Source organism: Leucopleurus acutus (genome assembly GCF_964270905.1).
Source record: "Leucopleurus acutus genome assembly, chromosome: 16".
Taxonomy (NCBI): domain Eukaryota; kingdom Metazoa; phylum Chordata; class Mammalia; order Artiodactyla; family Delphinidae; genus Leucopleurus; species Leucopleurus acutus.
Genome location: NC_139158.1, coordinates 60,841,006 through 60,956,598, shown reverse-complemented (window position 1 = coordinate 60,956,598; position 115,593 = coordinate 60,841,006). Strand labels below are relative to the sequence as shown.

The window sequence follows — 115,593 nt, the reverse complement described above, 5'->3', positions numbered from 1 at the left end:
TTCCAGCCAGTTCCAGAGGACAAAAGTCAGGTGGCTTGCTCTGCAGATGGCCAGCTCTGTCGGGTTCCCAGTGTATGTGTGTCCAGGAGTGAGGAGAGGGTATAGGTAGGAGTGACCTGAACTTGGGTGCAGACCCAAGCTGTCTGGGGCTCCTGGCTATGCTAATGGTGCTCTAGTTAAGAGCTGGAGAAAGTATGTAGCAGACAAATTGATGAAAGCTGTACCCTGCAGGCACCTAGCACTGGAGAAACCCTGCGCCAAGCAGTGGGAAAAAAGCATGTTCTCCAGGAACCCAGGAAGTGAGCCAACCTCGAACCAGGAAGGGAAGGTCCATTCTCCTCCAGCGTTCCTCTAGTACACTCTACTGAAAAGGCTTAAAGTATGTCAGCTGGCAAGGAAGAAATATTTACGAGGTCTGGCTCCATTATCACAGAGCTGGCAAAAAGAGTGGTTTTAGAGCAGAGAGGCAATAAGTTGATAAGTGACACTGATAGTGTAAAATCGCATGGCCTGGTCCAAGCTGGGCAGGTGGTGAGGTGGGGTTGGAGTATAGGGTTCACAGTGAGAGGAGACAAAGGCAAGGAGTCAGACTATTAAAGTTTGCATAATGGAGTTTGCCTAGTTCATGCCAGGCACTGTACTGGTAACTTTATAGGTGTTTTCTTTGATCTCAATAACACTGGTAAGATATGATTAGTCCCATTTTGCAGATAAGGAAACAGGCTCACAGAGGTAAACTAGCCATCCAGGTCACACAGTCCAGCAGAGGAAGAGGAGAGACTTGAACTCAGGTCTGTAGGGCTCTGAAGCCTCTGCTCTTTATAATATTCCAGCTACAAAGAGGGCTAAGGAGTTTGGACCAGAGTGACTTAGTTCTGGGCAGATGGTGTACAGTTTCAGGCTCTGTTTTTCAATAAACTGGACATGACCTGAGTGGATGGGTGAAGGCAGTGTGCCTGATGAATTCATCCATCAATAATTCAGGCCACAGGATTTGCCCAGCAGCTGGGCCTCATGGCTCCGAGCCTCTTCATCTGAGAGCATACAATTGGAAATCAGAGACACTCCTGCTTCATGCAAGGCTGAGCACTTGATTTAGTTTGGTCTGGGGCAGATCTGGCCATCTCCTTTTACACTCATGGGAGACTGTGAATATGACCCAGGGAACTGAGGGGTCGACTCAAGTTCAGAAAGCTCCCGTCAAGGCTTCTGGAGGGTTGGATTTCTGGCTTGGAGCCAGCCTGTCTTGGTATTCTCTGGAGACAGGGATAAGACAATCTTGTGCGTGGGGGGGGTGGTGCCCCAAGGCTTCATCTGCCAAGCCTCCTGTATGGTGTTACTTTCCCAGAGGAGATCTGAGCTGAGGTCAATAATGGAGCCTGTTTAGAGCCTGGGATAGTTAAATTACCAAACACTTGTTCCAAAGAAAGATGCAGACTTACTCCCACCCCATTTCTCTTATTACTGTGTTCAGTCACTGTGAATGGATCTCAGTTTTTCCAATTTTTTTCTCATATATGCGCACACACATATACACACACACTTACACACACTATTCCATGCTTAAATAATTCTTAAAATAGTAATCAAGGATCATTAGTGGATGCTAACCCTTGGGAGAAAGGTTTTTGAGGGACAGGATAGTCACAATTTACCCCACAGATTACTAGTTATTTATAAAAGGAAAAACTTCCCTTTAAAGTGGAGTGACCTAGTGGACACTCCCTTAACCAAGCGATCAAATTTAGCATCACCGAATGGGATGGGACAAAATGACTAGACGTGATGCAATGCGGGGGACACATCACCTGCGTAGTCTTCTTGCCAAACATGTTTAACCTGCATCTACTCATGAGGAAACATCAGGAAAAATAAGAAAAAGCCAGACTGTGGCATATTCAGAACAACTAGCCTGAACTCTTCAAAAATGTTGGTGCCATGAAAGAGAAAAAACCAAAAAATCCATGTTGTAGATGAAAGGAGAATGAAGGGAGGGGAAAAGCAAATGTAATCTATCATCCTTGATTGGATCCTGGATCACAACATTTTTAAAAAGCCTATAAAGAAAATTTTCGGACACGTGGGGAAATTTGAATGTGGATTGTTTGGGAGTGATAACGGTATCGTGGTTCTGCAGGACCTTGCTAATCAGGGCGTGATCCCCAGACTAGTAGTAGCAGCTGGGAGCCTATCAGAAATGCAGAATCTCATGCCCCACCCACACCTACTGGATGTCCCGGTGATCTAAGTGCACATTTAGTTTGACAAATGCTGGTGTAGGAGATCCACTGTATTTGTTGGAGGTATAGTCCCGCCTCAGGAGCCCAGGTGATCCTGTGTTCTTGATTCTTGGGAGAGAATGGGCAGGGAAGCAGTAAAACTGTGTAAATGTTTACTGTTAAATTACCTACTGAGGCTACAGGACCTTTAAATATATGTGCTCAATAAATATTTATATGTGAAGGAATGAGTTTATTGTTCCCTCCACCTAACCATGTTTATCTTTCCTCACAACACTGGTTAACCCCTACTCATTCCTCAAAGCTTGAGTCAAATGTGATTTCCTCAGGGAACTTCAGGGAACTCCTGTATTTCTAGCAGTGTGGAGCCGGCAGTAAGCGCCACAGGGGTTTTACTAAGATAGAAGAAACAGGGTGAAACACTCTCTGTGCCCCTATACCTCCTTACAGTAAGACTGGAATTCTCATTTGGGAAGATTTTTTTGGAGGCTAAAACTGCTCATGTAGCTTGTGTTTTCAGTTCCATCATCCTGGAGAAATTCTCACACAGGTCTATTAGGGAACATGTCTGAGGATTTTCCTGCAGTTTTTTTTTTTTTTTTTTTCCTGGTGGTAGCAGGAAGTTAGAGTGAACCTAGGTGTGTGTCCCTGAGGAACAAATAGACAAAGTGTGCTGGGCGTATACCGTGGGATACTAGGCAACAATGAGAAGCAACAAGCCAAGTGCCTGCTCGGTCGGTGCAGTCAGGACAGTCATGGCTTCTGCCTTTTTCCCTGGATGACTTTTTTTTCAATATTTTCAATATTTTTTTCAATATTTTAAATTTTTATTTTCAATATTTTCATTGATTTATAATATCGTGTTAGTTTCTGCTGTACAGCAAAATGATTCAATTATACATATATATACATTCTTTTTTTTAATACTCTTTTCCATCATGGTTTATCATAAGATTGCCCTGGCTGATTATTAATAGAACCCCTTGCATTCTCAAATGTGTACCAGTTTGGATAATAAAGCACGGTCACTCTCATAGGTCAGAGAGCCAGAGATGAGGATTCTTGTTTAACTGCCTTTGGTGGGGAGTGTCCTTAGGAGGAAGGGAAGAAGGAAGGAAGGCAGGAGATAAAAGGCCAAGTGAGGGGCTTCCCTGGTGGTGCAGTGCTTGAGAGTCTACCTGCCGATGCAGGGGACGCGGGTTCGTGCCCCGGTCTGGGAGGATCCCATGTGCCGCGCAGCGGCTGGGCCCGTGAGCCATGGCCGCTGAGCCTGCGCGTCCGGAGCCTGTGCAAAAAAAAAGGCCAAGTGAGGATGGGGTCTCTGCCGGGGACTCGCTCCAGCATGACCTCATGGGGACCTCTGTGGCACAAAGTGTGCCACAGACTTGTTCCTGCCTTGAGGCCTCTTGTACTCCTGTATCTGTCAGTCACTGGCCAAGTCTAGGGGTCAGGGAGGGAGGCGGGGAGTCTCCCTGGCCATTTGGCTTCTGTTTGACCAAAGGCAATTCTCCAGAGAAGGTGGCAGCTGTGAGTGTTTTTTAACCAATACTCACAACAGCTGGTGGTCAGGCCACTATGTCTGGTAAAGGGGATCTGGGTGGGGCAGCAACTGCATCCCTCATAATCCCCCTACCCTCATCAACATGTGTAGACCTTTAAAACATAGAGCTGAGCATTAAGAAAAATGTGTGATATGATTTATGTAGATTAAAAGCACATATCAGGAAAAAAAATAAAATAAAAAAATAAAAGCACATATCAGGGACTTCCCTGGTCGCGCAGTGGTTAAGAGTTTGCCTGCCAGCGCAGGGGACACAGGTTCGAGCCCTGGTCCGGGAAGATCCCACATGCCACGGAGCAACTAAGCCTGTGTGCCACAAATACTGAGCCTGTGCTCTAGAGCCCATGAGCCACAACGAGCCACAACTAATGAGCCCACGTGCCACAACTATTGAAGCCCACGTGCCTGGAACCCGTGCTCCGCAACAAGAGAAGCCACCGCAACGAGAAGCCCGCACACTGCAATGAAGAGTAGCCCCTGTTTGTTGCAACTAGAAGAAGCCCGCGCACAGCAACAAAGACCCAATGTGGCCAAAAATAAATAAATAAAATAAATAACAAAATGTTAAAAAAAAAGCACATATCACACTGATAAACCCTAATGGAAAAGAATATGAAAAAGAATGTACACATGTATAACTGAATCATGTTGCTGTAAGTAGAAATTAACACAACATTGTAATCAACTATACTACAATAAAATAAATTTTAAAAGTACATATTACATAGCAACATTGCAAATCTAACAAGGATATTTACATATTAAAGAATACATATTGAGCACACTAGAATGGTTGCCTATAGAGGGATGGGAATGAGGGTGGGAACTGGTAATTAAAACAAACAAAATATGTACATAAGTAAAGTAAAACAAGGGCCTTGGGGAAAAGAGTGATGATGGTCTACTATGAAGGAATGAGTGTGATGAACCCATCCCTCTGCTCCTGACATTCAAAAAGGAAATAAAAGATCTTTGAAGACTAAAGAAAAAGTTGTCACTTACAGTTCCCTTTCTTCCTCGCTGGATTGGGCACAGAGGCTGGGTTTGCCAAGGGAAAGGCAGTGCCTCTGACGGTGAGTCAGGGCGCTGTGGTTGGTGGAACCAGGAAGGCCAGCCGGATGCACTTTAGGCAAAAGCAGGAATGTATAGGCTCCAAGGAAGAGGTGAAAAACCAACCCCTGGACAGGACAGGCAGGGACAGAGCTGGACCTTGGTTAGCCCCCGAAAACCAGGATGTCTATATTGCCAGGATCCTTTCTCTGCATTGTGTCTTTGTTTTCTTCCACAGCATATCTGTGCGCTACAATGGCAGCCCCCATGAGCTGAGTTAACATGCTGTGATTTGCCTCAGGAACCCGGAGGCTCCCTTGTGGTCAGGGTGTCCAGTTCTACCGACACAAGTCCTCTGTGGGGGATGAAGCATCCATTACATGGTCTGAGTCTGGGCTCAGCGGAGATTTCAGTAATCTCAGGCCACGCCATAGGATGCTGGAATGATGGAATGTTACTCATAGAATGTTAGCACCACGCTGTACTCAGGTGAAAATGTTATTGTCTTGGTATTGGTATTTTTCCTGGGGAGGGAACTGTGTATACGTATAGTATGGGAAGATAACCTTGACAATCCGCTTGAGGGGAATGTGAGACCCCAAGAGCCCTCACTGGCAGGTGCCAAATAAACAGAGATGGCAAATGTGCTTTGCATTAGAAATGATAAGGAATTTGTGGGAGGGAGAGAATGAGACAGACAGAAATGAAGGGGAGGATGGAGGAAGGAGAGGAGCCAGTGAGATGGTGAGGCTGGGACACCACGTGGAGAGAGGGGAAAATTCCCGGTGGTGGGCGGGCAAGTGCGTTTGTAAGGCTCGGATATGAGCACCTCTGTTCTCCTGAATCTTCATAAGATTTTCCATGCCTGCAGAGTGTCCAGGGCAGATGGGGCTGTGTGTATATCAGGGATTTCCCTATTTGGTTCAACATTGAATGGTATGAGGAGCTATACACTGAGGAGAAAGGATTTTGGAGTCAGAGTATACCATGAGCACTCTGCCTGCTGAGTGGGAAATGGATCGGCCAGGACAAGAGTGACAGTGAACAAATCGGCCAAAGAAGAGACAGTGGTGGCTTTGGCTAGGGTGTGTCTGGTGGAGATGGAGAAAAGTGGATGTGATTAGATATATTTAGGACATTTCTGATTCAGGATTTTATTCAGAAAAGAGTCAAAAGGACTCCCTGATGGGGAGTGAGGGAGAAGGAGGAACTGAGTCCTGGGTTTCTGAATTGAGTTACCAGATGATAGAGATTCTACTAACTGAGATGGGGAAGATGGGTGCTGGTGAGGTATTCTCTTTTTTTTTTTTCCCACAGTTTATAGTACTTTATTTTATTTTTAACATTTTTATTGGAGTATAATTGCTTTACAATGGTGTGTTAGTTTCTGCATAACAACAAAATGAATCAGTTATACATATACATATGTTCCCATATCTCTTCCCTCTTGCGTCTCCCTCCCTCCCACCCTCCCTATCCCACCCCTCCAGGCGACCTTTTCGTTGAGAATTGCGCAGCTTTGGGAAGCAGCTGCTCCCCTTGCTCTAGTGCCCTCTTCTGCCAGCAGAGGGCAGCTGAGGCCAGTTAACAGATTCAGTTCAGGTGAAATGGGGGTGTCCAAGATGGGCCTGGGGGACACCGGCTATGGGAAGGCCACTACCTGGCTGATGTAAAAGCAGCGGGTTTGCTTTGAGGCTTAAATCCAGCCTCTGATTTTGAGGCCAATCCAGACTCAGAAATCTGGGGCTGTCCACGTCCAAGGCTGCTGGCCAATCCAGGCCACATCGTCTCTCCCAGGCTATTTTAACAGTTTCCTAATTTGTCTCCTGAAGTCAACTCTGTATCATACCTCTTTGCTTGAAACCCTTCAATATCTCCCACTGGCCCTTAAAATAATCTCATGCTCCTCACCGTGGCCTTTGAGGCCCTGCATGCACTGCCCCTGCCTACATATCCGGCTCATCCATTACCACTCTCCTCTTTTGCATTAAGCTCTTTTATGCCTCAGGACCTTTGCATAGGCTGCCCCCCCCCCACCATCTTCTCTCTTCCTGATTGTTTGTTAAGCTAGCTCCTTATCACAGGTGACACCTTATACATTACCTTCCCCACAACCTTGTCTATTCTTTCTCAGCTACTTAAAAAAAAAAAATCCTCATAACACATAACACTTCAATGTGCAATGTGCTATCTACCAGGATAATTTGATATGTTAATTTTTTTCCCCCTCTATTTTCTCCTCCCCTTCCTGTATCTCTTGGCTAGGAGAGGTTTGGTCACAGGGTTCACAGCAGAAACTGCCTCTGACTCTTTCCTTTCTGGCTTCATTTTCTATGTGTTTAAACATTATAGAGCAGATATTGCAAACTGCGTTTCCTAGGCCCTAACCTGTTCATAGAGGTGTTCTGTATGCCCTTCACCAAGGTTTAACAACTGTCTTCACTCAGTTGCCAAAGTTAAAAAACAGCAATTTCAAAATAAAGATTTGGATATTTGGATTTTCTTGAATATTTAGAAGATCTGGCAGTCTCAGCCCTGCATTTTCATGAGATGAGCACTGATAGTTACTGAGTACCTACTGATGTCGGGCACTGTTCAAAGTGCTGTCTCACAGGAAGTAGTTGTACGGGAGGTACGAGTATTATTCCTTATCATGGTTAAGGAAATGGGCACAGAGTGGTTAAGTGACTGGCCTAAGAACTCACAGACAGTAGACAGCAGCATCAGAATTTGAACCCAGGCAGCATAGCTCTAGAATGTGGGCTCCTAACCACTGGGCAACACTGCCTTATGGCTGTTTGGTGAGCTGAGCTGTGCTGCCCCCTTTAAGTGGGACCTGTGTTCTCTGGTCACCAAGTCTCACACTTTTTTTTTTTGGTTACCAGTTTGTCTCCTGGAGACTCAGAGTTTGCAAACGTTTGGTGTAGAGAGAGTGCTCATTTTTTCTGAGGTCAAGGACGGAGGAGAAGAAGGAGCTCTTGGAGGCTGTGAACTGAAGGAAGGTCAGTGGAGTCTGGGATCAGGGAATCCTCCCCCTTCTTGGCCAGACTGTGGGGATGAATGGACAGGGTATGGGGAGGCTGGACCCGGTCCTGGTGATCCCAGCCTCCAGCAAGACTCCCAGGTCCCTCCTGGGCTTAGAAGCAGGGGCTGCTGGACTCAGGTGTCCTTGAGGGCTTGGGCACTGTGGTTAGAAACCTCACATGGTCCAGAGCTACTGAGAGCCCCCTGGCTTCCCTCCCTGTCCCCTGGCAGGAGCAGCCTCCAGTAAGGATGAAGACTGAATTTCCCTCCAGTCCAGAAGGGTAGGGGAATAGTAGAACTTAACTTGGTTTTTGAGAAATGAATATTCCTTGCCCACCTGAGTTTGGGGGTTAAGATTTACATCTGATTGCAACAATTTGTAATTATTTTTATTTTTTCTGTTTTTATGAAGTTTTCTGTTTTGTGTTTGTCTCCTCCGTTAGACTATGAGCCCCTTGAGGGCAGAATAATGTACAGTGTTTACCAGTGTTCACACTGTACATCTACTGTCTAGAGGGTTCCAGGCACATAGTAGATGCTCAATAATCATCATAATTATAACACACATTTATGGAGTGTTATAACACACATTTATTCCTATGCACTGTGCTTAACATTTACATGTATGTATTAACTGACTCATCTGAGCCTCACACCACCCCTTCTGTGGGCAGGCATCTTCACACAAGAGGAATCTGAAGTGCAGAGAGGCCAAATAATTTGCATAAGGTCACACAGCTCAGGTTGTGTCTAACAGATACTCACTGAATGAATGGATGAATGGTTCCCTGGTCTCTTTGCTCTCTTTGCCTCCAGGCTGTCCCTCGTCCTACATAGTTGTATCCCATAGTATTGGAATTACGTGGGTCAGACCCAGGCAGGGGACTGTCTCAGAGCATTCAGTGAGTCCCTGAGGTCCATGGGGCAATGTCCTCACACCTGGGACTGGTGTGACTGATCTTTTTCAATCACCTCTGGCCTCTCCTTGTAGCCTCCTCTCTTCATTCCCAGCCTTACACCCTACACTTCAACACACAAACTACTCATAGATTCCTAGATTTTTTTCGGCCTCCCTGCCTTTGCTCAAGCTCTTCCCTATGTGGGGACCATCCTTCCAAACCTGAGATTCCATTATTCTAGAAGAAGATAACAGGAAGGTAGGCAAGTTCTTTAAACCACACTACCCCTTATGTGGTGATACTACGACGCCAAATTTCATCTGGTCCCCAGCAGCCTTAGGATGGTGGTGGTGATGGAGGCGATTATAGGACAGTATGCTCATCCCCATCTCTCTGGAAGGATACAAGTCCCAGAGAAAAGAAGGAACTTGAATAAAGCAAAACAGGGGTCAGACTCAGAACGGGGAGGGCTAGAATCCAGGCCATTGGCTTTCCAGCCCAGAGCTCTCTCCACAATGAGGCAGCTCTGTCTGGCATCACACAGGGCCTGACTGCCCAAAAAGAGCTCCTCAATTCTGAGCTAACAGTGCCTGAAATTCCACCATTGGAGATCATTTCTTCTGGGGCGGGGGGCAGAGGGTGTTGAAGGCTTTTCAGTCTTCAGGGAGCCCCAGCTAATGATGAAAACCCCTGTGATGGGTCCTACACTAAGCTCATGTCAGCCTGTTCCCAGGAAGATGAGTGGCTGACAGGCAGCCAAGGGTGAGATGCCGTGGGAAGGAGATCCTGACCGAGGGTCGAAGGAATATGGGAAGCACTAAGGCAGGCAAAAAAAACAGGGGCAGGGGTGGGGGTGTCAGCCACAGAAAGGGCGGGGCAGCTGTGAGCCTTGGGCTGGGGACTCAGGAAACCTGGCTTCATCACCAGCTTGCTGTGTGATGTTGGGCAAGTTTCTTTCCTACTTGGAGCTCTGATCTGGGTCAGTGCTATGGAACAAACTTGCTTCTGGGTTTATCTTAAGGCTCTTGGTGTCAGGAAGTTGGGGCCCTGGCTGGTGGTTGCCATGACAACTATCTCTGTGGCGATAGTGACCAAGGAGACTGTTGCCAAGACTATTATTACCAGGTACAAGAGTCAAGTGATTGGTTCTCAGTTCTGTCTTAGGACAGGTTCCTCCCTGTCACCTTCTTCCATCATCTGCTAGAGTTTACTGTTTGTGGGGCCAGACGACTTGACACCCAGGGAGTTGTCAGGAGTCTGGAACCTGTGTCCTATTGTCCTCGCTTATGCTGACAGGCTGTGTGACCTTGGGCAAGTCTCTGCTTCTCTCTGGGCCTTAGTTTCCCCATCTGGAAAATGAAGAGTTTGCACAAGGCCCTTTCACCTCTAAATTTGTATCAATTTGCCTTTAAACAAGGGACAAATTTATAAGTGAAAGTGTTGTTTCTAAGAATGATATGAAAAGTGTTAACAACTGTTATGACTGTCACTCACCAACATATCCACACAGTCTTGGACGGCCCTGCTATGGCAGGGATTACCCCTTCAGTGGTTGTAAGTGGGGAGGTCTACGTGGTCCCAGAGGAAGCTCTGGAGTGGCCATTACTTGGGGGATACTTGGGGGACATTCGGGACAGGGGTTCTTAACAACTAGTAGGAATGTATCTAAATATTTTGACAACTGGTACAGCCATACTTTGCATCCTGGCTGAACACCAGCCTTGGTCAAATCTATAACGGTGGAATTGCAGGCACTGTGAGTAGCAAAGGGAGATTTTCCAAGCAGAGGGGCTGCACGGATGAAGCCAATGGCTTTCAAGCCCAGCCCTGGTCAAGATCTCCAAGAGTAAGACCAGTCCTTCTTCCTGGCCACTGCACTTCCCTGAGTCAGCTGTGCACAGTCCCCAGAGAGTCGGGTTTGCCAGTGTCTCAGTTCTAGGATGGCTGATGCCCAGACAAGCGGGCAAGGCACAGCAGGAGCTGGCAGAGGGAGAGAGCCCAAGGAGGAAGTGGGGAGCTCGGGGGACGCCTGCTCCTCCTCTCCCAGGAGACGAGGCCCTGGGCAGATGCCAGATCTTTGGCCTCCCGGGTCTACTCCCCCTCCCCCTGCATTCCCCTCCTTGCATCTCCCAGCAGGACTTTGCAAACAGCCTCTCCGGATGGGGATGGACGCGGCTGCCGCCTCCTCCCTGCACACTTTCCATTCCCAGCCCTGAGCCTCAGCCAGGGTTCCTCAGGAAAATTGGCTGAAAGAGACATTTTCCATGCTCTTGACTCCTCTGCTGGGTGGCTGTCCCTGCCTCCACTCTCTTGTCTCTTCTGCAGCTGGTCACCCAGACCTGGAAGGAGGGGAAATACTTGGTCAACTGGTTGCTGCTCGCTCACCATTTAATTTTATATGTTATTTTGTCTCCCTGGGCTTCAGTTTCCTAATCTGTGAAATGAGCTAGCTATGCTGGGAGGCAGGCTTGGGAGTCAGACATCGTCGTTTTAACCCTTAGCTCTGCAGGTTACTAACTGAGTGACTTTGGACAAAATACTTAGCCACTTGGAGCCTCAGTTTTCCTCATCTGTAAGATGGTGTTGTCTCTTACTGTTGTGAAGATTAATGAAACAGCTCTGGTATCTGGAAGAAAGAACACCCCTTTACTCCAGGCAGATAATGAAGAGTGGAGTAACCTAGGCTAAAAATTTAATCTGGTCCTTGGAAGCTGTAATTTCAAAGTTTCACTGGGATTTTGGGCAGCGAATAGGCACACTCATTGAGAGAAATATTGCTCAACTTCAGAAGAATCAGAGAAATGCAAAGTAAACGATGAGACATCTTTCTCCCCCCAGCCTTCCCTCATCCTGCCCCTAAGAGGACGTCAAATGAGAAAAGACTGGTCTTTTGGGTTCCTAGACCCAATTCCAACGTGTGTGTGTGCGTGTGCGTGTGCGTGTGCGTGTGTGTGTGTGCTTCCCCATACCAACAAGCAATTCTTGGATACCCTGCTGGTGTCAATCCTGACACCATCTACCTGGAGATAGCATCAGATCTCCTAGGTACAGGGCTCAGTCCCACAAGACAGCCCTCCACTGCAGATGCCGGGTTGTTAGCTGTACTTCTGTCTGACTGGCTATAAATTAGAGGTTCCCATGACCCCTTTCTTGGGTTTGATTAATCTGGTAGAACGGCTCACAGAACTCAGGAAAACCTTTTACTCACTAGATGACTGATTTATTACAAAGGATATTAAAAAGACACAAATCAACAGCCAGATGAAGAGGTGCATAGGGTGAGGTCCTGAACAAAGGACTTCTGTCCTCGTGGATCTTGGGGTCCAGCACGGGGACACGTGGAAGTGGTCTGGTTCCCCAGCTTGGAAGCTCTCTGAACTCCCTTCTTTTGGGCTTTCACCTGGGCATGTTTGATTAACTCATTGGCCATTGGTGATTGATTCAAACTCCAGCCCCTCTCCCCTCCTAGGAAATCACATGGTGGGACTGAAAGTTCCACCCCTCTATTCAGGGTTGGTTCCCCTGGCAACCAGCCCCAATTCTTAGGTGCTTTCCAAAAGTCACCTTTATGAACATCAACACAGTTGTGGCAGAAAGGGGCTTGTTATGGATAACAAGCCACCATTTCACCTTTATAGCTCTGAAGCTAGTTTTCTGGAACTGAGGACAAGAGATCGAATATTATAACAAAACACGCTCTCATTGCTCTTATCATTTATAAGGGTGTTGGGAGCTATGAGGCAAGAACTGTGGATGAAGACCAAATACACATGAGGAATATATTTTGGTTGTCTGAATGACCAAATATATATGTTTCCTATAAATTACAATATACTTGGGCTTCCCTGGTAGCGCAGTGGTTGAGAGTCCGCCTGCCGATGCAGGGGACACGGGTTCGTGCCCCGGTCCGGGGAGATCCCACATGCCACGGAGCGGCTGGGTCCATGAGCCATGGCTGCTGAGCCTGCGCGTCCAGAGCCTGTGCTCCGCAACGGGAGAGGCCACAACAGTGAGAGGCCCGCGTACCGCAAAAAAAAAAAAAAAAAAAAAAAAATTACAGTATAGGAACTGGTAACATCTAATGTGGGGAACTGGGCACTGTTGATATGAATATAAACAAAAAGAGCCCTTTTGGAGGGCAAGTTGGCAGTCTGTCAAAATGTAAAACGTACATGCCCTTTGACTCAGTGAATGTGAATTCAGTAATTTCTCCTCTAAGTGCAAGAATATTCACTGCCTAAAACAAACAAAAAAACAAAACCAAATAAACCCTAAAGGGACTTCCTGGTGGTCCAGTGGTTAAGACTTCACGCTCCCAATTCAGGGGGCCGGGTTTGATCCCTGGTCAGGGAACTAGATCCCACATGCCGCAACAAAGAGTTCACATGCTGCAACTAAAAGATCCCGCACGCTGCAATGAAGACCAGGCACAGCCAAATAAATAAATAAATAAATATTTTTAAAAAAGAATATTCACTGCCGCACTGTTTGTAAAACAGTTACACTAACCTAAATTCACTCACCTTCGATTGGTAAAGTATGTAATCCATATTGTGGAATATTTTGCAGCAGTGAAAAGAACAAGTTAAAGAAAAAATGTACAGACTGAAAGGAGAAAAAGACATATCACAATTATAACTGAAGATTTCAACACTCCTTTCTCAGGATAAAACAAGTAGACATAAAATCACTAAGTATATGGACGACTTGAACAGCATTTTCTTTTTCTTTTTTGCAACAAAATGAATTTTTTTTTTTTTGCGGTATACGGGCCTCTCACTGTTGTGGCCTCTCCCGTTGCGGAGCACAGGCTCTGGACGCGCAGGCTCAGCGGCCATGGCTCACAGGCCCAGCCACTCTGCGGCATGTGGGATCTGCCCGGACCGGGGCACGAACCCACATCCCCTGCATCGGCAGGCGGACTGTCAACCACTGCGCCACCAGGGAAGTCCCAGAATGAATTTTTATAAGAACTTTTCTTTTAGGCTATAGCATTATTTCAACATCTCATTGATTTTTTAAAAAAACTTTATTGGAGTATAATTGCTTTACAATGGTGTGTTAGTTTCTGCTTTATAACAAAGTGAATCAGCATATCTCCTCCCTCCTGCGTCTCCCTCCCATCCTCCCTATCCCACCCCTCTAGGTGGTCACAAAGCACCAAGCTGATCTCCCTGTGCTATGCGGCTGCTTCCCACTAGCTACCTATTTTACATTTGGTAGTATATATATGTCCATGCCACTCTCTCACTTCGTCCCAGCTTACCCTTCCCCCTCCCCGTGTCTTCAAGTCTATTCTCTATGTCTGCAACTTTATTCCTGTCCTGCCCCTAAGTTCTTCAGAACCTTTTTTTAGATTCCATATATATGTGTTAGCATACTGTATATGTTTTTCTCTTTCTGACTTACTTCACTCTGTATGACAGACTCTAGGTCCATCCACCTCACTACAAATAACTCAATTTCATTTCTTTTTGTGGCTGAGTAATATTCTATTGTATATATGTGCCACATCTTTATCCATTCATCTGTCGATGGACACTTAGGTTGCTTCCATGTCCTGGCTGTTGTAAATAGAGCTGCAATGAACATTATGGTACATGACTCTTTTTGAATTATGGTTTTCTCAGGGTATATGCCCAGTTGTGGGATTGCTGGGTCGTATGGTAGTTCTATTTTTAGTTTTTTAAGGAACCTCCATACATTCTCCATAGTGGCTGTACCAATTTACATTCCCACCAACAGTGCAAGAGGGTTCCCTTTTCTCCACACCCTCTCCAGTATTTATTGTTTGTAGATATTTTGATGATGACCATTCTGACTGGTGTGAGGTGATACCTCATTGTAGTTTTGATCTGCATTTCTCTAATGATTAGTGATGTTGAGCATCCTTTCATGTGTTTGTTGGCAATCTGTATATCTTCTTTGGAGAAATGTCTTTTTAGGTCTTCTGCCCATTTTTGGATTGGGTTGTTTGTTTTTTTAATTATGAGCTGCTTGTAAATTTTGGAGATTAATCCTTTGTCAGTTGCTTCATTTGCAAATATTTTCTGCCATTCTGAGGGTTGTCTTTTTATCTTGTTTATGTTTTCCTTTGCTGTGCAAAAGTAGGTCCCATTTGTTTATTTTTGTTTTTATTTCCATTCCCTAGGATGTGGGTCAAAAAGGATCTTGCTGTGATTTATGTCATAGAGTGTTCTGCCTATGTTTTTCTCTAACAGCATTTTCAATCACCTAGGCCTAATTGACATTTTTAGAAGACTACACCAAACAATGGCAGAATGCAGATTATTTTCAAGTGTACATGGAACATGGATTATGATAGACCCTATATACAAAACCACTCTCAAATTTGCAATTGGATTAAATTAGAAATCAATAACAAAAAGCACCTATAAGAACCCCTCAAATATTTGGAAATTAAACCATGTATTTCTGAATAATATATGGGAAGAAGAAATCACAGGGGAAATTGGAAAATATTTTAAACTGAATGATAATGAAAACACAACATACCAAAATTTGTGGGATGCATCTCGAGCAGTGCTTGGAGGAAAATTTATAGCTTGATATAAATTATATAGCTTTTTTTTCTAATACAGCTTTACATGCTTGTATTATAAAAGAAGAAAGGTCTCAAATACTTGATCTAAGTTTCTATCTTAAGAAGCTAGAAAAAGAAGAACAAATAATAAGGTAGATTTATGTGTACTGGCATGGATAGAAAGCCGGGAGAAATTAAGTGAAAAAAGCAAATTATACATAATATGTCCAGTATCGAGGCAGCAATTGCTTGCTGCCCCTTGCTGTTCTTCTACCTTTCCTTCAAACATAGAATCCCTGATTTTTTTTTTTTTTTTTTTTTTTTTTGCTGTACGCGGGCCTCTCACTGCTGTGGCCTCTCCCGTCGCGGAGCACAGGCTCCGGACGCGCAGGCTCAGCGGCCATGGCTCACGGGCCCAGCCGCTCTGCGGCACGTGGGATCCTCGCGGACCGGGGCACGAACCCGTGTCCCCTGCATCGGCAGGCGGACTCTCAACCACTGCGCCACCAGGGAAGCCCTAGAATCCCTGATTTTGAGCTGGCACATGGCTATTCAGAATAAAGTATTCTAGACTCCTTTGCAATTAAGGGTGGTGATGTGACTAAGCTCTGCCAATGAGATGTAAGCAGAGGTGATATGTACATCGTCTGAGAGGCTTTGGTTTTTTTGAGCTCCTAACTACTTCCTGCTGGCTGAAATGTGGATGTGACTACTGCAGCTTGGGCAGCACAGTGGATTGAAGATGGTGGAACCACAAGATAGAAGGAGCCAGGGTCCCTGCACTGTGGAATGCCATGCCTGCCTTGGACTGCCCGCTTCTGGACTTCTTTTGCATGAGGGAGAAAAATATTTCTATTTTGTTTCCATCACTGCTAGTTTGGATTTCATCCCTTGCAACTTTTCAGTCCCTTGTAGCAACTGTGCAACTGAACACATATAACTATGACCCCATTTATGTGAAAAAAAAGCGAAGAAACCTATATATGTGTACCAGATGGATGATTTTGACTTTGGCACAGAAACCCCAAGGTAACTTGCTTCAACATTGAAGACATATTATTATCTTACATAACAAGCCCAGAGGTGGGGCAGCTTCAGGGTTGGCTAATTGGGTGGCTGGACTTCATCACCAAGGACTCAGGGACTTCCCATCTTTCAGCTTTGCCATCTTCTGACTAGATCCCGTCATAATTGCCAGATGGTGGCTACAGTTCCAGGCAACTCGTTCATATATTTCAATTACCAGAAGACAAGGGACTCCCTTTCTGCTGCAGCTCTTTTTTTGTTTGTTTGCTTGTTTTTCATCTCTTTTTCAAAAGCAAAGAAACTTTTTTCTAGAGCCCTCCAGCCAACCTTCCCTCACATTTCATTGGTCATAGCTGGTTTGTAAGTCCGTCTTTATTTTATTTATTTATTTATTTATTTGTCTGCACTGTGGGGCTTGTGGGATGTTAGTTCCCATATCAGGGATTGAACCTGGGCCCTTGGCAGTGAGACAATAGAATCTTAACCACTGGACCACCAGGGAATTCCCAGGATTTATTCCTGATCCCATGAAAATGAGGACAACAGAGCAAAATTGTGACTCTGACAGTACGGAAGAAAACAAAGATGGCCAAATGTCTGCTACAATATATATCTAAGTGTGCTGAAAAATCGGGAAGGATACACTCCAAACTGCTAACGGTGGGTACTTCTGGGGAGAGGAGTGGGATGGCGGGGAAATGAAAGGATTTCTGTGGAAAATACTAAAATTGCTATCCAACAACCCTTACCCACTTCTCTGTTGCTCACAAAAGAGCGGCAAAGGGATGAACCATTATTGGCCCAAGCCAAATGTGGCGATCTCATTCCTTTTTGCCTGTTAGTTGCTTTCTCAGCCTCCCTTGCAGCTAGAGGCGGCCATGAGACTCAGTCTGGCCAGTGAGATATGAAAGGAAACTGCTGGGAGAATAACTTCCTCCTCGATAAAAAGAAAACCTCTTTCTGACCTTTCCCCTCCCATTCTTGCTTGTAATACTGGTGTGAGGATGTGATGCTTGGAGTTGTTGTAGCCATGTTGCAACCATGAAGGAAATGCCTAGAGAATTATGGAGATGCAGACCCAGTGTCCTGACATTTTAAGGCTGATGAATCAACCTTAGAATTGTCTACTTCTGGACATCCTGTTAGAAAATATCCTTATAAGGGTTTCTCTCATGTGTAGTCGAGGGCAGCTTAACAGATAAATGCATTTTTACTTTTACCATATGTTTTCTGTTTTTCTGATTTATCCTTATAATTAAAATGTATTATTTATGTAATTCAAAGTTCAATTAAAAATATGTACCGCTTGGCATTGGGCACCTTTGGAATCCCAATAGGCCTGAAGAGGCACTCTGGGAAAGGAGATTGGGAGGAGCTGAACGAAAAGAACAAATCGTTCTTTATAATTAAGTCCTAACTACATGGTATGAGGGGTGACCCTGCAGACTGGGGAATGGCTGAGAATACATTTCTTTCTCACTATTTGGGTTTAGGCCAGAGGTTACAAACTGTCAGCCTCTGGTCAGAACCTGGCTGGGGGACATGTTTTGCTTCTCCTGTCCAGGGCTTAAAAAAATTGGAATTAGCAATAGTGATTTAGGAATTGGGATACTTCACATAAATATCTGGCTTGCTGCTTTTCTTAGAAAAAATGAAATATCTGAAAAATATTTTTCATTTCAAAAAATGAAATATCTTAGAAAAAATGAAATTTCCTAACAGGAGTAATAGGCAGCTTAGTTCTGTCATTCCTTTTAGGTAGGAAAGGACTTCCAGCTTGCCACAGACCTTGATGCTCCCTAATGTTTGTCACCTAGTCTACGTCATTGATTTATACTACCTGATTCTGTGAGCATTTGCATTTGTGACCCATGGCTTAGGTTTTGGATTCAAAGTGCACATGTGCATACGTGCACGCATGTATGTAAGATTCACAGACAACTGACTGTGTGGAAAGGCATGCAAACTTATTCACACAGGTGGGCAGACCTTGAAGAGGACTGAGTTTGGAGTGGTCACACTTACTCTGGACTCTTCTGTAAGACTAGAAGAGCTAAGAACACCCTTGACTGCCCTGCTGGGGCACCTGGAGTCTTAATCCAGCCCCAATAACTCAGACTTCTGAAGATTACTGCTAGGGGTGGGGGATAGTTCTGAGGCAAGACCTATATCTGTCTGTAAGGAGTAGTGTTTTCTGAAAGGTGGGTGGAGATTTGCCCAGTGCAGGCTTGAAGAAACTGGTGATCCTGGAGAGAGGCATGGGTTTGAGGAAGGGAGGCAAGGTCAGACTCTGGGGACAGTGTCCCAGTGCCCCCGACATCCCACTAGGAAGGACCCCCTTTACCTTAGGGCCTTCTCTCTGTACTCATTAGAACAAGACTGAGTTTGTGTGTTGGAGGAGAGTAAAGACCCAGCCACAGCCTTCCTTCAGCCTCCACCTTATCCTGCCATGGGTTGGCTCCCCCAGATGTCCACATCTTAGTCTCTGGAACCTGTGAATATGTTTTTTTAAAAAAATATTTATTTACTTATTTATTTTGGCTGTGCCAGGTCTTAGTTGCGGCACATGGACTACTTAGTTGTGGCATTCAAACTCTCAGCTACAGCATGCATGCGGGATCTAGTTCCCCGACCAGGGATCGAACCTGGGTCCCCTGCATTGGGAGCATGGAGTCTTACCCACTGGGCCACCAGGGAAGTCCTGGAACCTGTGAATATGTTATGTTACACGGCAAAGGAGAATTAAGGTCACAGATGGAATTTCAGGCTGCTAATCTGCTGACTGTAAAACAGGAAGGTTATGCTGGTTTGTCTGGATGGGCTCAATGTAATCACAAAGGTGGAAGAGTGAGGCAGAAGGGAGAGAACCAGAGAGATGGCAGCATGAGATGGACTTGGCTCGACATTGTGGGCTTTGAAGATGGAGCGAGCGCCAAGGAAAGCGGCTTCTAGCAGCTGAGAAAGGCAAGGAAGCAAAAGCTTCTCCAGAGCCTCTAGAAAGGAATGCAGCCCTGCAGACACCTTGGTTTTAGCCCAGTGGGACCCAAGTTGGACTTCTATTTGACAGAACTATAAGATAATAAATTTGCTGTTTTAAGCCGTTAAGTTTGTGATAATTTGTTACGGCAGCAATAGGAAACAAAAGCACCAGGACACCTAGAGAGTCCACGTTGTAGGTGAGACTCCACTTCACTGCTGGAATCAACCTCCAGACGACATGTGAGATGATTCCAGTCGCTCCAGGCTTTGTGAGTTTCCCAGCCGAGGTCCCAGAGAAGAGCAGTACCCACTTCGTCTTGCCCAAATTCCTGACTCACAAAATCTATGAGTATAATAAAATGATTGTTTTTATGCCACTAAGCTTTGGGTGGTTTGTTATGCGGCACAGAAACTGGAACAGCGATCCATCTTAGCCTTGAACTTGAATCAGACGGAACTAGGAAAACAACACACACTGTTGAACCCAGAGCTCCCATCCCATCATTAATATTATTTTTAACTAAACCCTGAACTGAACGGAAGGAGACAGTGCCGAAATTGAAACTGAACTTGTATATTTTTTCATGCTGTTGAACTAGGATATTCAAATATTCTTGAGACAGTCGCATAAAGAATTCTACCCTAACCCCTTCACTCCGTATATTTTGATTTGCCTAAGGTCGCATGGTCATGGCAGAGCTTAGAGATTCTTAATCTTTAAAAACATTTTGTTTTACAAAGCAGCCAGCTGTGACTCTCTCTACCCTCCTTACCTTCCTTCAGAGCACATACCCTTATCAAAGTTTGCTGAGTAAAGGAAGGACTGAGCTGTGCCTGGGAGATGTGAATTTCTCACCATCCAAGGACAAGGGAGTTCCAGCCTGAACCTGATTCCTTGGGGGTCCCCGAGTGGAAGCTTCGTGCCCTTGGCTGAGAAATTGGAACTTTCCGTCAGGGCCAGTGATCCTCAGTATTTGAGTAGCCAGGCTGGGGTGTGCTGGGATCCAGGTGGCCTTCATCTCATCTGGATCAGGACAGCACAGTTTGTGGCCTTCCCCCAAAGCAAAAGGAGGGGGGAAACTCTGAGGAGACTTGGGGCCCCTGGGGAGACATTCCTCTTTCCAGAGCTTTATCACTTTTTCCATAACAGTGCCCTCCCTTCAAGGTGGAAAGTCGCAGCTGGCGTCTGAGGATACTCTCAATGTGCTTTTGTTCTCCACCCTGCCCCCAGCCCAGGCAGCAGGGTGCTGGGCAGACACCAGCCTGCGCCGGACTTGCTGTACCGTCGGACGGTGCGATATATTTGAGCCTTTCACACTCTGGGACTAGACTTCCCTGGTTCGAATCCTGGCTATTTGCTAACTGTGCAACCTTGGCCGGGTATCTGCTATAGTTTCTCCATCCGAAAACTGGCATGGTGATAATATGAGAAGTTTTGAGGATTTAATATGCGAAAAGCACTTAACACTGCACCTGATACATGGTAAGAGTGACGGAACTGTTTGCTGTTGTTATTACATGACCTTGGGAGATTCTTCTTTCTCTGGGCCTCAGTTTCCCCAACTGTACAATGAAGATGGCAGTTCCTACCTGCCTCTTGACAGCCGATCTGGGTGTGAATCCTGAGTACCCTTTCTTGCTGTGTGGCCTTGGACAAATTTCTTGTGTTCTCTTAGCCTCAATGTGCTCATCTGTTATCTGTTAAATGGTACCTATTAAGCAGATGGTGATGATGAAATGAGAAGATGTGTACCAAGCATGGAGCATGGGGCCTACCACATAGAAAGAGCTAAAACAAAGTTAGCTTTTTGCTTTTTTTTTGGTTTTTTTTTTGGTTTGTTTTTATGTCTGAGAAAGAACTTTCTAAACTATAATAGGCCATGTCCCTGGGAGGAATATTGTGGTTTTCTTACATGCTTTCCCAGCCATGCCTTATTTACAGACTCCTAGAATCAGAGAGATCAGGTTTGGAAGGGCCCTTTAACAGATTGGTTAATTAATCCATTCCACAAATATTTAGTGATCCCCTACGATGAGCCAGGTACTGACGCAGGTGTTGAAGAGAGAGCAGCACCAAGGGTTTAGCCCTTGCGGACCTCTCATTCCTGTGGGGGAGGCAGACAGCAAACGTGTGAGTACATGAGTATATGCTACAAGCTCAGATTCAATCCCTTTATGTTACAGATGGGAAAACTGAGGCCCAAGAAGGGAAGAGAGTTTCCTAAAGTCCTCCAGTGTCTTAATAGGGCAAATACTCCCAAGCGAGCCTTCACGGTCTCAAAATATCTTACCCTAAACAAACTCTGGTTTCCCTAATGTTTTAAGATATGATAGCAGGAACCAGCATTTCCTGAATCTTCCTAGACACAGAAACTCTTATAAGTACTTGACACATCTTAAGTCATTTGATCCTCACATCAATCCTGAGGGAGGGAATTGTCATGAATCCCATTTTATAGATGGGGAAACTAAGGCACAGAGAGATGGAGGAGAGCAGGGGTTGAATACTGACCCCCTGGTTTAGGGCCCATGCCCTCCACCACTGTGCTGTCTCGCTGTGTTGGCTGCATACTCACCCCTGCATCTAGTCTGCACTATTTCTTTCTTTCTTCCCTCCCCTGCCTTCCCCCAATCCTGGTCTCAATGATTTCTTCCACAATCTGAGTAGCTTTGGGTACTCCCTTTCTGGTCCTCAATTTCCCCATCGGTGAATTAAGAGGATTATTTTCATGACCACCCTGATTTTTAGCACCCTATCAGTTTGTAATTATTTTAATCATATACGTGTTTTCTAGTCTGTTTTCCCCACCAGACTGTGAGCTCCAGGGAGCAACACCCTACTCCTTCTTCACCACTATGTCCCTAGAACCAGGCACTGTGCCCTGCACTTAGTAGGCCCTCAGTTAATATTTGTGGATGAAGAAAGGAAGGAATCACGCTGATTGTCCCCAGGTTTTTCCAAACCAGCTCCTGCGCTCTCTCCCTGGCCCTCTTCCTTTCTCAGCCTGTGGGGCCTCCTCCCTCCCTCCCTCTCACCTCCCAGGGCCGGCTTGGGCCCTCCATCCGGCCTGCATTTTTCTGGGTTTGATATCATTTTTTCCACTCTCCCGGGCTGCTGCCGGCTGCCTCTGCCAACTTTCCACAACTATAGCCCCTCCCCCCATGACCACAGGCCTCCAGAGACAGCTTAGGGTGGGGGAAGACCCTCCTCCTTTTCCCTTCCCCGGGGTTGGAGTTGGGATAGGAAAGTAAGCACCATCAGTGCCCTGCTGGCAAGATTGGGGGGTCACAGCTGGGGACGTGGCCGACGTGGGGGGCTGAGGCATCTGGGCAGGCAGCTGGCTGGGGGCAGGGGTGTCAGGCATCAGGGACACAATGGTCCAAACTGTTTGCATCATGTTCTCCTCTCAAAGTAGTGACACCACTTCCCCTTATGCTGGAAACTCCTGACCTGACCCCCAAGGCCCATCCCCAGCCATGGTGCCTCACTACCTCCTACTTCCCACACAGACATGGGAGGAGGCTGGGCCCTGAGGTCTGGTCCTTACCCTTACTGGCTGGGCGACTCTGGGGTGCTCACTTCCCCTCTCTGGGCTTCAATTTCCAAAGCTAGAAAACGGAATGAGTCGGACTAAATCAGGGGTCCATCCCGGGGATTAATGGATTGAGTTTCATGGAGTCCACCTGCCCCCTTTCAACTGTGTGCAAAATTGTGTTTGAAAGTCCATTTTCCTGGGAGTCTATAGTTTTTTGTCACATTCTCCAAGAGAACTGTGGATAAGCTGGCCACAGACTCTAGCCTCACAAGCCTGGGCTGGAATCCTGGCAACTTCACTTATAGCTGCTGTGTGATCCGGAGCACAAGCCTTCACTGTTCTATGCCTCTGTTTTCTAACTAGTTAAACATGGGTCGTGAAGATTAATAGTTGTGACAGCTTAGTACCCAGTCAGCTCCCAACAAACACCAGCTATTATATTGCTAGGATGAGGGCGAAGATTTTTTTTTTTCAGAGAATATTTTGTGAATTTATAATCTAAAAAAACGAGTTAATCAGAGAATAGGAGGTCATCACACTAAACTGTGGTTGCTTGTGCTCCACTGTGTCTCCCTCATAGTCGTGGGGCGGGGGCTGTGCCCAGTGGTTCAGAGAAGGGCCTGAATGCATAATTGGTCCAGTGATTTTACTGACTAACCCTGACACCCAAGTCAGCAGGCCAACCCAGTCTGCAGCCCGTGTAGATGGAAAAGCGGGAGGTGGAGACGCCTGGAAGCGCCCAAAAGAAGAGATCTGGGCACTCAGACAGGACATCCTTCTGGTCTAGTTTATTGTGGGGGAATTTCTGAGGGTTGGCCAGAGCCCAAGGACAAGGAAGACTTTTTACAAAAAGACACGCACTGCATGAAAACCCCAATTTAGGCTTTGGCCCCATGGTCTGTCCATCACTTGCCCAGGGCAGAGAGGTCCGTGAAGTTGCGGCTGGGGAGATGCTCTGTACGTTGAGGGAGTGGACGGCCAAGGCCCACGATGTAGACTGCAAGCCACAGAGACTCTGCCTGTCCGTGGCCCTGGTGGAGGCTAGAATGCACCCCAGTGCCCCCCACCCAGAGAGTGGGTGGGTGGCCTCAGAGCACGGCCAGGTTGTGGCAGGACTTGGAGCGGGCCTTGAGTGCCCGGCGGCGGGCGCTGCGGGCAGTTAAGCGTGCCAGGAAGTGTCGAGCCCGCTGGCCTAGGCTTGCCCGTCGTCGGGGGGCCGGTGGCTCCCGGCCCGCGCAGTTCCTGCGGCGCAAGCGCAGTTGGCGCACTACGCCTTCGAAGAGCTCCGCCACGTTGTGCTGCAGCGTGGCTGACGTCTCGATGAACTTGCAGTCGAACACCACAGCGCAGGCGCGGCCCTCTGAGTGGGCGGGGTCAGTGAGCCAGGGCGGAGCCACAACCGGAAAAAGGAGATAAAGGTAGCAGGAGGTGTGTTCAATCTCAACCGGAAGCACGATTTTTCCTTTCCCCATACCTCGTGCTGCGTGCCAGGGGACTCAGAGATAAATCTGGCTTTGAGGAGTTAGTTCACAGGTTAGTGATTGATACTGATAGCAGAATGAGGCTGGGAAGACCGGGAGGTCCCACGGAAGGGTCTTGACTGCCAGGGAAGGGGTCTAATCTGGGCATCCGAATTGTCTGGGGGAGCATGTTAAAATGCAGGTCGCTGAGCCCACCCGCAGATATTCTGATTCGGTAGGTGAGGCCTGGGAACTAGCGATTCAACAAAATCTCCTGGGGATCATGTTGCAGAATTTTGGGACGTCTGCTCATAAAGCATATGGTCTTCCGTCTCCAGGATGCCACTGGGCTGGATGCAGGCGCCTGGGTTCTAGTCCTCAGTGGCTGGTGACCCTGTAAAACTGGCCTCCCCACTCTGGGTCTCAGTTTCCATATTTTTTAGATTTCGCCCCGTGAGTAGGGCCATTTTTAGATCGTTATGGGTCCCACCTGATACATCAATTGTATTAAAATATTCCCCATCCCACTTTAAATACAATTTAAGTATAACTTTAAACATTTTGGTTTGCAGTTGCTGGCTGACACAATATTATGTTTTGTACACAAAGCTCTGTGAAATTTGAATTTATCATTTTCTCACTGTATTTTGGAGTCAATAATTGTCTTTTTCAGGTCTCAGATGTAAGCCCTTGGAAAGCTTACAGGCACTGAGCCTATCATGCCTGGTGAATAAAGTGTCTCAGACTAAGGGCATTGGGGCACATAGGGGAATTTTTAGGCAAAGAAGTGACAAGGTCAGCTCTGGTTCGGGAAACCTCTGGCAGCTGGTGAGGAGAACCGATTGAGTGGAGATAGAGAAGTACCGGGGTTGGCCCAGGCTAAAGTGGAGATGCCAGGATGGGGCAGAGGCTCTGGGCATGGGGACAGGAAGGCAATGTGGGATTAAGGGAGGTGGACCGACAAGGTCTGGGGACTGGTCTGAGGGAATGAGAGAGGAGGCAAGCCAAGAATGGTTTCTAGCTTTCAGGCTTAGGCAAGTAGATGCAGGATGGAGGTGGCCGGGGTGGGGGTGGTGGGGCACGAGTCACTGAGATCGAGGAGCACTGGAGGAGACGCAGTGACAACAGGGCTAAGAGAAAGGTGAAGGAGGAGGGTGGAGTGGAGGGCTCACCTTCCACGGAGACTTCCCGGCAGCGTGCCAGGTCCGCCTTGTTGCCCACCAGGATGATGGGCACGTGGTCCGCCTGATATGTGCGCCGCAGCTGAATGCGGAGCTCAGAGGCACTCTCGAAGCTGCCCCTGTCTGCGATGGAGTACACGATAACGTAGGCGCTGCCCACCTGCAGGCACGACTCCTGGCTCCAGCTTTCATCCTGTAGGGGAGGGAACCCAGGCCCATCCTCAGACGATACCTAGGCCCTGGCTGAGAAAGGAGGGGCTGGGATGGTCTAATGGGTGGGATGGGGCTGAGGTTGATACTTTGGACAGGTTGGGGGACAAATTCTGCCATATTTCCCTGTGTCACCCTGGGAGACCACCGATCTTCTCTGAGCCACAGTTTCTCTGCTTGAAAAATTGGGCTAATGACACTACCTCACTCCATTCTCTCATTCATTGGTTCCTTCTGTAGGCCGGGCACTGGAGACAAAAGATTTATTGGGTTCTGCTAAGGAGAGTTCTGGCTTTGCCTTTTCAGCGCTTTTGTCTGGTTTGAGGAGGGTTTGGTCTTGCTAGACAGTCCTTTTGGCTTTTTGCAGTCCAGAGTTAAGAAAAAAAAAGGAAGGGAGAGAAGTGAGGACAGGAGGCTGTCTTCCAGGGGAGGTTTTTTTCTGGATACTCTTGAAGAGAGAGTTGAAGGAGCAACTGTGGCGTGTAAGGGAAGGGGGTGGGAGAGGCAAGGGGCATTTTAAGAAGTGGAGTCCATTCAAGATGTTTGACAAGGAAAGGAAAGAACTGGAGTAATTTTGATATTGTTTTGGATGACGCTCTTTTGTCAGGGACAGCACTCCGAGACTGAACCACCTAGGTAATGGCTTTCTAAGTGTTTCTAAGTGTTTAAGGAGACACAGTACCTGCCCTCCAAAAGCTCATGATTAGGAAGGGATGCTATGAAAATGGAGAGATATAATGCGGTGTGATAAGTACCATTAAGAGAGGCATATGCAGGGACGTCCCTAGTAGTCCAGTGGTTAAGACTCGTGCTTCCAATGCAGGGGGTGCGGGTTCGATCCCTGGTCAGGGAACTAAGATCCCACATGCTGTGCAGCTCAGCCAAAAAAAAGAGAGCCAAATGCAAGTGGCTGGAGGACCCATGGGGCTTGGGGCGGGGGTAGACCAGAAGAACTCAACTGGGCAGAGTGTGGGAGGGCTTCACAGCGGACTGGTGAGTGGGGTTAGAAAGAATGAGCAGGCTGAGTAGGGGGGAAGAGAGTGGGCAGGAGTGGGAAATGCCGAGCGTGGTGGAAGTATTGTTTGTGAGGGGAAAAGAAGCCAGAAAAGTTTTCTGATAACCAAATAAGGTAGATAAACAGGAAAGCATCAGATCCATGGTCAACATCATTGTCAAAAGGGGTAAGTTCTGAACAGCTGTACTGATCCTTCCCCGGGGCCAAATAACCCTGAACTGAGTCAGACAGATGTGGGTTCTTATTCTGGGTTCTTAGCTGTGACTATGGACAGGTTCCTTCCTCCCTCGGAGTCTGTTTTCTCATTTGTAGAATGAGAGGGTGGGTCTTGACCATTCATTCATTCATTGCACAAATATTTATGGAAGATTTGCCATGTGTTGGCATCACAAAAGCTGGTTGGTACATGGATTGGTGGGTAAGAACCCCTTGGGGGTGTGATTAAAAATGCAGATTCCAGAACCCCACTTTTATAGGTTCTATTTCATTAGGTCTGGGGTGAGACTTGAGAATCTGATTTCTAACACTCTTCAGGTGACCCTGATGGTCAGCGAGGCTGGGGTACTACTGGATGAACCAAAGGCCCTCCCAGTTCTGTCAGATTTTGCCTCTCGGACATCAACATGGACCCTCTCTGCATGGACCCTCTTTGGGAACTGCCTTCACAGACACTGGCCAGGGAAACTGTAGGGAGATCAAGGGCCAGAGAAGAGAACACTTTCTCAAGGCCACCCAGCCAGCTGGGCACAGAATTCCAATTCCTGCCTTCTAGTCTGTCTCCCAAATGGGACTCCCAGTCTGATCACTCTTCTTAATTCACTGGACTCTGTTCCATAGGATCCTCAACTGCATCCAAAAAGTAGACCCTCCTTCACCAGTCTGTGAGCTCCATGAGGCCAGGAGGCATGTCTGCCTTAGTCACTGATGGGTCTTCAGTGTCCTGGCCCATTATAAATATCCAGCCAGTGTTTCTTTCTTCTTCCTTCCTTTCTTTTTTTAAAAATAAAGCTTGGGTGTGAGCTGGCCACTGGATCCCCAAGGCCTTCCGCTGGCCCTAGGATGTGGGACCCTCAAGGCTGCCGCCCTCAGGCTGGCCCTGAGGCTGGCTGTGTGTGATGGGCCTGCAGGGAACTGACGTCAGACCCCCGGGCAGACCTTGCATATCTGGGTTTGGTCATGGTGCCCTCCCTTCACCCTGGCTGAGGTGGGGACCAGCCAGCCAGTGTTTCTTTTTTTTCTTTTTGCGGTACACGGGCCTTTCACTGTTGGGGCCTCTCCCGTTGCGGAGCACAGGCTCCGGACACGCAGGCTCAGCGGCCATGGCTCACGGGCCCAGCCGCTCCGCGGCATGTGGGATCTTTCCGGACCGGGGCACGAACCTGCGTCCCCTGCATCGGCAGGCGGACTCTCAACCACTGCGCCACCAGGGAAGCCCCAGCCAGTGTTTCTTAATAAACAAGTGAGTGAAGGAGTGGAACCTCAGATGGAGGTTCAGAAGGTGATGCTCCCAGTGGGGATGGTCCTAGTGCATAAGAGTATAAGCTTTGGGCTATTATAAATCTGGGTTTGAATCCCACTTGCTATCTGAGAACTTGGGACACATAACCTCTCTGAGCTTTGATTTCCTCATTGGTAGGGTGGGAATCAGAAATACACTCATTGTATAGTTTTTGTCTTGACTGAATGTCAAAATATATGTCTAGTGTTTAGCACAGGGGCTGACACTTAGGAAGAAGGTGCTCCATAAATGTCAGCTGCTCTTAGAGAACCATCATCATTATTATGATGCTCATTTGGACCTGGGTTTCCTTTTATGCTAGTTAAAAGGAATTGGTCTCATAGCTCCTTCATCCCTAAATTTGGGCCTATCTCTGGAGCTGTCAGCCATTCTTGTCAATCACCCAACATTGCCCTCCTAAGCCCCACCCTGTGGGCAGGGCCTCCCTGAGTGTTAGGGGAGGGGCCTACCCCCTAGAGAGATGGGATCCCAGGTGATTTTTAGATCCTTTTTGCTTAGTTGCATTTCTTCAAAGTTCTACAATGAGCATGTGTTACCTGTATAGCAAGAAAAAAGACTCAACAAGATAAACAAAGGTAAGAAAACTCAAGCAAGATAAGAAAAGCATAATGGGGACATGTCCCTGCCCAATGCTCTCTTCCTGCTTTGGAATGGGCTAGGGAAGGACATCTTTGGTGTCCTCTTTTTACTAGCTACGAAGTCATGATCGATAAGAATTATCATTATTTACAATTCTTCACTCACGTTCAGCATTTTTGCATGCTCCAAACTGTGCTTATCTCTGTGAAACTGCGTAAGAAGTTTAAAAAAACCAGCTGGTAAGGAAGGCAGGAATGATCCACCCATTTATTAGGTGAGAAAACTGAGGCTCAGAGCGGGTAAGTTAGGTGCACAAAGCCAGCTGGTAAGACAAAGGAAGAGGGGGTTCAACCTCAGGCTAAATCTGGTGTTCCTTTTTCTGTACAATGTGGGTGGGTGGAATGGGATAAGGGTGCTCATGAGGGGAAGATTTGCAGGGGGAGAAGCACATCTTGGGATGGCTGTGAGGAGAGGACGAATGGAGTGAGAAAGGGGGTCAGGGTCATGAGGTTCTCCTGGCTTTGGTTGGAAAGGCTGCTTAGGAGCTGCGGGTTTGGGGAGGTGTTGAGGATGGGCCCTGCCCTGTCCCTGCTCTGTAGTGTCCTAGAGGGGACAGGAGTCTGGTACTAGCCTCAGCATCCCTCCCCCCAAATCCTGCTTGTTGTGCCATACCAGTTTCTCAGCCTCCCAGGTGTCCACGACCAGCAGTGTGGTATCCTCTCCGTCCACCGTGATGGTCCTCTCGTACACATCTTCTGCAACTGAGGAAAGACACGGATTTCAGGGACGAGATGCAGGCCTGGGGAGGATGCAGGCCTCCCTAACCCCTCTTGCCGCCCCCTCCACTTCTCCTTGAAGTGCTCACCATATTTGTTAGATGTCTGTCTCTCCTGATAGGCCAAGAAACACCATGAGGAGCCCCTGTCCCACCAGCTGCCAGCACGGTACCTGGCACACAGTAGGTGCTGAGAACGGTTTTGTTGGTTTGGTTGATTGAATGAGTGTGGGGCGGTGGGGTTAAATCTGGGCTGGGAGTTCTCCCTGGCTTAGTGTATGCTTCAGGCAGGTCCCGTTACCCTCTCTGGAACTCTGTCTCCCTATCTGTCATACATACCGGTGTACGTGTGTACATACGGGTTCACACTCTGAGCAGTCAGGGCTGGAGAAAGGGCATGGTCAGAGTGTCCCCACCTCCTCTCTGCCTTTAACCTCCCCTCTCCCCCCGCTCACCCTGGGTCCTCTCTGCCAGTCCTGCAGGGACTTATCTTCATTTCCTCTGTCCGGTCCCTGATCCCCATCATTCTGGGACCCCAGGCCCTCTCAGCTCACTGCACCTCTTGGGAATAAAGGAACCCAGGGCCCAACTTAAGAGTCTGGGAGTCTCCATTTTGGGTAGGACCTTAGTTCGGCTGCAGGTCATGGTGGGCATGGATGGTTGTGGGGCAGGGTCTGAGAGTTGGGAGGAAGTTCACCATTTCTTTCTACTTGGGACTTGTGGAACTCAGAATCGCTTCCCTTATGACATGAACATGCATCACACACCTATGAGAAATTAGCACAATTCTCATTCACTATTCAAGGAATTTCCCTCCTGCGGATCTTTGTGCAGGCTGTGCCCTGCACAACTCTGGGGGGTGACCATTCACTTCATAGTCTATGTGAAAGATGCCCCTCAGAGTTGAGCAGTGCATGAGTTGTACAACTGTTCTTGGCAGCGTTATGCCCCAGATAACAGGGATTTCACTCCATCAACCGCATCCCTTCCCAGCCCACAGGGTCCCTACCTCCCAGCTGTTCATGGAGATCCCGCTCTTGTTTTCCTGCAAAGAGGCTGGCCAGGCTGGTCTTCCCTACACCAGGATCTCCAAGCAGTACCACACGGTAGAGGGCCTCCCAGGAGCCTTCAGAGTCGCTGGATTCAGAGGACCAACCACTGGGGGCAGATGAAGGTTGCCGGGTGGGGGTGTTGAGGGAGGCTGATTGGCCCAGTCGGGGATGCTGGGACTGTGTAGAAGGTGCTGTGCCCAGGAGGCCAGGCTGGTGGCCCCGGGTGGACAGGGGCAGTGGAGTACTGGCTCGGCGGCGCAGGGGAGTCTTTGCCTCTTGCTGAGTATTTAGTGTCATCCTTGGGAAGGGGGGTTTCCTTCTTTCCTTCGGCAGGAAGGGGGAGTGGGTGGTGAGCCAGGTGCTTTGAGCCCCTTCTCCTATGGAGTCCTGATGAGCTGCTGCGACGGCTTCCTCCAGAGCCGTCCTTCTAGTCCTTCTAGCAGTCCTTCCTTCCTTTGAGCTCAAATGGGAGGAGGAGGCGCCTCAGATCCTCCCTGTGGGGGCTTTCTGGCTTCAGGCCCAGAGAGAACCTGGGTCAGGCTGGGAGGGGTGAGTGTGTGTGAACACACACATGCATGCACACCCAGAGGCCATTTCCTATGCCTTGAGGATAACCCACTCCCCGTGATACACAGATAGGCAGAGGGGCAGCAGCCAGATAGGATGTCCACACAAGCACGCACACAGAGCTGCCCCAGCCATTCAGAACATGAGACCCACGTTCACGAAAGACACCCGAATTGCCCCCTTCTCTTCTTCCCCACAGGTCTCTTCCCCAAGGTTCGGTTCGGGGTTGGGAGGTACGGAGGAGGGTTGAGCGCCCCGGGGGGATTCACTTCCGCTGCCCGATCCCACGAGAGCTGAGGAAGAGGCAGGACGGGCAGCTTGGACCTGCTAAAGGCTAGGGGGTCTGGGGGTTCCCTCCAGCTGAAACCTGAGAGCCCCGGTGCCATGGGAACAGCGTGTCCGGCCCGCCCCCTCCGTGAAAAATTCAGAAGCGGCTGGCACTACGGCCTCCAGCTGCTGTGGGGGCGCGGGGGCTTCGAGGCAGCCGGACCCCAGATTTGGTGACAGGAAGGGGTCCCGGCGGTGAGGCGGGTGGAGAGGAGACCTACAGGGCCCAGGAGGGCATGCCATTCCCGGAGTCCGAGCTTCCCCGGCCCGGGGGTCCTAGGTGTGAGTCCCCAGATCCCGGGAGGGTTCCCTGTCTCAGGGAACAGCCCTCCGGGCCCGAGATCCGGGGGCCCTCACTCCGGGACGCGGGTTCGAGGCCCCCCTCTTCCCTGCCTGTGCCGCAGAACCCTCCCCGCCCCCCCCCCCCCCGGCGCCCCATACGGGCGCCTGGCGAACTCCGCACCAACTTGACTAAGTTGGTGGCGGGCTGCGCGGGCCTTTACCTCGGTGTGGGGAGGGGTCCAGGGTCCCCGGCCGCCACAGCTGCCGGGTGCACCAGGCTGTACCACTGCCTCGCAGCATTGCCCCTCAGGCCGGTCCCGCCCCAACGCCCGGGCCGGGGGAGGAGCCGCGACCCCGCCCCGTCCAGCCCCGCCCCATTAGGGCAGCCCCGGGGTCTCCGCCCCAAGGCCTTGGCCGCTGAATGACTTTTCGCAGAGCTCGGCTGACCCGCCACTTCAAGTACTTAGCCAGGGGTGGGGGGCGAGAGAGGGGAAGGATACGGGTTCTGAATTCCTGAGCCTGGATCCCCTCTGCATCTGCATCTATCCACTCCAGCAATGGGGCACACCAACTTCAGCCTTCACAAAAACCGCTTGAGGAACTTGTTAACTCTTCAGATTCCAGGTCCCACCCTGCAAGAGAGGCAGATTCAGCAGTCCTAGCAGAGAGGGTGGGGAATCTGCATTTTAAACAAGTGTCTAAGTGAGCCTGACCCAGAGTTCATAGACCCCACTTTGAGAAACTCTGCTTCGGATTGAGAATTAATTTTGGGAAGTGGCTTGAGGGGCGGAGGGAGCCCAGGAAGTCTGCACTGACGGGTTCTGAATGTCTTGTTTTGGCAGCGGTCATTCATTCTTTCAGCAGATTCTAGGGTAAGCGCCCCTTATGCAGCTAGGGCTGTCCTGTGCCTGGAAGAATGGCTGTCCCCTACTTGATGAATATCTACTGGACTCCTGTGCTGTGCCTGGCATGGTTGAGCACTTTGCCTGGATTATTAGCTCATTTAATCCTGATACCACACTAAGAGGATGAGCAAACTGCGGCTTACCTGGGCTTGGCACTCAGGTCTCTGCCTATTGTCCCTTTCTATCACGGTCTGTGCTTCCCCTGCCACCGCCCCCCCCCCCGCCCCCTCAAGTCTTCCTAGGCCTGTAGGAGGAGAAAAGAGACACTGTGAACTTGGTACAGAAGAGAAGTTGGCTGTAGGGAACTTGTGATTTTGGCCATCCATGGGTCTTTGAGCAAGGTGCTTCCTTTTAGGTCATGATGGACTGGGGCAGGCATGTATGTGGGCCCCACGGCGACCAGCCTGTACCTGTGGGTGGAGCTCATTGTCATGGCTGAGGGGGTCCAAGTGTCCAGCTCAGAGCAACTCCCACAGCAGCCTGGTGGACTAGCTCAGCCCCTGCAGGTCTTTGGGCAGATGCTAAACCCCCTCACGCCTGGTTTCCTTCTGTGGCTTGGCCCTCTAAGCTTTCCTTTGCCACCTACAAGATGGGCTGTGAGTGGTGCAGCACTGTCTGGGAGTGAGACAACTCAATTGCTGTATGGCCTTAGGCAAGTCACCTCCCTTCTTTGGGTTTCAGTTTCTCTATTCAAAACTGAAATCTGAACAGTTTACATCCTTGCTACAAAACTTACAGTTGTCTACAATATAAAAGCCTGAACTTGGCATTCAAGACCCATTGTGCTCTGGCTCTGGTCCTCTACAAGGTCATTTCCAATCTCTTCCAACAAACTCCTTGCTCTAGCCAATACCCTACTCTTTCAGGCACATTCTGTTCCTTCTGCCTGAATACCCTCCCCGCTACTCATCTTTCAAGATGCAACTCAGATGCCTGTGTACCAGACACTGTTCTAAGCTCTGTACCCATATTATCTCAGTGGCCTCAAACTTTAGTGGTGCATTAGAATCACCTGGAGGGCTTGTTAAACCATAGTTTGCTGGGATCCACCCCCAGAACTTTTGATTCAGTGGGTTTGGATTGAGCTTGAGAATTTGCATTTCTAACAAGCCCCGGGTATTGCTGCTGCTTGCTAGTCTGGGTGCCACACTTTGAGAACCATTGTATTATTTCCTTTAATCCTCTAAATGAGCTAGGTATCCATTACTTTCTGTGAGGTTCGCATTATTACTCTTCGCAGTTTCTGAGTAAGCCTAAATACAGTTGGCCCTTGAACAACACAGGTTTGAAGTGCGCAGGTCCAGTTAAGTATTTTTTTCAGTAGTAAATACTGCAGTACTCCGTGATCTGAGGTTGGTTGAATCTGCAGATGCAGAACCTCGGATATGAAGACCTGCAGATCCAGAGGGCCAACTATAAGTTATGGGTGGATTGTTGACTGTGTTGAGGGTTGGCGCCCCTAACCCCTGTGTTGTTCAAGGGTCAACTGTACATACTTGTTTGAACGCGTCAGTGAGTTCTGGTTCCGTGTCTTCGGCATGGGAAGGGAACCTCCATGTATTTAGTCTTGCAAGGGAGGCTTGTCATCATTTCCTAGGTGACAACCTGGAGCTCAGAGAGGCTAAGTGACTTGTCCAAGGTATCACAGTGATTAGAGGGAGGTGCTGGCATTGAACCAGGTCTCTCTGAAACCAAGGCTTTCCCCACCCTCTCAGGTGGGGAAGAGGTACAGTTTCTGACCCCAAGCATTGCTTCAGGACATTCTGTCCCCAGCTTCAGAGCTCAGCAACCTCCAGACGGTATGGCTGATCAGTTCCCCACGTAGCTGGCTGAGATCCACTCTATCCTTGGGGCCACAGGGCCTCAGGCTCCCACTTAGGTCTCCTGCTGCCCACACTCCTGCCTTGATCTGCAGCCCAATAAAGGCTGGGCCATAGGCAGCAAGACTCGGTGTGCTTGGTTCCTCCTCTCTTGTGTTCTCCCCAGTGGCCCCCTGCCCCGCTCTAGAGCCCTGTGGCCATGACACAGCTGCTTCTGCTTTTTGTGGCTTTCCTGGTCCTGGTTCATGTGCCGCCAGGTAACATCACCTGTGTGTGTGTGTGTGTGTGTGTGTGTGCGTGTGTGTGCATGTGTATATGTGTATGTGTAGAAATGAAGGATAGGTTCTCAGCTTCTGGGGGACAGAGGAGGCCTAGACCAGCGTTTAAGTTCTGGCCTCACCACCGACTTGCTGGGCAGCTTAGAGTGAGTTGCTGAATCAGCCCATACCTCTGGTTCCTCATTTTTAAAACGGGATTCACTCAACAAATATTCATTATAAAGATATTTACTGTGTTCCAGGCACTATTACAATGTCTGGGGATCAAGCAGTGAAAGCAAACAAGGTTCTTGCTTTCATGGAGCTGATATTTTAGTCAGTAGAGACAGAAAATAACCAAATAAACATATAATATGTTAGAGATAAGTATTGGTACTATGAAGAATAAAAGCAAGACAAGATGCTAGTGTGTCAGGTGCATGTGGGGAGTGATGGAAGAGCTGATGGGGATGGTTGAAAAAGACCTCTGATACTTTTTTTTTTTTTTTTGCGGTACGCGGGCCTCTCGCTGTTGTGGCCTCTCCTATTGCGGAGCACAGGCTCCGGACGCGCAGGCTCAGCGGCCATGGCTCACGGGCCCAGCCGCTCCGCGGCACGTGGGATCCTCCCGGACCGGGGCACGAACCCGTGTCGCCTGAATCGGCAGGCGGACTCCCAACCACTGCGCCACCAGGGAAGCCCCTTGGGATCTCTTTTAATCCAGGGTGAGGCAGGGAAGCTTTTTCCCTCCATCTCCTACTCAGTCCCAGTTCTTCCGAGTTGCTGGGTCATATATCTAGAAATATCACTGTGACAGGCCTAAGTGGTCCTCCTCGCTCCTCACTTCCCACACCTGCCCTAATTGCATCACAGCACCCTGATCACTTATTTCAGGGCACTTACCGCAACTCTACTTATTGTATTTATTTGCTTGGGTTTTAACCCCCTTCCCTGTCAGGTGGAAGCTCCTTGAGGGCATGGACCATGGCCACCTTGTTCACTGTGATACTCCCAGTGCCCCATGTTTGCTGAATTAATAAATGAAGGAGGTGCCCCACACCATGCTGTGACCAAAGACCCTTGGAGGGGATATTGACCCAAAGCCTCACCTTTTTCATGGCCCATGGTTGGAAATTTCTTCACTAAATCGTAACATTAAACAGGTCCCTATGTGTGCAATGCAGTTTGAATAATGGTTACAAGTCTGGGCTCTGGAGCCAGATGGCCTGGATTTGAAGGCTGGCTCTGCTCCTTTAATGGCTGTGTGACCTTGGGCAAATTTGTTAATCTTTCCGTGCCTTGGTTTCCTTAACCCATATACTGGGATTATAATAAGACAAACTATAATCGAATACTGTTTTTATGAAAAGTGCTTAGAGTGTACTTGGGGTGTGGGTTAAGCTGAATGAGAAATTCATCTCTGATTTGTAACCAGTGGTTAAAATTATGATGTGTGGGTTAACCTCAACTGAGATCTGTGGTCTAAATTATAACTGATTGTATTATTTATGGGTAGTGGTCTAGCCTGTTACCTCTAGTCTAACCCTTGACCTGTGGTCATAGCTCTTCTTTTGTGGCCTAACTTATGACCTGAAGGCTGCTCTACGACCAGAGTCTATCTAACAAATGACTACAGAGCTAATTGGTAGCTTGTAGTCTAACTTGTGGTCAGTGGTCTAATCTGTGACCTTGATCTCTTGTTAAATCTGTGACCAGTGATATAACCTGCAACCCCTGGATGGCTCTGTGACCCGGAGTCTTCCCCTGCATAGGGAGAAGTGAATTCAAACGGTGCTGGAAGGGCCACGGGGCCTGCCGGCCTTACTGCACGAAGTACGAAACCTACATGCACCTGTGCCCGGATGCCTCCCTGTGCTGTCTCCCCTATGGACTTATGCCTCTGGCCTCCAAGCCTGAAAATGTTTAGCTGGTTCTGGGGCTGACATCCTTGCTCTCCAGTAAAGCACAAGCTGCCAGCTGTCTCCTCTTGTCATTGCCTCACCACCCCTGGGGCTGGGGTGAGGGGTGGGGGAGGTCCAGAATGTGGGAGGGATGGAGGGATGGTTGATGGAGGGAAGTGAGGTATCCGAGGAGAGTGGGCATTAATGACCACTGTAAATGGTTCCGGTCCAGCCTGTATCACTTTCACTCTATCTAACTCCGGAAAAATTACTCTACTTCCATAAGCCTTCCCAGTCTCCTCATCCGTAAAATGGGGATAATGATAATATCAGGAGATTAGGAGTTTATAGAAGGAATGCAAAAAGAAAGATAGAGTTAATAGTAATGATAACAAGTTAATAATGGTAATAATTAACTTAATAATGGTAATAACTTAATAATGGTAATAATTAGTAATAATAGAGTTAATAATAAGCCTCTGGTATTCAGAATGAGATGGTACATTCCGCTTGAAAGGCAGGGCCTGTTGAGAGTGAAAGGATTTTTCTGTGTTCATTTATCCTCTACGTTAGTATTTCAAGAGGCTGTCCAGGTAGGAAGGACCATGAGGATTTTACGAAAGTGAAGTTTTCACATATGCAGGGAAGGGTGACAGAGGAAAAGTCTGCTTCTCCCAGGACCAAGGAACTGGGAACAGCAAGGCAGGGAGAAAACATGAGCAGAGTCGGGGAAGTGGGTAGACAGACATGCATTCTAATTACCCCGTATCAGGATTGTGTTTGGCTGAAAAAAATAGGAAACTCAACTTGTAGGGGCTTATGATTCTTACGTCAAAAGAAATCTGGAGGTAGGCAGCAACCATGTTACCTCCAGATTCAGGGCAAACATCTGGGATCCTCTTGGGTAACAAACGGCTACCAAAACCTCAGGCCTAACGTCCTTGTTTAAAGCAGGAAGTGGGGGAGGGCTGGCATGGGCCTAGTTTCTCACTTGCACCAGGAAAGCAAAAACTTTCCCTGGAATCCCCCTCAGCAGACTTCTGCTTACTTCTCATGGGCCAGAGCTGTGTCACATGGCTACTCCTGCTGTAAGGGGAGGCTGGGAAAGAAATTATCCAGCTGTTTTAGCCTCTATAGTAAACTTGAGCTTGGGAGAAAGGGAGTTGGAGAAGGCCCTTGGTGTTTGCCCACCTTCTCTCTGGGACTGAGCCCGGAAAGGGGCAGGCACATTGCATAAGTTGAGGGGAAGGCCAAGGGCAGAAGGGCTCTTGTCCACTGTCCTTTGAGAGTTTTTGGAGAAGGTCAGGGTAGCCTTGGAATAGGAGAATGGACCTTGCATGGCCAGGCTAAGAGAGGAGTGGTGAGTTTCAAAGTACTTAACCTCAGAAGGGATGCTGAGCCTGAGGCTGGAGCACAGTCTTGGAGGCTGCCTGCTGTGCCAGGTGTTAACTCTTTAGTTTCTGATATGAGAGGGATCTGGGGATCCCTAGGTCAGGCAGAAGCAGCTGGAGTGGAGGAGGAGACACCCAAGGGCTTGGGGCAGCACCTTCTACCAACCAGGAGGGAAGCACTGCATTATTTAATAACAAAGCATCCCACAGGAATATCAGTCCTGCCTCCGTACCTTCCTTAGTTTCTGGGTGGCCTAGACATTGAACTGATTGCCAGTGGGCCTGTTTTAGGACCCAGTGTGGTGGGGGCGACGTGGGCTTGATGTTTAGAGCCTAGAAAGAGGATAAGAACCCCAGACAAGGCCACAGAATCACAGAGAGCTGACATGAAGTGACGTGTCAGTCTCCTGTCCCACTAGGCCTCAGTGAGTCTGAGGGATGCCAAGACCAGTTCACCAGCGACTTGACCTTAGCTGGAAGCAGTGGTGTTCTCAGTGACAGACTCAAACTACCCAGACTCCAGCAGATGCCAGCCAGCACTGGACCATCGCACCTCCTCATTCCCGGCCACCACAATTGGGAGGAGCAGGGAGAGGAGAGGAGGAATCCGAAACCCTGAGCAATTTTACCGAATAGATTAAGTCCCTCAGAACTCAGGAAACCTCAAGAGACTGTTTAAATTGTTGAATTAAGCTGGATTGAGCTAAATTTAGTTCTGTACTCAGACCCCTTCCCCCTCAGTTGTTTTACAAAGAATAAAGAAGCTGTGTTTTCTTTGTATACTCCCAGACGTAGTGCAAGGGAGTTTGTGACCTTCATGCGGTGGAGATGGTAATGATTTCTAGGAGTGAGGAGTCAGACAGACTCAAGTGCATACTCGGACATGTAAGGGCACAGGCCGTGTGACTGGGGCAAGTCACTTCCCCTGTCTGATGCCAGGATCCTGCTCTTCAAAATGGGCGTAATGACAGGTCTTCGCGGGGTAGCAGTGGGGTCAGATGGGAGCATCTGGCACATTATAAGTGCTCAGCAAGTGAAAGCTGCTGCAATCGCTATCACTTCTATGGAGCAAGAGGCCCGCCGCTGGCCTTCTGCATGGAATTTCAGACCTACCGAAAATCTTCAAGAATAGCGCAACGAATTCCTGTAGACCTTTCACGCAGTTTTTCCAAATATGAATATTTTACCACTATAACCTTTTCATTTCCTCCCCATATATATATACATATATACACATACATATATAATTATATGCGAATATAGTTTCATATATATATGAATACATATATATACATATGCACACATACATATGTAATTATACATGAATATAGTTTCATATATATATATATGGCAGATATGATACCCTTTTATACCTAAATAGCTCAGTGGATTTTTCCTAAAAACCAAAGGCATTTTCTTATATAACCACAGTACAATTATAAAAATCAGGACATTAACACTGACAAATTTCTATTGTCTGATCTTTAGATTAGCTGCAGAAAATCCCTGGATCACATATTCCATTTAGTTGTCATGTTTCTTTGATCTCTTTTAATCTGGAATAGTTCTTTAGTCTTTCATGACATTGATGGTTTTGAGGCATCCAGGCCAGTGGCTTTGTGAAATGTCCCTCAGTTTGAGTTTGTCTGATGTTTCCTCATGATTGGCTCTAGCTTTGGCATTTTTGGTGGGAATTCTACAGAAGTGATGCCGAGTTTCTCTCAGTCACGTCAGAGGCAGCCATTGTCCTTCTGAAGGTTGAAAGAAGACAAAACAGATGAGATAGTTTTCTGAAGCTTACACATTTGCAGGGCTATTTCCCACCCAGTATCCTAATAGACCCTCTTCTAAGCCTATGGCCAACCTTCTAAATCCTAAGAATACACCTAAGAAGCCAAGGGAAACAAGGCAATTCTAGGGTGGAAGATTCCTCAAGATAATTTACAGATGAGGCTCCCAAGACCAGAGAGGGAAAGTGACTTGTCTAAAGCCACAAAGCTCCCAAGGCACAGAGCTAGAACTTGGACTTAAAGCTTTGGACCTCAAGTCAAGACCAGTTCTGACACAAAAGACCCTGAATAGACAAAGCAATCTTGAGAAAGAAAAACGGAGCTGGAGGAATCAGGCTCTCCTGACTTCAACCTATACTACAAAGCTATAGATATCAAGACAGTATGGTACTGGCACAAAAACAGAAATATAGATCAATGGAACAGGATAGAAAGCCCAGAGATAAACCCACGCACATATGGTCACCTTATCTTTGATAAAGGAGGCAAGAATATACAATGGAGAAAAGACAGCCTCTTCAATAAGTGGTTCTGGGAAAACTGGACAGCCACGTGTAAAAGAATGAAATTAGAACACTTCCTAATACCATACACAAAAATAAGCTCAAAATGGATTAAAGACCTAAATGTAAGGCCAGGCACTATAAAACTCTTAGAGGAAAACATAGGCAGAACACTCTATGACATAAATCACAGCAAGATCTTTTTTGACCCACCTCCTAGGGGATGGAAATAAAAACAAAAATAAACAAATGGGACCTAATGAAACTTAAAAGCTTTTGCACAGCAAAGGAAAACATAAACAAGATGAAAAGACAACCCTCAGAATGGGAGAAAATATTTGCAAATGAAGCAACTGACAAAGGATTAATCTCCAAAATTTACAAGCAGCTCACGCAGCTCAATATCAAAAAAACAAATAACCCAATCCAAAAATGGGCAGAAGATCTAAATAGACATTTCTCCAAAGAAGATATACAGATTGCCAACAAACACATGAAAGAATGCTCAACATCATTAATCATTAGAGAAATGAAAATCAAAACTACAATGGGATATCATCTCACACCAGTCAGAATGGCCATCATCAAAAAATCTACAAACAATAAATACAGGGAGGGTGTGGTGAAAAGGGAACCCTCTTGCACTGTTGGTGGGAATGTAAATTGATACAGCCACTATGGAGAACAGTATGGAGGTTCCTTAAAAAACTAAAAATAGAACAACCGTACGACCCAGCAATCCCACTACTGGGCATATACCCTGAGAAAACCACAATTCAAAAAGAGTCATGTACCACAGTGTTCATTGAAGCTCTATTTACAATAGCCAGGACATGGAAGCAACCTAAGTGTCCGTCGACAGATGAATGGATAAAGAAGATGTGGCACATATATACAATGGAATATTACTCAGCCATAAAAAGAAACGAAATTGAGTTATTTGTAGTGAGGTGGATGGGCCTAGAGTCTGTCATACAAAGTGAAGTAAATCAGAAAGGGAAAAATAAATACCGTATGCTAACACATATATATGGAATCTTAAAAAAAAAATGGTCATGAAGAATCTAGGGGTAAGATGGGAATAAAGACGCAGACCTACTAGAGAATGGTCTTGAGGACATGGGGAGGGGGAAGGGTAAGCTGGGACAAAGTGAGAGAGTGGCATGGACATATATACACTACCAAATGTAAAATAGCTAGCTAGTGGGAAGCAGCCGCATAGCACAGGGAGATCAGCTCAGTGCTTTGTGACCACCTAGAGGGGGTGGGATAGGGAGGGTGGGAGGGAGGGAGACACAAGAGGGAAGAGATATGGGGATATATATATGTATAGCTGATTCACTTTGTTATAAAGCAGAAACTAACACACCATTATAAAGCAATTATACTCCAATTAAGATGTTAAAAAAAAAAAAAGAAAGAAGACTAGTTCTGAAGTAGAACAAGAGCCACCCATTGGTAGGACAGGCCAGAGTGAAGGGGAAGCTTTGGGAGGAAGGGAGCTCCATGGCACTGGAGATGTGCAAGGTGAGCCAAGTGGATGGGGGATGCTGGAGAGGAATTTTTGCTCTGTATAGGTGCTTAGAAGTACTACTCAGAGCATAGACATTCCCCAGAGAATCACTGAATGGCTGAGCTAATGATAATAGATCAGTTTAGTAAGTACCAACAGCTTTACTTACATCATCTCACTTAATTCTCACAGTCGTAGGATATTATTATCCCCTCTTTTTCTATAAGGCAACTGAAGCTCTTAGTTAAGCAAGTTGCCCAGGTTGTACACCCAGTAAGTGGTGGAGCTGGCACTCCACCCTGGTCCCCTGGACTTGCTCATCCTTTTTGTACTTTTTTTTTTGTGGTACGCGGGCCTCTCACTGCTGTGGCCTCTCCCGTTGCGGAGCACAGGCTCCAGACGCGCAGGCTCAGCGGCCATGGCTCACGGGCCCAGCCGCTCCACGGCATGTGGGATCTTCCCGGACCGGGGCACGAACCCGCATCCCCTGCATCAGCAGGCGGACTCTCAACCACTGCGCCACCAGGGACGCCATTTTTGTACTTTTAAAATAACATTTTTCTTCTAATTGTAGAAGTAATACATGTTCAATGGAGAAAACTTAGAAAACAGAGAAGCACAAATAAGAAGGCAAAAGTCGTCAGTATTTTTGCTATTACATAAATACCCACAAATAAAAAAATACATAAAATGTGATTTACAAATAAAATGGAATCAAGCTGTACATTTTTTTGTCTTCGTTTTTTTTTTTAGTTGCCAGTGTATCATGAACATTTTCTATATGTGCTTAGTCTTCCAAAACAAGATTTTTAGCGCTAAAATGCCTCCTGAAAATTTTTTAAAATTTCCAATTTTTATAACTTGAGTAATATGCTTAGAACACATTATGGGAAAATAAAACATAGATGAGCTTCAAAATATTCACCACTTTTTCATAATCCCTGTTAGCTTTTGTTACATATTTTGTCAGAATGGATATATACATTTTTATATAACTTTAAAAATGTTATATGTATATTTTAAAGTTACAATATATGTTTGTGTATATATAGTGCTCATATATAAAATATGTAATATTCATACATATGTGTATTTTCACATGCGTCAGAGTTTCTTCAGTTAGAATAGAGGTTAGAGGAGTTTCTCATCCTGCAGATCAGCTGGATCCCTCTGGGCTTACAAGAAAGGAAAAGAACAAAGTTACAATGATCGATAGCGTAGGAGGTTCAGGGTGGGTTTTTGTGACTCCCCACCCCCTTCCCCACCTGGGTTCTTGATGGCAGAGTGTTGAGTGGAATTTTTTATTGTGCCAGAGCTACATTTAAGTCTGAGAGCCAGGCGACAATCACATATGGCCCAAATTACTCTTGAAAATGGTTCAGGAAGTTGCCTTTCCGGAGACTGACATAGAGAGCTTTCCTCCATCAATGGAGCACATTGTGTTTCTCTGGTGATAACACCAAAGGAAGTAATAGTTTATGTTTAGGGGCCATTTTTATGAAAGATAAATATCTCTGTGCAGTGGAATAACACAATGAAGTGTGATGTCTTCATTGACAGGTACCTTCTTTGTGTAGGGATTGAGACAATTCCCTTCTCTCACTCATGCAGCCACTGGCTCAAGGAGGGATTCTCCTGGTTTATTTGGACTGCTATTGTTCATATTTGCAAAACATTTATCTGACAAAGGACTCGTTTCCAGAATATTAAAGAATGCCTACAAATCTGTAAGAAAAAGGCAATCTAATAATGGAGTGGCCAATATTTAAACAGACATTTTACAAAAGAAGATATACAAATGGCCAATAAGCCCATGAAAAGATACTCAAAATCAGTAGGCATCAGGGAAATGAAAATTAAATTCACAATGGGATGCCATTACATACCACCAGAATGATTAATGTAAAAAAGACTGACCATAGAGAGTGTCGGTGAGGATACGGAGCAAATGGAATGCTAATATATTGCTGATGGGAATGTAACATGGACAACCACTATGGAAAAATAGTTTCAGAGTTACTGACAAGAATAGAAATATGTATATACAAAGACTTCCCTAATGTTTGTAGTGGTTATATTTATAATATCCCATAACTGGAAATAACCCAAATGGATTGTATTTATTTATAATATCTCATAACTGGAAATAACACATGAATAGATAAATTGAGTTACATCCATATGGTACGATAACAGTAAACAACAATAACAATACACTGAAACATACAACATGAATTAATCTCAAAAAACATTATGCTAAGCAAAAGAAGCCAGATACAAAGGTGTACATACTGAATGATTCCATTTATGTGAATATTTGAAAATCTCCCAAGTGCCCATCAACAAATGATTGGATTAGGAAGATATGACATATATCAATGGATTATTACTCAGCCATGAAAAAGAACGAAATACTGCCATTTGCAGCAACATGGGTGGACCTAGAGAATATCATGCTTAGTGAAATAAGTCAGACAGAGAAAAACATATTATATGATATCACTTACATGTGGAATCTAAAAATTAATACAAATGGATGTACATACTAAACAGAAACAGACTCACAGACATAGAAAACAAACTTGTGATTACCCAAGGGGAGAGGGAAGGGGGGAGGAACAAATTAGGGGTAAGGGATTAACAGATACAAACTACCATATTTAAAATAGGTAAGCAGGCTTCCCTGGTGGCGCAGTGGTTGGGAGTCCGCCTGCCGATGCAGGGGACACAGGTTCGTGCCCCGGTCCGGGAAGATCCCACATGCCGCGGAGCGGCTGGGCCCGTGAGCCATGGCCGCTGGGCCTGCACATCCGGAGACTGTGCTCTGCAACGGGAGAGGCCACAGCGGTGAGAGGCCTGGGTACCGTAAAAAAAAAAAAAAAAAAAAAAAGATAAGCAGCAAGGACTTACTGTATAGCACATGGAATTATACCCATTATCTTGTAACAACCTATAACAGAATTTAATCTGCAAAAATACTGAATCACTATGCTGTACACATGAAACTAACACAATATTGTAATCAATTACACTTCAATTAAAAAAGAATCCTGCTTGAAGGGTCAGGTAGCCAAGGAATAAAAAAGAAGGCAAAATTAATGTGATTTAAAAAGTAAGAAAATATCAGTAAGTTGAATAAAAAATCAAAACCCCCTTGTCTCGTTCTCTCTCTCTGAGCACGCGTAGTTGAATTTGGGTAAGTTATCTTGTTTATGATGCAGCTCCATTTGTCTCAAAAGAATAGACGATTCTGGGAGAGAGGACTGTTAATGGCCAGATTCTCAAAGGGGAGATACTGCCCTCTAGGGGTTACTTTGGGAATTTCCCGGGGGCAATTTTTGATCATCCAAATTAATGGACCCCCTACTGGAATTTGTAGATTGGGGACCCGGGAAGCCAAACGGAGGGGGAAGGGTAAGCTGTGACAAAGTGAGAGAGTGGCATGGACATATATACACTACCAAACGTAAAATAGATAGCTAGTGAGAAGCAGCCGCATAGCACAGGGAGATCAGCTCGGTGGTTTGTGACCACCTAGAGGGGTGGGATAGGGAGGGTGGGAGGGAGGGAGACGCAAGAGGGAAGAGATATGGGAACATATGTATATGTATAACTGATTCACTTTGTTATAAAGCAGAAACTAACACACCATTGTAAAGCAATTATACTCCAATAAAGATGTTAAAAAAAACAAAAACAAAAACAAACGGCATGCAACATGCGTGACTGTCCTGGAAAATGAAGTATTGATCCATTTCCTCCCCAAAATTCAAATGTCCTGTTAGATATTTATGTAGGTGAGAGCCCATTTGTAATTCTCTGAGCCCAGAATCTAAGGCTGTTTTGCAAGTATTTTTTGCACATTGAATTTTCCTGGAATGACATTACGGTGTAAATCAAGGAACAATTGTATTTTGTTTTGGTTAGAACTTTACCGTTTTGGAAAGCTGTTCACCGCTTTGGAAAGTCAGGACACAGATAGCAAACACTTTAGGTTGTATTTGAATTTGCACACATAACACACCCATTGGGGCCTGCATTTGTGTTTTTTTTTTTGTTTTTTTCTTTTTGCGGTACGCGGGCCTCTCACTGCTATGACCTCTCCCGTTGCGGAGCACAGGCTCCGGACGCGCAGGCTCAGCGGCCATGGCTCACGGGCTTAGCCGCTCCATGACATGTGGGATCTTCCCGGACCGGGGCACGAACCCGTGTCCCATGCATCGGCAGGCGGACTCTCAACCACTGCGCCACCAGGGAAGCCCTCTCCTTTTATATTATAGTTTATTTTTCTTGAAATTTTGTGAGTAGATAGGTTACAATATTTATGAATTTTATTTTTTAGGACAGAAAATATTTATTATAAACAGGAGCACTGGGTTGAATAGGAGTGAATGTCAAGCTCTTACTGAGTGGGATTTCATGAGGGGGATGAAGAGAGGGGCCATCCCCTTCCTCAGAATTCCATCAAGAATCCCATGTTTCATTGATGTTCATTTCTCTCTAAGCATAGGGACTCACTGTTTCATGGGGAGAGGAGCAGACATATGTAGTCCTCCCTATAGAAGTCATTGTAAGGATACAGGGAAGTGTGAAGATATGGGACACTGTGCACGTGCCGGCCATTTATACTCTTCTCTGCTCACAGCCTTAGCTGAAGTGCCAGTCACATGTATAACACAAGGTCCCCTTCCCCTTGCTCCAGACACAGTTGATTGGACACGAGATGTGCAAGCCAAGCTAATCCCATAGGCTGGCCAGTGACCTATGAGATGGGTTGGTACAAAATGATTAACTGGATCAATCAGATTCTCTGTCACAAGAATTTTAATTGGGAAATACAGAGAATAAAGCAGTTTATAAATGGAGTTGAAGCTGAAAAGATGCCTTGGGAAAAGTCAAGACTGAAGAGTAGGGCGGGTAGTGGGAGGAGGGATGGGGTAAAGCATATATGAGGAAGCAGAAACTGTGAGTAAATACAAGTGATTGGAGGGAAGACAGACAGTTCTCTACTTTAAAACATAAACTTGTTCCTGAACTTGTCTTTTAAATCCAGATATCAAAGTATTGTGTGATCTACCACACTGCCTGCCTCACAGATCTCATTTTGTATCTCTCTTCCCTTGTACACCTTTAGCCACACAGCCATTCTTTCAGTTTCTGGAACAAGCCATCCTTCCCTCAATGGCCTGAGCACATGCTGCTCTACCTGAAATACTCTTCTGCAAATCCCCCTTTGCAAGCACGATTTCTCATCCTACAGATCACAGGTGAAATGCCACCTCCTCAGAGAGGGTTACACTCGTTACTCATGGAGATCCACCTCCCTCACGACCTCCCTCCCTTATTCTCAATCACTATACTCTTCATAGCCTTTACCACCATATGTAATTTGAATTTATTTCTTGTCTCATGTCTTTTTCTCCCACAGGTTGTAGACTCCATGATGGCAAAGACCATGTCTGTCTTATTTACCAACGTGGTGCCTGGCAAATTGTGGGTGATCAATAAATATCTGTTATATGATTAAATGAACAAATGAGTATATGTTTTATGGAGATCATGGTTCAGTAGATCTAAGACATGGTTTAAAAAATCCTTAGTTTCCCAACATTTTAGATGCAATTTTCAATGATATATTTCAGCATTATGTACATGTTCATTAATTTTGCTTCACTTTTTCCTAATTTGAACCTACCGTCCAATGAACATCTGGTTGAGGCTAAGGACCCCTGAGTTTGGCATGCCTAATGATTTCCATTGTCCCAGTTGTATTAAGATTATGATTCCAATCTTTCATATCACTAGCATTAGCACTCTATTTTTTCTGTTTTCCATTAATTCAACCAATATTTATCGAATACCTACTATGTGCCAGGCATTATTCTAGCTACTGAGGATTCAGCAGTGGACAAAACAGACAAATTTCTGCTCTTATGGGGAAAATCCCTTACTGATTTGCCTCAATAGAGAATCATGGCTTCTCCCTTAAATTCACAAACCAAGAGGCCCTTGGCTGAAGTGGAGACCGGTCCCTTAGAGGAAGGAAGGACTCTGTAACAATGCTACAAGTATATACTGAAAATCTTCCTTCAGGCTAAAGCACCTGTGGCCATCTACCAGGGTGATTTTATACCTTGGAAAGGCAGTGCTGTTTCTGAGTTGACACTAATAACTAGGGACCCAAAATGCCACGTGTCAAAATTGGAGGATGTATGGAGGTCAGATGATACATACATTTTTGGACCAAGAATATCTCACAATTGAACCATTGAATGCCCCTGAACCCTTCGGTGAGTCCACTCCATTTCTGAATGTATAATTAGAATAGACATATTTTGTAGTTGGCAGAATTTCACATTGGCTCCCTGACCTATGGAGTGAGGGCTACTATTGTAGAAATGGACAAGTGGAAGCCCCTGAAACTTTCCCTACATACTATAGTAGAGAACCAACAGCAATATTGTTTCCCTGCGGAATTGCAGAGATTAGAGCCACCATCAAACACTTGAAGATGCAAGGATATTGATTCTTATCACATTCACATTTTATTTTTCCCATTTGCCCTGTGCAGAAGGTAGATGGAGCTCAGAAAATGACTGTGAAACGTATCTATATATCTATCTATATCTATATATCTAGATCTATCTATCTATCTGTCTATCTATCTATCATCTACCTGTCTATCATTTATCTATCTAGCTAAACAAAAAATGATTTATTTGCAACATAGCTCAGTCCTCATCACTTCAATACAGCACAGGAGTAGAAAAGAGTCACACTGCAAGGATGATAGTTAATTCAGATGGCAACTCTGCAGAGACAGAAGTGGTAAATACCTGGACTTCACTCTCTCCTCCAAAAATCTTGCTGAGATCACCCCACTCCTTAAACCAAATGGGAGGCCAGAGGCAGGAGATCCTATTGATGCAGTCCTTCCAGGGGGTCAGACAGCTGGGTGGAGAAAGGTGGGGAATGGAACTGGAAGAACTGGAGGGCAGAGGGAAGGGTCTCCCGGCCTTAGGAGTTGTGGCCCCTTCCTGTAGTTACTAACACCTGGATAACTTCAACTTCATTTTTGGCTTCAAGTGTTCCAACAAATGTGTGACCAATTTCCTGTATTAAATCCCTTTTTTGGAAATACCTAGTCTGTTTTTTGTTTTCCTGACTGTACCCTATCTTTAGGTAAAATAAAATATTTATTTTAATGCTCGGGTCTTTGACAGATAACTGTAACGTATATTCAGTGTACGTTTATCACATTCTCATGGGGGGTAATAAACACAATAAAGAAAAAAGTATGGTAGCTACTGACACACACTGTGGAGAAATTCAAACCCAAAAGAAGCAAGGGAGAGCAGTTTTTGAAGAAAAATTTAAAATAAGGTATTTAGGAGAAGGCTGCAGTGAGAAGGTGATATTTGAACAGAGACCCAAAAGATGTTAGAAAGAGTCATTCAGAGGATTGGGGATGAGAGTGCCAGTGAGAGGGAACAGCAACTGCAAAGGCTGTGAGTTGGTGAAATGGAGCAGGACCCTATGGTCCTTGCCCCCCATGTCCTCAACCTGTCTTTTGTCTGTGGAAAAACTTTAGCCAAAGGATAAGCTTAATCAGAGAAGTGAGAAAATGCAGAAACAGTCCAACAAGGCTAGATAATAATAGTTTCATCATTAAGCATCGTCAAGGACCTTTAGTTCCTCCTCAAGGGCTGTAGATAATATTCTGAGCCATATCCTGTGAGCTATCTTGAAAATACTGAAACCCCCCAGTTGCCAGCATCTGAAATAAAATAAACTTTCCTTTCCTCCAAGCTTGCTCTTTATTAGCTTTATTGGCTTTTGAGCGGCGAGCAGCCGGACCCCACTTATGGTTACATTTGGACGATGCCTGGTGCGTCTGAGGAATAGCAAAGAGGCCAGGATGGCTTGAGTGGAGTGAACCAGTGGAAGAGTAATCGAAGATGAGGTCAGAGAAATAATGGAGTCCAGACTGCGGGGATGCCTTGTAGGCTATTGTAAGGGCTCTGGCTATACTCTGTGTGAGATGAGAAATCACAGGAGGGTTTTGAGGAGAAGAGAGCCAGAATCACTCTGGTTGCTCTATTGAGAATAGACTGAACGTGGATAAAGGCAGAAGGAGGGAAATCAGTTGGAGGCCAATGTAACAATCCGGGTCAGAAATGATGGTGGTTTGGACCAGGGTAGTAGCAATGGAAGTGGTGAGAAATGGTTGAAGACTGGATGTGCAGTAAACTGCTATAATGTGACAAGTGGGGTTCCATAAATGTCAGCAGGTAAAATACGGGTCTCATCATTGAAATGGGGAGTGTCTGTGCAGCTAGCAGGCTGGAGTTCTCGTCCTGTGTGTGAGGTCCAAATTTGTCTTTGTGATAGCTGGCATATCAAGCCATCATGAGGCGGTGTGGCTTCAGTTTAAATATTGATGGTGAGGATCCTGAGTGAGGGCAGCGGGGGAGTGGGGGGAGTGGAAGGGAAGGACTGGGTGAACCTTCCAGGATATCAGCAGTGATTCCAGGAGTCTTCCAGTTAGATGGTGCCCAATTACCAAATGGGCAATAGCTATCAGGGAAGACTGGGCTGAAGGAACACCGAAGATTTGGGGTTGATCTGTTGCCTGAAATGGGTTGTCTGCCATTTGTATCTATATTTGCAAAATAATTTTTAACTTGGGAAGTCCTCTAAGATCTAGCCCTTGTCCACCTCTTTGGTTTCATCACATACAGTTCAGTTACTCTATCTCTTTTTAAAAATATCTATTTTCCTTTAGCCTTTTTTTTCTCCTAAAAAACATTGTTTGTTTATTTACTTTATTGAGGTATAACTGACATATAATAAACTGTACTAATTTAAAGTGTGCAATTTGATGTTTTATCATACATGTGCACCCGTATGAAACTATCACCAAAATCCAGATAATGGACATATTCATCATCCCCAAAATTTCCTTGTGCGTCTTTGTAATCCCCTCTTAATACCACTCCCTGTTTCTCCTCCTCTTGCCCTGTTCTAGTACTGATGTACTTTCACTACATATTAACAGTTTCTAGAGTTTTTTTACAAATGGAATAATACAATATATGTTCATTTTTGTCTGTTTTCTTTCACTTGGCATAATTATTTGGAGAATCATCCATAGTCATTCATGTTTTTCAGAGTTTCAATAGTTAATTGCTTTTACTGCTGAGTAGTATTCCACTATACGGACACACCACAATTCGTTTATCCATTCACTTGTCAATGGACGTTTGGATTTTTTCCAGTTTTTGGCTACCACAAATAAAGCTGCTGTGAACATTTACTTATAAGTCCTCGTGTAGACATGTTTTCATTTCTTCTAGGTAAATACCTAGGTGTGGAGTGGTTGGATTCTGTGGTGTATTAAACTTTTTGAGAAACTGCCCAATTGTTTCCAAAGGGGTTGTAATACCATTTAACATTCCCACCAGCAGTGTACAATAGCTTCAGCTGCCAACCCTTGTTCCTCATCAGCAATCATTATGGTCAATCGTTTTAGACACTCTGATATGTGTGTAGCAGTATTTTATTGTGATTTTAATGTGCATTTCTCTAATATCTATCCATTTTCTTGTGCCTATTTGTTACATGTGTAACTTTTTTGGTGAAGTGTCAGTTCAAATCTTTTGCTCATTTTGTTATCAGGTTGTTTTGTTTCTTTTTATTGAGTTTTGAGAGTTCTTTACGTATTCTGAAAAAATAGTTTATAGGATATGTAATTTTCAAATATTTTACTTTCTAGGATTTTTAGCTGATTTAGTTTTTGCATTTTTTCTGTTCATAACTTTTATTTCCTTTTAAAAAGCTTGATTTTATTATATATTGAGAAAGCAAAATAATATTTTAAAAATATATAAAAGTATAAAAAGCAATAAGACAACAAACATCTCTATAACTACCATCCAGATAAAAAAATAGAATATTAGCATTACCTTTTGCAATTTCTATATTCTTAGAGTAACCATTATCCTATATTTGTGCTTTATTGATATTTTTGTCATCTACGTCTATGTCCCTAATAAAATATTTGTTTATATGTGCACAATTTTGAACAGATTCTGGAAAAAATTTTGTTAGTTTTTTGACTGGAATTTCAATGAATTTAGGAAACAATTAGTGTAGAATTGACATCTTTAAGATACTGAGTTATCTAAGTTGTGAAATATTATGTCTCTATTAATTTAGGTTTTTTATAGTGTCTTTCAATAAGGGCTTCTAATTTTCTCCATTAAATTCCTGAACATGTTTTGTTTGAAACATTCACAGTTATCAGGAAGTACTTTTTCTTTTGGTTGTTAACAGTTTGATTATGCTATGCTATTTTGATTTTCTTTGTGTCTCTTTTGCTTGGAGTTCCCTAAGTTTCTTGAGTCTGTGGATTAATGTCTTTCGACAATTTTGGAAATTTTTCAGCCATTATTTTTAAAAAATATTTCTTCCCCATTCTCTCTTTCTTTTTGTTCTGAGACTACAACTATATATATGTTAGACCATTTGATATTGTCCCATAAGTTTCTCATGCTCTGTTCTAGTCTGCATTTCTTTTTTCTCTCTGTGCTTTGACTGTATTTCCTATTGATCTGTCTTTGAGTTACTGATTCTTTCTTCTACTATGTTCAGTCTGCTGTCAAGCATAACCAATAAATCCTTAATTTTAGATTTTGTATTTTTCAGTTTAAAATGCCCAGTTTATTCTTAGAGATTCCATTTGTGATAGACTGATACACCAATGATCCCCAGTGCAGTATTCATGTCCCTGTGCAGTTTTTTTCCATATTGACCCTGGGTCACATGACTTACTTTGGCCAATAGGACTTAAGAAAACATAATAACAGAAGTTTGATAAATGATGCATTTAAGAGGGCTTCCCCTCTTAGACCTAGCCATCATGTTAGAAGCCAAGGTTAACTTCCTTGAAATGGGGAGGCCACATGGAGAGAGATGTAGTTACATCAGTGACCCCAGATGAGAATATCAGAAGAACCACTTAATTAACACACATAATTCTGAGAAATAATGAATAGTTGTTATTTTAATCCACTGAGTTTTAGAGTGCTTTGTAATGCACTGATAGAAAACTGACACACTATTTTTCTGTGTATTGGTTTAAATTATCCTTTCAGTCAATCTTCTCCTCTAATTTCCCTGAAATATTTATAATGGTTATTTAAAGGTTGTCTGTTGCTTCTACAACTAAAGATATAAAGAAGGAAACACAATGAGATGGGTAGGAGGGGTGGAGTCATGGTAGAGTCAAGACCCATAGCCCCTGGGGTGGGCGATCCACCAATAGGAGGGTAATTACCACTGCAAGGTTCTCCCCAAGGAGCAAGGGATCTGAGTCTCACATCAGGTTCCCCAGCCCAGCAGTCCTTCATCAGGAACATGAGCCCCCAGAATGTTTGGCTTTGAAGGCCAGTGGGGTTTACTTTTGGGACAGCCAGAGCACTGTGGGAAATAGAGACTCCAGTCTTAACGTGTACACACAAAATCACACACACTCTGGGACCTGTGGCAGAAGCAGGAATTTGAAAGGAGCCTGGGTCAGACCCACCTGCTGATCTGAGAGAGCCTCCTGGAGCTCACCCTGGGACACAGACACTGGTGGCAGCCATTTCTGTGAGTTAATCCTAGCATGTGGACACTGGTGCTGGCAAGTGTCATTTTGGAATCCTCCTTCTAGCTCATTAGTTCTTGGAGACCTGGCTCCACCCACTAGCCTTTTGGCACTAGTACTGGGACACCTCAGGTCATGCAACTAGCTGGTCAGGGACACAGCCCCACCCCAGCAGGCCTAACTGCCCTAAGGCTCCCTGAGCCCACAGCTGCCTTGGGACATGGCTCTGTCCATGGACCCAACCCTGCACACCAGTGCACTAGCACTAACCCTAGGACCCCAAGAGCCCTGCGGCCAGAGACCCTGGGATCCTGCTCCACTCACCAGTGGGTGGGCACTAACCCTAGGACCCCAGACCTGGGACTCCCAGATCCTGCAGACAACAAAATGTTTTTAGTTTTTGTTGTGTTTCCACATAGGTAAAAGGAAAATTTTGGAATTTCAAAGCAGTGATTTATTAGATGATAATGAGGTTCCAGAGATTAATAATATAGCTAAAGATAGCTAATAAGAGTACCATAGAATTACTGAGAACAACCTGAGTTAATCTCTGAAAATGAACACACTTATACCTTAAGGTTCTATCTTAAAAAATTCTAAAAACGTAAGGATCCATAAGCCTTTCATTAGCTGCCAGAATGATGATATTATTGTGTGTCATGTAGATTCCAGGAAATTTCACACTTGTGAGAAAGTGAGATAAAATGGCAAGTAATGTCTTATTATTATAATGAAAATAGTTTTGACTTAATGGACCATCTATAAGAGGACTTCCTGAGAACCGCTGGATAGACTAACAGGCAAACATAGGGGTCAGCCAGAAGTGTTTATTGACAGAGATTGAGAATCCACTGTGGTCAGACTCAGCGTAGCTTCACCTGCCTTTTGATGACTTCAGGTTTCAAGGAACTTAAGCTTTCCATGGAAGGTTTTTTGGCTGGTACTTGGGCTTCACACAGCACATTTTATTATTTGTGCAGTAAACATAGACCCTTTCCTTCCTGAAACATTTCTGGCGGCATTTGCCATGACGATTCCAGCATTTTCGGGTGCTACCTGAAAAGAAAGAACAGAGACAGTGTCAGTCCTAAGAAGAGGTAGATTCTGGATTTGAAATGTCTGTAAAAGGATTAGAACAGATGTGATAGAGGGTGCTCAGTTTCCTTTGACTCTGACCCTGGTCCTCTCTTTTATTCCCTTCTTCTCCCTTTCGAAAAATTGTGGTAAAATACAAATAACATAAAGTTTATCAGTTTAAGTATATTAAAGCGTACAGTCCAGCGGCATTAATTACACTCACAATGTTGTGCAACCATCATCACCGTCTAGTTCCAGAACTTTTTAATCATCCCAAACAGAAACCCTGCACCCATTAAGCATTTTCATTTCTCCTCTCCTCATCCCTGAGCAACCACCAATATGCCCTCCTTGCTATAGACTTGCCTAATCTAGATATTTTATGCCAATGGAATCATATAATGTGCAGCATTTGGGGCCTGGCTTCTTTTTACTTAGCATAATATTTTCAGCATTCATCTGTACTGTTTTTATAATTAAAAAAATTGAAGCATAGTTGATTTACAATATTGGGTTAGTTTCAGGTGTACAGCACAGTGCTAGATATTCTTTTCAGATTCTTTTCCCTTATAGGTTATTACAAAATATTGAGTATAGGGCTTCCCTGGTGGCGCAGTGGTTGAGAGTCCGCCTGCCAATGCAGGGGATGCGGGTTCATGCCCCGGTCCGGGAAGATCCCACATGCCGCGGAGCGGCTAGGCCCGTGAGCCACGGCCGCTGAGCCTGCGCGTCTGGAGCCTGTGCTCCGCAACGGGAGAGGCCACAACAGTGAGAGGCCCGCGTACCGCAAAAAAAAAAAAAAAAAAAAAAAATATATATATATATATATAGAGAGAGAGAGTATAGTTCCCTGTGCTATACTGTAGGTCCTTGTTGGTTATCTATTTTATATATAGTAGAGCATATATGTTATTCCCAACCTCCTAATTTATGTCTCTCCCCACTCTCCTTTCCCCTTTGGTAACCATAAGTTTTTTTTGGAAGTCTGTGCGTCTGTTTCTGTTTTGTAAATAAGTTCATTTGTATCATATTTTAGATTCCACGTATAAGTGATATTATATGATATTTGTCTTTCCCTATATGGCTTCACTTAGTATGATCATCTCCAGGTCCACCCATGTTGCTGCAGATGGAATTATTTCATTCTTTTTTATGGCTTAGTAGTATTTCATTGTGTATGTATATATATACACACACACACTATACATATATATATATTTGGCTGAAATCCCATCAGTTTCTTCATATCCTTATTTTTGTTTTGTTTTGTCTTTGCCAAGGCCTATCATCAAGAAGGTGGCTGTACTTACGTTCTTTCAAATGGCGGTAAAATACACATGACATAAAATTTATGTTAACTATCTTAAAGTGCACAGTTCCGTGGTATTAAATATGTTCATATTGTTGTGCAACCATCACCACCATCCATTCCCATAACTCTTTTCATCTTGTAAAACTGAAATTCTATTCCCATTAAACAATAACTCCCCATTCTCCCCTCCTCCTAGCCCCTGGCAACAGCCATCCATATTTTTTTTTTTTTTTTTTTTTGCGGTAAGCGGGCCTCTCACTGTTGTGGCCTCTCCTGTTGCGGAGCACAGGCTCCGGACGCGCAGGCTCAGCGGCCATGGCTCACGGGCGCAGCCGCTCCGCGACATGTGGGATCTTCCCGGACCAGGGCAGGAACCCGTGTCCCCTGCATCGGCAGGCGGACTCTCAACCACTGCGCCACCAGGGAAGCCCCCATATTGTTTTTGATACCTTTCCTGCCCCAGAATCTTGACTAACTGACAAACTCAAGACTTGCAAAAACAGCTCTCAAAAGAACTGCTCTGACAGTTTTGGGGATGGGATCGCACCAATGGCCTCAACCAAGAGGCACAAAAATCTGGAAGTTTCTCATTATTCCAAACACAAGTTTTGCAGCAGTTAAAGATGAAATCTGCTACTTGACCCAAACAAGAACATGCAGCCCTCCCTTCTCTTTATTCTATCGAAACTCCAAGCTGCCCTGACTTGGGTCTCAGCTGCTCCCTGATGTCCATGAGCTGAATAAAGTCTGTAACCTCTATCTGTGTCAGTGAAACTACTTTCTTTAGGCAGTTTGGTGCCGTGACTATTCTTTATTTCATTCATTTTGTGTTTATTATTTCCTTCTTTCTGTTGTAGGTTTAGACCACGTTTATTTTGTGATTAGGAATAAGTTTTCTTTGAGATTATTTTTTTGACCAGTATGGGGGAGACTAGGGAAAATTCGTGCTTTAGAGGAAAACTTGGCTCAAATAGGGAAATTTTGCTCGCCAGGGGATGTTTGTCAATGAAATGTTCGGAGACGTTTTTAGTTGTCACAACTGCTGTGGGGTGCTACTGGCGATTAATGAGGCCGAAGGTTCTGCTAAATATCTTGCAATGCACAGGACAGCCACAATAAAGAACTGTCTAGCCCCAAATGCCAACAGTGCCAAAATGTCAATCATTGCCAATCGTATCAGAAGTCCCTGGTCTAGACAGATCACAGACTTCAGAGTTATCTGATTCTGATTATGTGGGAGTTTTACATCTCTATGAGCTCTTGATTCATGATTGTAATGCAAAAATAATTATTTCCTACATATTCAAGTAAATTCTGTTCCAGAGGGGTTCAATTGACTCCCTCCCTTCCCCTGCCCCATGGGGGAAAAAAGAACCAGTTTCTGTCTTGTAAATTCATTTCAAGAATCCCTTACTCCACTAATACCTTTATGCTTTTTAAAATTTTTCTAAAAAATATTTTATTAGAGTATAGTTGAGTTATAATGTTGTGTTAGTTTCAGGTGTACAGTAAAGTGATTCAGTTATACCTATACATATATTCATTCTTTTTCGGATTCTTTTCTCATATAGGTTATCATAGAATACTGAGTAGAGTTCCCTGTGCTATACAGTAGGTTCTTGTTGGTTATCTATTATATATAGTAGTGTGTGTGTACCTTTATGCTTTAAACCAGTTACAAAATCTGCCTTGTTCTCTCATTATGAGTTAAATAAAATCTTTAACATGTGTTCATTTTTATATCTGTATGAGAATCATTAGTTTACTTAAAAAAATTATCTTTTACAACTTCTCTGGAACCTTGAGCAAACTCATCACAAGCACCAGATCCTGAAAAAATAAACTGAGGGAAATCTGGGGTTTTACTTCGGTCAGATGGATTATGGAGACACTAAGATGGCTGTGGGGTATTTCTCAACTGCCTGAAACGAAGCTTGGTAAAAAGTTTGACCCATCACATTCTTTAAGTTTCTTTAAAATTTAAAAGCTATTCTAAGACAATATTGGTATGGAACTTTTAATTTGACAGTGGGGATTGCTCCAGGAACTGTCCCACCTATTGAAACCCCCAAAGTCTGGATTTGAAAGCTCCACCACATGTAAACTGGGAGATATTGAGCAAGTGACTTCCCTTCACAGAGCTTCATTTTTCTCTTTTGAAAACAAAAGACATAATAGCACCGATCTTAGAGAGCTGTATGTAGTAAATAAGATATGATAAAATCCACTAGCATTAAAGATTTCAGAAGTGCAGTGACAGATATAATTAGGAATTAAAGAAAATTCTTTTCAGAAGAAAGTCTAACTTGAAAGGGATACAAAAGCAAATAATCTCAACGGATAACATTTTAAGAGAAATAGAAGAGAAAAAAGAGAAAAAATGTAAAAATTTTAAAAAAGAAATGGGATATCTTCTTCAGGTTGAGATGGAGTGACAGGAGCCATATTGATTTTCCTGCTTTAAACAACAAGATAATTGGACAAAATGTATAGGAAACAATGATTTTCAAACATGATCCTGGAGAGAAGGGAAACAAACAAGATGAGCCCCCTGGTTGCACCAGTTTACGGACTAGAAGCAGTTTCTGGGCTGTAGTGCAGGAAGAGGAATTCAAACAAGCCCTGGTGATCTTACTGAATGGAGGATATAGAAATTGAGGTTCAAGGAGTTCAAGGAGGTCAAGTCAGCTAGAATCTGTGGGTCACAGAATCAAAGAAGAGGGGGCTATACACAGACAGAGAGAGACACACACACAAAGGGGGCGTACTACAGAGCTCTGCAGAGCACTCCTCTAGTCTTTAGGTATTATCTGTGCAAGTGTTAGAGGAAAATACCAAAGGCCTAGGAAAGAACCACCAAAAAGAAGTAGGCAAAACAATTCCCAGCGATCACACAGGGCTGGGAATATCTTGTGTCCCCACCTGCCTGAGTGGAAAGACCTTGTAAAATCTTCAGCACGGTGGGGCTAAATTACCCCTAGATTAAAGGATGTCCCATACCCATCCTAAAAAGATTAAATGCCAATCTTGAAAGGATTCATCTGATTCCAACTAACTTACTGCATACCAGAACAAAAACCAATACTCTTTAAAGGAAAAAAAAAATTCCAGTAACCAAAAGTATAAAATCCACAGTGCAAAGAATCCAAATAATTTTCCAGGCATTAAAAAAAAAAAAAGCAGGAAAGTATGAACGACAACCAGGATAAAATCAATCAACAGACCCAGAAATGACAAAGATTATGGAACTAGCAGACAAGAATGATGAAACGACTATTATAAATACACTCCGTAAGCTCAAGAAGATTGAGGAAAACATGAACATTATGAGGAGAGAAATAAAGATATAAAAAATTCACATGAAAATATTTGGCAGATATATACTACTGTATGTAAACTAGATAAACAACAAGAACCTACTGTATAGCACAGGGAATTATATTCAATATCTTGTAATAACCTATAATGGAAATAATCTGAAAAGTTACCTATATAGTCATATATATAAAACTGAATCACTTTGCTGTACACTTGAAGCATTGCAAATCAACTATACTTCAATAAAAAATATTGGAAAAAAAAGAAGAAAAATCTTCTAGTTTATCCAATGGTAAATTTGTTCAAATGATACCTATAAGTAGTAAAAATCAGACAAACAAAACTGAAATAAACCCCTAAATGATTAAAAAAACTTGAGATGAAACAGTAAATATTAAATGAAAAACATACTTAGTGATGTTAACAATAGAGTAGACACTGCAGAAGTAAAGATAAATGAACTTGAAGACATAGCAACAGAAACTATCCAAAAGGAAGTAGAGAGAAAAAATATTGAGAAAAAAAAACCCAAAACAGAACATCAGTGACCCATGGGACAATAATAAGCAGTATAATTTACATACAATCAGATTACCAAAAGGAGAGGAAAGGGGAGGGACAGAAACTTTTCTTTTTTTAAAAAAAATTTTGAATTTTATTTTATTCATTTTTTTATACAGCAGGTTCTTATTAGTCATCAATTTTATACACATCAGTGTATACATGTCAATCCCAATTGCCCAATTCATCACACCACCACCCCCAGCCCTCTGCCGCTTTCCCTGCTTGGTGTCCATACGTTTGTTCTCTATATCTGTGTCTCAATTTCTGCCCTGCAAACCGGTTCATCTGTACCATTTTTCTAGGTTCCACATATGTGAGTTAATATACAATATTTATTTTTCTCTTCCTGACTTACTTCACTCTGTATGACAGTCTCTAGATCCATCCACGTCTCTACAAACGACCCAATTTCATTCCTTTTTATGGCTGAGTGATATTCCATTGTATATATGTACCACATCTTCTTTATCCATTAGTCTGTCAATGGCATTTAGGTTGCTTCCATGTCCTGGCTACTGTAAATAGTGCTGCAATGAACATTGGGGTGCATGTGTCTTTTTGGGTTTTTTTTGTGTGTGTGTGGTACGTAGGCCTCTCACTGTTGTGGCCTCTCCCATTGCGGAGCACAGTCTCTGGATGCGCAGGCTCAGCGGTCATGGCTCATAGGCCCAGCCGCTCTGCGGCATGTGGGATCTTCCCAGACCGGGGCACGAATCCGTGTCCCTTGCATTGGCAGGCGGACTCCCAACCACTGCGCCACCAGGGAAGCCCTGCATGTGTCTTTTTGAATTATGGTTTTCTTTGGGTATATGCCCAGTAGTGGCATTGCTGGATCATATGGTAATTTTATTTTTGGTTTTTTAAGGAACCTCCATACTGTTCTCCATAGTGGCTGTATCAATTTACATTCCCACCAACAGTGCAAGAGGGTTCCCTTTTCTCCACACCCTCTCCAGCATTTGTTGTTTGTAGATTTTCTGATGACGCCCATTCTAACTGGTGTGAGGTGGTACCTCATTGTAGTTTTGATTTGCATTTCTCTACTAATTAGTGATGTTGAGCAGCTTTTCATGTGCTTCTTGGACATCTGTGTGTCTTCTTTGGAGAAATGTCTATTTAGGTTTTCTGCCCATTTTTGGATTGGGTTGTTTGTTTTTTTAATAGTGAGCTGCATGAGCTGTTTATATATTTTGGAGATTAATCCTTTGTCTGTTGATTCGTTTGCAAATATTTTCTCCCATTCTGAGGCAGAAACAGTTTTTAAAGAAATACTGGTTGAAAAGTTTCAAGTTTGATGAAAATTATAAACCCATAGAATCCAGAACCTCAGTGAACCCCAAGCAGAATAAAATCTAAAGAAAGCTATGCGGGCTTCCCTGGTGGCGCAGTGGTTGAGAGTCCGCCTGCCGATGCAGGGGACACGGGTTCGTGCCCTGGTCCGGGAAGATCCCACATGCCGCGGAGCAGCTGGGCCTGTGAGTCATGGCCGCTGAGCCTGCGCGTCCGGAGCCTGTGCTCCGCGACGGGAGAGGCCACAGCAGTGGGAGGCCTGCGTACCGCATTAAAAAAAAAAAAAAAAAAGCTATGCAAAGCCATAACATAATCAAATTTTTGAAAATCACGTTAAACATCTTAAAACCAGCTAGAGGAAAAGACACATTAAGTACGTGGGAAAAACGGTAACAATAATAGAAGACTTCTTATCAGAAACCATACACAAGAAGACAGTAGAAAGATATCTTTAAAACAACAAAAGGAAAAAATACAATCCAGAATTCTTTACACAGCAAAAATCCTCCCCAAATGGAGAAATAGACTTTTTCAGATTTTTAAAAACTAAGAAGATTTGAGGAGTAATGTCAGCAACATTACTACTCTCCTCCTACAAAAACACCAATTTGGCAACCATCCAAATATGAAGATATAAAACTTAGAGCAACCATTAAAAAAAAAGAGGTATAACTATTAAGGCAATACTGGATAGAGATTGGAATCATAAAAAGAGTCAAGTAATCTGAAAGAGGGGAAGCAAAGAAGATAAAGTGAACAAAGAAAGGATAGGCAGATAGAAAACAAATAGACGGTAGGTTAAATGCAACCATATTGATAATTATATTAAGCATAAATGATCTGCACATCTCAATTAAAAGGCAGAAATTGTCAGATTGGATGAAAAAGCAAGACCTAATCACATGCTGTCTATAAGAAATTCATTCTAAATGTAGAGACATAGCTATATTAAAAGTAAAAGGATAAAAAAATACCATGAAATCACTAATCAAAGGAAAGCTGCAGTATTATTAACATATTAGCTATGCTAATATTTAAAAAGTAGATTTCAGAACCAACTAAATTACTAAGTATAAACAGGTCATTTCATGATGACAGTCTCAATTTATCAAAAAGACATATTAATCCTAAATCAAATACACCAAAAAACAGAGCTTGAAAATACATGAAACAAAAAGCTGAAAGAACTGAAAGGAGAAATAGACAAATTCACAATTATAATTTCATATTTCAACATTCCTTTCTCAACAATTGATAGAACAAGTTAATAGAAGATATAGAATACTTGAACTAATGAGTTTATCAACTAACTTGACTTAACAGATATTTACACAACACTCCAAGTGCTCACAGAATATTCACCAAGATATACCATTGGTGGTATATCTCAAGATATACCAAGATATATTATTGGTGGTATATCTCAAGATATACCAAGATATACCATGTATTCTGGGTAATACAGGGTCTCAATAAAAATGGAAGGATTGAAGTCTTACAAAGGTGATGTCTGTCCACAATAGAGTTAAACTAAAAATCAATAATAGATATGCACCTGGAAAATCCCTAAATACTAGAAAATTGAACAATGTACTGGTAAATAACTAATGGGTAAAAGAGAAATCAGAAGAGAAATTCGAGAAGTTTGAATTGACTAAAATTAAAAGTACAATACATAAAAATATTTGTGGAACCAAGATAAAGTAGTAATTAGAGGGAGATTTATACTTTAAAAAGCGTATTTTAGATAGAATGGTCTTAAATCAATGATCAATACTTATATCTTAAGAAGTGAGAAAAATAAGAGCAAGTGATACCTCATTGTAGTTTTTTTTTTTACATCTTTATTGGAGTATAATTGCTTTACAATGGTGTGTTAGTTTCTGCTTTATAACAAAGTGAATCAGTTATACATATACATATGTTCCCATATCTCTTCCCTCTTGCGTCTCTCTCCCTCCCACCCTCCCTATCCCACCCACCTAGGTGGTCACAAACCACCAAGCTTATCTCCCTGTGCTATGCGGATGCTTCTCACTAGCTATCTATTTTACGTTTGGTAGTGTATATATGTCCATGCTACTCTCTCACTTTGTCACAGATTACCCTTCCCCCTCCCCATATCCTCAAGTCCATTCTCTAGTAGGTCTGTGTCTTTATTCCTGTCTTACCCCGAGGTTCTTCATGACATTTTTTCCCCTTAAATTTCATATATATGTGTTAGCATATGGTATTGGTTTTTCTCTTTCTGACTTACTTCACTCTGTATGACAGACTCTAAGTCCATCCACCTCACTACAAATATCTCAATTTCGTTTCTTTTTATGGCTGAGTAATATTCCATTGCATATATGTGCCACATCTTCCTTATCCATTCATCTGTCGATGGACACTTAGGTTGATTCCATGTTCTGGCTATTGTAAATAGAGCTGCAATGAACACTTTGGTACATGACTCTTCTTGAATTATGTTTTTCTCAGGGTATATGCCAAGTGGTGGGATTGCTGGGTTGTATGGTAGTTCTTTTTTAGTTTTTTAAGGAATGTCCATACTGTTCTCCATAGTGGCTGTATCAATTTACATTCCCACCAACAGTGTAGGAGTGTTCCCTTTTCTCCACACCCTCTCTAGCATTTATTATTTCTAGACTTTTTAATGATGGTAATTCTGACTAGTTTGAGGTGGTACCTCGTTAGAGTTTTGATTTGCATTTCTCTAATAATTAGTGATGTTGAGCATCTTTTCATGTCCCTACTGGCTATCTGTATGTCTTCTTTGGAGAATTGTCTGTTAAGGTCTTATGCCCATTTTTTTATTGGGCATATACCCAGACAAAACTATAATTCAAAAAGATACATGCACCCCTGTGTTCATAGCAGCACTATTCACAATAGCCAAAACATGGAAACAACCTAAATGTCCATCGACAGATGAATGGATAAAGAAAATGTGCTACAGATATACAGTGGAATACTACTCAGCCATAAAAAAGAATGAAGTAACGCCATTTGCATCAACATGGATACAACTAGAGATTATCATACTAAGTGAAGTAAGTCAGAAAGAGAAAGACAAATACCATATGATATCACTTATATGTGGAATCTAAAATATGGCACAGATGAACCAATCTACAAAACAGAAACAGACTCATGGACATAGAGAACAGACTTGTGGTTGTCAAGGGAGGGGGTGGTGGGGGAAGGATGGACTAGGAGTGTGGGATTAGTAGATGCAAACTATTATATACAGTATGGATAAACAACAAGGTCCTACTGTATAGCACTGGGAACTATATTCAATATCCTGTGATAAACAATAATGGGAAAGAATATAAAAAAGAGAATGTCTGTATGTGTATAACTGAGTCACTTTCCTGTAGAGCAGAGATTGGCACAACATTGTAAATCAACTCTACTTCAATAAAAAGGACTGTATTTCAATACACTAGCAACAAACAACTGAACCTTTAAAAATATCATTTACAACAGCTTAAAAATACATAACAGTGATGAATTTAACAAAATATATGTGTATTAGTTTCATATCGTATTGCTGCTGTAGCAAAATTACCACAAACTTAGTGCCTTAAAACAACACAAATTTATTGTTTCACTGGGCTAAAGTCAAGGTGCCAGCAGGGCTGGTTCCTTCTGGAGACTCTTAGGGCAGAAGCTATTTTCTTCCCCTTTTCACTTTCTAACAACTACCTGTAATTCTTTGCTTACAACCACTTCCTTACATTACTACAACCATTTTCTTATCTTCTCCTCCACAATCTGATCTCCTGCTGCCCTCTTATTAGGTCTCTTGTGATTACATTGAGTCCACCCTGAAAACCCAAGATAATCTCCCCATCTCAAGACACATGCAAAATCTCTTTTACCATGTAAGGTAACATATTCATGGGTTTTGGGGATTAGGACTTGGACATCTCTGGGGAGTCATTATTCAGCCTACTACAATATGCAAAATATAAAAACCACAAAACATTTCAGAGAAAGAAAGGATGACATAAAGAAATCGAGAGAGATACCATGTTCATGGATTCAAAGACTTAATTTTGATAAGATCTCAGTTCTCCTTAAATTGATCAATGCAGTCCCAAGAATATTTCCAGCAGGTTATTTTGTAGAATTGAAAAGCTGATTCTAAAATTTATATGAAAATGCAATTGACCTAAAACAGATAAAACAATCTGAAAAAGAATGAAGTTGGAAGACTCACAGTACCTGATTTTAAGGTTTACTGCAAAGTCATAGTAACCAAGACAATGTGGTATTGGCATAAGAATAGACATGCAGGTCAGTGGAATGGCAGAGAGAGTCCATAAACAAATCCCAACCTATATGGTCAACTGATTTTCAACAAAGGTGCCAAGGTAATTCAAAGGGGGAAAAGGAAATTCTTTTCATTAAATGATGCCGCACATCCATATGTAAATAAGTGAAACTCAACCCTTACCCCACACTGTACACAAAATGAATCATGGACCTAAAATGTAAGAGCTAAAACAATAGAACACCTGGAAGAAACCATAGGAGAAAATGTTTCTGACCTTGTGTCAAGCAAGATTTTTTTTAGATAAGATACAAAAACATGAGCCACAAAAGAAAAAATGAACACATCGGACTTCTCTTCAAAACTAAAAGTTCTTACCTTTCAAAAGACACTGTTAAGTAAATCAAAAGGTAATTTACAGTCTGGAAGAAAATATTTACAAAGCATACATCTTTTAAAAAATGTTTATCTAGAATATGTAGAACACACAACTCAACAAAAAACCTGATTAAAAGTGGGCACTACACCAAAGAAGACATATACATGGCAAATAAGCACATCAAAGTGTGTTTAATATGATTAGTCATTAAGTATTTTAGCCATCAGTAAAACAACAGTTAAAACTACATACCCACTAGAATGGCTAAAATTAAAAGACAGACAATACCACGTGTCGACAATGATGTGAAGCAACTGTAAATCTCTTATTGCGAATGGGAATGCAAAATAGTATAGCCACTTTGGAAAACAGTTTGCAGTTTTTTATAAATTTTATCATAGCCTTATCATACAGCCCAGCAACTCCACCCTTAGGTATTTACTCTAGAGAAATGAAAACTTCATTGGACCATTCATAGTAGCTCTATTTATAATAGCTAAAAACTGGAAACTGCTCAAATATCTAACAGCTAGTTAATTGATAAACAAATTGTGGTATGTATTCATACAATGGAATACTACTCAGCAACACAGGGTAACAAGATATCGATACATGAACAACATGGATGAATTGCAAAAGCATTATGCTAAGTTAAAGAATCCAGGCACAAAAGCCATCCTGTTGTTTAATTCTAAGAAGCCAAACTAAAGTGACACAATGTAGATTAGTCATAGCTGGTGGCTGGGGGACTGGGGAGGCGACTGCAAAGGGGCATGAGAGATCTTTTTGGGGTAACGGAAGTGTATTATACTACAACTGTGGTAGTGGCTACCTGGATGTATACATTTGTTGAAACTCATGTTGTATACTTAAAATGTGGACATTTAGGGCTTCCCTGGTGGTGCAGTTGTTGAGAATCTGCCTGCCAATGCAGGGGACATGGGGTCAAGCCCTGGTCCGGGAAGATCCCACATGACGCGGAGCTACTAAGCCCGTGCGCCACAACTACCGAGCCTGCGCTCTAGAGCCCGCGAGCCACAACTACTGAAGCCTGCGTGCATAGAGCCCGTGCTCCAACAAGAGAGGCCGCCACAATGAGAAGCCCACGCCCCACAACAGAGTGGCCCCCGCTCGCCGCAACTAGGAAAAGCGCGCGTGCAGCCAAAAATAAATAAATTAAATAAATAAATTTTTTAAAATGTGGACATTTAATCTTATGTAAATGATAACTCAATAAAACTGGTGAAAAAGAAATGATAAGGAAAAAATTCGATAGAAGGTGAGAAAAATCGATAGAAGGTGACAAATACTGAGGATAGGGAAAGGAGATTCAACAGAGACAAGGTGAGGCCTTGAGAAAGAAAATCAGAGCAAGATGTCAGAAAAAAATACTACAAACTATAATTCAAGAAAACCTTCTTCAAATAAAAGATGACTTGAAAATGCCGAAGAAGTACACAGTATATCTGAGAATATTGGTGCGGAAGAAAGAACATACAGAAGTAATATGGAATATTTAAGTACAAATCCTGAAGTCCTCACTTTGAATAGGAATTATCAATATGAAATCATGAGGTATTTCACATATATTCAATGTGTTGATTTTCTCACCTGCTCTGAAAAGATATAGAAAGAAGGGCTAATTTAGTAGCATTAATGTCTCTAGCATCTAGATCACAGTTTTTAAATACCATTTTCCTACTTAAAAAATTAGGGCTTTTTGAAGAAATGGCTAATTCAAGGTCTGGTGCAGGAGTTGTACAAGATAAGCCCAGAATATCTTGTCACACCAGATAACCAGTTGTGTACCAGTGAAACTGCTTTTGTAAATTAATAAAAGGACGAAGTGCTAAGAAACCCTGTTTTCTCAAATCACACTTATCAGAATCTTTGTATCTGAAACCATATCGGCAAGGCTGGAACGTTACATTTTTCCCTGAGGAATCAAGTCTTTTTATACAGAAGAACAACCTTGATTTCAGAGCCAGGGACAGAGTGTCAGAGAAAGAGTTTGGGGATATAAAATTCCACATCTCTCTTAATTTTGTACTTCCCATGGAAATGGGACCTAGAACAGATGTTAACCTCTTTACACACCATCCTGTGGCCCTTGAAGTCTATCAAACTCTGCTTCATTTACATTTTATCTAAAACTCTGCTATTCTCCTTAGTCCTATAATAACCTTATTTGTTCCTTCATTTGGTGAGATGTTCCACAGTTCCTTTGGTGTGTATCTTCCTTTGCTTCAGTAAGTTAATATGCTTAACTTTGTCAGACTGCAGGTGTGTCCCTCGTGGTGTTTATAAGATGGACTTTATCACAAGGAAACTACCAAAGACTAACAGGGATATGTAAAATAAGGCTTAGGCTTCCACTGGCTGAGTTTCAGTAAGAAAAAAGACTGCAGTGGGGACTTCCCTGGGGGCGCAGAGGTTAAGAATCTGCCTGCCAATGCAGGGGACACGGTTCGATCCCTGGTCCGGGAAGACAAATAAGCCCGTGCGCCAGAACTACTGAGCCCGCATGCCACAACTACTGAAGCCCACGTACCTAGAGCCCGTGCTTCGCAACAAGAGAAGCCACCGCAACGAGAAGTCCACGAACCACAACACAGTGGCCCCCGCTCGCCGCAACTAGAAAAAGTCTGCGTTTAGCAATGAAGACCCAAAGCAGCCAAAAATAAAATAAAATAAAAAACTTACGAAAAAAAGACTGCAATGAATGAAAAGTCATCAAATATATTTAAATCTATGAGTTTATGATGATATTAAAAACTATTTTGTCACATTTGGTGGATGATAGGAAAAGAAATCATTACCTTGCAGATTCATATGTAAAGAAAAATCACCAAGCATTTATTCTGTCTTTCTTATATGAACGTACTGCTGAGTAACCAAATAGTAGATGATGAGGAGTGTCTTTATTATATTAGTATTCCAGCTAACCAGTGAAAATCACATAATAGAATATCACCGTTTTGCAATAGGCAAAGAATTAATGCATCTCAGCTTTGAGCATTAATTTGTCACTAAAAGAGAGATAACAAACATATTATTTGCCTTCTGATGAAAAAGGCAAATACCATCCCCCAACGTTTTGCCAAAAAGCCTAGAACTTGAGCCTGATCAAACCTCTGGATCCAGTCACCAATTTGCAGGAAATACAGAGGAACACGTTGAATTCACTTTGAATATGCGGTTAGCAAAATCTGTACTGTGGGAAACTATGGGTCAAATGACCCAACAGATAAATTATAGAGACAAGAAAGGGAAAAAGATATAACCAGTAAATTAAAAAACTAAAAATCTTAAGAAATGTTAGATTTTAAAAGTGGGCATGGCAAAAATAGGGTTTCTAGGGATGCAGCCCTGGCAATGAAACTATAAAGATGCGCAAATAGTTGATCACTATAAAAGTCAGGATAGTACTTAATTTGGGGAGAGAGACAGTTGTGACGGGGCATAGGTGGAGGGGTTTTTGAGGTGACTGTCAATGTTCTGTTTATTGACCTGGATGGTGTTACAAGGGTGTGCGCTTTATAACAGTTCATTAAGCTGCACATTTGTTTTATGTGGTTTTCAGTATCTGTAATTGTGTTTTATTTTACAAAAAAGGTAAGAAAAAAATCTCCACCATTTAACAATGAAATCTCAATTTTTTTTTTTTTTTTTTTTTTGCGGTACGCGGGCCTCTCACTGTTGTGGCCTCTCCCGCTGCGGAGCACAGGCTCCGGACGCTCAGGCTCAGCGGCCATGGCTCACGGGCCCAGCCGCTCCACGGCATGTGGGATCTTCCCGGACCGGGGCACGAACCCGTGTCCCCTGCATCGGCAGGTGGACTCTCAACCACTGTGCCACCAGGGAAGCCCACAAGATAATACTTTTAAGAACCGAAATTTATCTAGAAAGGTCAGGGATTTCCAAATTTCAAAGAGCTCCTTTATATATTATTAGCTGAGCCTGGTGGATTCAGATAATACCACCTCACCATAAGCCACAGGAGGCAAAGGCTTGAGGGTCCGGCCAAAGAAACTTCCATTTAATATCCTTTACCATCACCACACCCAATAGGAAGTAGAGGGAAATACTCTCCCTAGGGGAAACTGGAGTGCTTAAATCCACTTCCTGCAGCAGCAGCAGGAGGAGGCCTTAGAGCTCCACCAGAGCCCACACCTGGCCTCTGCCAGCCAGGATGATGATGGACCCACCAGCAAGCTAGAGACAGAGGCCTTCCTCCCCTCCCCCACTAAGGCCTGCTGGTCGACCTGAACATCTAGGAAGTAGAGATAAGTAATGTGAGAAGGACAGGGGCAAGAGAATCTCTTGCTACATACACCCAGATTGGTCTGGAGAAACTGCCAGAGAAGAGGGCATTTACTTTTTGCCCTCAGACTGCAGCCCAGGAAAATTGCTAACAGCATCGGCACAGCACGTTATGGTGCCACCTGGAGGGGGTTTTAGAAATGGCTGAGGGAAGTGGCTGAGCTTCTCCCTCTCCTCTCCTGTGGCATAAAATAGACCCAGAAGGTCCCCAAGTTCCCTTGTGTCTCTAGTGAAGATAGGAAAACCAGTGATGATCTGCGAGCCTGAGAGACCTGTCAGGAGTAGATCCCTATGCAGAAGGCAGTGGGAGGGGCTGTGTGTGAACAGCCTAAACCTAGGGATCAGATGGAAGATTTGGCTGAGATGAAGGGCTGAGTCAGTGGGGCTCTCGACAGGACCAAGAGGTTTCATCAGTCACGGGATCACACACAATGAGGGACATCGTCCTAGAAGTCAGTGAAGGTCCAGTGCTGAGCCCTACCTCCTCACGCTCCTGCCGCAGGATCTTTGCACTTCACGTTCCCTCCAGCTTGAATGTTCTTCTCCACAAATCCACATGGATCACCCCTTATTCTCCCTCAGGTCACAGTGACCCATTCCATGAGCACCCCTTTAAAACAGCAAATCCACATCCCCCTGGTATTTGCTATCCCCTTTCTCACCTATGCTGCTCATTATACTCACCACCTGACATTTTGTATGTTTCAGTTATTTAAAAAATTTTTTCTGTTTCTCTCAGTAGAATGTAAACTCCCAGAGGCTGAAGACTTTGCTTACCTTGTTTTGTTCTGATATGTTCACTGTGCTACCTCCTGCACCTATCAGAGTGCCTAGAACATGAAATCCATTCAATCATGTTTACTGAATGAACCAATAAATTAAATCATGACGTATCAAGTTACCTTCTCCTGAACCCAGGGGCTATCCTGGGAAGGAGCAGGGGAGCAGAAGGAGAAATGCTCAAAGACTGAGTATTTATTCAAAAGAGACTGAATTAACTTGAAATGGTTTTAAACCAGGACTGATGAATATTTATTTAACTGCTGAGTTTAGGCACAGTCCCTAAGTGCCCTCCACCACCCCTCCCCCTAAACTGTCCCATCAGCCGGATGGAAGTTCCTGGGAAAATTTAGATGAGTTACATAAAATGAAGAAGTTACACTTGTTTTTGCATACCAAAATTTCAGTGTGTTCAATGTTGTACCCCCAAACCGATATTACTATACACACGCCTTTGTTGCAGCAGACTGAGAAGTGAGGAAATTGCAATTCTGAGCCGCTGAGCTGCTTGCTGGAGGTCACAGAGTTAGAAAATGGTTGAGCAGTTTCTAACCTGGGTTCTAAGGCTTTCCTGTCTATCCCCAGCTGAGTGGTGTTTCAGGCATTTGCCACAGGCAAAATACAAGGGCTGAGGTGAGGAAATGCACACCTTCCGACCCTGTGGACAGGTGAGCTCAAAGCCTTGGCTGGGCAGAAATTTCTGCCAGGTGAGCAAGGGGGGCCAGGGAGGTATGCTAGAGTTGGTGGAATGGCCAAGCCTGACCATGGCCTCCCTCTGCTTCAGCCTTCCCCTGGCTCCCCCACCTGGCGTTCAAGGCTCATCGAGACCTGGACATTGAGTGCTTCCTCAGCCTTCCCCTTGCCACACCCTTAACCCACCCCTCCATTCTGTGCCAGCTCACTGAAGGCACGGTGCTCTCTCCCACATCCGGACTTTTGCATTAGAGGATTTCTGCCCAGGACACCCTTCCTACTTCCACCTCTTCTCCTTCCCCTTCTAATTTCTAACCACTTTTCAGGACTCAAGAGTATCCCTCCAGGAGGACTCTCTTGGCCCTCAGCCTGGGCTGGTCCCTCCCATGTGCACCCCAGGACCCTAGATCCCCTCTATCACAGCTCATGGCACTCTGGGTTGTAAATGCTATTTCATCCCCCCCGCCCGTGGGATTCCGTGACGAGGTCTCACTCTCCACACTCTCCACACCCGCCCCCTCCCCTGAAGAGGTCCAGGTTACCTGGAGTGAGCTGGGACAAGAGCAGCAGTGCGGCCAGAGTCAGCAAAAGGAGCTTCATGGCTGGAAGTGGCCTAGTGAAGCTGCAAGTCCGATGCGATGGCGAAGCTAACGGGGGAGAGCTCTGGCCTCTCTGGCTCCCGTTCCCTTGGTCCAACCGGAACAGATGTCACCCGCACGTGCCCTCAGCCGCCCGTGGGTACAGCCCCCGCGCCCCCTGAGCCCCACAGAGTGCAGCCACACGTCCTGAAGTGGCACGCTTTCTTTTCTTCATTTAGGTCAAGCAACAAGGTGCGACCCCTAACCAAGGGACCACAAGGAGGCGCCACGCACACGGAGTCCGGAAGGTCCGGAAAAACTTCGCCGAGAAGATGGCACTGAACCGTGCTTTGAGGAATAAATACAAAAACGCCAGGCAGATGAGCCTAAACGGTGTTCCAGGCAAAGGAAAGTCTGTACAAAGGCTTCTGTTGGTGTTGAATATGAGAAGTATGATGTAACTGGGGCGAAAACCGGCAGGAGAACGGTAGTAAGAGATGAGCTCCCCTGACCAGCCTGGCTGTGCCGTCTCGGAAGTACTAGCAGCCACAGCCCCCTGTCATCTGACCCATGGGGTCAGGCCTTCTGGGCGCCAGGCTGTGCCCCTTCCTCGGAGGTCTAAGAACCAGCTATTGGGGGGGGTCCCTCCTCTGAACTCTTAGGTTTTGAAAATCCGTTCTCTTCCCTCAATTCCTGCAGCCTGCGGGTGCTAGCTGCATTCTGTGGTTACTAATATCTGTTTCCTCAGGGTCCTCTTTTTGCTGTTTCTGCCTTCTGACAACAGTGTAACCAATTGCCTATATTAAATATCCTACGTGGCTTCCGTTTCCTGATTGGACCCTATTTGATACAGAGGTCAAGGGTATAAAATCATATATAGGGCTTACAAGACAAAATAACATTGAAAACCATTTCTGGAAGGGCAGAAAACAGATTGAGGAGGTTGAAGACTGAAAGGTAAGTGAAAGAAAGAAGTGTAAACAACTCTTTCTAAAAGCTTTACAGTGAAGAGGAGACAGTAGCTAGGAAGGGACTCAGTGCCTAAGGCCTAGAAATCCATGACTGTCGTTCACTTCTGTCAAGGAGGTTCATTTTTTCAAACATAATTAAGGCTCAGTCAGGGAAGCAGCAGAACTGCTATCAGCATTATGGAACAAGGAATTTATTAGAAGGATGAGATTCTATTCAATTGTGGGAGGAGCTGGGAAAGTAAAGATCTTTCTGGGTGGTAGTGGGGTCACTGAAGGAGCTGGTGTAGAAGTCCGTGAAAGGTTGTTTGCTCTTCAAAACTACTGCCTGTTTGAGTTCATAGAGAAGTGTTTAGTGGAGGGTCTGGGCCCTGGTCGCTTGGTCAACAGGGCTGACAGTTGGGAAGGAGAGTAGACACGCAGCAGAGAACAGCAAGGATAGACTGAAACCCGCAGACACTCCTCACCACCTCTAACCAATGACAACCTTCAGAGCACAAGGATGCTGCTTCGTGCCCACCTCCCCAATCTCTTGCAAAAAGAAAAAAAAAAGAAAGAAAAAGAAAAGAGTTTGTGGCAAAGCTTAACTCAATTCCATACAGGGAAAGGAATTGTAAAATGTAATTTCATCCTAGCTTGGGCTGTCTGAGTACCCGTCAGGCTGTGCTACAAAAACATCACCAAATGCATATGTTCAAACTCATTGAATTGTATACATTCAATATATGCAGTTTTTTGTCTACTCAACAAAGCTATAAAAAATTGCAAAATGCAATTTTCTATTCTGGTGGCTAGGGAATGGGGCAGAAATGTATCTGTTGGAATCTTTCCTCCCTGAGAGAAGAGACTCTACTGTCTAAAATGTCTGGATAGTGGACTTTCCTGGTGGTCCAGTGGGTAAGACTCCGTGATCCCAGTGCAGGGGCCCCAGGTTTGATCCCTGGTCGGGGAACTAGATCCCACATGCTGCAACTAAGAGTTGGCGTGCTGCAGCTATGAGCCCACATACCACAACTAAAAGATGCCACATGCCTCAACGAAGACCCGGTGCAACCAAACTAAATAAATACATAAAATAAGCATTAAAAAAAAAAGCCTGGATATATATAGGATTTTGGTGTGGAGGGTGGGGAAGGCAGAGCTGAAAATATACAGTCCTGACTCTGTGACTAACTTTCTGTGTCATCTTGGGAGAATCACTTTTTTTTCTGGGCCTCAGTCTCTTCGGTCAGGTATTTGGGGCAGATCTGCAGTAGGGAATCATCAAGTATACTTCTCTAGATCCTGAAATGACATAAAAAGTAAGAGAATGCGGGAATCTATGTTTTAAACACCCAAACAGGGCAAGGTAATTGGGTTTGCACCTGAGGGTAGTCTGGGTTGCCTTCAGTCTCCAAGTCTCTGAAACAGGTCAAAGGTCTTTTCCCTTGACCCCAACTCCCAAATACACTGTGTGGCTCTTGCAAAAACCACAGTCTGCCTCTGGGCCTGCTTCTTGCATAGTCAATGTACTACTTTAGCTCTGGTTTTGAAGCCTTTGTTAGCCTCCTGAGGACGCCAAAATATGTGTAACCACAGTGAGCATCTTAGTCACAGAGGACAAGGGAGGAGGGGAAGGCTCTACCACGTGTGTTCCCCTAGGCACACCTCTGACATCATAGCCTGTCCGTGGTGAGTCAGGAAGACCGACTTCCCAATCTAACCAGGAATCGAAGACAAACAAATTCAAATGACAGTGAGGTATCATTTCTCCAAATTGGCAAGAATTCAATTTTATTAACAATTCCAGAATTTTCTGTGATATAGGGAAAGAGTAATATCTTGATCATGAAAATGCAAACTGGTGCAACTTTTTTGGAAGCGTGTTTGCCAATACCAAAATCCTTAAAATGTGCATGCCCTGCACTCCAACAACTTCACTTCCCGGCCTGTGTAGTGGCCATCTGCATGCTCAGCAGTGATGTCCCTTTCTTCTAGTCACAGCCCCTTGATTTTCCTTTAGGAAGTTCCTTTAGGGAACTACCTCTCCTTCACTCTCATATTCGGGCAGGGCTTCTAACCTTGCTTTTGGACATTCCGTTCTCCACTGATCAGAATCATCATTTAAAAATATAAATCAGATAATGTTGGTTTATCTGATGACTGTCCTTTGTAATTTAGGATGAAATTCAAATTCTTCTCGCTGGCTTACCTGATACAGCTGCTGTGTACCTCTCTGGGTTTATCTCATACAAATTCCCACTCACTCCCTACTCTTCAGCCATGCTGGCCTTTATTCTTTCCATTGAACACACTAAACCTGTTTGTGCTTGCTATTCCCTTCAGCTGAAATATTCTTCCTGATTTTCTTGTGATTGGCTCCTTTGTTCCACTCATGTCACTCTACTTTGAATTTATCGAGCCCCTACTGTACACTAGTCCAGGATCATGAACTATTTTTAAAAAATTTATTTATTTATTTATTTATTTTGCGGTACACGGGCCTCTCACTGTTGTGGCCTCTCCCGTTGCGGAGCACAGGCTCCGGACGCACAGGCTCAGCCGCCATGGCTCACGGGCTTAGCCGCTCCATGACATGTGGGATCTTCCCGGACCGGGGCACGAACCTGTGTCCCCTGCATCGGCAGGCGGACTCTCAACCACTGCGCCACCAGGGAAGCCCAGGATCGTGAACTTTTAAGTCCGATAGACTTAGGTTGAGTCCCTGACCTTCAAATTGTAAGCTTTCTGATATTGTATAAATAACTTAACCTCTATGGGCTTAAGGTTTTCACAGATAAAAAGAGATCTTAATGTTATCTAGCTCACTGAATTGTTAAAAAGATTAAACGATTAAATACATAAAGTTCTTAGGACAATACTTGAAAAAGAGTAACTTCTCAGTAATTGTTAATGACCATTCTATCACATATAATAATCACTTAATTAATCCCAAACTGTAGAGAAAACAGCATCTAATAAAAATGCCTGGGGCTTCATCTGGAAAGACTCGAAGCTTTTCCACTCACATCTGGCACCTGAAGGCTAGGCTCACCTGGGAATGTCAACCAAAGCATCTATGTGATCATTCCGTATGATTGGGCTTCACTGAAGTCCTACATGGGACCTCAGGGTTCCAAGAGTAAATTCTCCAGCAAACTGGCAGTAGGTTTTATGGCCTCTTATAACTGAGTCTTAGAAGCATCACTTTTGCAGAGCTATATATATGTCCAGAGTCAAGGAGATGGAAATTTCTTCTCTTGATGGGAGGCATTTCAAAAAACTTTCAATTATATTTTAAAAGCAACTTATGCATGTTAGACTTTCAAGTGGACATGTCAAGTTAGAAACATTATGAGTCAAAAGAGATTGGAGAAGAGCTTAAGGCTATCAGGACAACTTTTGGAGTTTTCACGTTATGGTTGGGGAAACTGAGGCTCAGGTTGTTGAAGTGATTTACCCAATGCCAGTTACATAACTAACATGAGGAGGTGATGGGATTACATACTAGCCTGAATATAGGCTTGCAAATAACTCCCTGCCTCCTGGACAATCATGAATATTAATACAAATGCGTATTGTATTTATTTGAATCTCTCTAATAGAAAACTGAGGGTAGACAGCATTATAATGGGGTCTTATTTTCTGGGATTGTTAAAGAAACTGTTAAGCAGGAAAATTAATCCCCAGGCCGAATTCTCACTCCATTGTTTCTCTCTTTTTTATATTTAATTTAAATTTTCATCAAAGTCATACATCCACATGATTTTAAAAATTCCATTTATTTAAACTAAAAACAAAACCAAAACCATTCATCCACGTGATTTTGAGTCAACTTTGAATAAGAAATTATAATAAAATATAGAAGTCACACATTTCTCTTTCTCCATTTCTTGCTCTCCAAAGAAAACCACTTTCACATCTTTTGTTTGTTTCTTTGGATTCTATTTCCATATTTATAAGTAATATGCTTACCTGTATTGCTACTTATTTTTTCTTTTTTCAGTTTCAGGTATTATCCATTGAATTCCTGCTATGAAAGATGAGAATTTAGCTGTCTTTCATCTCTTTTGAATACTTTCAGAATCATTAGTTATTTATTTCATCAATTTTATCTTCCTGGCAGCCTCTCTCCCTGGGCACTTGGACCTGCTCTACTCTGAATGGATGGATTCTATATCTGGTGACCTGCTGCCATCCTGGGGTTCTCTTTGAGAACCCATGGATGAATGCCCTGCTTTTTGGATCCACGGTCTTCCTTGTTCTACTCCTTTATTTTGGTAGAGCATCTCCTGGTAGCTTCCTGAAAATGTCTGACTTCACGTACTAATCTCACGTTTGCTTAGTAGTTTGGCTGCTCGTTTCATATTGCAAGTGTTTTTCTCTCTGAATTTTGAAGGCATTGCTCCACTCGCTTTCTGCTGAGTACTCAGTGGGCCCTGTCAACCTGGAAACTCATGAACTTGAATTCTAGGACATTGTTTTCCTTGACTTATTTCTTTGATGATTTCCCACCCTTTGTTTTCCTGCTCCCTATTCTGGAATTGTTATTTTTCAAATGTACAATTCCCTGATTCTCTAATTTTCTTATATTTTTCTCCATTGCTTTTTTCTCTGCCACTTTATTCTTATCTCTAGACATTTCTTTGTATGTTGTCTTTGTATGTTGATTCTCTAAAGTTTTTTTCTCATTCTTTCTTTTTTCTTTTTTTTTTTTTTTTTTTTGCGGTATGCGGGCCTCTCACTGTTGTGACCTCTCCCGTTGCGGAGCACAGGCTCCGGACACGCAGGCTCAGTGGCCATGGTTCACGGGCCCAGCTGCTCTGCGGCATGTGGGATCTTCCCGGACCGGGGCACGAACCCGTGTCCCCTGCATTGGCAGGCGGACTCTCAACCACTGTGCCACCAGGGAAGCCCTCTCATTCCTTCTTTTTTCTTCTTTAAAAAGTAGCATCCTGTTCTTGTTTCATGGTTTCTCTCTTGTGCTGGCCAGATTTCCCTGGGAAGAATCCTCTACAATCCTGATACATTGAATGTGTCCCCCTCTAAATTCATATATTGAAGTCCCAACCTCCAGTGTGATAGTATTAGGGGGCAGGGCCTTTAGGGAGGTGATTAGGTCATGCGGGTAGATCCCTTATGAATGAGGTTAGTACTCTTTTAAAAGAGACCCCAGAGAGCTCTCTTGCCCCTTCTGCCAAGTGAAGACGCTGTGAGAAGGCCACCTATGAACCAGATGCTGAATCTGCTGATGCCTTGATCTTGGACCTCCCAGGCTCCAGAACTGTGAGAAATAAATGTTTATTGTTTAAACCACCCAGTCTGTGGTAGTTTGTTATAGCAGCCTGAACAGATTTAGAAACACGGTATCTGTGTCTTCAGGTTTTTTCTCTGAGATTGTGCCAATTTCCCTGGGAAGAATCCTCCACAATCCTGCTCAGAAGGTATACGTTTGCCTGTCACTATCCTCAAGGTTGAGATGGGGAAGAAAGCTGGGTTTTAACTTTATATATAAAATTTTACTTGACTCTCCTGGGTTCAGTATGATACCCTTGCTCTCAACTGGCATTGTGTCCCCTGTGCCTCTAACCAGAAACTCTTCGTATTAGCCTCCTCAGACAGTAACACTCTAGTTTTCTGCTGGGATAGTAGAGGGATAGTCATCACTCTACTATCCCAGCAGAGATGAGCAGATCACCGAGGTAACCTGCAGAGCTTGCCTACAGGGGATCAGATAGAGATGGAGAAGGGAGGCAGGGCTTACAGCAACCAGTGCTCAGATCTTGGTGGACCACATTCTTGTTTGCAGCAGAGGCTGGGCAGGGATCCCAGCCAGCAGATTTGCTCATCTGCAGAGCCAAGCATGTGACCCCATGTGGCCAGGGAGCTCAGTTGCCAGTTCTGCCTGATTTGGGTCCCCAGCCAATTAGCCATAACAGCCGTGAGCTCATTCTATTACCACCCAGGCAAGGAAGCAAATTCACACGCCTGCCCAACTGCTGAGCTCAGCCTCCAGTCCCCCTGATCAGGAAGCTTGGCCAGAGATCCTGGGAAGCCACAGAGCCCATTCTACAGTCACGCTAGGGCAGGGAGCCAAGCCAGCAGCTCTGCCCAACTGTTAAGCATAGCCTCTGGGCCCATATAACCAGGGAGGCTGAACAGTGACCCTGGGCAGCCTTGGAATTCAACTTAGGGCAGAGTCTAGCCTACAGCTCTGCCCTGCAGCCCAGCCCAGCCTATGGCCTTACCCAGTTGCTGAACACAGCCTGGGCAGGGAATCTAACCAGTGACACCACCCAATCATGGAGCATAGCATGTAGCTCCACCCAACCAAGGAGCAGTGCCTCTAGTCTCATCCAACTGTGGGATACATCTGTAGGCCCCAACAGCAGAGCACAGCCTGTGGTTCACCTGATTGTGAAGCCCAGGCCTGTGGCCCTGCTTAACTCTGGGACACAGCTTATAGACTTACCTGACTGCAGAGCACAGCCTGAGGCCTCCTTGGACGAAAAAGCTCTGCCTGTAACCCCACCTGAACACAGAGTCCAGCCAGTGACACCATCTTGTTGAGGACCCCAGCTTGAGACCCCACCTGACCAGGAGGAATTGTGGAGCCTAGTCTGTAGCCATTCCCAATTGTGGAGTACAACTCGTGACACCTCCCTGCCAGGGAACACAACATGAGAACTTGCACAATCAGAAGTAATTGCAGAGCCCTTCCAGTGGTCTCACCTTACCACAGAGCGCAGCCATCAGCCCTGCTTGAATGCAGAACCTAGCCAGCAGGTCCATCCAACCATGGAGTCTAGCCTGATGCAATCCCTCTATCCCTCCAACCACAGAACATGTCACACTCGGTTGTTAAAAGTTGAAAGCTTTTCCTCTAAGATCAGGAACAATAAAAGGGTGCCCACCTTCACCACTTCTATTCAACATAGTACTGGAAGTCTTAGCCAGCGCCACCTGATGAGAACAAGAAATAAAAGGGATCCAAGTTGGAAAGAAGTAAAATTTTCTCTGTCTGCAGATGACATGATCTATAGCAAATCCTAAAGATGCCACCAAAAAACTGTTAAAACTAATAAATGATTTGAGCAAAGCTGCAGGATACAAAACCAATATACAAAAATTGGTTGTGTTTCTATACATTAAGAATGAATTATCTGAAAAAAAAAATAAAGAAAAAGAATTCCATTTACAATAGTATCAAAAGCAATAAAATACTTAAGAATAAATTTAACAAAGGATGTGAAAGATCTGTACACTGAAAACTACAAGACTTTGATAAAAGAAGTTGAAGAAGATACAAACAAATGGAAAGACATCTTTTGTTCATGATCAGAAGAATAAATATCATAACAGTGTTCAAACTACCCAAAGCCATCTGTAGAGTCAATGCAGTCTCTATCAAGATTCCAATGACTTGGGAGATTGGGATTGACATATATACACTACTATGTATAAAATAGATAACTAATGAGAACCTACTGCATAGCACAGGGAACTCAACTCAATGCTTTGTGGTGACATAAATGGGAAGGAAATCTAAAAAAGATTGGTTATATGTATAAGTATAACTGATTTACTTTGCTGCACAGCAGAAACTAATGCAACATTGTAAACTGTATTCCAATAAAAATTAATTTAAAGAAGATTCCAGGGCTTCCCTGGTGGCGCAGTGGTTGAGAGTCCGCCTGCCAATGCAGGGGACACAGGTTCATGCCCCAGTCTGGGAAGATCCCACATGCTGCGGAGCGGTTGGGCCCATGAGCCATGGCCGCTGAGCCTGCGCGTCCGGAGCCTGTGCTCTGCAACGGGAGAGACCACAGCAGTGAGAGGCCCGCGTACCTCAAAAAATGTCTGGCTTTCAGCATTCTAGGCTCATGGTAGGATTCACTTCTTGGCCCTCTTGTGGTTGCATGGGGCCATGTCACTGTTGTAGGCAGTGAGTTATGAACTATGCATTACTTCCAAGGTCAGGGCCTATAACGGCCAGTGCAAGGCCCTCCAGAAATCTCTTTCCATCTGCCATGGTGATCAGCAACACTTGAGTGGCTATTCAATCAGTTTGGGTTTCAGAGTGAGAAGATATGGAGAAGTGTCACTAGCAAACCTGCAGTGGATATGCAGCATGAGTGAAAATTAAACCTTTGTTCCTATAAGCCACCAAGATTCTTTTTTCGGTTACTGCATCATAACCTAGTTTATCCTAATATATTGGATATTAGGGGACACTAACCTATACAGCTCTGTATTTCTGGTGCTTAATAGAGGACCCTAATACCTAGTATATGCTTAATCGAGATTCAATTTATTTGGCAAACATTTCTTGAATGTTTTCGAAAGGATACGAAGTTCACTTAAAAATGTTTGCTTTCCTTTTCCTAAAAAAGCTGTAAGCCTTTTAAGGACAGGAACCCTCTTAGACAGTTCTTCTCCCATCACCTCCCCAGCGCCTTAGTCCTTAGTCCACAAGAAACTCAAAATGGTAGTTTTGGATGGGGTGAAGTTAAAGAAGGACATTCTAGGAGGGATGAAAATATGACCTGACATGGAGAGATCAGTGTATGGTTCCTGGGAAAGAAGACAGTGAAATGAAGTATTGAGGGAAAGAGCAACTTCTAGAAAAGTTTAGGCAACAGTAAAGATAAGAAACCGGGGAAGACATCCTGGGAGGAACAAGGAGAGCTGGAACAGGGATAAGCTTGGAGACACTCTCTGATAAAATGTTGGGACCCTTCCTTATCATCTTTCACTAGAGCTCAAACAGAGTTACATCGTATACACTCCAGACACAGAGGAGAGATCTGTCCTTGAGCTTGGATTCTAAGTAATCACTTAGACTTGAGACCCAAAGTTTTGATAATTTCAACCTTGATTTGGAAAAGCACAGTGAGCAGAGAGGTCTCTGAATCACTGACAATCCTCGTCCCTTTTATTGAATATTGACTATGTTCACAAGAAGGAGAACCAGGGGAGCTTCAGGGAGGAAAGAAGTCAAGTCAGATGCTTCAAGAAATCAAGAAAGGTGAACATTCATAGTGAATAACATTGAGGGCTTCCTGTCTACCAGGTACTGCTCTGTGTGCTTTACAGACATGACCTCTTAATCTTCACAGCAAACCTCCTGAGGTCAGTAATATTGTCTCCTTATCAGAGATGACAAAACTGAGGTTCAGATACACTAATTGGCTTGTTCAGCATCACATGGCTAATAAGTGGCCAAGTGAGAATTTGAACCCAAACTTGTCTGTCTCCAGAGCTCATGTTATTTTCATTACCCCGCACAGCCTCTGGTGATAGACCGTCAAACATCATTTCAAGTAACATGAACCACGCCCATCCCCCAACCCCAGCCTATCTATTGCCATTGCTAATTACATTTAGTACCAGGAGTCAGAGAGTTGGAATGTAATAGAAAGTGAGAAAATTTCTAAGCCTTATTTGGACCAGTTAGTTTCATTTTCTTCCATCACTCCCCTCCAATATCCCCCACCCCTAAAGACTAAAGAAGTGAAATGTAGATTATTTACTTCCCTTTGATGCAGTGATAGAAGCAGGAAAAACCAGGGGCTGGTGGCAGAAATCTGAGAAAGGAGTGGAAGCGTCCTGGGCAAGATGTGATGAATCCACTGGAAACATAAGAAAGTTCATTTTCTAGGCTAGGCCCTATCCAACTAGGGAGGCTTATGGTTTATGCTGGGCCAAAGCAAGAGTCGATGGCCAGGCAGGGAACAGATGCAGAGTTTTCTGAATCTCAGACACCACCTTATCTTGCACTAGGCCAGAGGTGGCAACAGTACCCACTTAAGGCTCAGGAAGAGGTAAATCGTGTTGAGTAAAGGCCACAGCACTGCAGGAGCATATTTAAAGAGGTCAAGCACGTTCAATTGGCCTCAGGGCCAGGTTTCTGACTACACCTTCAGTATGGGGACTTTGGGCTCCTGAACATTTCATAGCAAAGTCCACGCATCAGCGTGAACCCCTTCCTGCTGAATGCCTCCTGCTTTTCCACATCCTCAGATAATCTTCTCAATGGACCATTTATAGACTCATTTTTTTTGGCTGTGCCGCATGGTCTGTGGGATCTTAGTTCCCTGACCAGGGATTGAACCCAGTCCCTCAGCACTGAAAGCATGGAGTCCTAACCACTGGACAGCCAGGGAATTTCCTAGACTCCTTCTTTCTAATTCCATAATTTTATCTGGAAAGCCCACATTCTCACAAAGATTACCTCTAATCTTTCTTCATTTCTCTCTCTTTTTTTCACTCTGCTTCCATAATTTTCTTTGCTCCTTTTCTTTTCTTACTGACAAGCATTCACCTCACTCATCAAGTACATATGACTTCATGTTTGCCAAAAAAGAAAAGCTTAGATTTGCAGATATCAGTAAGGGAGGCAGTTCTATTATTTTCTGTCCTTTCACAATAGTTTATCTCTATAAGCTAATAAATCAGATTCTTTTTAGCCAGTCAGATTATTTTCTTGGAGAGCTTTGAATGAGAGCCATGGCAAAATAGTTGGTTATCGGTAGAAATGAGGAAGTGGAGATGCTGAAGATTAAGAATGCTGGACACCCCAGAGACGGAGATGAATATAGCTCAGGTGTGGGGGAGTCCCTTTATAGCCTGTGGAGAAATCAGGCATTTTGTCTTGCAGTACCTTACTCCAGATGGGAAAGGGTTTGTTATAAGAGTCTCCTCTATTGCTGAAAACCAGTGTTGATTCTGTTAAATAATGCACATAATGGATTCAGGTCATCCCTTCATTAGGCCACCTTATTCTGCTAATCAGCGATCACAAGAACAAACATTCAAGGCTATGATGGAGTTCTTTACTGGAGGAGAAGTAGATCTCAAAACAGTGGTTCAGTGTTAGGGGAAACTCTGTGCCACTAAGGGTTCTTTGGATGTACAAAGGAAGTCCTTTCTAGACTAAAGCTTCTGTAAGAATGGTGCCCCCGTGAGTTTCCCCTCTTCTCTCTTTCCAGTCCTTCAAGACTCTCAGCTGGGTACCCTACCCGTCTAACTAGAAACAACTTCATTCCTAAAGAATGGAGGAATCTGTGCCCTTTGGTCTTGTAAACTCAAATGGCACCTCAGGTTTCTTTTCTACAGCCCTTTCTGGAATGGGAGGAAATGAGTTCCAGGGCTGATTTCCTCACTACTAATCCTTAGAAGTAAGCCCCTTGTCAATAGAGCATTTTCTCCTTTCTTTTAGTCCTCTTTTCCCAAGGGTTGAGTTAATTATTATGGCAAATCTGTCATCATTGGTCTTATACAAAGCCTTTCTCTTGTTTTATTTCACTGATTTATTGATTTTTACCCCTATAATCAACTCCCACCCATGTTCTGTGTAGGCATCTCTTCCTATGTTTTATTATGTATATTTTAGTGTGTATATCTCTTTATTTTGCATGTGTGGTTTTCTGTCATATATCTCATTCTTATTTTTTTTTAATTGCTTATTTTTTAAAAAACCAGCTCTAGTTTTTAAAGAAGTCAACTTTACTGAGGTATAATTTACATAAAATAAAACACACACCCCCATTTTATTATTTTTATTTTATTTTATTATGTTGTCTTTTAATATTCATTAGCAGGTTTTTTTTTGTTTGTTTTTTTTTTCATTTTAGCATCTTTATTGGAGTATAATTGCTTTACAATGGTATGTTAGTTTCAACTTCACAACAAAATGAATCAGTTATGTATATACTTATGTTCCCATATCTCTTCCCGCTTGCGTCTCCCTCCCTCCCACCCTCCCTATCGCACCCCTCCAGGCGGTCACAAAGCACCGAGCTGATCTCCCTGTGCTATGCGGCTGCTTCCCACTAGCTATCTACCTTACGTTTGGTAGTGTATATATGTCCATGCCACTCTCTCGCTTTGTCACAGTTTACCCTTCCCCCTCCCCATATCCTCAAGTCCATTCTCTAGTAAGTCAGTGTCTTTATTCCTGTTTCACCCCTAGGTTCTTCATGATATTTTTTTTTTCTTAAATTCCATATATATGTGTTAGCATACGGTATTTGTCTCTCTCTTTCTGACTTACTTCACTCTGTATGACAGACTCTAGGTCTATCCACCTCATTACAAATAGCTCAATTTCGTTTCTTTTTATGGCTGAGTAATATTCCATTATATATATGTGCCACATCTTCTTTATCCATTCCTCCGATGGTGGACCTTAGGTTGTTTCCATCTCCGGGCTATTGTAAATAGAGCTGCAATGAACATTTTGGTACATGACTCTTTTTGAATTATGGTTTTCTCAGGGTATATGCCCAGTAGTGGGATTGCTGGGTCATATGGTAGTTCTATTTGTAGTTTTTTAAGGAACCTCCATACTGTTCTCCACAGTGGCTGTATCAATTTACATTCCCACCAACAGACACACCCCCATTTTAAGTGTAAAGTTTGATGAGTTTTGACACCTGTGTTTAGAACATTTTCATCATCCTAAAAGTTCTCTCATAACGGCTTAGTAGTTACCAAAAGGGAAGAGGCAAAATGTGGAGGGGAGGGCAAAATGTGTAAAGTGGGTCAACTGTATGGTGATGATGGAAACAAAACTTTTGGTGGTAAGCACGGTGTAGTGTATACAGAAGTTTAAATACACGTAAAACTTATGTAGTGTTATAAACCAATGTTACCTCACAAAAAAGATTTGGGGAACCAGACACAGAAAGACAAATATTGCATGATATCACATATGTGGAATCTGAAAATTTTTTTTTTATTTTTTAAAGTCCAACTCATAGAAACAGGAAATAGAATGGTGATTGCCAATGGCTGGGGGCGGGGTGGTGGGTCAAATCAAGAGAAGTTGGTAAAAGGGACACATTTCAGTTATAAGATAAATAAGGCCTGAAGAGCTAATGTGTAACATGGTGGCTATAGTTGATAATACTGCATTGTAAAATTGAAATTCGCTAAGAGAGTAAAACTTAAATGTTTGTACCAAAAAAAAGAAATGGTAAAGATGTGAGGTGTTGAGATGTGAGATGATGGGTGGCTGTGTTAATTAACTGGATTGTAGGAATTCTTTCATAAGGTATATGTATATCAAACCATCACTGTTTATACTTTGAATAAAAATGGACAGTTTTATTTGTCAATTATACCTCAATAAAACTGAAAAAGATAAGCTCTCTCATGACCCAGCCTACTCAATATCCATCTCCTCTCACCAGCTCCAGGCAACCACTGATACATTTTTTTTATAACTGTAGATTAGATTTGTCTTTTCTAGAGTTTTACACAAATGGACTTATTCAGTATACAGCAAGTCCCCTACATATGAACGAGTTCCGTTCTGAGAGTGTGTTTGTAAGTCCAATTTGTTCGTAAGTCCAACAAAGTTAGCCTAGGTACCCAACTCACACAATTGGCTATTGTAATAGGTTTATAATACTTTACACAAATAGTGCATAAAAAACAACCACAAAAATAAAGAAAATATTTTAAATATTACAGTCCAGTACCTTGAAAAGTACAGTAGTACAGTACAACAGCTGGCATACAGGGGCTGGCATCTAGTGAAAAGGGAAGAAGAGTCACCAACTGGAGGAGGGAGAGGAGGTGGGAGATGGTAGAGCTGAAGGATCGTCAGCAGTAAGAGACGGAGGGCGAGCTGCAATTTCACTCACATCTGACACTGATGGTACAGGTTCTGGTTCCTTGCTGGATTCAATTCTATCTACCCTCTTGAAAAAATGATCCAGCGATATCTGGGTAGTAGCTCTTTTTTTCTCGTCATAGATGACATGGTAACACTGGATTGCATTCTGAACAGCAGCTGCAACCTTTGTGTACCGTTCTGTTTGGGTTCTGTGCCTCAAAAACTAACAATCCCTCCTCAAATAAAGAAAATCCTCTTGTCATTTCCTGCATGGTGAATCTCTTCAGTTCTTCAGTTACTTCTTCTTCTCTTGTCTCTCTTTGTCCTTTCTCTGAGCCTCCAATTCCATCAGGTCTTCATTAGCAAGCCCATCGTGTTGCACAGCAAGGAATTCAACGAAGTTGTCCTCTTGCAGATCTAGCTCCAGCTTCTTGCTGAGGGTCAGTAAGTTGCTGAAGACCTCTTTGAACTCCTCATCCACCTTCTCAAATCCATGAAGATCTTGAATGTGGACAAATGTTCTTCCAAACCCCATTCATAGTGACGACCGTAACCCTCATGCCTAACAAAGTCAATGTGTTTTTTGTTTGTTTGTTTTGCGGTACGCGGGCCTCTCACTGTTGTGGTCTCTCCCGTTGTGGAGCACAGGCTCCAGACACGCAGGCTCAGCGGCCATGGCTCACGGGCCTAGCTGCTCCGTGGCATGTGGGATCTTCCCAGACCGGGGCACAAACCCATGTCCCCTGCATCGGCAGGCGGACTCTCAACCACTGCGCCACCAGGGAAGCCCAAAGTCAATGTTTTTTATGGTCTTGTAGATGTTATAGTCCTTCCAAAATTGTTGCAAGGTTTTTCCTGACTCGTCACTCACCTTTACTGCCTGACAAAAAGTGTGATGTAAATAATATTTCTTGAAAGTCGCTATAACTCCCTGGTCCATAATTTGGATGAGTGATGTAGTATATAGTGGCAGATGCACTACTTCGATGTTGGGATGAAAGTTGTCCATGAATGGGGGGTGGCCCAGAGAACTGTCGAGCAGCAAAAGAACGTTGAATCGGATGTCCATCTCCAAGCAATATTTCTCTACCTCCGGGATAAAGTGGTGGAAAAATCAGTCCTGGAGAACGGCCTGTGTAACCCAGGCTTTGTGGTTACTCTTCCACACAATGGGAAGAGAGCCCTTGGCTATGTTTTTAAGGACTCTTGAATTCTCTGAATGATAAACTAAGAGTGGCTTCAGCTTCATATTGCTGGGAGCATTGCCACCAAGCAACACAGTTAGCCTATCCTCTGCTGCTTGGTAGCCTGGCGTCAACTTTTCCTCCTTACTGATGTAACTTTGGTCTGGCATCCTCCTCTAGTACAGTCCTATCTCATCCACATTAAAAACCTGCTCAGGTAAATAAGTATCTTCATCAATAATTTCTTGAAGTGTTTCAGGAAATTCCTGGGCAGCTACCATATCTGCACTCACTGCCTCGCCACTTATTTTACATTGTGAGGGTTGGTTCTAGCCTTGAACCTATGAAACCAGCCATGGTTGGCATTAAGAGATGTGCCCTCTGATTCTTCACCGTGTTTCTTCTTCAAGTCTTCATAAGGGCTTTTAGTTTTCTCTTGAATCAGCATTAAGCTGAGCGGGACTCGACACTGATGCTGATCCTGTATCCACACACTGAGAAGTTTCTCCATCTCCTCCATCACTTTTCCATGCTTCTTCGATATTATTGTCGACGTCATCGCACAGCAGACTTCACGTGTTCCGTGATCTTGTCCTGTTCTTTAGAATTGTGCTGATGGTTTAATGATTCATGTTATAAGAACAAGCAATGTCTACCATCTTTTCACCTTGCTCCACTTTCTCAGTTATTTTCACTTTTGTTTCCATCGTTATCACTTGGCGCTTCTTAGCAGTACCTGCTACATCACCACTGCTCTTAAGCTTGCTTCCGGACATCCTGGGCTTGAAATAAAGATACTGTACTCTATACAGTACTGTACAGTAAAGTACACTAAAGCACAACCACTTGTAGAGGATGCACTCATGTGACAACATACACCAGACACATGAACTAACTTACGTGATTGGACATGCCAACGCACGTTCGCATCTTTGAATGTTTGCAATTTGAAGGTTCGTATGTAGGGGACTTACTGTATTCCCTTTTCATCTGGCTTCTTTTACTCAGTCAAATGCTTTTTAGATTCCTCCAGATCGTGTGTAGCAGCAGTTAATTCTTCTTTATTGCTGAGTAGTATTCTATTGTATGGCTATAGCGTCATTTATTGTTTACTACTTGATGAATATTTAGGTTGTTTCTACTTATGATGGATAAAGCTGCTATGAAAATTCATGTGTCTGGGACACATGACTTGATTTATCTGGAATAAATACCTAGGAATGAATTGCTGGGTTTATGATAAGTGTATGTTTAACTTTATAAGAAATTTTCAAACTGTGTTCCAAGTGGTGATGCCATTACAGTCAGCACTAGTTTTAAACATCCATCCATACTTATTTGTATACACCCAATTCTCTAACTTACGACTGCTACATAACACTCTATGGAGTGTGTCCATCACGTTTTACCTTTCAACTCTCCCAGTGATGGAGTCCAGATTATCTACAAATCCCTGTCACCATGAACCTTTCTTTAACAGAAGTCCTGTGCATATTCTCTTATGGACATGTGTGTAGCCTTCTTTGGGACATGTACCCAGGAGTAGAATTTTTAGGTTAGAACAAATGCTTACACTTAATTGGACTGAAGGTCATTAGATTCCTACCCAGAATGGCTGCCTCTATCTCAGAGGAAGATCTAGGTTTTGTGGGGCCTTATACCTTTACAATTTGGGGATTCTTTTTAAGAAGAACACAAAATTAAAAATTCAAAGTTAGGTCCCAAAGTTAATATTTATTTAGAAGAAGCTAAGAAATTACAATGGATTATTGGGATCTCTTAAGATAATTTACCTGAAATGCTTACTTACCGATGTTTTCTGATTGCAACCTGGTTTTCCTTCCTTACCTAGAATATTTTAGAATTCCCATCACTCACATGGGTCCAAGCAAGTGAGGGGCCCTAAACCTTCACAGTTGTTTTGTCTCTGATCTACATCCCACCAGCAGCATGTGAGTATTCCTCTATCCCATGTCCCTGATATTATTTGGCATTATTCATCTTTCTAATGTTTGCCAGTCGACATCTAGCTGGCTGCCTGATTTTGCATGGCCCATGAGCTACGACTGGTTTTTACATTTGTAAGTAGTTGAATAAAAATCAAAAGAATAATATTTTTTGACATGAAAATTATGTGAAATTCAAATTTTCAGTGTCTATAAATAAAGTCTGATTGGAACAGAGCCACACCCATTTATTTACATACTGTGTATGGTTGCTTTCGTGCTATAAATGCAGAGTCGAGTAGTTGTGACAGACTGTGTGCCCTATAAACTCTAAAATATTTACTACCTGGGCCTTGACAGAAAATGTCTGAAGACCCCTAGTCTAGAGCATTAATTTTTCTTGGAGACGACAGTCCTATTCTATATCGGAAAGAATAGTTTCTGATATAGTTTGTTAGTTTGTCTTTGTTTCTACCCATTTTGAAATGATAGACGCTGCCATCATTGTGCTAAAAAGCATTTGGCTCTTTTCTGATCTAACTTCTGACCTTATGGATTAGGACGCCGTTTCTATGTAACACTCTACTCCAAAACTTTGGCTTAAAACAGCGATCCTTTATTATTGCTCATATGTCAGCAGCTATCTGGAGTTTGGCTGGATTACTCTGCTTGAGGCTGGAGTGACAGGGGCAGCTCTATTTCTCACTGTAGATCTGTGGGTCATCTGGAATGCCTCTGCTCTCTGCTCCATGTATCTCTCACTGTCTTTGCACCATCAATGCATATTCTTCTCATGGTGATGGCAGAGGCACGAAAGGGCAAGTGAAAACATTCATCACCTCTTAAAGCCTGGGCTCAGAACTGGCACACTGTCACTTCTGCCCATACTTCATCGACTAAAGCAAGTCACACAGCCAGGATAAAAATGAAGGGACAGGGAGTACCTTCCTTTTAGGATGAGACCTTGACAAAAGTGTGGATTCAAGTAGGGGTGAAGGATTGGGGTCAATAATGCAATCTGCAATACATTATAAGAAATACCACAATAGTGGTAAATGGCTTTTCTTTGCTACCTACAAGGATGCTACTTGTTCTTATTAAACTTGTGCTGTTAAAAGTAAGGTCTGTGATCTTCCTGCTTATCCCACTTCACAAATGTTGACATTTTAGTTTCCAGTGGTGACGGCCATGGAGCTATCAAGGTATTTCCTTCTGCTTCTGCCCTTCTTTCAGTGTCCTTAAAATGAACCACTAACATATGGGACATCCTAAGATGCCCTATTGCTGGAAAGACCCCAAGGAACATAGAAATACCATTTCTCTCTCTCTCTTCTCATTACCAGAAATGAATTAATAGTAAAAACAAACATATATAAATAGCTCATATAACTCAACATCAAAAAAACAAACAACCAAGTTGAAAAATGGGCAGAAAAACTGAAAAGACATTTTTTCCCAAGAGGTAACGCAGATGGCCAAGAGGCATATGAAAAGATGCTCAACATTGCTAATCATCAGGGAAATGCAAATCAAAACCACAATATCACCTCACAATTGTCAGAATGGCTACATTAGAAAGAACACAAACAACAAATGTTGGCAAGGATGTGGAGAAAAGAGAACCCTCGTACACTGTTGGTGGGAATGTAAATTGCCTTACAGCCTGCTACCCTGGGACCTGGTTCCGCCAACCAATGGGTTGGCAACAGCCGCAGGTGTCCCTGGCCCCCCAAACAAGCTGTACTCGGGCCTATCGCCACCCACCAGCAGGCTAGCACCAGCCATGGGCCCCAAGGGCCAGGCAGCCAGCCACACTAGGACTTGTTCCCACTCACTAGTGGGCGAGCACCAGCTTCAGATACTCCAGCTGTGCTGCGACCAAGCCCCACATACCAGTGGGCCAGCAACAACCCTGGTCACCCCAAGCCACAGAGCCAGTCAAACCAGGAGTTGACCCCACGCATCAGTGGGCTGGCAGCCTCCACATGAGACAAAGCATGACAGCCAACCAGGCCAGGGGCCTACCATCATGCCCACAGTGGTCAGCCCTCCTGCAGCAGAATGGCCAATGCAGCCCACATAGAAGGCACCCCTAGAGCATATACCACTGTTAACCAGAGGAAAATGTGCTGCTGAGTCCCATAGGATATCTCTTACACAGGGCCACTTCTCCAAATTCAGGAAATGTAACTGACCTACCTAATACATAGAAATAAAAACAGAGAATTAAGCAAAATGAGGAGACAGAGAATTAAGCAAAATGAGGAGACAGAGAACTATTTTCCAAAAGAAAAAACAAGACAAAAACCTCAGAATAAGAACTTTATGGAGATAAGCAGTCTACCTGATAGAGTTCAAGGTAATGATCATAAAGATGCTCAATGAACTCAGGATAAAAATGGATGAAAACAGTGAGAAGTCTAGGGGTGCTGAACAGAGGCCAGTGAGCCCTGTGGCTGAAGCTGGCCCAATAGTGGGCAGGTAAGCCCCCAGCAGTAATAGGTTAGGAGGGAGACTCAAAAATGGTGATGCTAGAACCAGTGTCTCTGTGGTAAAATGACTTCCCAAAATGGCTGCCACCACCATCTGTGTCCCCAGGGGGAGTCCAAGTTGCCTCCTGCCCCTCTGGGAGGTTCTCCAAGTGGGTCTGACCCAGGCTCCATTCAAATTCTTTCCTCTGTGCCAGGACTTGGAGTCTGTGAGATTTTGTCTGTGCCCTTTAAAAGCGTAGTATTTGTTTCTTACAGCTATCCAGTTCTCCCATATGCAAGCCCCACTGGCTTTCAAAACTGGATATTCTAGGGGCTCCTCTTGCCAGTGCAGGAACCCCAGGCTGAGGAGCCTGATATAAGGCTTGGACCCTTCACTCCTTGGGAATACCTCTGCAATTGTGATTATACTCCCTTTTTTGTGGGTCATCTACCTGGGATCAGGCATCTTGACTATACTGTATCCCTGCCCTTCCACTCATCTTGCTGTGGTTCCCTTTTTCAATCTTTAGTTGTGGAAAATCTTTTCTGCTAGTCTCCAGGTGTGTCTCATAGATGGTTATTCTGTAAACAGTTGTGATTCTGATGTGCCCACTGGAAGAGGTGAGCTCAGGGTCTTCCTACTCTCCCATCTTGGGCACACCTTCTCTATCAGTAATTACATTAAATGTGAATGGATTAAATTCTCAAGCACACACACACACACACACACACACACACACACACACACACACAGAAACTGGCTGAGTGGATTGAAAAAACAAGATCCAACTAAATGCTGTCTATAAGAGGCTCACTTTAGCTTTAAAACATACATAGGCTGAAAGTGAAAGGACGGAAAAAGATATTTTATGCAAGTGGTAGCCAAAGAGAGTAGAGCTGGCTCTATTTATATCAGAAAAATTAGACTTTTAGTAAAAATTAGTCAAATGAAACAAAGGTAGTCACTACATAATGATAAGGGATCAATTAAAGGGATATAACAATTATAAATATATATGCCTAAAATTGTGTTACACAAATATATAAAGGAAATACTATCACGATTGAAGGAGAAATATACAGCAATACAATAATAGTAGAGATCTTAAATACCTCACTTTTAAAAATAGATGGATCATGCAGATGGAAAATCAATAAGAAAACTGGATTTTAATAATATGGTAGACCAGATGGACCTAACAGACATTAACAGAACATTCCACTCAACAGCAACAAAATAAATATTCTTTTAAAGTACATGTGGAAATTTCCCATGACAGATCAATTATATGTTGGGCCACAAAACAAGGCTCAACAAATTCAAGAAGATAGAAATTATATCAGGTAGCTTTCCTGACAACAATGGAATAAAACTAGAAATAAGTAAGAGGAAAAAAAACTATAAAATCCACAAATATGTGGAAATTAAATACACATTCCAGAAGAACCAATGGATCAAAGAAGAAACCAAAAGGAAAATTGAAAAGTACTTGAGACAACCAAAAATGAAAACTAAGCATACTCAAAGTCTTGGGATGCAGCAAAAGCAGTTCTAAGATGGAAGTTTTTAGTGCCAACTATTTATATTAAGAAAAAAGACAGATCTCAAATCAATAATCTACTTTATGGCCCATGGAACTGGGAAAAGAACAAACTAAGCCCCAAATTATCAGAAAGAAGGAAATAATAAAGATTACAGCAGAAATAAAAAGAGACTAGCAAGACAATAGAAAACGTCAACAAAACTGAGTTGATTTTTTAAAAACATAAACAAAATAACAAAGCTTTAGCTAAACTTAACCAAGGGGGGGAAAAAAGACATATTACACCATACACAGAATCAACTCAAAACTGATTAATGACTTAAATGTAAGACCTGAAACCATAAAACTCTTAGAAGAAAACATAGTAGAAAGCTATGTGAAATTAGTCCTGCAATGTTTTTTTTTTAATTTGACTCTAAAAGTACAGGCAACTAATGCAAAATTAAACATGTGACTACATCAAATTAAGGAAACAATTAACCAAGTTAAAAGGCAATCTCCAGAAATATTTGAGAACCATACAACTGATAAGTAGTTAATATCCAAAATATATTAAAAACTCATACAACTCAATATCAAAAAACAAACAAGACAATCAAAAAAATGGGCAGAAGACCTAAATAGACATTTTTCCAAAAAAGTCATACAGATGACCAAAAGGCACATGAAAAGATGCTCAACATCACTAATTATCAGAGAAAGGCAAATCAAAAGAAAAATGGTACAGCTGGACCTATTTGCAGGGCAAGAATAGAGATGCAGATGTAAAGAATGGACATGTGGACATGGTGGGGAAGGGGTGTGGGATGAATTGGAGATTGGGATGACATATATACACTACCATGTGTAAAATAGATAGCTAGTGGAAACCTGCGCTATGTGTATAATGGAATGTTACTCATAAAAAAAGAATGAAATATTGCCATTTGCAGCAACATGGGTGGACCTAGAGAAACTAAGTGACGTAAGTCAGAAAAAGAAAGACAAATAACATATGATATCAGTTATACGTGGAATCTAAAACATGATACAAATGAACTTATTTGCAAAACAGAAACAGACTCACAGACATAGAAAACAAACTTATAGTTACCAAGGAGAAAGAGGGTGGGGGAGGGATAAATTAGGAATTTGGGATTAGCAGATACACTCTACTATGTATAAAATAGATAAAGAACAAAGCCCTACTGTATAACACAGGGAACTCTATTCAATATCCTGTAATAAACTATAATGGAAAAGAATATAAAAAAGAATATATATATGTATAACTGAATCACTTCACTATACACCAGAAACTAACACAACGTTGTAAATCAACTATACCTCAAGAAAAAAAAAATTTAGGGACTTCCCTGGTGGCACAGTGGCTGAGAGTCTGCCTGCCAATGCGGGGGACACAGGTTCGTGCCCTGGTCCGGGAAGATCTCACATGCTGTGGAGCAGCTAAGCCTGTGTGCCACAACTACTGAGCCCACGCACCATAACTACTGAAGCCCATGTGCCTAGAGCCCGTGCTCCACAACAAGAGAAGCCACTGCAGTGAGAAGCACGGGCACCGCAACAAAGACTAGCCCCTGCATGCTGCAACTAGAGAAAGCCCACACGCAGCAACGAAGACCCTACACAGCCAAAAATAAATAAAATAAATAAATTAAAAAAAAAAATTTTAAAGGGCAACAATATGAGGTGGTGGCTGTGTTAATTAAGTCGATTATGTATACATATATCAAATCATCATGATGTTACCTTAAATATATATACAATTTTTATTTGTAAAAATGTAAATAAAGATTCCTCTTGAGGAAAAAAAGGAATGAATATATATGGCTTAGGGAAGGTAGAAGAACTGTTCGGGTGTTGCTTACAGAGAAGCATAAGTCTGGTTTGCAAGAAGAACCTTCTCAGCAAAAGGGGACATGTATAAAAAAGGGCAAGAAATATATTAATTCCCAAGAACACAAGTTGCTTGTGAGGTCCATGGTGGGCATTGAAAGGGACACTACTGAGGTGAGCAGGGGATTATCATAAAGGGAGTTTAGAATTGATTCCTGTAATCACTGTACAGCTTTTGAAGGGTTTGGGAGGAAAAACAAAAATGTCAGATTTGGGTTTTAGAAATGATTCCCTGGCAACTGTATGGAAAGATTGGAGTGAGTCAAAGGCATAAAGAGAGACAAAGAGGTCAATAGGATGCAAATGTTATAGTATGTGTGCATTAATCTGATAGGGTTGCCATAATAAAGTACCACAGACTGGGTGGTTTAAACAGCAGAACTTAATTTTCTCACAATTCTGGAAACTAGAAGTCAAGGTGCTGGTGAGATTGATTTCTTCTGAAGTCTCTCTCCTTGATTTGTAGATGTCCATCTCCTCTGTGTCTTCTCATGGATTTCCTTCTGTGGTGTGTCTGTTTCCTAATCTCTTCTTATAAAAATGTCAGTCATTTGGATTAGGACTCACCCTAATGATCTCATTTTAACTTAATTACCTCTTTAAATTACCTGTTTATCCTATCTCCAAATGCAGCCCCATTCTGAGGTACTGGGGATTAGGACTTCAACATATGAATTTTGAGGGGACACAATTCAGCCCATAACAATGTTCAAGGAAAGATGATGGCTGAATTAGAATAGTAGAGGTAGGGATGGAGAATAAGTGCTATGGAGGCAGACTTGGAACCTCTTTGTGGCTGACATGATGAGTGGGGGCAGGGAGCAGTGAGGAAGAAGAAGGTATCTAGGATGTATTTTAGGATTATGGTTTGAGTATTTATGTTGAGAGCACTCTCCTGTTTCTCAGTCTCTTTTCATTCTTCATGCCTTTGCTATCTAAGATGGCATCTTCTGAAGTCATAGGTAAAGAATGGATCTTCACCATAATTTAAAGAGTGAAAATGGCTTTAAGAGTTGAAAGGCATATGGATTTTATAATCTAATACTTCCATTTTGGGGCTGGACAAAGTAAGTAGTAAGGTGACCTAGTCCCATCCTATTAACATATCTGTATTTCCCCTGCATCCTTTTCACTTCTTTGGGACTGTGGACATGGAGTCATGTTTATGAAACTCTCTAAGACTCCTGGGTCTACTTGTGGGCATAATTCCTCTAGCCAAAAAATACATTAAAACACTTAGTTCAAGAACAGGTAGGCTTGTAGGTATTATCTGCAGTCATTGGTGTAGTCTGGGTTGGAATTGAAGTGTTAATTGGAATCACTGTGCCTAGGTAATCTGAGATCCAGTCTCTAAGCCACTCCCCAGATATCCCAAGGACATCCTTTAAGGTTTGGGACATGAATGTTACTGCACATTATCACAGTAGGAAAAAACTAGAGAACTGAAGTGAAAGTACTTTGAGAAATGAGTTGAAGGGTTAGAAATTGCCATTATTTGATGATTTATGTACCTTGTCTTCAGTGTACATTCTCCAGTTATTATGTCAACAGAGGCTAGGGCTAATATTCAACTTTAGACCTGACTGGCATTGGCCTCTAAACCAAGACTGTCTGCTAAATGGGAACAACTTCCTCCTTAACTGCGACTGGGGATAATTTTTATTTGTGCCTGGATATACCATTTAGTGCTGGGTTTGTTACACATTTTAACCACAAGGAGGCTCACAAAACTTTCCCTTTCACTACACCTTCCACATTAAGGAAGTAGATCCTGGGTGGGAAGAGAAAAGGGAAGCTTTTATTACTGAAGCAATCATTTTTCCACCTTAAGGAAGAATAATGTCTGAGTTCAGGCATCAAGGGTTCAAAGTCCTGCTACTGAGCTAGATATTTGTACCATTTGGGGCAAGTCACTTAAACACTTAAACTTGTACCATTTGGGGCAAGTCACTTAAACTCTCTGTGACTTAGTTTCCTCTTCTGACCAAAGGACACAATACTATTTCCTACCTTATGGAGCTATTGTTAGGGCAAAATGAACTTATATATGTAAAGTGCTTAAGACAAGGCCTTGCACACAGTAAGTTCTCAGTAAAATTTGAGGGGTTTTTGTTGTTTAGTTAGTTAGTTTTCTTGTTTTACTATTTTCCCCTTCCACTCGTTTGGGACAGGCAATTGTTGTCTCCTGGTCAGAAGGCATGCCAATCTTTTAACAGCCAAGTGTGATTAAGGGGTTGGGGTAAGGGGCAGATTCCAAGAGTGAGAAAATAAGGCAGAACCTTGGGGTAAACCTTGAGCCAAAGAGGCAAAAAAAGATTTCTGGATCACACTGGCCTGTCTCAACAATCCAGGATGAGACATTAGATAAGAATGTGTGACCACGGTGGAATTTGCAATAGCCTGGAAAACTTCCACATTCAGAGACCTACAGCATCTAGTTAGAGGCTTAGGAATTCAGGATTCAGATTCTATAAAACTGGTTTACCATGAGAACTGATATCCCCGTCATACCATGGGACAACCTAGGGATGTTAAGCTATAGAGGACTGGAGAGACAAGAAAGAATGATAGCTGGAATGAGCATATATATATATATATATTTTTTTTTTTTTTTCTTTAAGAAGATGTTGGGGGTAGGAGTTTATTAATTAATTTATTTATTTTTGCTGTGTTGGGTCTTCATTTCTGTGCGAGGGCTTTCTCTTGTTGTGGCAAGCGGGGACCACTCTTCATCACAGTACACGGGCCTCTCACTATCATGGCCTCTCTTTTTGCGGAGCACAGGCTCCAGATGCGCAGGCTCAGTAGTTGTGGCTCACGGGCCTAGTTGCTCTGTGGCATGTGGGATCCTCCCAGACCAGGGCTCGAACCCGTGTGCCCTGCATTAGCAGGCAGATTCTCAACCACTGCGCCACCAGGGAAGCCCGAGCATATATTTTTTAATGGATCATGTAAGGACCCAGTATCCTTAGATACTAAAGATCTAAGGACCATGCAGGTGACCTGGATGGCCACCTTACTGACTCATTACAGTAACTGCCAAAACTCTCTTGTCAGAAGTCTTAAGTTGATACTTAGCTGTACTTGCCATAGCCCTGTAGGTCATCTCTTCTTTCTTGTCAGGTTCTGATGGTTTATGCTTTGCAGGGATGCAACAAAGCTTTCTTAACCCACATTTTTCTTTCTTCTTCTCATTTTCTTTGCAATGCTTCCTGCACCTGCCAGTTCCATAACCACACTTTCTGGCCCATCCATCTATCAAAATAAACAAATACATGAAAAAGTAAAGACAATTCTACTAAAGACATTGGTAATTGTAGTAATAATGGTTAGAACAAGCTACTGAAGTGTAATGGCATTCTTGGGAATATCAAATAAAGCTGTGAGTGTAGAATGCTTACCGCTGGTCTTGATATGTATTAGATATGAGTAGTTATTGCCCTTCCTCCAACCAGATCTAATTGGACTTTATTTTTATGCTTAGGATATTTCCATCTCCATCAATTTTCAGTCTCACCAACACTGGTTCCTCCTTGTTCCCAAATCTACATGCTTGCCAAGGAATGAGACTATGCCTTCAATTACCTGTTTTTTCCCTCTGCATTCATTATTCACTCAACAGTGATTTTTTGAGCACCTACCATGTGCCAGGCACTGTTCTAGGTGCATGCCCCAGATGATGTCTGGAGCAGTACTTTGAACACTGAGTGATCAATTTGTATTGCTGATCAGCAGGCAGATGTTCTAAGCTCTACATAGGTCAATAGAACACAGAGTATAGACCCAGCTTCCTCAGCACATTAAGTTCAGTTGAGAGACCATAATATCTTGGTTTAAATTATGATTACCTTTACTTGTTTTTTCCTCCAAACTCCCCTCCTGGGAGATAACTCCCAATTGTTTCCTTCTCACTAGGATATCTGGACTGGAAAAAAATCAGAGTCAGGATGACTGCACTCCCTCAGCTATTCCAATTGCCCTCACTGTAGTTTAAGGCAGGCTGAAGCCAACTCAGGATTAGCCCATGATTATCTTCTTTTGCTTCTAGAACAAATGAGTGATTAACAAATACTTTCAGTTTGAAAAGGTGAATCAAGAGAGGATGCAACTTCCAACAGCAATGACCCAAAGGGAAATCATGGAATTAGAAATCATAAATTTTAGAACCCCTGGGAAGTCCCAAGTGGAAAACATTTTTGTTAGAAAGTTATTCACCACTTGGCCATGAAGTCTGTTGTATTGTTACAGTGCTTTGGCCACGTTCAATCTGGAATCCAGAATCTTCTGTCGTAGCCCAAGCTCCACACCTTGAGCCTGTTTTACAAACCTGTAGATAACCAACATCAACCTACAAAATTTTCACTATACATGCTAAGAGCAAGATGCCCCCTCTGATTGATTTAAAGGAGGATTCAAAGACAAACAACAATGGAGAGGCAAAGTAATGGGACTGGTTACTGCAAGATGTGGTACAGAAGTGGTATCAGTTGGAAGTGATAGATGCCTGGGATGAGAACATGTTGACATTTGGGACAGGATATTAAGGACACTAGGAATTTGGGGGTTGCTTCTGCATATGGAAGGGGATTCATTCAAGAAACACTGGAGATATTCAAGATGGCAGGGGAGTAGTTGGACATGGAGTTCATCTCTCTCCACAGATACATCAGGAATACATTTATACATGCAACAATTCTCACAGAACACCAGTTGAAAACTAGCAGAAAAACTTGGACACCAGAAAGGACTATAAAGATCCCTTCATAACTAGTATCAAGAGATCAACTTTCAAGTGCTCAGATTCTTTATTTTGCCTGATAAACCTGCTGTAGAAGATCTTTCTTTTTTTTTTGCGGTACGCAGGCCTCTCACTGTTGTGGCCTCTCCCGTTGTGGAGCACAGGCTCCAGATTCACAGGCTCAGCAGCCATGGCTCATGGACCCAGCCGCCCCACGGCATGTGGGATCCTTCCGGACCGGGACACAAACCCATGTCCCCTGCATCGGCAGGCGGACTCTCAACCACTGCGCCACCAGGGAAGCCCTAGAAGATCATTTCTGAAGGAACTTCAAATGGCAGAGGAGTAAGACGTGGAGATTACCTTCCTTCCCACAAATACATCAAAAATACATCTACATGTGGAACAACTCCTAGAGAACACCTACTGAACACTGGCAGAAGACCTCAGACTTCCCAAAAGGCAAGAAACTCCCCACATACCTGGGTAAGGCAAAAGAAAAACAAACAAAAAAAAAAACAGAGACAAAAGAATAGGGATGAGACCTACACCTGTGGGAGGGAGCTGTGAAGGAGGAAAAGTTTCCACACACTAGGAAGCCCCTTCACTGGTGGAAACAGGGGGTGGGTGGGAAGGGGAAGCTTCAGAGCCATGGAGGAGAGTGCAGCAACGGGGGTGCAGAGGGCAAAGCGGAGAGATGCTTGCACAGAGGATCAGTGCCACCCAGCATCACCAGCCTGAGAGGCTTGTTTGCTCACCTGCTGGGGCGGGTCGGGGCTGGAAGCTGAGGATCAGGCTTCGGAGTTCAGATCCCAGGGAGAGGACTTCGTGAACACAGCCTGAAGGGGGCTAGTGCACCAAAGCTAACTGGGAGGGAGTCCGGGAAAAAGTCTGGAACTGCCTAAGAGTCAAGAGACCATTGATTTGGGGTGGGCGAGGAGAGGGGATTCAGAATACCACCTAAACAAGCTTCAGAATACCACCTAAATGAGCTTCAAAGATGGACGGGGGCCGTGGCTATCAGCGTGGATACCAGAGACTGGCATGAAATGCTAAGGTTGCTGCTTCAGCCACCATAAAGCCTGTGTGCAAGCACAGGTCACTAACCATAACCCTCCCAGGAGCCTGTGCAGCCCACCACTGCCAGGGTCCCTTGATCAAGAGACAACTTCCCCAGGAGAACACATGGCACGTTTCAGGCTGTTGCAACACATCAGTCTCTGCCACAGCAGGCTCTCTCCATGTTCCTTACCCCTCCCTCCCCCCAGCCTGAGTGAGCCAGAACCACCTACTCAGCTGCTCCTTTAACCCCCTCCTGTTTGGGCAAAAACAGACGCCATAGGGTAACCTAGATGCAGAGGCAGGGCCAAATCCAAAGCTGAACCCAGGAGCTGTGCAAACAAAGAAAAGAAAGGGAAGTTTCTCCATGCAGGCTCAGGAGCAGCAGATTAAGTCTCCACAATCAACTTGCTGTACCTTGCATCTGTGGAATACCTGAATAGACAACTAATAATCCCAAAATTGAGGCGATGGACTTTGGGAGCAACTGTAGACTTGGGGTTTGTTGTATACGACTGATCAGTTTCTGATTTTTATGTTTATCTTAGTATAGTTTTTAGCACTTGTTATCATTGGTGGATTTGTTTATTGGTATGGTTGCTCTCTTTTTTTAAAATTATTTTTTAAATTTTAATAATTTAATTTCTTTTTCATTTTAATAACTTTATTTTACTGTATTTTCTTTCTTTCTTTCTTTCTCTTCTCACTTTTCTTCTGAGCCATGTGGCTGACAGGGTCTTAGTGCTCCAGCTGGGTGTCAGGCCTGAGTCTCTGAGGTGGGAGAGCTGAGTTCAGGACATTGGTCCACCAGAGACAACCCGGTCCCATGTAATATCAATTGGTGTAAGCTCTCCCAGAGATCTCTGTCTCAACGTTAAGACCCAGCTTCACTAAACATCCAGCAGGCTCCAGTTCTGGACACCACATGCCAAATAACTAGCAAGACAGGAATACAACCCCACCCATTAGCAGAGGGGCTGCCTAAAATCATAATAAGTTCACAGACACCCCAAAGCACACCACCAGATGTGGTCCTGCCCACCAGAAAGACAAGATCCAGCCTCATACATCAGAACACAGGCACCAGTCCTCTCCACCAGGAAGCCTACGAAACCCACTGAACCAACCTTACCAACTGGGGGCAGACACCAAAAACAATGGGAACTACGAACCCGCAGACGGCAAAAAGGAGACCCCAAAACACAGTAAGTGAAGCAAAATGAGGAAACAGAGAAATACACAGCAGATGAAGGAGCAAAGTAAAAACACACCAGACCAAACAAATGAAGAGGAAATAGGGAATTTTGTAGCGATACAATTCTACCTCAAGAAACAAGAAAAATCTCAAATAAATAACTTAATCTTACACCTAAAGCAATTAGAGAAAGACAAAAAACAACAACAAAGTTAGCAAAGGAAAAGAAATCATAAAGATCAGATAAGAAATAAATGAAAAAGAAATGAAGAAAACAATAGCAAAGATCAATAAATCTAAAACCTGAGTCTTTGAGAAGATAAACAAAATTGAAAAACCATTAGCCAGACTCATCAAGAAAAAAAGGGAGAGGATTCAAATCGAGAGGATTAGAAATAAAAAATGAGAAGTAACAACTGACACTGCAGGAATACAAAAGTCCATGAGAGATTACTACAAGCAACTATATGCCAATAAAATGGACAACCTGGAAGAAATGAACAAATTCTTAGAAAAGCACAACCTTCCGAGATTGAATCAGAAAGTTATACATAATATAAACTGACAAATCACTAGCACTGAAATTGAAACTGTGATTAAAAATCTTCCAACAAACAAAAGCCCAGGACCAGATGGCTTCATAGGTGAATTCTTTCAAACACTTAGAGAAGACCTAACACCTATCCTTCTCAAACTCTTCCAAAATGTAGCAGAGGGAGGAACACTCCCAAACTCATTTTACGAGGCCACCATCACCCTGATACCAAAACAGGACAAACATGTCACAAAAAGAAAACTACAAGCCAATATCTCTGATAAACAGAGATGCAAATTCCTCATCAAAATACTAGCAAACAGAATACAACAGCACATTAAAAGGATCATACACCATGATCAAGTGGGGTTTATCCCAGGGATGCAAAGATTCTTCAATATATGCAAATCAATCAATGTGATACAACATATTAACAAATTGAAGGAGAAAAACCATATGATCATCTCAATAGATGTAGAAAAAGCTTTCAACAAAATTTAGCACCGATTTATGATAAAAACCCTCCAGAAAGTAGGCACAGAGGGAACTTACCTCAACATAATAAAGGCCATATATGACAAATCCACAGTCAACATTGTTCTCAATGGTGAAAAACTGAAATCATTTCCTCTAAGATCAGGAAAAAGACAAGGTTGTCCACTCGCACCACTATTATTCAACATAGTTTTAGAAGTTCTAGCCTCAGCAATCAGAGAAGAAAAAGAAATAAAAGGAATCCAAATCAGAAAAGAAGAAGAAAAGCTGTCACTGTTTGCAGATGACATGATACTATACATAGAGAATCCTAAAGATGCCACCAGAAAACTAATAGAGCTAATCAATGAATTTGGTAAAGTAGTAGGATACAAAATTAATGCACAGAAATCTCTGGCATTCTTATACACTAATGATGAAAAATCTGAAAGTGAAATTAAGAAAACACTCCTATTTACCATTGCAACAAAATGAATAAAAAATCTAGGAATAAACATACCTAAGGAGACAAAAGGCCTGTATGCAGAAAATTATAAGACACTGATGAAAGAAATTAAAGATGATGCAAATAGATGGAGAGATATACCATGTTCTTGGATTGGTAGAATCAACATTGTGAAAATGACTCTACTACCCAAAGCAATCTACAGATTCAGTGCAATCCTTATCAAACTACAAATGGCATTTTTCCCAGAAGTAGAACAAAAAATTTCACAATTTCTATGGAAACACAAAACACCCCGAATAGCCAAAGCAATCTTGAGAACGAAAAATGGAGCTGGAGGAATCAGGCTCCCTGACTTCAGACTATACTACAAAGCTACAGTAATCAAGACAGTATGGTACTGACACAAAAACAGAAAGATAGATCAATGGAACAGAATAGAAAGCCCAGAGATAAACACACGCATATATGGCCATCTTATCTTTGATAAAGAAGGCAAGAATATACAGTGGAGAAAAGACAGCCTCATCAATAAGTGGTCCTGGGAAAACTGGACAGTTACATGTAAAAGAATGAAATTAGAACACTTCCTAATATTGTACACAAAAATAAACTCAAAATGGATTAAAGACCTAAATGTAAGGCCAGACACTATCAAACTCTTAGAGGAAAACATAGGCAGAATACTCAATGACGTAAATCACAGCAAGATCCTTTTTGACCCACCTCCTAGAGAAATGGAAATAAAAACAAACAAATGGGACCTAATGAAACTTAAAAGCTTTTGCACAGCAAAGGAAACCATAAACAAGACAAAAAGACAACCCTGAGAAATGGGGAAAATATTTCCAAACGGAGCAACTGACAAAGGATTAATCTGCAAATTATACAAACAGCTCACGCAGCTCAATACCAAAAAACCAACAACCCAATCCAAAAATGGGCAGAAGACCTAAATAGACATTTCTCCAAAGAAGATATACAGACTGCCAACAAACACATGAAAGGATGCTCAACATCACTAATCATTAGAGAAATGCAAATCAAAAGTACAATCAGGTATCACCTTACACCACTCAGAATGGCCATCATTAAAAAAATCTACAAACAATAAATGCTGTAGAGAGTGTGGGGAAAAGGGAACCCTCTTGCACTGTTGGTGGGAATGTAAATTGATACAGCCACTATGGAGAACAGTTTGGAGGTTACTTAAAAATCTAAAAATAAAGCTACCATATGACCCAGCAATCCCACTCTTGGGCATATACCCTGAAAAAACCATAATTCTAAATGAGTCATGTACCACAATGTTCATTGCAGCACTATTTGCAATAGCTAGGACATGGAAGTAACCTAAGTGTCCATCGACACATGAATGGATAAAGAAGATGTGGCACATATATACAAGGGAATATTACTCAGCCATAAAAAGAAATGAAATTGAGTTATTTGTAGTGAGGTGGATGGACCTAGAGTCTGTCATACAGAGTGAAGTAAGTCAGAAAGCGAAAAACAAATATCATATGCTAACACATACATATGGAATCTAAATAAAACAAAATGGTTCTGAAGAACCTAGGGGCCAGACAAGAATAAAGACACAGGTGTAGAGAATGGACTTGAGGACAAAGGGAGGGGGAAGGGTAAGCTGGGATAAAGTGAGAGAGTGGCATTGACGTATGTACAATACCAAAGGTAAAATAGATAACTAGTGGGAAGCGGCCACATAGCACAGGGAGATCAGCTCGGTGCTTTGTGACCACCTAGAGCGGTGGGATAGGGAAGGTGGGAGGGAGATGCAAGAGGGAGGGGATATGGGGATATATGTATATACATAGCTGATTCACTTTGTTATACAGCAGAAGCTAACACAACATTGTAAAGAAATTATACTGCAATTAAAAAGAAAAAGAAAAGAAATCCTGGACTCTGTTGATGTTTGCCAGGTTCCCCTATGAGAAGCACCATCATGGTCACGGTTACAGTCTGCCTTTACAATGGGGCATATTCATTATAAGGCTTTTCACCAGATCTGTACCATCCCTCTGAGCTGTTCTCATTCCCATACATGTTTAGTTTCCCAATGATTCTATGAGTTGAACCCCATTGTTACTCCTTTTTCCCTCCTCTCCATGATCTTGTTACCTGGGGAAGCCTGAGTCAGGACCACAAGGACAGCTAAGGCCAGGAACAAGAGTTTGCTATATCCCGGGAGGGGTGAGGAACCATCCAGCAGCATACTGATTGTGCTAGGGAGGGTAGGTTTTCACTCTGTGTTTTATTGACTTGGGTAGGGCTGAGTCACGGACAATAAATCAGAGAAGGACAGAATGTTCCACTACCCAGGACATCAACCTATAGGTCAGCAATGTAAATTGATCATGCAGTATTCAGAGTCCTTCTCTTGACATCATCTGGGAAGGTGGAAGGCATTAGCAGAGGACATACAAGTCCTGCAAGTCTGTGGCATTGTGGAGAGAATGGACCCACTTTCCAAGAAACATTTCCCACTCCTCTCCTTGGGCAGTTGAGCCCCCTCCCTTATACTCTCACAGCCTCTGTGCTTCCTTTTTTCTATCATAATGTTTATCATGATAAGTTGGAACTAAGTATTTTTCTAATTTATCTCCTCTATTGGATGACACTGGCAACTTTTACAGACCACGAGACCTCTGAAAGTAGGGACTGGCTGTGATTTCTTTATGTCCAGACTGTGCAGTGAACACTTGTTGAAAACAATGCATGAATAAATGCATTATGGTATTCCCTTATAGCCACATAGATCTTAGAATCGGCATTTCTCAGTTAAGAAAATGCAGGCCCACAGAGTGGAAGAGAATTGTTTAGAGTTACACTATGGGCAAGAAAGAAAAGACTGAGAGCCCTCATAACCCAACTCGTAGTCCAGCTCTTTTTAACTGCATTTTTCTCCTTATTACCTACTCCAAATCCTTGATATTAGTGCTTTGAGGCCTTTCTTGGACTCTGGCTCCGAAGAAGGGAGCAACAGAGACGGTATAGAAGGGGGCACTCCCTTGGCTCCTTCAGGACGTCTGTCTGTGAGCCCACTGGATTTTCTTTTTTGACTCCTTGGTATGTCTTATGGCTGTTTTACATCTTTTAATACGTCCAGTGTTCTTCTATTATACTCTCTTCTTTGTGAAGTTGGCAGGTGTTAGGGGCAGCATGATGGGGTTCATGAAGTCTTTTTCCCTTGATATCCAGATAGCATGTTGTCCAGGAAAGCAGTGAGCATAGAGCCAAACACTGAATCTCACTGTCTCTCAGTAACTGTGATAAAAACTTTACATACTTGACCCCTTAGAATCCTCACAGGATCCCTGACAGGTAGATGCGATATGCTCAGGGTTACATAGTGTTTAGAGTGAAGTATGGATTTAGATCTGGTTTACCTGTCCCCAGAGCATATGTTCTTTCTATCATCACAGAGGATCAATGCCTGAGTAATGAAGGAAGAAGAGGCCCATTTAACCTGAAAAGCAGTAATGGGCTGAAGAGAGTTATAGTTGTTATCTTCTGAAAAGGCATGTTCTGTGCAAGCCTAGAGGGCAGAACTAAAAGTTCTGGGTGGAAACTGCGGGGAGCAGGTTTAAGCTAATTGGAAAGACCTCTGATGATTGAAGTCATCCAGAAACAACTGGACAGTCTGGGAGAAGTGGTGGCTCCCAATGTCCAAATGCTGCAAACTGAGTCTGTGTGACCACTTCTCTCAGATTCTGTAGGAAGCACTGCTGTGTTCGTTGGATAGGGATCTATTTACTAGGCACAGTTCTAGGCACTGGGTCTAAAAGGAGAAGAGAGCAATGTCCTGCCACTCTGGTTAGGGAGAGAGACAACAAACATATGATGCCGGATGGTGACGAGTACTATAAAGAAAAATAAAGCAGGATAAGGGATACAGAATAATATGATATATGGGGTGTGTGTGTATTTTGAACAGGTTGTGCAGGGAAGGACTCTCTGAGGAAGTGATATTGAGTAGAAAACTACATGTACTGAGGAAGTGAGACACATGGATATCTAGAATCTCCAGGCAGAGAGAACAGCAAGAGCAAAGGCTCTAAGGAAAGAAAGTGCTAGGTGTGTTAGGAAGAGCAAAAGTCAAGTGTACCTGCAGTAGAATGAGTTGAGGGGATGAATAAAAGAAGCGAGAATCATACAGGCAGGCAGAACTATAGTATGTCAGATCTTTTAGGTCTCTATCAAGTACTTTGTAATTTATTTGATAGATGATAGGGAATTGTGACTTACATTTTAAGAGATCATTTAAATCTGAAAGTTTGTTTTTGTCTTTTTGCCTGTAAGACATCACTTTCTCCATCTGTGAAAGTACAGTATTTGGGCTAAACAAGTGTTTTCTGGAATGTGTCACTGCCCATGTCACTGGCAGTATGTGTTTTTCATAACTTTTATTTTAATGCTTATTTGAGAAAAAAAATCACTAGACCTTGATCTGGTGATTTTACAGATAACATCACTTAGGATGTGATCAAATACAGATTTAAGAAAATAGTCTGTTGGTTTCTATAAAAAATATTAAGTAAATAATTCTACAGCTTATAGATGATAATGCAAAAAAAATTGTAAGATGATATATAAATGGCTAAAGTTTGGGCTACAAAATTGAAAAAGACCATTCTTTGGAAGAGAAAACTGAAGGCCAGAGAGGTCAGTCAACTTTCTGAAGGCCACACAGCTGGTAAGCCATGGAGTCAGGAATGGGACTTTAGTCCACCTGACTCCAAAGCCATTGCTCCTTACAACAGAGAATATTGTCTCACCAAACACATAAGTCTTCTGGCTGTAATTATGTCTTTATTTATTTATTTTATTAATTTTGGAATTGTTATAGATTAACAAGAAGTTGCAAAGATAGTAAAGAAATTCTGTGTACATTTTACCCAGTTTCCCCAAATATTACATTTTGAATAACTATAGTACAATGTCAAAACAAGGAAACTGACATTGGTACAATATATATGTATATTTCAATGTCATTTTTCACAGGTGTTGATTAGTGTAAGCAATCAATATGCAAAACTACTCAATCACCACAAAGATTTTCTTTGTGCTGCCCCTTTATAGTAACACTCAACCCCCTACTTCCTTAGCATCCCTAACCCCTGGCAACAAACTATTTTTTCTCCATCTTTCTAATTTTGTCATTTTGAGAATGTTACATAAATAGAATCATACAGAATATGACTTCTGAGATCACTGTGTATATCAATAGTTTGTTCCTTTTATTGCTGCATAGTGTTCCATAGTATGGATGTACTGCAGTTTATCTAACCATTAACATATTAGAGAACATTTTGGTTGTTTCCAGATTTTGGTTATTACAAATAAAGCTGCTATGAACATTTGCATACAGGTTTGTTTGTGAACATATGTTTTAATTTCTCTGGATAAATGCCTAGGGGTTTGATTGATGGATTCCATGATATTTGTAAATTTAGCTTTTTAAAAGACTGCCAAACTATTTTTCGGAGTGCCTGCACCACTCAACATTCTCACCAGCAATGTGTGAGAGATTCAGTTTCTCCTCATCACTGTGTGATACTGTCATGGTTTTTAATTCTAGCTATTGCAATAGATATGTAGTACTATCTCATCTTGTTCTTAAATTGCACTTCCCTAATTGCCAGTGATGTTAAACATCTTTTCATGTACTTATTTGCCATCCACATATCATCTTTGGTGAAATGTCTTTTCATTTCCCCACTTTCTAAATGTTATAAACTCTATATATGAGTTCTTTGTTGGATATTTTTTTGTAAATAATATCTCTCAGTCTATGCTTTTTCTTTTAATCCATTTCATGTTTTTTTAATTCATTGCCTCACATAGTTATTTGTTTCTTTTTTGTGGTGAAAACAAGATCTACTCTTTTAGCAAATTTGAAGAATACAACATTGTTAACTATAGAAACATTGTTGTACAATAGATCTTCAGCACTTATTCATCTCGCATAACTGAAGCTTTGTACCACTGGCTGACATCTCCCCATTTCCCCCTCCACACAGACCCTGGTAACCACTATCTACTCTCGGCTTCTATGAGTTTAGATATGGAGATTCCACATACAAATGAAATCATAAAGTGTTTTTCTTTCTTCATCTGACTTATTTAAGTTAGCATAATGTTTTTCAGGTCCATATATGTTGTCACAAAAGGCAGATTTCTTTCTTTTTAAAATGCTGATTAATATGCCACGGTGTGTGTGTGTGTGTGTGTGTGTGTGTGTGTATACATACATATATACGTCTTCTCTTTCCATTCACCTGTCGACAGACATTTGGGTTGTTTCTATATCTTGACTATTGTGATAAATACTGCAATGAACACGAGAGTGCAAATATCTCTTCAAGATAGTGATTTTATTACATCCATAAGCAGGATTCCTGGATCATATGGTAGTTCTATTTTTAATTTTTTGAGGAAACTCCATACTGTTTTCCATAGTGGCTGTACAATATTTAATAATACTGCTTTCCATCAATGAACACAGAGTATCTTTCCATTTATTTGTGTCTTCAATTTCTTTCCACAGTGTTTTACAGGAAAAGTATTCTCTGACATAAATTGTAGCAATGTTTTCTTAGGTCAGTCTCCCAAGGCAATAGAAGTAAAAGAAAAAACAAACAAAGGGGATCTAATCAAACTTATAGCCTTTCACACAGCAAAGAAAACCACAAATGAAACAAAAATTCAACCTATGGACTGGGAGAAAATATTTGCAAATGATGCAACTGACAAGGGCTTAGTTTGCAAAATATACAAACAGCTCATACAACTCAAAAAAAAAAAAAAACAATCAAGAAGTGAGCAGGAGACCTAAGTAGACATTTCTTCAAAGAAGACATAAAGATGGCCAATAGGCACATGAAAAGATGATCAACATCGCTAATTATCAGAGAAATGCAAGTTAAAACTACAATGAAGTATCACTTCACACCCGTCAGAATGACCATCATTAAAAAGTCCACGAACAATAAATGCTGGAGAGGATGTGGAGAAAAGGGAACACTTCTACACTGTTGGTGGGAATATAAATTTGTGCAACCACTATGGAGAACAGTATGGAGGTTCCTTAAAAAACTAAAAATAGAGTTACCATATGATCCAGCAATCCCACTCTTGGGCATATATCCAGAAAAGATGAAAACTCTAATTCAAAAAGATACATGCACACCAATGTTCATGACAGAAATATGTACAATAGCCAAGACATGGAAGGAACCTAAATGTCCATCAACAGATGAATGGATAAAGAAATTGTGGTTCATACATACAATGAAATACTACTCAGCCATAAAGAAGGAATGAAATAATGCCATTTGCAGCAACATGGGTGGACCTAGAGATTATTATACTAAGTGAAGTAAGTAAGACAGTGAAAGACAAAAATCATATTGATTTTGGATGCTTGCAGCAGTGAGTAGTATCTGGAAGCGAGACCTTAGTTTCCTGATCAGGAGTCCTAATCACTAGACCACAGGGGCCAGCAGCTAGGGCCTAAATCCCCAGTCCTTGCCTACCTTGACAAGAAAAAATTCTGATGAGGAGGCAGAAGGTAAAGAGAAAAGTAAAATGTTTATTGGAAAAGCAGAGTAGAGGTGGAAATATGCATGGGTGAACTTTTTTATTATGGCCTGGCATCCCCTGAATTTTCACCTGCAAGGAGGCTTTCTGTGCATGTGTAGTGTCTCCCTTGCCCCAAGGAGGGGACATATGTGTTCTCTTGATCCTTTACTCAAGCAGGGTTTAGCCCCTCTTTGTTCCTGCCATGACAGCTATCTTAAGGTGTCCATAGGAGATGAAACCTGGCTATTTACCCTGTTTCTGTTGTTACTTCCATTACGGAGAGCAAACAGGAGGCTGATTGTAAATGCCTAACCTGGAGCCCACCTATCTCTTGTCTCAGGCAATGCAAACAGGAGGCTAGTTTTAAGTGTCCAGCCTGAAGCACACACTTTTCCTACCCCATGAAATGTAAACAGGAGGCCAGTTGTACATGCTTAACCTGGAACCCTTCTATCTCCTGCCTCAATATGATGTCACTTATATATGGAACCTAAAATATGATACAAATGAACTTATTTACAAAACAGAAACAGACACACAGAAAACAAACATACATAACTGAATCACTTTGCTGTACAACAGAAAATAACACCACATTGTGAATCAACTAGTTCAATTTTTAAAATGTCTTATAGTGTTCAGGGTACAGGTCTTTCACCTCTTTGGTTAAATTCATTCCTAAGTATTTTATTCTCTTTGTTATAATTGTATATGAGATAATCACTCATGGCTCTGCCCAACAATAAACTAATTTCTATACTAAGTAGTTCTGCACACATTTATCATAGGTAAAATGGTAGATCAAGGGGGAAACAAGTAATCAAATTATAATGTAGGGCTTCCCTGGTGGTGCAGTGGTTGAGAATCTGCCTGCTAATGCAGGGGACACGGGTTTGAGCCCTGGTCTGGGAGGATCCCACATGCCGCGGAGCAACCGGGCCCGTGAGCCACAACTACTGAGCCTGCGCATCTGGAGCCTGTGCTCCGCAACAAGAGAGGCCGCGACAGTGAGAGGCCCGCGCACCGCGACGAAGAGTGGCCCCCACTTGCCACAACTAGAGAAAGCCCTAGAACAGAAACGAAGACCCAACACAGCAAAAATAAATTAATTAATTAATAAACTCCTACCCCTAACATCTTCTTTAAAAAAAAAATTATAATGTAAAAAAACATGTAAAATGTATATAATGGCTTTATATAGTAGATAAGTTTTCTTCAAGTCTATTCCTACCGCACACTGGCTTCTCCAAAAGTTATGCATATTCACCCTGATACTATTGCTATATATGTTACATAAATGTTATACTAAATGTAAATGCTCAATCAGGATCATTTTTCTCTGAGAGAACCTAGGCAAAAGGCCATGGGTGTAAACTATGAAATAAATCACTAACAGCAGACTTGTGGCTGACCAAATCTACACATTTCAAAAATCATCAGAATTGTTCGATGACCAGCATCTGGCAAATAACCTCTGAACCCTTAAAATATCCCACCTGAGAAAGTGTCTTTGCATTCCTGACTTGGACCATGCCAGATATTTTGTCCTAACCGTGTGATATACAGTGAATACCTGGTTTATATGATTTTAGGCTAAGCTGTATCAGTTTGAACTCTAGAAGCAGGATTTGAAGATGGGTAGTTAATTTCATGCATGTGAGTGCTCCATGCCTACATGATTGATCCCCAGTAAAAACCCTAGACACCGCGGGTCCAGTAAGCTTCCTTGGCTGGCAGCACTGTGCATATGTTATCACACATCATGGCTGGGAGAATTAAGCTGGGTCCATGTGACCCAACTAGGAATCTTATACTTGGTTTCTTCTACACTCCTTCTATGTCTTTTTCCTTTGCTGATTTCAGTCTGTATCCTTTAAAGGTAATAAATTGTACACATGAGCTTATCTAGATCTGGTGAATCATCAGACCTGAGAGGTGATGGGGACACTCCAAAATAGCTAGACATATGTAACAATGGAATAGAATTGAGAGTCTAGAAATGAATCTTAATACTTATGTCAACTGATTTTCTATAAGGGTTTCAAGACAATTCAATGAAGAATCATCTTTTTAATGACTAGAGTTGAGAAAACTGGAGAACCACACACAAAAGAACAAATTAAGACTCCTGTGTTATATCATACACAAATTAAATTAAAATGGATCAAAGAGCTAAATGTAAGAGTTAGAATTAAAACTCTCAGAAGAAAACACAAGAGTAAATCTTCATGATCTTGAATTAAGCAATGATTTTTTAGATATGATACCAAAAGCAAAAGCGACAACAAAAGGAAGTTCATAGAAATTTAAAACTTACACATTAAAAGATACCATCAATAAAATGAAAAAGAGGGCTTCCCTGGTGGCGCAGTGGTTGAGAGTCCGCCTGCCGATGCAGGGGACGTGGGTTCGTGCCCTGGTCCAGGAAGATCCCACCTGCTGCGGAGCGGCTGGGCCCGTGAGCCATGGCCACTGAGCCTGCACATCCGGAGCCTGTGCTCCGCGACGGGAGAGGCCACAACAGTGAGAGGCCCGCGTACTGCAAAAAAAAAGAAAGAAAAAATCCTAAAGCAAAACAAAATTAAAATAGATTTACCATATGACCTAGCAGCCCCACTACTGGGCATATACCCAGAGAGAACCATAATTCAAACATACACATTCACCCCAGTGTTCATGGCAGCACTATTTACAACAGCCAAGTCATGGAAGCAACCTAAATGCCCACGGACGGACAAATGGGTAAAGAAGACGTGGTACAGATACCACTATATTCAATAGAATATTACTCAGCCATAAAAGGGAACAAAACTGGGTCATTTATAGAGATGTGGATGGACCTAGTGACTGTCATACAGAGTGAAGTAAGTCAGAAAGAGGAAAATAAATATCATAAATTAACTTATATATGTGGAGTCTAAAAAAATGGTACAGATGAACCTGTTTGCTAGGCAGAAATAGAGACACAGACGTAGAGAACAAACATATGGACACCAAGGTGGGAAAGGTGGGGGTGGGATGAATTGGGAGATTGAGATTGACATATATACGCTAATATGTATAAAATAGATAACTAATGAGAACTTGCTGTATAGCACAGGGAACTCCACTTCGCTATACAGTAGAAACAAACACATTTTAAAACAACAATACCCCAATAAAAGAAAAAGAACAATTTTGAATCCTCAGAAGACCCCTGAAAAGTAGATACTGTTCCAACTTTAGAGATGAGAAAACTGTGGCTCATATAGGTGTGTAACTCACCCAAAATTAAGTCACTTCTAAGTGGTAGACTTGAAAGTCAAAGTCACATCTGTTTAATTTCATCTGTGCTCTTCCTCCCTGTGCTTTCCCTTTTCTTCTGTTCTCTGTCTTGTCCTTTATAACCACGAGGTCCTGAACAAGTGTCTTCTGTTCTGAGCTTTTGATTAAAAATTAGCAGTTCACATAGGTATAATAAACATTTATTAAAAAATAATTTTAAAAAAGAAAGCAAAAGCTATCATGCTGCATGATGGTGAAACCTATAATCATGGAAACGGAATATACAGGAATTTTTTAAAAAAACATAATGATCAGAGTATTGGAAAAACAATCATCAGTCCGAACCTGAATTTTTTGGATTTTGAGGGTGTGTTTTTTCTTACACAATTTTAAATTGAGATATAAAATATTTCATCATAAATTTATATAATAAGATGATGTGATTACTGGTATGTTATAAAAATTGACACGTAAAAAATTACAATTTAAA

At 43.0% G+C, this 115,593-nt stretch overlaps 3 protein-coding genes across 3 annotated transcripts; 1 reads left to right on the top strand and 2 right to left on the bottom strand.

Annotated features, from left to right (window-relative positions):
- Positions 1-23,725: 23,725 nt before the first annotated feature.
- REM1 (RRAD and GEM like GTPase 1) lies at positions 23,726-32,125 on the bottom strand. Its single transcript, XM_082856264.1, has 5 exons — positions 32,048-32,125; positions 30,608-31,190; positions 29,496-29,584; positions 25,492-25,693; positions 23,726-24,219 (listed from the first exon to the last, which is right to left on the bottom strand). Exons 2-5 carry the CDS (start codon positions 30,945-30,947, stop codon positions 23,948-23,950), a joined length of 903 nt encoding a protein of 300 aa, XP_082712390.1. The 5' UTR covers positions 30,948-31,190; positions 32,048-32,125; the 3' UTR covers positions 23,726-23,947.
- Positions 32,126-34,750: 2,625 nt separating this feature from the next.
- DEFB124 (defensin beta 124) lies at positions 34,751-36,735 on the top strand (the record flags this gene model as incomplete). Its single annotated transcript, XM_082858293.1, has 2 exons — positions 34,751-34,808; positions 36,581-36,735. The coding sequence occupies 2 exons, from the start codon at positions 34,751-34,753 to the stop codon at positions 36,733-36,735; spliced, it is 213 nt and encodes a 70-aa protein (XP_082714419.1).
- A 17,731-nt stretch (positions 36,736-54,466) lies between these two features.
- Positions 54,467-72,174, bottom strand: LOC309973532 (beta-defensin 36-like; the record flags this gene model as incomplete). Its single annotated transcript, XM_082857821.1, has 2 exons — positions 54,467-54,612; positions 72,117-72,174. The coding sequence occupies 2 exons, from the start codon at positions 72,172-72,174 to the stop codon at positions 54,467-54,469; spliced, it is 204 nt and encodes a 67-aa protein (XP_082713947.1).
- Positions 72,175-115,593: the final 43,419 nt, after the last annotated feature.

Coding starts and splice junctions, on each gene's coding strand:
- REM1 (XM_082856264.1), bottom strand. CDS start 30,947: ATGACACTAAATACTCAGCAAGAGGCAAAGACTCCCCTGCGCCGCCGA. Junction 29,585..30,607: donor TCTCCATGAACAGCTGGGAG/GTAGGGACCCTG, acceptor GTCTTTCCTCAG/TTGCAGAAGATGTGTACGAG. Junction 24,220..25,491: donor CCGGGAAGTCTCCGTGGAAG/GTGAGCCCTCCA, acceptor CCGCCCACTCAG/AGGGCCGCGCCTGCGCTGTG.